The 113332-nt window shown below is 44.4% G+C and overlaps 7 protein-coding genes and 4 non-coding genes across 15 annotated transcripts; 8 read left to right on the top strand and 3 right to left on the bottom strand.

Moving 5' to 3' along the window:
* Window positions 1-1527: 1527 nt before the first annotated feature.
* On the bottom strand, window positions 1528-31871 carry LOC129832131 (serine/threonine-protein kinase DCLK1-like). 3 transcript variants are annotated; one of them, XR_008755873.1, is made up of 17 exons: window positions 31424-31870; window positions 30455-30817; window positions 28835-29181; window positions 21307-21406; window positions 21051-21149; window positions 20784-20878; window positions 17545-17632; window positions 16356-16534; window positions 15857-15976; window positions 15463-15609; window positions 15124-15257; window positions 14318-14395; window positions 13911-14007; window positions 13745-13825; window positions 13452-13565; window positions 2793-13107; window positions 1528-2390 (listed from the first exon to the last, which is right to left on the bottom strand). XR_008755873.1 is itself a non-coding variant. In XM_055895927.1 (16 exons), exons 2-16 carry the CDS (start codon window positions 30813-30815, stop codon window positions 12856-12858), a joined length of 2283 nt encoding a protein of 760 aa, XP_055751902.1. In that variant the 5' UTR covers window positions 30816-30817; window positions 31424-31871; the 3' UTR covers window positions 11092-12855. The 3 variants fall into 3 exon arrangements, 2 of the variants coding, with proteins under 2 accessions (XP_055751902.1, XP_055751901.1); XM_055895927.1 differs by lacking the exon at window positions 1528-2390 and having other exon boundaries at window positions 11092-13107; window positions 17554-17632; window positions 31424-31871; XM_055895926.1 differs by lacking the exon at window positions 1528-2390 and having other exon boundaries at window positions 11092-13107; window positions 13911-14001; window positions 31424-31871.
* A 2720-nt stretch (window positions 31872-34591) lies between these two features.
* On the bottom strand, window positions 34592-43900 carry LOC129832133 (spartin-like). Of its 3 annotated transcripts, none has more exons than XM_055895931.1 (8): window positions 42348-43900; window positions 41121-41932; window positions 40369-40566; window positions 38706-38853; window positions 38399-38593; window positions 38098-38256; window positions 37673-37763; window positions 34592-36562 (listed from the first exon to the last, which is right to left on the bottom strand). In XM_055895931.1, exons 2-8 carry the CDS (start codon window positions 41928-41930, stop codon window positions 36358-36360), a joined length of 1806 nt encoding a protein of 601 aa, XP_055751906.1. In that variant the 5' UTR covers window positions 41931-41932; window positions 42348-43900; the 3' UTR covers window positions 34592-36357. The 3 variants fall into 3 exon arrangements, with proteins under 3 accessions (XP_055751906.1, XP_055751905.1, XP_055751907.1); XM_055895930.1 differs by having other exon boundaries at window positions 42344-43900; XM_055895932.1 differs by having other exon boundaries at window positions 36470-37130; window positions 42344-43900.
* A 12723-nt stretch (window positions 43901-56623) lies between these two features.
* LOC129832135 (pannexin-1-like) lies at window positions 56624-64356 on the top strand. The gene is made up of 8 exons (XM_055895934.1): window positions 56624-58485; window positions 58606-58721; window positions 58858-59042; window positions 59232-59418; window positions 59538-59638; window positions 59722-59941; window positions 60707-61025; window positions 61131-64356. Exons 1-8 carry the CDS (start codon window positions 58305-58307, stop codon window positions 61214-61216), a joined length of 1395 nt encoding a protein of 464 aa, XP_055751909.1. The 5' UTR covers window positions 56624-58304; the 3' UTR covers window positions 61217-64356.
* A 2425-nt stretch (window positions 64357-66781) lies between these two features.
* Window positions 66782-69770, top strand: aamdc (adipogenesis associated, Mth938 domain containing). The gene is made up of 4 exons (XM_055895936.1): window positions 66782-66892; window positions 67479-67634; window positions 67717-67812; window positions 69382-69770. Exons 2-4 carry the CDS (start codon window positions 67503-67505, stop codon window positions 69520-69522), a joined length of 369 nt encoding a protein of 122 aa, XP_055751911.1. The 5' UTR covers window positions 66782-66892; window positions 67479-67502; the 3' UTR covers window positions 69523-69770.
* Window positions 68715-83719, bottom strand: ints4 (integrator complex subunit 4). The gene is made up of 24 exons (XM_055895933.1): window positions 83585-83719; window positions 82835-83029; window positions 81964-82081; window positions 81744-81850; window positions 81484-81616; window positions 81172-81272; window positions 80851-80901; window positions 80669-80757; window positions 80278-80398; window positions 80109-80180; window positions 78499-78673; window positions 78125-78330; window positions 75999-76141; window positions 75756-75871; window positions 75491-75624; window positions 74979-75136; window positions 74811-74904; window positions 74614-74694; window positions 73884-74014; window positions 73747-73806; window positions 73327-73486; window positions 73103-73246; window positions 70465-70585; window positions 68715-70344 (listed from the first exon to the last, which is right to left on the bottom strand). The coding sequence occupies exons 1-24, from the start codon at window positions 83636-83638 to the stop codon at window positions 70166-70168; spliced, it is 2943 nt and encodes a 980-aa protein (XP_055751908.1). The 5' UTR covers window positions 83639-83719; the 3' UTR covers window positions 68715-70165.
* Window positions 83709-89216, top strand: LOC129832136 (40S ribosomal protein S3). The gene is made up of 7 exons (XM_055895935.1): window positions 83709-83819; window positions 84343-84473; window positions 85194-85287; window positions 86017-86111; window positions 86771-86958; window positions 88228-88431; window positions 89145-89216. The coding sequence occupies exons 1-6, from the start codon at window positions 83790-83792 to the stop codon at window positions 88425-88427; spliced, it is 738 nt and encodes a 245-aa protein (XP_055751910.1). The 5' UTR covers window positions 83709-83789; the 3' UTR covers window positions 88428-88431; window positions 89145-89216.
* Window positions 85615-85763, top strand: LOC129832588 (small nucleolar RNA SNORD15). The gene has a single exon (XR_008755972.1). It is a non-coding gene; the product is annotated as a small nucleolar RNA SNORD15 (small nucleolar RNA).
* On the top strand, window positions 86399-86548 carry LOC129832591 (small nucleolar RNA SNORD15). Its single transcript, XR_008755976.1, has one exon. It is a non-coding gene; the product is annotated as a small nucleolar RNA SNORD15 (small nucleolar RNA).
* On the top strand, window positions 87144-87292 carry LOC129832589 (small nucleolar RNA SNORD15). Its single transcript, XR_008755973.1, has one exon. It is a non-coding gene; the product is annotated as a small nucleolar RNA SNORD15 (small nucleolar RNA).
* Window positions 88731-88877, top strand: LOC129832590 (small nucleolar RNA SNORD15). Its single transcript, XR_008755974.1, has one exon. It is a non-coding gene; the product is annotated as a small nucleolar RNA SNORD15 (small nucleolar RNA).
* A 2657-nt stretch (window positions 89217-91873) lies between the features above and the next one.
* kctd14 (potassium channel tetramerization domain containing 14) lies at window positions 91874-103133 on the top strand. Its single transcript, XM_055895938.1, has 5 exons — window positions 91874-91998; window positions 92789-93019; window positions 93172-93306; window positions 93616-93768; window positions 97763-103133. The coding sequence occupies exons 1-5, from the start codon at window positions 91945-91947 to the stop codon at window positions 97916-97918; spliced, it is 729 nt and encodes a 242-aa protein (XP_055751913.1). The 5' UTR covers window positions 91874-91944; the 3' UTR covers window positions 97919-103133.
* Window positions 103134-113332: the final 10199 nt, after the last annotated feature.

Genomic DNA, 113332 nt, shown 5'->3' on the forward strand with positions numbered 1-113332 from the left:
CAGAGCCGTCAGAGAGCCATGAGCAGCCAGAGCCGTCAGAGAGCCATGAGCAGCCAGAGCCGTCAGAGAGCCATGAGCAGCCAGAGCCGTCAGAGAGCCATGAGCAGCCAGAGCCGTCAGAGAGCCATGAGCAGCCAGAGCCGTCAGAGAGCCATGAGCAGCCAGAGCCGTCAGAGCGCCATGAGCGTCGAGAGCCGTCAGCCTGCCATGAGCGTCGAGAGCCGTCAGCCTGCCATGAGCGTCGAGAGCCGTCAGCCTGCCATGAGCGTCGAGAGCCGTCAGCCTGCCATGAGAGCCGTCAGCCTGCCATGAGCGTCGAGAGCCGTCAGCCAGCCATGAGCATCGAGATTCGTCAGTCAGCCATGAGCTGCCCTTCAGCCTGAAAAGGCTGGATACCCAGAACTGCCCATCAGTCCAGAGCTGTCTCTCTATCCTAATCTCCCTCTCTATCTTCATCTATCTCTATATTCTTATCTATCCCTCTTTCTTGATTAATCTCTCTGTCCCGGTGTTTTCCCTATTAGATATGTTGTTAAGGGAATTTTGTGGGGGTCAAAAGAGGGTGGACATTCTTGGAGGGAGGAAGTTAGGATGGATTATGGTGGGGTGGGAACCGCGCCCCGAGCCTGAACCACCACCGTGGTTAGATGCCCACCCAGACCCTCCCCTAGACTTTGTGCTGGTGCGTCCGGAGTTCGCACCTTGTGGGGGGGGTACTGTCACGTTCCTGACCTATTTATGTTAGTTTTGTGTGTTAGTTGGTCAGGACGTGAGGTTGGGTGGGCATTCTATGTTATCTGTTTCTATGTTGGTTTTGGTTTGCCTGGTATGGCTCTTGATTAGAGGCAGGTGGTTTGCGTTTGCCTCTAATTAAGAGTCATATTTAGGTAGGGCATTCTCACTGTTTGTTTGTGGGTGATTGTCTCCTGTGTCCGTATGTTATGTTCGTACCACATAGGACTGTAGCGTTTGTTTGTTTCGTTTTCGTTTCGATGTCGTCTGTTACCTGTACGTAAGTTTATGTTTAGTTATGTAAGTTTATGTTCAGGTCTCGTCAACGTCGTTTTGTTATTTTGTAGTTTTGCAAGTGTTTGTTTTGTTTCGTGTTGCCATCTTTATCGTTGTTTAATAAAGATGGCTTATTTCCCAAAGCCTGCGTTTTGGTCTTCAGATCCCTCTCTCCTCACCTCATCCGAGGATGAGGAGAGCGTCAACCGTTACAGTGCTTCTCTCTCTAGACCTGCCAACTCACTGTGCTTATCTCTCTAGACCTGTCTGAAACACTGTGCTTCTCTCTCTAGAACCGCCTGAATTACTGATCTTCTCTCTCTAGACCTGTCTGAATTCCTGTGCTTCTCTCTCTAGACCTGCCAACTCACTGTGCTTCTCTCTCTCTAGACCTGCCAACTGACTGTGCTTCTCTCTCTCTAGACCTGCCAACTGACTGTGCTTCTCTCTCTCTCTAGACCTGCCAACTCACTGTTCTTCTCTCTCTAGACCTGTTTAACTCCATGTGTTTCTCTCTCCAGACTTGCCAACTCACTATGCTTCTCTCTCTCTCTAGACCTGCCAACTCACTGTGCTTCTCTCTCTCTAGACCTGCCAACTGACTGTGCTTCTCTCTCTCTCTAGACCTGCCAACTCACTGTTCTTCTCTCTCTAGACCTGTTTAACTCCATGTGTTTCTCTTTCTAGACCTGCCAACTCACTATGCTTCTCTCTCTCTCTAGACCTGCCAACTCACTGTGCTTCTCTTTTTAGACCTGCCAACTCACTGTGTTTCTCTTTCTAGACCGGCCCAACTCACTGTGCTTCTCTCTCTCTAGACCTGCCAACTCGCTGTGCTTCTCTCTCTCTCTCTAGACGTGCCAACTCACTGTGCTTGTCTTTCTAGACCTGCCAACTCACTGTCCTTCTCTTTCTAGACCTGCCCAACACACTGTGATTCTCTCTCTCTCTAGACCTGCCAACTCACTGTGCTTCTCTTACTCTCTCTCTAGACCTGCCAACTCACTGTGCTCCTCTCTTTCTCTCTAGACCTGCCAACTCACTGTGCTTTTCTTTCTAGACCTGCCAACTCACTGTGCTTCTCTCTCTCTCTCTCTCTCTCTCTCTCTCTCTCTCTAGACCTGCCAACTCACTGTGCTTCTCTCTCTCTGTAGACCTGTCAACTCACTGTCCTTCTCTTTCTAGACCTGCCAACTCACTGTGGCTCTCTCTTTCTCTAGACCTGCCCAACTCACTGTGCTTCTCTTTCTGGAACTGCCAACTCACTGTGCTTCTCTTTTTAGACCTGCCAACTCACAGTGTTTCTCTTTCTAGACCTGCCAACTTACTGTGCTTCTCTTTCTAGACTTGCCACCTCGCTGTGCTTCTCTCTCTCACTAGACCTGCCAACTCGCTGTGCTTCTCTCTCTCTCTCTAGACGTGCCAACTCACTGTGCTTGTCTTTCTAGACCTGCCAACTCACTGTCCTTCTCTTTCTAGACCTGCCCAACACACTGTGATTCTCTCTCTCTCTAGACCTGCCAACTCACTGTGCTTCTCTTACTCTCTCTCTAGACCTGCCAACTCACTGTGCTCCTCTCTTTCTCTCTAGACCTGCCAACTCACTGTGCTTTTCTTTCTAGACCTGCCAACTCACTGTGCTTCTCTCTCTCTCTCTCTCTCTCTCTCTCTCTCTCTCTAGACCTGCCAACTCACTGTGCTTCTCTCTCTCTGTAGACCTGTCAACTCACTGTCCTTCTCTTTCTAGACCTGCCAACTCACTGTGGCTCTCTCTTTCTCTAGACCTGCCCAACTCACTGTGCTTCTCTTTCTGGAACTGCCAACTCACTGTGCTTCTCTTTTTAGACCTGCCAACTCACAGTGTTTCTCTTTCTAGACCTGCCAACTTACTGTGCTTCTCTTTCTAGACTTGCCACCTCGCTGTGCTTCTCTCTCTCACTAGACCTGCCCAACTCACTGTGCTTCTCTTTCTGGAACTGCCAACTCACTGTGCTTCTCTTTTTAGACCTGCCAACTCACTGTGTTTCTCTTTCTAGACCTGCCAACTCACTGTGCTTCTCTCTCTAGACCTGTCTGAAATACTGTGTTTCTCTCTAGACCTGTCTGGATCACTGTGCTTCTCTCTCTACACCTGTCTGAATCACTGTGCTTCTCTCTCTACACCTGTCTGAATCACTGTGCTTCTCTCTAGACCTGTCTGAAACACTGTGCTTCTCTCTCTAGACCTGACTGAATCACTGTGCATCTCTCTAGACCTGTCTGAATGACTGCGCTTCTCTCTCTAGACCTGTCTGAATTACTCTGCTCCTCTCTCTAGACCTGTCTGAAACACTGCGCTTCTCTCTCTAGAACCGCCTGAATTACTGTTCTTCTCTCTCTAGACCTGCCAACTCACTGTGCTTCTCTTTCTAGACCTGCCAACTCACTATGCTTCTCTCTCTCTCTAGACCTGCCAACTCACTATGCTTCTCTCTCTCTCTAGACCTGCAAACTCACTGTGTTTCTCTTTCTAGACCTGCCAACTCACTGTGCTTCTCTTTTTAGACCTGCCAACTCACTGTGTTTCTCTTTCTAGACCTGCCAACTCGCTGTGCTTCTCTCTCTCTCTAGACCTGCCCAACTCACTGTGCTTCTCTTTCTGGAACTGCCAACACACTGTGCTTCTCTTTTTAGACCTGCCAACTCACTGTGTTTCTCTTTCTAGACCTGCCAACTCACTGTGCTTCTCTTTCTAGACCTGCCAACTCACTGTGTATCTCTCTCTCTCTAGACATGCCAACTCACTGTCCTTCTCTCTCTCTCTAGTCCTACCAACTCACTGTGCTTCTCTTTTTAGACCTGCCAACTCACTGTGCTTCTCTTTTTAGACCTGCCAACTCACTGTGCTTCTCTTTTTGACCTGCCAACTCACTGTGCTTCTCTTTTTGACCTGCCAACTCACTGTGCTTCTCTTTTTAGACCTGCCAACTCACTATGCTTCTCTCTCTCTCTAGACCTGCCGACTCACTGTGCTTCTCTCTCTCTCTCTAGACCTGCCAACTCACTGTGCTTCTCTTTTTAGACCTGCCAACTCACTGTGCTTCTCTTTTTAGACCTGCCAACTCACTGTGCTTCTCTTTTTAGACCTGCCAACTCACTGTGCTTCTCTTTTTAGACCTGCCAACTCACTGTGCTTCTCTTTTTAGACCTGCCAACTCACTATGCTTCTCTCTCTCTCTAGACCTGCCGACTCACTGTGCTTCTCTCTCTCTAGACCTGCCGACTCACTGTGCTTCTCTCTCTCTAGACCTGCCAACTGACTGTGCTTCTCTCTCTCTCTAGACCTGCCAACTCACTATGCTTCTCTCTCTCTCTAGACCTGCCAACTCACTGTGCTTCTCTTTTTAGACCTGCCAACTCACTGTGTTTCTCTTTCTGGACCTGCCCAACTCACTGTGCTTCTCTCTCTCTAGACCTGCCAACTCGCTGTGCTTCTCTCTCTCTCTAGACGTGCCAACTCACTGTGCTTCTCTTTCTAGACCTGCCCAACTCACTGTGCTTCTCTCTCTCTCTCTAGACCTGCCAACTCACTGTCCTTCTCTTTCTAGACCTGCCCAACACACTGTGATTCTCTCTCTCTAGACCTGCCAACTCACTGTGCTTCTCTTTCTCTCTCTCTAGACCTGCCAACTCACTGTGCTCCTCTCTTTCTCTCTAGACCTGCCAACTCACTGTGCTTTTCTTTCTAGACCTGCCAACTCACTGTGCTTCTCTCTCTCTCTCTCTCTCTCTCTCTCTCTCTAGACCTGCCAACTCACTATGCTTCTCTCTCTAGACCTGCCAACTCACTGTGCTTCTCTCTCTCTCTAGACCTGCCAACTCACTGTGCTTCTCTCTCTCTGTAGACCTGTCAACTCACTGTCCTTCTCTTTCTAGACCTGCCAACTCACTGTGGCTCTCTCTTTCTCTAGACCTGCCCAACTCACTGTGCTTCTCTTTCTGGAACTGCCAACTCACTGTGCTTCTCTTTTTAGACCTGCCAACTCACAGTGTTTCTCTTTCTAGACCTGCCAACTTACTGTGCTTCTCTTTCTAGACTTGCCACCTCGCTGTGCTTCTCTCTCTCTCTAGACCTGCCCAACTCACTGTGCTTCTCTTTCTGGAACTGCCAACTCACTGTGCTTCTCTTTTTAGACCTGCCAACTCACTGTGTTTCTCTTTCTAGACCTGCCAACTCACTGTGCTTCTCTCTCTAGACCTGTCTGAAATACTGTGTTTCTCTCTAGACCTGTCTGGATCACTGTGCTTCTCTCTCTACACCTGTCTGAATTACTCTGCTTCTCTCTCTAGACCTGTCTGAAACACTGCGCTTCTCTCTCTAGAACCGCCTGAATTACTGTTCTTCTCTCTCTAGACCTGCCAACTCACTGTGCTTCTCTTTCTAGACCTGCCAACTCACTATGCTTCTCTCTCTCTCTAGACCTGCCAACTCACTATGCTTCTCTCTCTCTCTAGACCTGCAAACTCACTGTGTCTCTCTTTCTAGACCTGCCAACTCACTGTGCTTCTCTTTCTAGAACTGCAAACTCACTGTGCTTCTCTTTTTAGACCTGCCAACTCGCTGTCCTTCTCTCTCTCTCTAGACCTGCCCAACTCACTGTGCTTCTCTTTCTGGAACAGCCAACTCACTGTGCTTCTCTTTTTAGACCTGCCAACTCACTGTGTTTCTCTTTCTAGACCTGCCAACTCGCTGTGCTTCTCTCTCTCTCTAGACCTGCCCAACTCACTGTGCTTCTCTTTCTGGAACTGCCAACACACTGTGCTTCTCTTTTTAGACCTGCCAACTCACTGTGTTTCTCTTTCTAGACCTGCCAACTCACTGTGCTTCTCTTTCTAGACCTGCCAACTCACTGTGTATCTCTCTCTCTAGACATGCCAACTCAGTATGCTTATCTCTCTCTCTAGACCTGCCAACTCACTGTGCTTCTCTTTCTAGACTTGCCACCTCGCTGTACTTCTCTCTCTCTCTAGACCTGCCAAATCACTGTGCCTCTCTTTCTAGACCTGCCAACTCACTGTGCTTCTCTTTTTAGACCTGCCAACTCACTGTGCTTCTCTTTTTAGACCTGCCAACTCACTGTGCTTCTCTCTCTCTAGACCTGCCAACTGACTGTGCTTCTCTCTCTCTCTAGACCTGCCAACTCACTGTTCTTCTCTCTCTAGACCTGTTTAACTCCATGTGTTTCTCTCTCCAGACCTGCCAACTCACTATGCTTCTCTCTCTCTCTAGACCTGCCAACTCACTGTGCTTCTCTTTCTAGACCTGTCAACTCACTATGCTTCTCTCTCTCTCTAGACCTGCCAACTCACTGTGCTTCTCTTTTTAGACCTGCCAACTCACTGTGTTTCTCTTTCTGGACCTGCCCAACTCACTGTGCTTCTCTCTCTCTAGACCTGCCAACTCGCTGTGCTTCTCTCTCTCTCTAGACGTGCCAACTCACTGTGCTTCTCTTTCTAGACCTGCCCAACTCACTGTGCTTCTCTCTCTCTCTCTAGACCTGCCAACTCACTGTCCTTCTCTTTCTAGACCTGCCCAACACACTGTGATTCTCTCTCTCTAGACCTGCCAACTCACTGTGCTTCTCTTTCTCTCTCTCTAGACCTGCCAACTCACTGTGCTCCTCTCTTTCTCTCTAGACCTGCCAACTCACTGTGCTTTTCTTTCTAGACCTGCCAACTCACTGTGCTTCTCTCTCTCTCTCTCTCTCTCTCTCTCTCTCTAGACCTGCCAACTCACTATGCTTCTCTCTCTAGACCTGCCAACTCACTGTGCTTCTCTCTCTCTCTAGACCTGCCAACTCACTGTGCTTCTCTCTCTCTGTAGACCTGTCAACTCACTGTCCTTCTCTTTCTAGACCTGCCAACTCACTGTGGCTCTCTCTTTCTCTAGACCTGCCCAACTCACTGTGCTTCTCTTTCTGGAACTGCCAACTCACTGTGCTTCTCTTTTTAGACCTGCCAACTCACAGTGTTTCTCTTTCTAGACCTGCCAACTTACTGTGCTTCTCTTTCTAGACTTGCCACCTCGCTGTGCTTCTCTCTCTCTCTAGACCTGCCCAACTCACTGTGCTTCTCTTTCTGGAACTGCCAACTCACTGTGCTTCTCTTTTTAGACCTGCCAACTCACTGTGTTTCTCTTTCTAGACCTGCCAACTCACTGTGCTTCTCTCTCTAGACCTGTCTGAAATACTGTGTTTCTCTCTAGACCTGTCTGGATCACTGTGCTTCTCTCTCTACACCTGTCTGAATTACTCTGCTTCTCTCTCTAGACCTGTCTGAAACACTGCGCTTCTCTCTCTAGAACCGCCTGAATTACTGTTCTTCTCTCTCTAGACCTGCCAACTCACTGTGCTTCTCTTTCTAGACCTGCCAACTCACTATGCTTCTCTCTCTCTCTAGACCTGCCAACTCACTATGCTTCTCTCTCTCTCTAGACCTGCAAACTCACTGTGTCTCTCTTTCTAGACCTGCCAACTCACTGTGCTTCTCTTTCTAGAACTGCAAACTCACTGTGCTTCTCTTTTTAGACCTGCCAACTCGCTGTCCTTCTCTCTCTCTCTAGACCTGCCCAACTCACTGTGCTTCTCTTTCTGGAACAGCCAACTCACTGTGCTTCTCTTTTTAGACCTGCCAACTCACTGTGTTTCTCTTTCTAGACCTGCCAACTCGCTGTGCTTCTCTCTCTCTCTAGACCTGCCCAACTCACTGTGCTTCTCTTTCTGGAACTGCCAACACACTGTGCTTCTCTTTTTAGACCTGCCAACTCACTGTGTTTCTCTTTCTAGACCTGCCAACTCACTGTGCTTCTCTTTCTAGACCTGCCAACTCACTGTGTATCTCTCTCTCTAGACATGCCAACTCAGTATGCTTATCTCTCTCTCTAGACCTGCCAACTCACTGTGCTTCTCTTTCTAGACTTGCCACCTCGCTGTACTTCTCTCTCTCTCTAGACCTGCCAAATCACTGTGCCTCTCTTTCTAGACCTGCCAACTCACTGTGCTTCTCTTTTTAGACCTGCCAACTCACTGTGCTTCTCTTTTTAGACCTGCCAACTCACTGTGCTTCTCTCTCTCTAGACCTGCCAACTGACTGTGCTTCTCTCTCTCTCTAGACCTGCCAACTCACTGTTCTTCTCTCTCTAGACCTGTTTAACTCCATGTGTTTCTCTCTCCAGACCTGCCAACTCACTATGCTTCTCTCTCTCTCTAGACCTGCCAACTCACTGTGCTTCTCTTTCTAGACCTGTCAACTCACTATGCTTCTCTCTCTCTCTAGACCTGCCAACTCACTGTGCTTCTCTTTTTAGACCTGCCAACTCACTGTGTTTCTCTTTCTGGACCTGCCCAACTCACTGTGCTTCTCTCTCTCTAGACCTGCCAACTCGCTGTGCTTCTCTCTCTCTCTAGACGTGCCAACTCACTGTGCTTCTCTTTTTAGACCTGCCAACTCACTATGCTTCTCTCTCTCTCTAGACCTGCCGACTCACTGTGCTTCTCTCTCTCTCTCTAGACCTGCCAACTCACTGTGCTTCTCTTTTTAGACCTGCCAACTCACTGTGCTTCTCTTTTTAGACCTGCCAACTCACTGTGCTTCTCTTTTTAGACCTGCCAACTCACTGTGCTTCTCTTTTTAGACCTGCCAACTCACTGTGCTTCTCTTTTTAGACCTGCCAACTCACTATGCTTCTCTCTCTCTCTAGACCTGCCGACTCACTGTGCTTCTCTTTTTAGACCTGCCAACTCACTATGCTTCTCTCTCTCTCTAGACCTGCCAACTCACTGTGCTTCTCTTTCTAGACCTGCCAACTCACTATGCTTCTCTCTCTCTCTAGACCTGCAAACTCACTGTGTTTCTCTTTCTAGACCTGCCAACTCACTGTGCTTCTCTTTCTAGAACTGCAAACTCACTGTCCTTCTCTTTTTAGACCTGCCAACTCACTGTCCTTCTCTTTTTAGACCTGCCAACTCGCTGTCCTTCTCTCTTTCTCTAGACCTGCCCAACTCACTGTGCTTCTCTTTCTGGAACTGCCAACTCACTGTGCTTCTCTTTTTAGACCTGCCAACTCACAGTGTTTCTCTTTCTAGACCTGCCAACTTACTGTGCTTCTCTTTCTAGACTTGCCACCTCGCTGTGCTTCTCTCTCTCTCTAGACCTGCCCAACTCACTGTGCTTCTCTTTCTGGAACTGCCAACTCACTGTGCTTCTCTTTTTAGACCTGCCAACTCACTGTGTTTCTCTTTCTAGACCTGCCAACTCACTGTGCTTCTCTCTCTAGACCTGTCTGAAATACTGTGTTTCTCTCTAGACCTGTCTGGATCACTGTGCTTCTCTCTCTACACCTGACTGAATCACTGTGCATCTCTCTCTAGACCTGTCTGAATGACTGCGCTTCTCTCTCTAGACCTGTCTGAATTACTCTGCTTCTCTCTCTAGACCTGTCTGAAACACTGCGCTTCTCTCTCTAGAACCGCCTGAATTACTGTTCTTCTCTCTCTAGACCTGTCTGAATTACTCTGCTTCTCTCTCTAGACCTGTCTGAAACACTGCGCTTCTCTCTCTAGAACCGCCTGAATTACTGTTCTTCTCTCTCTAGACCTGCCAACTCACTGTGCTTCTCTTTCTAGACCTGCCAACTCACTATGCTTCTCTCTCTCTCTCTAGACCTGCCAACTCACTATGCTTCTCTCTCTCTCTAGACCTGCAAACTCACTTTCTCTTTCTAGACCTGCCAACTCACTGTGCTTCTCTTTCTAGACCTGCCACCTCGCTGTGCTTCTCTCTCTCTCTAGACCTGCCAACTCACTGTGCTTCTCTTTTTAGACCTGCCAACTCACTGTTCTTCTCTTTTTAGACCTGCCAACTCACTGTGCTTCTCTTTTTAGACCTGCCAACTCACTGTGCTTCTCTTTTTAGACCTGCCAACTCACTATGCTTCTCTCTCTCTCTAGACCTGCCGACTCACTGTGCTTCTCTCTCTCTCTAGACCTGCCAACTCACTGTGCTTCTCTTTTTAGACCTGCCAACTCACTGTGCTTCTCTTTCTAGACCTGCCAACTCACTATGCTTCTCTCTCTCTCTCTAGACCTGCCAACTCACTATGCTTCTCTCTCTCTCTAGACCTGCAAACTCACTTTCTCTTTCTAGACCTGCCAACTCACTGTGCTTCTCTTTCTAGACCTGCCACCTCACTGTGCTTCTCTCTCTCTCTAGACCTGCCAACTCACTGTGCTTCTCTTTTTAGACCTGCCAACTCACTGTGCTTCTCTTTTTAGACCTGCCAACTCACTGTGCTTCTCTTTTTAGACCTGCCAACTCACTGTGCTTCTCTTTTTAGACCTGCCAACTCACTATGCTTCTCTCTCTCTCTAGACCTGCCGACTCACTGTGCTTCTCTCTCTCTCTAGACCTGCCAACTCACTGTGCTTCTCTTTTTAGACCTGCCAACTCACTGTGCTTCTCTCTCTTTTTAGACCTGCCAACTCACTATGCTTCTCTCTCTCTCTAGACCTGCCGACTCACTGTGCTTCTCTCTCTCTCTAGACCTGCCAACTCACTGTGCTTCTCTTTTTAGACCTGCCAACTCACTGTGCTTCTCTTTTTAGACCTGCCAACTCACTATGCTTCTCTCTCTCTCTAGACCTGCCAACTCACTGTGCTTCTCTTTTTAGACCTGCCAACTCACTGTGCTTCTCTTTTTAGACCTGCCAACTCACTGTGCTTCTCTTTTTAGACCTGCCAACTCACTGTGCTTCTCTTTTTAGACCTGCCAACTCACTGTGCTTCTCTTTTTAGACCTGCCAACTCACTGTGCTTCTCTTTTTAGACCTGCCAACTCACTGTGCTTCTCTTTTTAGACCTGCCAACTCACTGTGCTTCTCTTTTTAGACCTGCTAACTCACTGTGCTTCTCTTTTTAGACCTGCCAACTCACTGTGCTTACACCAGGGGTTGGAACCAATTATTTTCCAATCGCATATTTTTTAACAAAACCATTTTTTTTGTTCAGTTCCATTGTTCTGACCAGCAAAAAAAAGTTCTGAACCAGTTTGAACCCCCAAACTAGTAGCAGTTTATATCATACCTTTCTGTTCCTTTTTAAACCGCAATCATAGTTTTTTTAAACATATAACTCAACATTAAATTACTTTACCAATCAGTGCGGATATAGCAGCTTGCTATGGAGCGGGCAAGCTATAGTTGTTTACATGCATTGGGCAGACAATTGTAGGGAGTGAGATGTGACTGAAGTGTTGCGGGTGGGAAGAGAGTGAGAGGGTGGAGGAGGAGGCTTGAAGTGCTGGGCATCTTGTTTTGCTTGCATGATTTTCCGGTTTTTAGTTCTGTTCCCTGAACCGGTTCCAACCCCTGGCTTACATACAGCAAGCTGAAAACTCAGGCGGCACTGAAAGACGCTGCCATAACACCTCTGTTCTGACATACATTCACAATGTATGGATTGTTTATAGTTAACAATAGCTTGAAAAAGTCTGTGCTGTCTAATGTTGGTAAGAGATCCAGAACCTAATTGCACTTGATCCATTGTGTTCAGACCAATAATTGTACTTTAAACAGGTAATTCTTTCACTATCAACATATTAACATATTAACTGAAACAAGGCCAATTTTGTACCATAATAAAAAGCCATGAAAATGGCTGTTAATACTCTACCAAATACACAACCTTTTTCATAGTCCATTAAATGAGCACTGTACATGAACTGGCACACTGGCATAACAGTCATGGACAAAAACACAATCAATCAACCAATCCATATGGTATAGCAGAATGCCTGGATAGCTTCTAGCGCCCCTCTCTGGTCCTCTGTAAAGTGTGTAGTATATTATGTCTACAACAGCACCAAGAACTGGAGAATAGCTGAACACTAGATAGTTTGATAAATAAAAGTGGACTGGAGTGGACATGACCGTAGCCACATGTCCTTCTAGACACACATAGATTATATCGTCACGTTACATGCATCATACAGCATCATACAGCATCATACAGCATGTCTTATTGAACGTTCTGAAGCTGAGATGACATCTTTTCACTTGAACGTGTTTTTCTACAGAATTAACTGTACAAGTTGTAATGAATTGGGTGCAATATAACTTCACACAAATAGATACCTGACTTGATGCATACATTTTCAAAATGAATAATACATGGTATTTTGTTTATATAGCGCTTTTCAAGGACATTATTAAGTCATTATTATTATCATTATTATTTTCAAAATGTATGTTTAATCACATAAATACTTAAGATGCTCTATTTAGGGCGTATGAGGTCCCGTCAAGTTGAATGGAAGATTTTGATCTGTAGGTTAGTTGTGTTGCAGTTTAAGCTGTCCTGTTAGCAGGTTGGTTAGCCTGCAGTACTCACCTCCCAACACCAGGGGACCTCAGTGGACCATTATTCAGTATTTGCTGAAATAAGGCTTAACTATTGTATGTCTGTGTGGTGTCTTAAAAAGATAAGGAGATACAGATTCTCAGCCTTAGTAACCTCTCAGGGCCAGAGCAGAACCCATCCAGAATACACCTTTAACCTTGACCCTAACCTCTACCCTTTAACCCTAACCCCACCCTAACTGATCTCTATGCATGGCTCTGACCCCAGTATATCTTAGGGTTAACTGACACTGTAGCCGGAATGACAAATCAATGTTTAAGTAATTGGCAGGCATCTTGACAGACTGTCGTCGTGAATACAGGGACATGGGCCAGTGTTAGTACAGGGATACGTGCCCCCTGTCCTTCCTCGTTCTCTCTCCATCCTCCTCTCCTCGCTCTCTTCCTTCGGGGTCTAGAAGGGGGAGGTGGGGGAGCGGACGGTGTCAGCGGAGCTAGGAGAGGTGGGGGAGGGGCTGGGGGAGTAATCTTCTGACTCTGAGGTAAAGTCAGCGGGAGAGAGGGCAGGGTCATTGGAGCTGCGGGCAGAGCGTTGGCTGGCACTGGTGGGGAAGCCGGTTGGTTGGGGGCGGGGGCGGGGCTTCAACCTCACATCCTGCTGGTGTCTTAGTCTGAAATCCTGCCGCTCCTTATCAAGAGGGGTGGTCTGAGAGGGAGAGGGGAGAGAGAAGGGGGGGGGGGGAGGGAGAAAGAGGACAAAGAGAGAGAGGCAGAGAGACAGGGGGATAGAAGGGCAAATAGAGAGAATCAGAGAAAGAGGAGGGAGAGAGGAAGAGCGAGAGGAGGAAGAGAGGGGGAGAAAGAGGCAGAGAGAGAGAGAGGAGGACATCCATTAGATGTCAGGGTTACATGTGAAGAACCTAATGTTTTGGGCTGTACACATTCTGAACAGTCCTACACACCTACACAGCCTCGAGTAAGAATGACTAAGGGGGATCCTTACTGTGATAATAACAGTGTGGTGTGGTGTGATGGTGTGTGTGTCCCTACTGTGATAACAGACACTCCAGCAGTGGTGCTGCAGGCTTTAGGACCAGTGTTGAAGTGTTTCTTAATCTTCCCAGCCACAGAGAGCTGCTGGTCGTTCACTAATCGGCCATCATCCTGGAACACAGACAGAACCTCTGATAGAGCTGGTCAAGGAACACACGCACACGCACATGCACGCACACACGTACACACACACACACACACACACACACACACACACACACACACACACACACACACACACAGTAGACCTACCATATGTATGTTCTATGTAGTATGTTTTAGGGACTCACATTGACCCAGGGGTGATCCAGAACCTGCAGAGCTGTGTATCTCTGTTCCACCTTCACCTGCAGCATCCCAGTAATCAGCTCCTACAAGAAATCAATCAACTTGCTTATTCTATTTATTTTTTACAAACATTTGTCAACAAGTGCAGGGATAGAACCATAGACCAACCTTAGCAGTGACAGACACGTTGTCCCAGGACGGTGAAGGGAAGTCTAATTGTCCCGTTAGAATCTGGTCCAACAGAATCTCCTGGTCCTCACTGTTCCTGGACAAACACATGAAAGCAAGTAATTATCATCAGTATTATAATGTGATTTTCTATCTGGGTATACTGAAATACTATGAGCAGCACACTGAAACTTCAGCCTACATCAGAAGCTTTTACTATGAATAAGATCTCTGCAAACATATGGAAAAATGCCTTTAAACAGCTTATTGTCGGATGTCTAGTGTGCTGAGCTAGAACGTGTCAGGGATTGAATCCCGGCCTATGACAAATCAGACATAGAGCAGTACTGACCCACTGAAGGGCTATAATGGTATTGTCTAGCTAGGTATCATAGAGCAGTACTGACCCACTGAAGGGAGGGAAGCCACACAGCAGGATGTATGTGATCACTCCAGCTGCCCAGATATCAACCTTCAGCCCGTACCTGTCAGGGGACAACACACACACACACACACACACCTGTCAGGGGACAACACACACACCTGTCAGGGGACAACACACACACCTGTAAGGGGACAACACACACACCTGTCAGGGGACAACACACACACCTGTCAGGGAACAACACACACCTGTCAGGGGACAACACACACACCTTTCAGAGGACAACACACACACCTGTTAGATGACAATACACACACCTTTCAGGGGACAACACACACCTGTTAGATGACAATACACACACCTTTCAGAGGACAACACACACACCTGTCAGATGACAACACACACACCTGTCAGATGACAATACACACACCTGTTAGATGACAATACACACACCTTTCAGAGGACAACACACACCTGTTAGATGACAATACACACACCTTTCAGAGGACAATACACACACCTGTCAGATGACAATACACACACCTTTCAGAGGACAACACACACACCTGTTAGATGACAATACACACACCTTTCAGAGGACAACACACACCTGTTAGATGACAATACACACACCTTTCAGAGGACAATACACACACCTTTCAGAGGACAACACACACCTGTTAGATGACAATACACACACCTTTCAGAGGACAACACACACCTGTTAGATGACAATACACACACCTGTCAGATGACAATACACACACCTTTCAGAGGACAACACACACCTGTTAGATGACAACACACACCTGTCACATATAGACGTACCCTGTCTCAGCGATGATCTCAGGTGCTACATAGGTGGGGGTGCCACAGACCAGGTAGAGGAGTCCATCCACCAGGCTAGCCAAGCCAAAGTCTCCCAACTTCAGAGACTTACTACCATCCTGATGCTCATACACCTGGGGACATACAGTGAAGCATAGACCGGGATTCAATGGAGGGCGCGTTACAGACTTTTAACGGTAATTTGTGGTTGAGTCGACATGCACAGCATTTCCCCTGAATGCGATCTCCCTGAACATCAGGCGTTTAAAAGGTGCATTGTATTGTGTGCCGCACTTTAACACACCTTGCATTGAATCACACACACACACACACACTCACCAGCAGGTTCTCAGGTTTGATGTCTCTGTGCACGATGTTGAGGCTGTGCAGGTACTTGATGGCACTGGCCAGGTTATAAAGCATCCCACTAGCATCTCTCTCTGTGTATTTACTAGAGGAAGTGATGGCATCAAACAGGTCACCCCCCTGTGGACCGATACACACATTACACCTCACAACACAGAGTTGAAATGAACAGTACTGACCTGCATGACTCTATCCATAACAGGGTGTAATCTATGAAACGCATGACCAGGTACAGCTCATCTTGAGTAGCATGCTAGGGTCTAAGCTCCGGACCACTCAGCCCACTGTCTGTGCCCTTTCCTCTCTGTATCCCTCACTAAACCTGTCTCCAAAATCGACTGTTCTTCTCGCTGTCCTGCCAACTCACCTTGACCAGCTCCATGACTAGGTAAAGCTCACTGTAGGTGTCCATTTCCTCGATCAGCAGAACGATGTTGGGGTGTTTGACACGACGGAGGATGGACACCTCGTTCTGGATCATGTGCTCCTGGGGAATAACAAGTATTAATAGTATTCTGAATAGTACTGTAGTACAGGTAATGATAATACAATAACACTACTACTACCAAACTACTGGAGACCATGCAGTCATTTTCATTGGTGGGTGGATACACAAGGAAATATTCAGCGACTTAACGATCTGCTACTATGAGCTGAGCAAGTCCCATGTTTATGCAAATTGACAGTGGCGCTACCCCTCGATAACCATTCGGAAGAGGTAGGGTCTCACTAGCTCGCTTTGACATCCTGCTTGATGGGCATTAGCGAATGTCATGTGAAGATACACCCACAAAAAGAGAGCTCTGCGATTCCTTACTACTCTATAGCTTTCGGTATAACTGGACCGATACAGGAGTAGGTCTCACCTTTCCCCTACATTTGCCTTTGTTGATGATCTTCAGGGCGTATTCTCTGCCCGTACATCTCTCCACACACTCTCTGACCACAGCAAAGGTACCGTCACCTAAAGTCCTCCCCACCTTGTACCTCTCAGCGATGGATGGAGGGACGGAGGGACATTCATCACTCAGCAGGTTCAGCTCCGCTATCAAACCAGGCAAACAGGAGAGTTCGGTCATGTCTGCTACTGCACTCTCCACTCCACAGTCCCCAGACTAATAATGGCTAAATTAAATCTGTATCGAGGAAGATCAGTGCTATAGCGCAATTTACATTTAAAGGTCATTTACAATTGAGCTGACAAATGCAGAGTTTACCATAAATGCAGTTTCCGTGAACGTGGGAACATTGCCTTTAAATGTCAGTCGCGCTATAGTGCTGATCTTCTGCGTTATGGATTGAATCTAGGACTAAGTCTCTGTCCCATAGGCACCCTATCGCCTATACAGTGCACTACTTTTACTTACTTTGTTTACTGACTTTTTTCTGCACTGGTTAAAAGCAGTGCACTATAAAGGGAATAGGGTGCAATTTTGGACACCGCCATTGCCTTCTAGAGCATGGTCAATGGGAAGGCTACCAATGCCTTCTAGCTCATGCTCAATGGGAAGGCTGCCAATGCCTTCTAGCGCATGCTCAATGGGAAGGCTGCCAATGCCTTCTAGCGCATGCTCAATGGGAAGGCTGCCAATGCCTTCTAGCTCATGCTCAATGGGAAGGCTGCCAAGGCCTTCTAGCGCATGCTCAATGGGAAGGCTGCCAATGCCTTCTAGCTCATGCTCAATGGGAAGGCTGCCAAGGCCTTCTAGCGCATGCTCAATGGGAAGGCTGCCAATGCCTTCTAGCGCATGCTCAATGGGAAGGCTGCCAATGCCTTCTAGCGCATGCTCAATGGGAAGGCTGCCAATGCCTTCTAGCGCATGCTCAATGGGAAGGCTGCCAATGCCTTCTAGCGCATGCTCAATGGGAAGGCTGCCAATGCCTTATAGCTCATGCTCAATGGGAAGGCTGCCAATGCCTTCTAGCGCATGCTCAATGAGAAGGCTGCCAATGCCTTCTAGCGCATGCTCAATGGGAAGGCTGCCAATGCCTTCTAGCGCATGCTCAATGGGAAAGCTGCCCTTAAACATGTGTACAGTATGTCCTCTCTCCTACCTTCATTACCTGCTCCGTCTCCCTCATCCATGGAGCTACACACCTTGGTGGAGGCTAGAGACAGGGACGAGCCACTGTGTTGGGACCCCTGAGAGAGGGAGAGATCATAAATACTTTTTGAACACATGAATGTTGACAGTTTGGGAATCTATAGACTATCTCTGGGGGACTATCTATAGGGGACTATCAATAGGGGACTATCAATGGAGTATTATATATAGGGGACAATCTATAGGGGACTATCTATAGGGGACTATCTATAGGGGACTATATATAGGGGACTATATATAGGGGACTATCTATAGGGGACTATCTATAGGGGACTATCTATAGGGGACTATCTATAGGGGACTATCTATAGGGGACTATCTATAGGGGACTATCTATAGGGGACTATCTATAGGGGACTATCTCTGGGGGACTATATATAGGGGACTATCAATAGGGGACTATCAATGGAGTATTATATATAGGGGACAATCTATAGGGGACTATATATAGGGGACTATCTATAGGGGACTATCTATAGGGGACTATCTATAGGGGACTATCTATAGGGGACTATCTATAGGGGACTATCTATAGGGGACTATCTATAGGGGACTATCTATAGGGGACTATCTATAGGGGACTATCTATAGGGGACTATCTATAGGGGACTATCTATAGGGGACTATCTATAGGGGACTATCTATAGGGGACTATCTATAGGGGACTATCTATAGGGGACTATCTATAGGGGACTATCTATAGGGGACTACATATAGGGGACTCTCTATAAGGGACTATATACAGTTGAAGTCGGAAGTTTACATACACTTAGATTGGAGTCATTAAAACTCGTTTTTCAAACACTCCACAAATTTCTTGTTAACAAACTATAGTTTTGGCAAGTCGGTTAGGACATCTACTTTGTGCATGACACAAGTAATTTCTCCAACAATTGTTTACAGAGAGATTATTTCACTTATAATTCACGGTATCAAAATTCCAGTGGGTCAGAAGTTTACATACACTAAGTTGACTGTGCCTTTAAACATCTTGGAAAATTTCAGAAAATAATGTCATGGCTTTAGAAGCTTCTGATAGGCTAATTGACATCATTTGAGTCAATTGGAGATGCCTCTTTGCTTGACATCATGGGAAAATCAAAAGGAATCAGCTAAGACCTCAGAAAAACAATTGTAGAACTCCACAAGTCTGGCTCATCCTTGGGAGCAATTTCCAAACGCCTGAAGGTACCACGTTCATCTGTACAAACAATAGTACGCAAGTATAAACACCATGGGACCACGCAGCCGTCATACCACTCAGGAAGGAGATGCGTTCTGTCTCCAAGAGATGAACATACTTTGGTGCGAAAAGTGCAAATTAATCCCAGAACAACAGCAAAGGACCTATGTGAAGATGCTGGAGGAAACGGGTACAAAAGTATCTATATCCACAGTAAAACGAGTCCTATATCGACATAACCTGAAAGGCCACTCAGCAAGGAAGAAGCCACTGCTTCAAAACCGCCATAGAAAAAGCCAAACTACGGTTTGCAACTACACATGGGGGCAAAGATCATACTTTTTTGAGAAATGTCCTCTGGTCTGATGAAAAAAAATAGAACTGTTTGGCCATAATGACCATCGTTATGTTTGGAGGAAAAAGGGGGAGGCTTGCAAGCCGAAGAACACCATCCGAACCGTGAAGCACGGGAGGTGGCAGCATCATGTTGTGGGGGTGTTTTGCTGCAGGAGGGACTGGTGCACTTCACAAAATAGATGGCATCATGAGGGAGAAAAATGTTGTGGATATATTGAAGCAACATCTCAAGACATCCGTCAGGAAGTTGAAGCTTGGTCGCAAATAGGTCTTCCAAATGGACAATGACCCCAAGCATACTTCCAAAGTTCTGGAAAAATGGCTTAAGGACAACAAAGTCAAGGTATTGGAGTGGCCATCACAAAGCCCTGACCTCAATCCTATAGAACATTTGTGGGCAGAACTGAAAAAGCGTGTGCGAGCAAGGAGGCCTACAAACCTGACTCAGTTACACCAGCTCTGTCAGGAGGAATGGGCCAAAATTCACCCAACGTATTGTGGGATGCTTGTGGAAGGCTACCCAAAACGTTTGACCCAAGTTAAAAAATGTAAAGGCAATGCTACCAAATACTAATTGAGTGTATGCAAACTTCTGACCCACTGGGAATGTGATGAAAGAAATAAAAGCTGAAATAAATCATACTCTCTACTATTATTCTGACATTTCACATTCTTAAAATAAAGTGGTGATCCTAACTGACCTAAGACAGGGAATCTTTACTAGGATTAAATGTCAGGAATTGTGAAAAACGGAGTTTAAATGTATTTGGCTAAGGTGTATGTAAACTTCCGACTTCAACTGTATATGGGACAATATATAGTGGACTCTCTATAGGGGATTATATATATGGGACTATCTATAGGGGACTATCTACATGGGACTATCTATAGGGGACTATCTATAGGGGACTATCTACATGGGACTATCTATAGGGGACTATCTACATGGGACTATATATAGGGGACTATCTATAGGGGACTATATATATGGGACTCTGTAGGGGATTATATATATGGGACTATCTATGGGGGACTGTCTATAGGGGACTATATATATGGGACTCTAAAGGGGACTATATATAGGGGACTATCTATAGACAGTCTGTAGGATACTACGGGCTCTGTTCAATCAGATCCGTTTTTTACATCCGCATAGCGGTGGTGTTGGTGGTGTCGGAGGTGGAACTGCGTTAGAGCTGTCAAATCTACAAGAGACTCCTGGAATTATACCTAAAGCGGACATTGCCCTTGGCTGCATGGAGTCACATTAAGAGAAATCCCATGCGGCCTTGTTTACAAGTTCAAACACTGGAATGTGAGATGTAATCTACACCTTGATTAGGCTGATAGAAATCCTCATTATTATGTTTTATGATTTTCAATTTCAGCGTCATTATTTCTGTAGGGTATAGCCCACACTTTCTCGTTCTGAGCTTCTAATGGGAGTGGGACGAGTGTGACTTTGTGACAATGATCAAGAGAAGCTGCTCACCGATTTGACAGCTTCAATGCAGTTACACCTCCAATACCGCCCAAAACATTAGCTATGTGGGTGCCAGCTATAACCGGTTAACGCTTGATCCGATTGAATATAGGCTTATGTTTATAAAGCGTTGTGATTATATTAGTAAAGCATTGGGTGGTCCTACCCTGCGTCGTTGGAGACTAGCAGGACTGGTAGGAGAGGGGCTGGGGGACTTCCCTGAGCGAGGAGTCGACAGCTGACTGCCTGCCGTCCCATTGGCTACAGTACAGACACAAGAGGTTAGAGGTCAGTGAAAGACACTGCTCATTCAGCTGGTTGCTGATAAGAAGGGCAAACGCACATTGCTGAAAAATTACAGATGTTGATTCTGCAGGTGACTTATGCACCCACGCACGCATGCACAAAAACACACACACTCACAGGGCCATACCTGAACCTGAGCTTCGGCGTGAGCCTCCTCCTCTGGGTGAGTAGCGTCCCAGCAGAGAGGAGATCCGACCGTATGACGTCGACTTCACCACCCTACATTCTGGAGGGAGAGGACACACAGTCAGATATCACACACACACACACACACACACACACACACACCTACAGTACACACACACACCTATCCACACACACACTAATTACTCCCGTGACATTCTAATGGAAATGTTATGGTACTGTTATCATAACTATCTCACCACTCTCATCTAAGAGGAAGTCATCTTGGTAGCGAAACTTCTCTGGACCACAGGCCATAAAGATGTCATCGTCACCAAAGAAGTCCTGAAGGCATGTCACCTGGAACAGACCGACAGATAGACAGTGTCAGTCACCTGGAACAAGGATACCACAAATAACTAGTCTTCACATTACTTTATTATCTTTATTATTGATATGACACAGACAGGTAGCCTGGGTACCAGACCTGTTTGTGCTATCATTCCAATCATTGCCACTCCTTGTCATATGCCACATTTCTGATGATGTTTGACCAATGACAAGGAGTGGCAAGGATTGGAATGATAGCACAAACAGGTCTGGTACAGAGACTAGCAGACTGGGTCTATCTCTCTCTGAACTGTACTTCCTCCCCCTCCCTGTTTAATCTGAGCCTAGAAGAAAGTCTTTGTCCTCCCTCCCTGTATCCCTCCCACTCCTTTCTCCCCCTTCCCTGTATCCCACTCCTCTCTCCCTTCCCTATATCCCCCTCCTCTCTCACCATTCCTTGCATCCCCCTCCTCTCTCACCATTCCTTGTATCCCCCTCCTCTCTCACCATTCCTTGTATCCCCCTCCTCTCTCATCATTCCTTGTATCCCCCTCCTCTCTCACCATTCCTTGTATCCCCCTCCTCTCCCCCTTCCCTGTATCCCTCTCCCTCCTCTCTCCCTCTTCCCGCATTCATCCCCATCCTCTCTTCTTCCCCTTTCCTTTATCCCTCCCCCTACTCACTCCCCGCTTCTCCCACCTCCTCACCCCCTCCTCCGTATCCCTCCACTCTCCCTGCTCGCCCTGCCCCTAACTGTTAGAACTATTAAGATGAGGAATTGAAAAACTGTATGGTTGAAAGAGATGGGGGAAAAGGAGTGGCTAATAAGTCTGGCTGCACATCTGACTAGCTGACTTACAGCAAATTGAGAAATGATGTGACTAAACTCAACAAAAAGAAGATAAAACTGTCATATGAAGCCAAGATCAATGATATAAAGAATGATGGAAAAACCCTTTGGAGTACTTTAAATGAAATTATGGACAGAAAGACTAATTCAACTCAGCACCCTACACTGCCCTGGGCATTGGCATTTTTTTAGACCATCTATCCGCCTGCTGCCTGCTCCTAGCAAACTGTTGGAAAAAATAGTGTTTGACCATCTAGCCAGCAGCATACCACCCTGCATACCACTGCTGGCTTGTTTCTGAAGTTAATCAGGGTTGGTCCTGGTCAATCCCTGGATGGGAGACCAGATGCTGCTGGAAGTGGTGTTGGAGGGCCAGTAGGAGGCACTCTTTCCTCTGGTCTAAAATAAATCCCAATGCCCCAGTGTAGAGTGCTGTCTTTTGGATGGGACGTTAAACGGGTGTCCCGACTCTCTGAAGTTGTTAAAGATCCCATGGCACTTATCGTAAGAGTAGGGGTGTTAACCCTGGTGTCCTGGCTAAATTCCCAATCTGGCCCTCAAACCATCATGGTCACCTAATAATCCCCAGTTTACAATTGGCTCATTCTCTCCCCTGTAACTATTCCCCTGGTTGTTGCTGTAAATGTGTTCTCAGTAAACTTACCTGGTAAAATAACGGATAAAAAAAAATACAATGCCATTTCTCTGTAAACAAATTAACAACAGACTTCAGCATGCTTATATCGAAGGGTGTTCAACATGTACTGCACTGATGATTGGTTGAAAGAAATTGATAAGAAGATTGTGGCAGCTTGTACTGTTAGATTTCAGTGCAGCCTTTGACATTATTGACCATAACCTGTTGTTGAGAAAATGTATGTGTTAGTGCTTTTCAACCTCTGCCACATTGTGGATTCAGAGCTATCTATCTAATAGAACTCAGAATGTTTTCTTAAATGGAATCTTCTCTAATGTCAAATGTGTAAAGTGTGGTGTACCACAGGGCAGCTTCTAGGCCCTACTATTTAATATTTTTTTACCAATGACCTGCCACTGGCATTAAACAAAGCATGCATGCTGATGATTCAACCATATATGCATCAACAACCACAGCCAATGAAGTCACTGAAACCCTTGACATAGAGTTGTAGTCTGTTTTGGAATGAGTGGCCAGTAATAAACTGGTCCTGAACATCTCTAAAATGAAGAGCATTGTATGTGGTACAAATCATTCCCTAAGTTCTAGATTGAGCTGAATCTGGTAATGAATGGTGTGGCTGTTGAACAAGTTGAGGAGACTAAATTACCTGGTGTTACCTTAGATTGTAAACTGTCATGGTCAAAACATATAGATTCGGGCCTCCCGGGTGGCGCAGTGGTCTAGGGCACTGCATCGCAGTGCTAACTGCGCCACCAGAGTCTCTGGGTTCGCCCCCAGGCTCTGTCGCAACCGGCCGCGACCGGGAGGTCCGTGGGGCGACGCACAATTGGGCTAGCGTCGTCCGGGTTAGGGAGGGTTTGGCCGGTAGGGATTTCCTGGTCTCATCGCGCTCCAGCGACTCCTGTGGCGGGCTGGGCGCAGTGCGCGCTAACCAACGGGGCCAGGTGCACGGTGTTTCCTCCGACACATTGGTGCGGCTGGCTTCCGGGTTGGAGGCGCGCTGTGTTAAAGAAGCAGTGCGGCTTGGTTGGGTTGTGCTTCGGAGGACGCATGACTTTCGACCTTCGTCTCTCCCGAGCCCGTACGGGAGTTGTAGCGATGAGACAAGATAGTAATTACTAGCGATTGGATACCATGAAAATTGGGGAGAAAAGGGGATAAAATTTTTTTTTTTTAAACATATAGATTCAATGGTTGTAAAGATAGGGAGAGGTCTGTCCGTAATAAAGATATGCTCTGCTTTTTTGACACACACCACAAAAATCAAGTCCTGCAGGCTCTAGTTTTGTCTTATCTTGATTATTATTCAGTTGTGTGGTCAAGTGCTGCAAGAAAATACCTAGTCAGGCTGCAGCTGGCCCCGACCAGAGCGATACGTCTTGCTCGTCATTGTAATCAGAGGTCTAATATTAATACTATGCATGCCCGTCCATCTTGGCTAAGAGTTGAGGAGAGACTGACTGCATCACTTCTTCTTTTTATAAGAAAGATTGTGTTGAAAATCCAAAAATGTTTGCATAGTCAATTTACACACAGCTCTGACACACACACTTACCCCACCAGACATGCCACCAGGGGTCTTTTCACAGTCCCCAAATCCAGAACAAATTCAAGAAAGTGTACAGTATTATGTAGAGCCATTATTGCATGGAACTCCATTACATCTCATATTGCTCAAATAAACATGGTTTCAAAAAACAGATAAAGCAACACCTCACGACACCACGCCTCTCCCCTATATGACCTAGACAGTTTTTGTGTATGTCTTGATATGTAGGCTACGTGTGCCTTTTAAAATTGATGTAGTTCTGTTCTTGTCTATTAATGTTCTGTAATATGTCATGTTTCATGTTTTGTCTGGAACCCAGGAAGAGTAGCTGCTGCTTTCGTAACAGCTAATGGGGATCCTAATAAAAAAATATATATATAAAAAATACCCCCTCCTCCCCACCTCCTCTCCGTCCTCAACTTCCCCACCTCGCCCTCTCCTCTCACCCCCTCCCCACTTCTCCCACCTCCTCACCCCTCTCCCATATCCCTCCTCCTCGCTCCCTGACCCCCACCTCCTCTCCCCCTCCCCGTCTTCACCCTCCCCCTCCCCATCTTCACCCTCCCTGACTTCTCCTCCCTCCCTCCCCCAGACAGTCATATAGGCCTAAAGTAAAGCATGCAGTCCTAATGGATGTACACGAAAAATACTGACTCATACTTACAACATTCCCACTGGAATTAAATGCCTCCCACTCAGAGACAGGCTTTTCCAGAGACAGGCTGTTTCAGAGACAGACTTTTTCAAAGACAAGCTACTGACAGTCTGTAGGGCAGGAGGTAGCCTAGCAGTTAAGAGTGTTGGGCTAGTAACCGAAAGGTCGCTGGTTAAGGTCCCGGAGCCACCTAGGTGAAAAATCTGTTGTGCCCTTAAGCAAGGCACTTTTAAATTATTTAAATGTAATGTTTCAAAAAAAGCCTATTGGCAGGCTGTTTCAGAGACACGCTAGTATCTGTCTTAGATCTGTTCATTCATTATTGAGAGACATTAGACAGATTGCTACAGTATGTCAAGATGGGGAATGTATTCATATCAATAACAGGTACAAGTAGTCAGGTTGAATATGATTACAGGAGCAATCAGTAACAGAATATTAATGTACTGTAACACTAATCAAAGAGACTAAGTAATCATACCACTATGTGTCTGGATATCTGAAATGAGCCAATAACCAGTATGTAAATCTCATTGGGTGTTTATGAAGAGCTGAGCAGAGTTCCAGCAGGCTGCTATATTACTACAACAGCATCGCAAATGGCACCCTATTCCCAAATTAAAAGTAGTGCACTATATAGGGAATAGGGTGTCATTTAGGACACAAGCCTGCAGCTGCAGTGGAGGAGATAAATTATGACTGGCTTCCGAGCTGCAAGTCAGCACAATATAGCTCCATTACTGTACTGTAGTAGCTCCCTAAACCACAGTTACTGTGGAGTCAGACACTTAGCAACACTACATGAAGCAACGCTCAATTCATCACTCAGCTTACAGTACTCACATTAGTCCAGTATTCTCAGCCATAAATTGCTGTATTTTCACCCCAGACAGATCACGTCAACAGGTCAACTTCACAGCTGATGTTCAGAAAACTTTTTAGTGCTAGGTCGGGATTCAATCTGTAAAACGCTGTCAACAATTAGCTTTTTAAAGGCAATGTCACCACGTTTGCAGATATTGCATTCGTAGTAAACGCTGTAGACCGGCTCAATTAGAAATTGCTTTTAAATCGCACATTGTCGACAGTCGCGATCGGATTGAATCACGATCCTTGTCTGGCACTGCCTGAACAACGGCAGAGTCCATTTCCAGTAAAAGGAATTGCTTTACTGTGCAGTAATAGCACAGTAATAAGACAGCAATAACACAGTCATAACAGTAATAACACAACAGCATCATCTGATCTGTCCATCCATGTTAGGAGACGAGAGGTGCTGAAGCCAAACATCGACAGGCAATAAACCGCAGGCAGCAGTGACATCTCTACCACATCTGTGAGGTGCACATGCGCACGTGTGTGTGTGTGTGTGGATTGATTGCACAATCACCAATGAGAGGCCCAATCAAGGTCAACAGGCACACACACACACACACACACACACGCCTAACAGTGAAACACCAGTCAGACAGAGTTGCCAAGCACTGTATAGTGTAGTAGAACAACCCTGATACCCACTGTATAGAACTGTACTCTATAGCCCAACCCTGATACCCACTGTATAGAACTGTACTCTATAGCCCAACCCTGATACCCACTGTATAGAACTGTACTCTATAGCCCAACCCTGATACCCACTGTATAGAACTGTACTCTATAGCCCAACCCTGATACCCACTGTATAGAACTGTACTCTATAGCCCAACCCTGATACCCACAGTATAGAACTGTACTCTATAGCCCAACCCTGATACCCACTGTATAGAACTGTACTCTATAGCCCAACCCTGATACCCACTATATAGAACTGTACTCTATAGCCCAACCCTGATACCCACTGTATAGAACTGTACTCTATAGCCCAACCCTGATACCCACTGCATAGAACTGTACTCTATAGCCCAACCCTGATACCCACTGTATAGAACTGTACTCTATAGCCCAACCCTAAAATCCATTAGTTTCACTTAGCAGCACAGAGAGCATATTGGCCTCATAAACCAACAACTGAAGAAACAATGATATTGACCCGGAAGTGTGTGACTGGAAAACTCTTGTCAATACTTTCTAATTCTACCATAATTATTTAATGAGAGAGTCAAGTTAAACTGAACCGGATGAACAGGATGAACCGCATACATTACAGATGAATCCCTGAATGCATTTCATCTGCATGATATTGATGATAGAATATACAGCTACTATCTCCGGTCATGTCTGGGTCATACGAGTGAGTACCCTGCACCATTCTCTAGCCTTCTTCAATAGCACTGACATACTGATCTGCAACACTGAGCCACACACACAACATTCCCACTGCACCACTCTGCCGCATAGGCTGTTCCATAGCAACCAGCCCAGGCAACCAGATCACCATAGAAACCGTCCAGGAGAGAAAAAAGGAAAACTACATCGGAGTTTCTTTGATAGAACCTATATAAGAGAGGAGAGACTGACTACTAATAGGCATATCACAACTACACAACATGTTTCCCAACTCTGCTTGCATCTTTCTCATTCACGTCTCCTATTTACTCTCTCTAGGGGCTGAGTCACTGGCCTACTGGTGCTCTTCCATGCCGTCCCTAGGAGGGGTGCTTCACTTTAGTGGGTTGAGTTACTAACGTGGTCTTCCTGTCTGGGTTGGCGCCCACCCTTGGGCTGTACCGTGGCGGAGATCTTTGTGGGCTATACTCGGCCTTGTCTGAGGATGGTAAGTTGGTGGTTGAAGATATCCCTCTAGTGGTGTGGGGGCTGTGCTTTGGCAAAGTGGGTGGGGTTATATCCTGCCTGTTTGGCCCTGTCCGGGGGTATCATTGGATGGGGCCACAGTGTCTCCTGACCCCTCCTGTCTCAGCCTCCAGTATTTATGCTGCAGTAGTTTATGTGTCGGAGGGCTAGGGTCAGTCTGTTATATCTGGAATATTTCTCCTGTCTTATCCGGTGTCCTGTGTGAATTTAAGTATGCTCTCTCTAATTCTCTCTTTCTCGCTTTCTTTCTTTCTCTGTCTCGGATGACCTGAGCCCTAGGATCATGCCTCAGGACTACCTGGCATGATGACTCCTTGCTGTCCCCAGTCCACCTGGCCATGCTGACCTGTTGCACCCTCGACAACCACTGTGATTACTATTATTTGACCATGCTGGTCATTTATGAACATTTGAACATCTTGTCCATGTTCTGTTATAATCTCCACCTGGCACAGCCAGAAGAGGACTGGCCACCCCTCACAGCCTGGTTCCTCTCTAGGTTTCTTCCTAGTTTTTGACCTTTCTAGGGAGTTTTTCCTAGCCACCGTGCTTCTACACCTGCATTGCTTGCTGTTTGGGGTTTTAGACTGGGTTTCTGTACAGCACTTTGAGATATCAGCTGATGTAAGAAGGGCTTTATAAATACATTTGATTTGAAATTTGATTAGTAATCCTGAGTTCAGGACTCTGTGTGTTAAAGGGCTGTGTTCACGGGATTAATACCATATAGTCATCTGGTCATAAAGGCTATATTTCAAAAAGATTTAAAGATCATCCATTGGTCAATGTGTGAAAATGTCTCAGTGAAACTGTGCTCCTGAAACTCCTACTGACTTGGTTAATAAAGGATGTCAAACACAACAGACTGAGTCCCAGAAACCTACTTCTCACTCTGCTAATTGCTTATAGCCCATCCCTCTGAGTCTGTGGGGAAAGCTAAGCCTGAGAACCAGGCATTAACTTCGATAATAAAACAGTAATTCATAACCTACCAGCTTCCCATCCACGGTGTACAGTCTCTTGACGACCCCAGAGTCCATCTTGATGGCGTCTGTGATGTCAGAGAGGACCTGTTCGAAGGAGTGGGCCGTCTTCTTGTTGAGGAGGATGCGGACGGCCTTTCGAGGCTTCACCCCGCTCCGGATGATGGTGACCAGTTTGGGCCGGATGAAGTCCTTACTCTCCCTGGTCTCCGGGGCCCCAGCCTTGGCACTGCCCAGGGAGGGGGGGCCACGTGCAGAGGCAGCTGTCTTCACCCCAACTGACCAGTTGGGGTTGACATTCTTAGTGTAGTCCAGCTTCCTGTATGGCTCTATGGAGCCACACACATAGCTCTCGCCTGCAGGTAGGCAACACAGAGAGATAGGCCTACGTGGTCACAGCAACCATAGACTCACCTCACTGCATGCACCACGGAATGAAACAGCTATGAGATTTCAATTATAAATTTTACAGACCTACTGGAAATATACTTGCCTATCTGCCTACTATATAGGCCTACTGGAGCAGGTTACTCACTGTACAGTGGGAAACCCAGACAAATTCACAACTTATTTTGATCTTAGACTTCTACTGTCCCATCCCTTAGGGTTAGCTCCTCAATACTGTCTCATCTCATCCCTTAGGGTTAGCTCCTCAATACTGTCTCATCTCATCCCTTAGGGTTAGCTCCTCAATACTGTCTCATCCCTTAGGGTTAGCTCCTCAATACTGTCCCATCTCATCCCTTAGGGTTAGCTCCTCAATACTGTCTCATCCCATCCCTTAGGGTTAGCTCCTCAATACTGTCTCATCCCTTAGGGTTAGCTCCTCAATACTGTCCCATCCCTTAGGGTTAGCTCCTCAATACTGTCTCATCCCATCCCTTAGGGTTAGCTCCTCAATACTGTCTCATCTCATCCCTTAGGGTTAGCTCCTCAATACTGTCTCATCTCATCCCTTAGGGTTAGCTCCTCAATACTGTCTCATCCCTTAGGGTTAGCTCCTCAATACTGTCTCATCCCTTAGGGTTAGCTCCTCAATACTGTCTCATCCCATCCCTTAGGGTTAGCTCCTCAATACTGTCTCATCTCATCCCTTAGGGTTAGCTCCTCAATACTGTCTCATCTCATCCCTTAGGGTTAGCTCCTCAATACTGTCTCATCCCTTAGGGTTAGCTCCTCAATACTGTCCCATCTCATCCCTTAGGGTTAGCTCCTCAATACTGTCTCATCCCATCCCTTAGGGTTAGCTCCTCAATACTGTCTCATCCCATCCCTTAGGGTTAGCTCTTCAATACTGTCTCATCCCATCCCTTAGTGTTAGCTCTTCAATACTGTCCCATCCCATCCCTTAGGGTTAGCTCTTCAATACTGTCTCATCCCATCCCTTAGGGTTAGCTCTTCAATACTGTCCCATCCCATCTCTTAGGGTTAGCTCCTCAATACTGTCCCATCCCATCCCTTAGGGTTAGCTCTTCAATACTGTCCCATCCCATCCCTTAGGGTTAGCTCTTCAATACTGTCCCATCCCATCCCTTAGGGTTAGCTCTTCAATACTGTCTCATCCCATCCCTTAGGGTTAGCTCCTCTATACTGTCCCATCCCTTAGGGTATGGTTAAGGGTTAGCTTACCTTCCTCCAGCTGCTCCATGCCCAATATCTTCTTGGTCCCGTCAATAGAGTAGATGGTCCGGACCCCCTGGGGCAAGTTCACATTATCTGACAGGGAGCGAGTCAGATCGGCTAACAGGGCGTCTATAGACCGAAACCTGTCCTGGGAAATAGCGTAGACAATCCCTTTGAAGTAGCGGTCTCCGTTGCGGTAAAAGCGAACCTTCTTGGCCTTCTTCTCTGAGGCCAGGGACTGCAGTGTCCGGGTCCTGTACAGACTACAGTGGGCACTGTGAGTGGGGCTCGGCAGCCCGTTGTTCCTGGAGCCTCTGCGGGTGTTTCTCTGGGCTTTCTCCCGCTCGTCAAAGTGCTCCAGCTCCATTACTGTAGTGGTGTTACACAGAAAGAGCCAAATCAGGGAGGGGAACATTATGGGAGAAAATTTAAACCTCAAGCATATTTTCCTTTGCAGAATAAACAAGTCATTCTTTAGTTTTAGTTGAATGCCATATAGGCCTACTGGAGAGAGTAGAATCAATTGGATTTCTGCATGAACTCTGAGGACGGGGCCGACATTCAGTGGTGCTGAATGGACAGCGCTGCAGGTGCGGTTCTGCTAGCTACCAGCTAGCTAGTCTGACAGGTAGGCTATAGCGGTGGCAGTAGTCAGAATGAACTCCCCAGTGACAGCGTGACAGCGCCGCTGGCTAGCCAGATAGAATTCTGCTGTTTGTGGGCAGTTTGTCACATACTGAAAATTAGCTCTTTCTGAGGGACTCAGAAATCTGATTGTAGGCTATTATAGCACGCTCGCACATGTCGTGCTCTCTAGTTTCGTCCACCACCCAATTGGCAATGTGATTCTAATCAAATGTAATGTTTGTTTTGGTCATATTCATTTATGACAATATAACCCAAGCTATTGTTAAATGACACGGAAGAACACATTATGGCATCTCAAAATATGTTTTGGGCAAAAAAATTGCTTACCTTTAATTGAAGTCTGATGCAGTCAACCGCGTAAATTTTTAGCAATTGCATATAGCAGCTCTCCAATAGACTGTCAGTGCTGATATGTGTAGTATAATGGCCCGAGCGACAGAAAAAGCATCCGTCCCTTTGTTGCCCTGTGATTGAGCAAGTGTACCCTGCAAGAGCTGCAGCTGGTTTCTGTGTCTTAAGCAGTGATTTCCAGATGGCCGTCCCTCATTGACATGCAGGCCTTCGAGGGAAGCACTAAGCATCTCACCTCGCGAATGCTCCCTCCTCTCTCATCTTCTCTCCTCCCCTCTAGATGCGCTGAAACAAGGGGCGTGGTGCAGGCGGTCATTACACTGCTAGCCCCTCAGTGCACTAATTGCACTGACAGACATGAGGATTTTCAGCAACATTCTTGTTGATAACGCAGATAGATAGATACAGGTTTATGTGGCAAAATCCCTTTTCTCTTGACAATGCAGGGTAGGTTAGAGTTATAGACTCCCCTCCACCCATAATCAGTGGATTATTCCAGAAGTGTGTCCCAAATGTAATGGCAGCTTATTCCCTATATAGTGCACTACTTTTGACCGGGACATAAGGGTCTGGACAAAAGTAGTGCAGTAGAGAATAAGGTGCCATTTGGTAAGCAGACATGGGCATCTGTATGCTGGTGCTGCGGAGGATGTCTAGCAGTGTCTGAATTAGTGTACCATACTGCATGCACAAACACAGGGCAACCAAACCCAAACCTGTCTGTAACAACCTAATAAACTCATCCCTGATGAAGCTGTACACACACAGAGAGGGTGAGAGAGGGTGAGAGAGAGAGAGAGGGTGAGAGAGAGAGAGAGAGAGAGAGAGAGAGAGAGAGAGAGAGAGAGAGAGAGAGAGAGAGAGAGAGAGAGAGAGAGAGAGAGAGAGAGAGAGAGAGAGAGAGAGAGAGAGAATGAACAGAGCTGATTGTCAGATCATTAACAACACCCTCAGGTTATGTACAGTACCAGTATTGATGATTGGGCAGACAGATGGAAAATACAGTTGTGACCTGATTGGTTGTCTAACTCAGAAGGTAGTGGTACAGGGAGACGGAGAGCTGTAATGTCTAACTCAGGAGGTAGTGGTACAGGGAGACAGAGAGCTGTAATGTTGTCTAACTCAGGAGGTAGTGGTACAGGGAGACAGAGAGCTGTAATGTCTAACTCAGGAGGTAGTGGTACAGGGAGACAGAGGGCTGTAATGTCTAACTCAGGAGGTAATGGTGTAGGGAGACAGAGAGCTGTAATGTTGACTAACTCAGGAGGTAGTGGTACAGGGAGACAGAGAGCTGTAATGTTGACTAACTCAGGAGGTAGTGGTAATGGGAGACAGAGAGCTGTAATGTTGACTAACTCAGGAGGTAGTGGTACAGGGAGACAGAGAGCTGTAATGTTGACTAACTCAGGAGGTAGTGGTATAGGGAGACCGAGAGCTGTAATGTTGTCTAACTCAGGAGGTAGTGGTATAGGGAGACAGAGAGCTGTAATGTTGACTAACTCAGGAGGTAGTGGTATAGGGAGACAGAGAGCTGTAATGTTGTCTAACTCAGGAGGTAGTGCTATAGGGAGACAGAGAGCTGTAATGTTGTCTAACTCAGAAGGTATGGTAGAGAAATTAATGTTAAATTCTCTGGCAACAGCTCTGGTGGACATTCCTGCAGTCAGCATGCCAATTGCACGCTCCCTCAAATATATAGCCCCCCCCAATATCGTGATATCCAATTGGTAGTTACAGTCTTGTCCCATCACTGCAACTCATGTACGGACTCGGGAGAGGTGAAGGTCAAGAACCGTGTGACTTCTGAAACACGACCCTGCCAAGCTGCACTGCTCGCTTAACCTGGAAGCCAGCTGCACCAATGTCTCAGAGGAAACAACAAATACAACTGGTGACATGAGTCAGTGACACTAGAGCGCGATGGGACAAGGACATCCCGGCTGGCCAAACACTCCCTTAACCCGGATGACGCTGGGCCAATTGTGCGCCGTCTCATAGGTCTCCCGGTAGCGGCCGGCTGTCACACAGCCTGGGATCGAACCTGGGTCTGTAGTGACACCTCTAGCACTGCAATGCAGTGCATTAAACCGCTACGCCACTCAGGAGGCCTGCTCCCTCAAAACTTGAGACATCTGTGGCATTGTGTTGTGTGACAAAACTGCACATTTTAGTGGCCTTTTATTATCCCCAGCACTCATGCACCTGTGTAATGATCATGCTGTTTAATCAGCTTCTTGATATGCCAGACCTGTTAGGTGGATGGATTATCTTGGCAAAAGAGAAATGTTCACTAACAGGGATGTAAACAAATGTGTGTACAAAATGTGAGAGAAATAAACTTTTTGTGAGTATAGAAAAATGCTGGGATCTTTTATTTCAGCTCATGAAACATGGGACCAACACTTTACATGTTGCATTTATATTTTTGGCTGCACTGGGCCTTTAAATTCTGTGAATCAAAAAATATCGAACTATTGTCTCATTTGAAGAATGAATTCTGACTTGTATGTTTCGGTGAGAAGCTCAAATATGAGATTACAGCATCTATGGACCTTCTCAGTGATAAGTGATGGGCTGATGGTGTGTGACATATGTAGCCTATAATTTTATTTTGAGCAGAAGGAAATTCGCTCTGCTCTTTATCAAGAACCCTTCAGAAGATACAGGGTGGCTTTCAGCGCTCCAACTCGCTCTAACTAGCCCTGTCTGTCTTGATCACAAATTGACAATTACACGCAACTCAAATGTCAATCATGAACAAAATATACTAGGTCTTAAACTTCAAATAATAGTACAGTGATATGGTATTGTGATTGAGGAGTAATACAGCCTAATAATAACAGTGGCCTCGTGACCTCGGCTTTCTACTCATTATTCCTTGTTAATAAAACAAACATGTCTGCTTCCATTTGAAATTGCATAAACAATTAAAAGAAAACTTACTTTGATTGAATGTGATTCAACTAATTCAAATGAGCTCCTTTGCATTCAGGATAAATCAAAACATTTGAAAATTATCCTATTTCACTACCTTGATTTGATTGCCAGGTCATTTGAGTGGCGTTTATGTGAAAATGCTCCATTATGTAGTAGACAGACAGACATGCTCTATCCAAACCAAGGAAACTAATGATATACAACTCATTCTTCAACAGCTTTTTATTACATATCAGATGTTTGGTTTATTGTCGGACCATGTGACTTTTTGATCACATAGAAGCACAGAGCCATAAAAAAAAAGAAAAAAGAATGACAACCACTTTGTGAAAATGCTGATGTGTATTCAATGCCTGCATGATATTTCAAATTCACACCAGAAAGACAGTCTGCCCCCTGAAGGGGAAATATTACTGAAGACAATTCATATTGAATCAACATCAGCCCAAGGTCAATCATGAATGGTAGACAGCATTACAAGTTAAATACAGTATGTTGAGAACACGTACAGCGACACTAATCTTAAACACACACTTCAAAACTTCCCACATACGTACAGATTGTGCCAAAACAGTTGATATATTTATAGCTGTAATTTTGCCATAAAAAAATTCTTCCAGATGTCATAGTTAAAAAAAATATATCCCCTTCTTTACATCACATGAAAAAAAAGTGTCCTTTCATAGAAAATTAATATCACAGCTTTAACAAGTACAGCCAAGATGAAAGTAGCGTGGGCTTGCTTGGTTAGAGTAGCATAGAGCATGTAGTAACTGGTTATTAAGGCATACTAAGCAAGCCATGGATCATTCTCAAACCAGTTCCAACACTCCACTGCTTCTACGTTTGGATTGATTCTTTCCTCTGCATTACAAAGTCATATGACAAGAGTATACCTTCGAGTATACCTTGTTCAATCTAATCCAGTACCCTCAACAGCTATACAAGCTACATGTATTCCTGTGCATGCTTAGATTCATCTTGTTTCACACATACACATTATTTCATTGATTAAATGAACCCAAACATGTATTCTTATAGCACATAGTTAGCATGCTGCCCCCCCCCCCCTTAACTTCTTCAAAATTCCCAGGTTTTCCAGAAATCCTGTTACCGGAATTGTGCAACCTCACCTCAGATACACATTCGCCTCCAGATATACTGAAATGTGGACAGTGTTACTACAGTACTACTGCAGTAATACTACTACTGTTACTACAGTATTACTACAATAGGTCAACAGCAGTAGGTTTGAAATGTTTAAAAATAATCCTGTTATCAGTTTATATTTGTATCACATACGTGACTTATTCTATTCCAGTGTCTTGCACACAAATAATTTAGCAATAATACATCAGCCTACCTACACAATGTTCATCTTAGTTATTATTATATTAATGACATTATTAATGTCACACCATTCATTATGAAGACTCAAGTGCTTAACAGTTGTATCAAACCCTGGTAAGATATCTATAGGCTATTAGTCAACTACGGTAGAATGCAAATATAAAATATTTATATAGATTTCTTTATAGAAGAATACAAATTGTGTGTTAATTAAGGCTCTAAAGGAAAGAGAGGAGGACATGGGTGCATTCCAAATAGCACCTCATCCCCTTTGTGCACTATACATAGGGAATAGGGTGCAATTTGGGACACAAACCTAGCCTCTACCTTCTAGGCACTAGGGTAGATCTGAAAGAAAACGGACACGTTTAATCAATATGGTAGTACCTCAGCCTTTCCCTATGACAGACTAGGCAAGTAGAAGTTTTGCCGTTTTGCTCACACCTATCCAGTCCTCTCATATCTACACCAGTGCTCTGTGGGTAGAAGTAAGTGTCATGGGGCTAGGGGTTGACTGTGTCCCAAAACACACCCTATTCTCTATATTTTGCTCTGGTCCAAAGTAGTGACTATTTAGGGAATATGGAGCCATTTGGGACGTAAAACTTATTCCTGGATGGGGCCTATTTGTCCCGTTTCTCCACTTGTTTCTGGTTAGTGGTAGGGTCCTGTAGCTGGTAGTCCTGCAGAATGGCCACAGCCGTCTGTTTGCCAGTCTTCTTCACCGCAGCTTTGATACCCAGGTTGTCAATGTTGAAGGCGGTGACGCCCATGTTAATGGCTGAGTTCACAGCATGGTCTGTGGCCTGGCCGGCTGCCACCCCATACCTTATAATCAATCACACACAACCAACTAGTGAGAGGGGGAAGGCTGAGGGGGTGACACAGGGAGGGTTGGGGTGAGGGCAATTATAGGGAACAGCAAAGACAGCAACAACATGCAAGTAGGAATAAAGCCACCACCCATGCAGAGCATGAATTCAACAGAATTATTCAAGTTGTCTGACTATTCAGTCATCTGTAAATATACAACTGATTATATTGTGGGGCTGGTGATTGCACATATAACACACAAATGCAATAAGTGCATCAATTCATACGATGATTATGAATTAGAAATAGTTATATTATTTTCAATGAAGTCAGGAAAAATAATTGGTTAGTTAGAAACCAGAGAAAGCTTCATGATGAATTACAGGTGCATAGCCCAGTAGGATAGAAGAGTAGCCTGTTTAGAGAGTAGAGGTGAATCTAACAGCTGTACATTCAGACCATCCAGAAACAGAGGCTAAGCCTTGGCCATGCTGCTTGTTACTATTAGGGAGGGTTCATTCAAGAGAGAATACATGTCTTCTTGTCATTAGGTGGGTCTAAGATGTTTTGTAGACCCCTAAATCTGAAAAATAAGTGGAAGAGGGAAATGTACTGTAAGTGCTTGCTTGTTTTTGCTTATAAAACACGAGTGTTTAGCAAAACCTGGTCTAGAAAGCAAAGTAACAGACATACACGTCAGAGCTGGGTGGACAGGAGCAAATGTAAACAGTCAAGCAAGTAGTACTACCAATCACACATGGTGAATGAGCCAAGCACAGAACACATTTGGCAGGTAGCCTAGTGGTTAGAGCGTTGGGCCAGTAACCGAAAGGCCCAACCTGAGAAGGTGAAAAATTCTGTCGATATGTCCTTGAGCAAGGCACTTAACCCTAATTTGCTCCAGGGGTGCCGTACTACTATGGCTGACCCTGTAAAAATAACACATTTCACTGCACCTATCCGGTGTGTGACAATACAACATATTTACTTATTTTGACATGACTGCATCTCAAATGGCACCCTATTCCCTATATAGTGCATCGGGTGCCATTTGAGATGCACCCATGTTGATTGAGAAGAACACAGACAACACATGTTGGTTTGAGTGTACAGAGAAAGACCTACTTATGCTTGACAGTGTTGACGGTTTCTGAGGCAACGGAGACGGTGATGTTCTTTGCTGCTACTTCCAAGCCAGTCCACATGGTAGCGAAGCCTTCAGGTAGAAACACAGGAACCACAACAATGACTAGACACTTGGTAGAATAGGGGGTACATCATCCATGTGAACCGTCCTTAAGGACAAGACAGACCAATAAGAACGTTGGCCATGCGTAGCAGGTGGAAGTCCCATCACCTCTGACCACCAAACATCGGCAGTCATTATCTATTCATTTCTCGTCGATTCTACATTCTATGTTGAATCTCCACCGTTTGTTGACAGCCAGCAGGTGATCTACTGCGCACAGACAACGTTCGTGTGGTTCTGTCTTGTCCTATACAATCACTAGTCTAGTGACTATAACAACCACAACAGTGACCACGTGTACCTTGAACTCCGCTGGCAGCCACCACCATGGCTCCATCGATGTTGGATCGTCCATCTTTGTCTTTCTTCATGGACTCCGGGACCAACTTGCTTCCATGTTTCTTCACATGGGGAGCTATCTCTCTACCCACACACCCTGCCACCATACACACACCGTCCACTACAAACAACACACACTCTGTCATAATACAACATCCACTACTAACACAACAGCACACACAATACACCCATCCACATCCAATCAGGCAGTCAACTCCTTCCAACACCTGAAGCAATCAGTCAGACACTCAGCTGCTTCTCACCCAGGAACTGGCTGACGCGGACAGCGCCCCCAGTGGCCTGTTTGGCTACATGCAATCCCTTGGAGACGGAGGGGCTGACATGGGCTGGCTTGTCCTCGGGGGTGATGTGCTCCCGCAGTTTCGACGCCCCCTTGTGGATGGCTATGCCAGTGAACTCAGCCCCCTTCACCAGGCCCCAGCTCAGCCACGATGCCCCTGGATGGAAAATACACAGTAGGTGTGAGTGAGTGATACACAGTATACAACTTTAACCCTAACCCCTACAGCCTCGGGTTAGGGTTGTAGGGGTTAGGGCCCTGGGTCTGACCTGTGAGGACGCCGCTGGCCACCTTCTCACTCCACTCTGGCAGGTTCTTCTCCTCCTCCTCTCCTGCTGCTGGGGCCTCTTCTTCCTTGAGGGGAGCGATGGACACCTTCTGGCTCAGGTTGATGCTGTCTGCTGCCTCATTTGGAGCCTGCAGCAGCAGGACTTGTATTAATATGGTGTTTTGCAACAGTGGTTTTATGACACCTGCTGGTGCATGTGTACAGCATTGGCAGAAGAACAAAGTTTGATTAACTCTGCTTCGTTGTCACGGTCCTCTCGGTTTTCTGTAACTTACCGCTGTTACAGGACTGGTTAGCCTAGCTGGAGCCTAGCAGACCCTGCCTCATAGTAACCTCCTGGTAACCTCATGTGCCTTGCCCTAACTCTCCTAGTAACCCCCTAGCGTAGCCTACTGCTACCCTAGGGTGCCTCCTCTCCCTCTATCCCCATCACAACATCTCATTCTCCTCTAAACAAAGACATGGTCACCAGACACGTTTCAGATGTCCCCTTGCTTGAGGAAAACAGACAGAGGGGTAATATTCTAAAACCATCATTGCTATTCTCGACAAGACACAACCTCCTAAATGTACATATATTCCATATGTGATCATGAAAAGCCTACTTGCTTATTGGATTCCATCCCAGAAGCAGCTGTCCATGTGACAGGTAGTTTATCAACAACATGCCCTCAGTTAGAGCCTGGCTGAATACTGTTGCTCGGAGACAAAAACCACAGTCTGACTCCATTACTGTAATGACTACGGCGGCTGTGTTGTGTTCTAGCCAGATAAGAGCATTAGCACACGTTAATGCTCTTCATCTGCCTGTTGTTCTAAATGTCCTAACTGCTGAGGTGTATTCAGGGAGCAAGCAGTGCAGGAGAGCCTTTAGTGTTGTATGCCAAATGGCACCCTATGTCCTACATAGAGCACTACTTTGGACCAGGTTCCATAGAGTTCTGGCCCAAGACCAGCAGGTGAAGTAGAGCGCCTTACAGCAGCAAACAGACATTTTCACACCAGAATAGAGCAGCATTTACATCATCAGTAGTTCTGGAAAAACACCATAAATATGGACCAATCAGAGTCATTATTGAGGCTAGAGAGAGCAGAATAGCTTATGTTTATCTAGTACTGTACTAAATGGCACACTATTCTGTATGTTGAGCACTATTTTGTCCAGGCTCTGGTTAACGGTAGGACACTATGAAGGAAATAGCGTTCCATTTTGGGCCAAATCCCTAATTTTAACCTTACATTCCACTGGGATCATTGGCAGGGATGTAAGAAAACAAAGAACAAAGCTTGGAAACTGTCACTCTTCCTGAATCTGAACTGCTGATTAAGAATGGATGTAGGCAACCCTGTCATTATTTTAATCCAGGGTCCATAACCTTCTGCACAAGGACAGTTGTCATGGTGTGGTGGTGTGGCATTGCTTTGGTACCTTTAACATCTTTCAATGACTCAAATACACCTGAAATTGACAAAAACATCTGCCAGATGTTTATTTTTCTATTACCATTCCTCGGGCCATTCAGCCGACCCCTAGACACCTTCATAAGGGCCAGTCAGAGAGCAGGACCCTATGGGCCCTGGTCAAATGTAGTGCACTATATAGGAAATAGAATGACATTTGAGACACAGCCTCAGCAGCTCACCTGCACCCTGAGGTCTGTCATCTGGGACAGCAGGTCCTGGAACAGTTGTCTGTCTTCTCCAGGCAGTTCAGAGGACAGCACAACGCCCACGTAGGACCCCGGGGCGGACGCCATCATGTCCGGGAACATGAACACCCCTGTGTTACACAGCAGGACGGGGGAGTCAGTGGCCATCAGAGGGTACAGCCAATCACACACCTGGAATACATGAACAGTATAACCCATCAACAGTACAGCCAATCACACAGGACAGTATAGGGAGTTTATATGGAACCACAGTCTGTCTCTATGCTGTAACACAGATCTCTGAACCTGACCCGCTGGCCACTGGGGTTTTCCCACCATGACATCATAGAGAACTCCTGCCTGGGATTAGGGCCACTGAGTCACTAATCACATGATGCAGGACACAGATCATTATCTGGCTGCAGTGCTTCTGATAGCCTATCCCACACACACAGGAGCCCAACCCTATTCTAAACACCACACACACACACACACACACACACACACACACACACACACACACACGACAAGAGGGGGTTTATGAGCAGAGGCAGAGCAAACCATTGATGATGAAATTGTGTTAGAGTGCACAACAGATAGAGAGGTCAAGGAAACAGATTCCAAAAACCCTGTGATTTCATCATACACTGAATACAATAAGTGTTGACACTATATTAAGGGCACTGTAAAAGGCAACACGTAGACAGTGACTAGAATTCATCACCCCCCCCCACAATCCCTCTTACCTGCAGGAAGGCTGGGGGGCGGTTGGGCACTCTCTCTGACTGCTGGCTGGTGAACTTGACCATCCGCAGGTACCCTGGGTAGGAGGGAGCGCTGACCTGGCCGTCAGGTGTGACAAAGAATATCTGTACCCCGTGAGACAGGAAGAAGAGTTCCTCTCCATCCTCCCCCAGGCTCTGAGGAGAGGGGGACATGTGGCTGTAAAACTCCTCTCCTACCAGCGACATCTCTCCAGATTCTGTCCCGTAGGAGATAGTCAGGTGGCCATCAGCCGCCTGGGAGGAGTAGGCTGGGGGCAGCTCGCCAGGCACCACATGCTGTCTAGTGGGAGAAATAGGCAGGGAGGGAGACACAATGCCTCCCACAGCTCCAGCCTGGCAGTTAGTCATTAGTAGCTTGGGTGGAGATGGCCGCTCTGGTTTCTCCTTCTCCAGTTTGGGGTAAAGGTTAGAGTTAGATGCTGTCCCACCGACTCCATTAGAGGCATCTAGAGGTGGTGGGAGCTCAGGGTCTGGGCTGGTCTCTAGGACCGCCAATCGAGTGGTGATGTTGTTCAGAGTCTCCTGCATCTTGTGCTGCATCTGGCGGGCTGACTCCCAGGAGCACCCCACACACTCGTGCCCCTGTGAGGGCACACTGATGGCCCTGAGGAGGTGCTGGCGTCCCTGTCTGTACTGGGCCAGGGCCTGGGCCTTGTGGCCAGCTTCATCCTCGGTCAAGCCCCTGTTAATGCACTCAAAGGCCTTCTCATAGCCGTCTTTGATCACCTGCAGCCTGGCTCTGTCAAAGGCATCTTGATTGTCTTCCTCCATGTCTGTCAAGAAGACAAGAAAATACATACATTTTGACCTCGCTTGCAAAGGTTCAATGATACTAATTAATTATCAATAGCTAAATTCAAGGAAGCAATAGTTGAGAATCTTAACAGTTAACTATTTAGCTAGCTAGCATAGCTCGTTACGATAATTTTGCATAAGGAGGCTGGCAGGCAAAGGCAAACATTACCATTACTGTAACTACCTAGCTAGGTTTGTAACGACAAAACAGTACTGTATCTCATGAGATATCAAGCAATAACATCTAGCTCCTCTGCTTGGATAGCAAGCAAGCAAATTAGTTAGTAAGTTGTGTGTACTTTACTCTTGGTGTGTCGCTAGCTATCATGAAAACAAACATAAACTTGAGACATTTTGTCAATCAAAAGCCAACTAATCTGATACATTACCCACTAACGTTAGACGACAAACTCCTGTCCAGTGAATGAGGGGATCGACGTCTGACGTCTGTCTTTTTAGCTGTTGGAGCTGGATTTCAAGTTTTCCTGACAAGAGAAGGCTGTCAGTGTCATGCGCCTCCTTCTTCTTCTGTGGATTTTATGGCGGACAACAACCCAAAAAGGTGTATTGTCGCCACCAACTGGACAGTTTGAAACCGACATTTTTATTTATATTATATATTTGTATCCATACGTGATAGTGAAACATAATTTAATCCATCGTATTAAAAGGAGTACATTGCCAAAACAAACAAAACTCCCACTTCTTCCTTCTTTTAGTTCTCCATATCTGGTACGGCTTGTACCAATATTGCATAACTCTTTCGCTGAGAAATCTTTCAGCCCCAGGAACCGCCGCAATCACTATGATTTATATCTTCATGGACCTTCTCTCCACCTTGGCAGTGCCATTAATTACCATAACTATAAAAGTCCCAAAGTCCACCTTTTTAACCTTTAAAAAATGTTGGGCTCCCGTGTAATATGATCCTTTCAACAACTTGGACATCTCCGCTTCTCCTTTCAGCAAACACTTGCTACATGACCAAACGCTTTACAATGATCCCACTGCATTGCTCTTGGGATAAATGATCTGACTCTGTAGTTAATATACCCTAACTACACTTGAGTAGGGAGAGACTCCATATCAACAAACAAAATAACAGATAAACTCACTTTTCTTCATTCACCTACGATTCTTCATTCACCTACGATTCTTCATTCATCTACGATTCTTCATTCACCTACGATTCATCGGACGTGCATCAATTACTCCTGGAATATTTTTTTTTATCTCTTCAACATATACTTACGATATGCCAGATATAACCCCCTTGAGATGTGCCCTGTTCCTAAGAGACACACAGGACACTTCAAATTTATCAAATCGGGTGAGACGCAACACACGTTTCTTCTGTTCCTCAGAAAAAAAAATCTAAACAAACCAGCCTCTAGTGATCATCACAGCCTTCACTCTTCCCAGCACTCTCTCCACCAGTTTGGATTACTCAAATGGATTCCTCAAGATTGGTAATTCGTTCAGCTGCTCCTCATTTACAAACCGTACTCCTACAAAATACGAAGTGACATTCTCTACTCTGTACTCTACTTTGCTCCTTTTTCCTTTCTTTTGGACAATATTCCAATTGTCCTTGATTCTACCGCTATTAGATTCGGAATCCACTTCATCATTCGCTTCCGCCATTTTTTCCCACGTCCAATTTCTCCAGCCACCTCCACACGCTTGCCGTTCTGTTCGTTTTGCGCCTCCAACAACCATGTTTGGCTAATCAACAAAATCAAATATGGCGACAACGAGATCCCCGACCCCAAAGAGTTGAACTGGTGGAACTCTGGAACAGTTTTGTAATCTTCTCTGTTAACATATTTTTTCTACGAGAGACAAACAGTTCAAAGTCATCAAGTAAATCACGATGAGCCAGATGAGGGCTTGCCTGACAAGGGCTACAGAGTTTCCCCCCTTTGCCCCAGCCTGAAAAAAAGTTAAAGCAAAAAATAATCTGATAGGGGCATAGCTGCGGGAAGTAGGTGTTCCCCCTCCACCCCAAAAAATATAATATTTTAGGGGGGGGGGGGGGGTATTTTGCTCCCTTCTCTGCTAAGGAGTATTTTTCTCTGCTCATACATGAGTAATAAAGGCCTAGTGCACTAATTTGGTATTCTACATTTTACATTAAAACATTTATTATTTTAATTTTGATTTATCAATCCTTCCAGCGGCTATGCATTAATAATTGAGTCATTGTTAGTTTTATACTTAAGACATGACTATTGTTAGCTTTACACATAAGACATGACTATGTAGTTGTGCTGTAACATGTTTGAATGTTGTCTCTTGTATAATAAATTCTATACATTAGTTTATACTGGATTATGCATATATTTTCGTTAACTAATTGCATTAGTTATGTTCCAACACTCCCTCCATCTTGTGCCAATATCAGTTATTTTTAAATCTTGGTTCCAATAGTTTATATACTTTTTTAGGAGACTGTCAATTGGGTAGGCTCTCTGCAAGGGTTTGTATAGCTTACCTATCATATGAGTATCATTTTCTGATTCAAATAGGATTCCCTTAACATTGCTCTAATTTCCAATAGTTTCAGATCGAAGTTGCATCAATTTGAAAATGTCTACATTGGTCAATCCAAAATTGCTTTTTAATTCTGTCATGGAAGTAATTGTATTTCTTATTACCAAGTCATTTACAGTTTCTATGCCTTTAGTATTCCATGTGGGCCAATTTATCATTGAATTCTGACAGTTACTTTACATTAGCGGCAGGGCTCCAAACAATCTTTTCCCAGTGCCAAGTAAGACAACTGAGATGGTAGCCTATGAGTCAAAAAGTAAGCTATTTCATCGAACATATCCAGGGAATGCATGATTGATACTTTGATGTGCAAGAATGATCAGAATGATTATCTTTGTGCATATTGGCCTAGGATATAAACTATTATTGACCATGGACCCGATTCCGCCCTGAGTTAACCGCGTGAATGGAACATAATTTCCTTTTTAATGCACTTTTCTCACTATGCATATTCTGACCTTGAACTTAAGCATGAGATCGAATAAATGAAGGTGTGGTTGAGGTGTGTCTACAGATATACTGTATTCTGACCTTTACTTAATTCCCTAATAATTCCACCACCTTCACGCGCAAGGAAACCATGAATAAGGTCTTGCGAACCTAGCGGGTCCATTTTTTTCTGTTAGAAATAACACCATTCTCCATGGACTGTAATTTATAACTTAATAAGAGCTATTGATTGGAGCTATTGATAAGAGCTAGATAAATGTGGTAGCCTGGTGGTTAGAGCGTTAAGCAAACAACCGAAAGGTTGCTGGATCGAATCCCCGAGCTAACAAGGTAAAAATCATTCATTTAGGTAACCCGCTGTTACCCGGTAGGCCGTCATTGTAAATAACAAATTGGTCTTAATTAACTGACTTGCCTAGTTAAATAAAGATGAAATCCAACTTGATAAGTGAATTGTAAATGACAACAAATATTTGACATTATAATCGCTGGAGACAAATCTTAAACATATAAACATATTTTTTTCACAGTAAAGTTTATGAAATGCTGTGCCATTATGCAGAACATAACTTGCAGGGATGGGCACTCTCAAATGTGTTTGATAAAAACCAACCAGCTAGACATTTTCAATCGTACCTTTTCAAAAGAGTTGCAGCATCTTTGATGCTCTGTGGATAGGCCTGAGTAATCGATTATTCCATTCTTCCAGAAATCTTATTGTAAGATCCCCCTCAAATGCCAGATGGATTAGTTGAGTTTTCCTCTGGTTCTTCTGTGCTGACTGAACACGTTTGTCAAAGTGGAAAATTTGTTATTGAACGTAGCTGTGGACTCCCCAAAAGTCAGTCCATATTCCAGTGCAGTAAGCACAGTCAGGATAGCAGAGAGAGGCCCAGAGAATCATTGCAGGATATCAAGAGGGGTCCATTTGTCCTCATTGGAGCCACAGTGGGTGATTTCAGTCTGCAAAAACTGTAGAGTGACACTAAACACAGCTTCCACCAATTCTATTTAGCTTAGATCCAGCAGTGCATTCACCTTTTTCACATCTAAAAAGTTATGGATCTCTGGGTCAAGTGCAAACAGGGCCTCCACCTGTTGACTGTTGCGTTCGCTAAATCGTTCCGACATTTCACTATGACAACATCCAACCTGCCGAAGAACAGTCTTTTACACTCAGTCTCTTCTCTCTCCTGCTGGCCTACTGTACTGTCCACCACGTATTTCTGGAAATTAGTACGTACATAACGTCGTATTTGCTTGGAGCTGGTGGTGGTGCGTCAGTGCCATTGGGACTGCACTGTGCCCAAATGGCTTCGAGCTCGCTGTCACGCTTCAGCTTCTCAACGCACTCCAATGGAATGCGGACAACTTTGAATCCAGTGTAAAGATCTTTTGCTTTTGCCTGGAGTAATTTGTTAGGAGGATCGAGAAGAATGAGGATTTTGTGCACCATGGTGGCTGTAACCTTAAAGCCAGTATCCGTCACCCCTGCAGTCTTGAGTCTTATGCTGTGTTGTATGCACGCGTTTCCTGCTTCTTATGGAAACACAAAGAAGTCATACCTTACTGCCCAGGGGCTATTCACAGCCCCCTTACACACACCGCAGCGCACCCTGTCCATTGTGCTGACACAGCGCTAGGGACATAAAACTACAACTGAGGGTGCTAAAGTTTGAACTGACGGGGCTAAGCCCCATTTAGCCCCCTTGTGGAACCGGGCCAATATAGCCTACTATCGTACACTCTTCTCCCTATTATAATTATACAGTGGGGAGAACAAGTATTTGACACACTGCCGATTTTGCAGGTTTTCCTACTTACAAAGCATGTAGAGTTCTGTAATTTTTATCATAGGTACACTTCAAATGTGAGAGACGGAATCTAAAACAAAAATCCAGAAAATCACATTGTATGATTTTTAAGTAATTAATTAGCATTTTATTGCATGACATAAGTATTTGATACATCAGAAAAGCAGAACTTAATATTTGGTACAGAAACCTTTGTTTGCAATTACAGAGATCATACGTTTCCTGTAGTTCTTGACCAGGTTTGCACACACGGCAGCAGGGATTTTGGCCCACTCCTTCATACAGACCTTCTCCAGATCCTTCAGGTTTCGGGGCTGTCGCTGGGCAATACGGACTTTCAGCTCCCTCCAAAGATTTTCTATTGGGTTCAGGTCTGGACCTTGAGATGCTTCTTACGGAGCCACTCCTTAGTTGCCCTGGCTGTCACGATCGTGTGGCGGATTAACGGACCAAAATGCAGCACTTGGAAAATAAGCCATCTTCTTTTATTATAACAACACGAAGATGAACACGAACAAAACACTTTAACAAAACAACAAAACGACCGTGAAGCTACAAACGTTGTGCACAAACATAACAGGCTACAAACGTTCTTACATAGACAATTACCCACAACCAATGAGAGCCTATGGCTACCCTAAATAAGGCTCCCAATCAGAGACAACCGAAATCAGCTGTCTCTAATTGGGAACTCATTCAGGTAACCATAGACTCTCCTAGATAACAAACCAACATAGACAACGCTAGACATATACACTCAACACAAAACCATATACTCCACCCCATAACCCCTTTACCAAATAAACACCCAAAACCAACAAAAACATAAACATTCCCCATGTCACACCCTGACCTAACTAAAATAATAAAGAAAACAAAGAATAATAAGGCCAGGGCGTGACATAACCCCCCCCTTGAGGCGCGAACTCCGGGCGCACCATACACAGTCTAAGGGAGGGTCTGGGTGGGCTCCCCTCCACGGTGGCGGCTCCGGCTCTGGTCGTAGTCCCCACAGTACCTAACCACCTCCTAGGCTTCCTCCAAACGACCCCCCTCCACCTTAACCCCATTGCATTCAGGGGCAGTTCCGGACTAAGGGGCAGTACCAGGGTAAGAGGCAGTACCAGGGTCGGGGGCAGTACTAGGGTCAGGGACAGTACCAGGGTCAGGGGCAGTACCAGGGTCAGGGGCAGCACCAGGGTAAGGGGCAGCACCAGGGTAAGGGGCAGCACCAGGGTAAGGGGCAGCACCAGGGTAAGGGGCAGCACCAGGGTAAGGGGCAGCTCCGGACTGAAGAATGGCAGCTCCGGACTGAGGGACTGCAGCTCCGGACTGAAGGACTGCAGCTCCGGACTGAGGGATGGCCCATGGCTGGCTGACGGATCTGGCTGCTCATGGCTAGCTGACGGATCTGGCTGCTCATGGCTAGCTGACGGATCTGGCTGCTCATGGCTAGCTGACGGATCTGGCTGCTCATGGCTAGCTGACGGATCTGGCTGCTCATGGCTAGCTGACGGATCTGGCTGCTCATGGCTAGCTGACGGATCTGGCTGCTCATGGCTAGCTGACGGATCTGGCTGCTCATGGCTAGCTGACGGATCTGGCTGCTCATGGCTAGCTGACGGATCTGGCTGCTCATGGCTGGCTGACTGATCTGGCTGCTCCTGGCTGGTTGGCGGCTCTGGCAGATCCTGTCTGGTTGGCGGCTCTGGCAGATCCTGTCTGGTTGGCGGCTCTGGCAGATCCTGTCTGACGGACGGCTCTAGCGGCTCCTGTCTGGCTGGCGGCTCTAGCGGCTCCTGTCTGGCGGACGGCTCAGTGGGCTCATGGCAGACGGGCGGCTTTGCAGGCTCATGGCAGACGGGCGGCTTTGCAGGCTCATTGCAGACGGATGGCTCAGATGGCGCTGGGGAGACGGATGACTCAGATGGCGCTGGGGAGACGGATGGCTCAGATGGCGCTGGGGAGACGGATGGCTCAGATGGCGCTGGGGAGACGAGCAGTTCAGTCATCGCTGTGCAGACGGCAGACTCCTGCCGGCTGAGGCGCACTGTAGGCCTGGTGCGTGGTGCCGGGACTGGTGGCACCGGGCTGGGGACACGCATCTCAGGGCTAATGCGGGGAGCAGCAACAGGATGCACAGGACTCTGGAGACGCACAAAAGGCTTAGTGCGTGGTGCCGGAATTGGTGATACCGGGCTGGAGACACGCACCATAGGACGAGTGCGTGGAGGAGGAACAGGGCTCTGGAGACACACTGGAAGCCTGTTACGTGGTGTAGGCACTGGTGGCACTGAACTGGGGCGGGGAGGTGGCGCCGGAAATACCGGACCGTGCAGGCGTATTGGCTCCCTTGAGCATTGAGCCTGACCAACCTTACCTGGTTGAATGCTCCCCGTTGCCCGACCAGTGCGGGGAGGTGGAATAACCCGCACCGGGCTATGTAGGCGAACCGGGGACACCATGCGTAAGGCTGGTGCCATGTAAACCGGCCCGAGGAGACGCACTGGTGGCCAGATATGTAGGGCCGGCTTCATGACATCCGGCTCAATACTCAATCTAGCCCTGCCAGTGCGGGGAGGTGGAATAACCCGCACCGGGCTATGCACACGTACAGGAGACACCGTGCGCTCTACTGCGTAACACGGTGTCTGCCCGTACTCTCGCTCTCCACGGTAATTACAGGGAGTAGGCGCAGGTTTCCTACCTGACTTCGCCACTCTCCCTTTAAGCCCCCCCCAAAGAAATTTTTTGGGTTTTCCCACAGGCTTCCTACCGCTTCGTCGTGCTGCCTCCATTCGCCGGTATCCCTCCTCGCACTGCGCCAGAGAATCCCAGGCGGGCTCCGGCACTCTCCCTGGGTTGATCGCCCACCTGTCGATCTCCTCCCACGTAGTGTAACCCAGATCCTTTGTAGGTTCCTTTTCCTGCCTCCGAGCTAGCTCCTCATATCGCCGCCTCTCTGCTTTCGCTGCCTCCAGCTCAGCTTTGGGGCGGTTATATTCTCCTGGTACCTCCCGGTCTAAAATTTCCTCCCATGTCCATAAATCCTTGTATTGCTCCTGTTGCCGCTGGTCATGCCGCTTGGTCCTATGGTGGGTAATTCTGTCACGATCGTGTGGCGGATTAACGGACCAAAATGCAGCACTTGGAAAATAAGCCATCTTCTTTTATTATAACAACACGAAGATGAACACGAACAAAACACTTTAACAAAACAACAAAACGACCGTGAAGCTACAAACGTTGTGCACAAACATAACAGGCTACAAACGTTCTTACATAGACAATTACCCACAACCAATGAGAGCCTATGGCTACCCTAAATAAGGCTCCCAATCAGAGACAACCGAAATCAGCTGTCTCTAATTGGGAACTCATTCAGGTAACCATAGACTCTCCTAGATAACAAACCAACATAGACAACGCTAGACATATACACTCAACACAAAACCATATACTCCACCCCATAACCCCTTTACCAAATAAACACCCAAAACCAACAAAAACATAAACATTCCCCATGTCACACCCTGACCTAACTAAAATAATAAAGAAAACAAAGAATAATAAGGCCAGGGCGTGACACTGGCTGTGTGCACAGTAATCTTCCAACATTACCATAGGTTGAAGAACTGAATGTGGCAAATTTCAGAATTAATCAAACCACCATTTTCTTTTGTGCATAAAGGCTCTCCAACCATGTTTTTTATGATTCATAAATCATTTTCTAACCCTAAATAATTTACAAGATCAGAGTATTTTTTAAATGTATTAATTGGTGCTGAAACGGAGACGAATATGCATATATTTAGATGTCTTTCTTTAATTGATCTCTAATATTCTGAACCCTTTCTCTCGATATATTCTACAGAGTCTGTCGACAAAATTCTAACTAAAGGTACACCGTATTTAATGGGATGACTTAAGATAAATGTACTGAACCCCCTATTGAATGAAAACTCCAGGAGAAAATCTGTTGGCCAGCAAGTGGGAGGGTTTTCAGCGGTTGAAGTACATTTATTCAGCGCGCACAAGGGAACCACGCCTGCCAAGCCCATTGTGCACCTTCATAAGGTAAGTCTAAATACCAACTACTGAGAAGTGCATAGGAAAGTCGTGCTTAAAACATTTGCAATTTTCTAAGTTGTAATGGGGCCCTTTCTGAGGAAGTGGGAACTCTAAACACTTAGCTATATTGCTAACTATAAATATTATCTTGTTACAAGATGTAGCATTAGGCATACTAGTAAAGTGGTGCGATGAACTCAATATTGACAGATGATAAATAAATTATATATTGACAGCTTGTGACTCTCCTCGCTGTAACTAACTAGTACAACAGTAGTTGCTTTGAAAATTGTATTTTTCCCGCAGTTGCATTTTGACAACTGTCGTATGCTTGTGCTTATCAGAATGCATCTCTCCCTCCTCCCTGAGCACAGTTGGGAGAGGGAGCTCGCTCACAGAGCAGACTTTCATAGCAATAATCAACATAATGCATAAGCTATTACTTTTGACCAAATCATGGTTTTAGAACAATCTACAGGAACATTAGTCAAATCGCTTCGGTATAAGAGCAAAGCAATGTCGTTTTCGGTAATTTATGGTTTATCATTCCAGCTCTAATTGGGATACAACAAATGTAACCATAAAGGTCAAATAAAATGTAAAAATAAAAATGCATTATTATAAAAATTATTAATTATGAGAGGGGTCTGAGAGATGAGGGGGAGGGGCTTCTATTGCTCAGTTTGTAGGTTGAGCATGGTTGCCTGGCTACCCAGACTCCTTGCTCCGCCAAACGCTACACCACTCCCTTTGGATGTTAGTTTCTTCCTCGTAATTAAACTGGATCTGAGCATCCCCCCTACTCTTCACCGAATGCGAACACATTTGGCGCCGTCTGATTGGTCCAGAAACCTATTGGCTGGGCCAGAGCCAGAACACATGTGGGTAAAACCAGAGAGGAAAAGGCGAAGCGAGTGGGTTTATACTCTGCCCAAAATCTCTCCAGGTTAAGCAGATCAATAATTATTAAGCAAGCGAAGAGTTTTTGTATGGGGGGCAATGAGAGAGTGTCAAATTTAGTTTAAAGTTTCATGTTTTTTTGTCGTACGGGATACGCATGGTATACGTCGTCCAACCAAATGCTTACTTGGAGGTCATTTTCTCGACAATGCAACAACAATAAGAAATAATAAAAGCTAAGTGTAACGGATGTGAAATGGCTAGCTAGTTAGCGGTGGTGCACGCTAATAGCGTTTCAATCGGTTACATCACTCGCTTTGAGACCTTGAAGTAGTGGTTCCCCTTGCTCTGCAAGGGCCGCGGCCTTTGTGGAGCGATGGGTACCACTACTTCAAGGTCTCAAAGCGAGTGACGTAACCGATTGAAACGCTATTAGCGCGCACCACCGCTAACTAGAATATGAAAATAAAGTAAATTGCTCAGTAGAATAGATTACATATTTTAACATACGTGTAATACTGGAAGGCACAATTTACAGTTCAATATTTACACGTGTATTGGGGAAGGGGGGCAATCTATAAACTGAGGCTAAGGGTCTGGTAGAAGCAGTTGTGATATGTGTGTAGCCTGAATGTATATGTGTGTATGTCTGTGTGTATGAGTGAGAGCATGTGTGCTAAGGTGTGGAGAATCAGAGCAGCTGGTCAGTCCAGTTCAATAAAAAAATTTAGTAGCTAGAAACTGTCTCTGAGCCTGTTGGTATCAGACCTCATGCTTCGATACCGTCTGCCCGATGGTTAGGGAGAGAACAGGTACCATAGATGTACAAGTAGAAGTCCTGGATGGGTGGGAGCATGGTCCCTGCGATGTAATGGACCGTCTTCACCGCCTGCTGGAGGGCCTTGCGGTCATGAACGGAGCAATTCCCATACCAGGCCGTGATGCAACCCGTCAGGACACTCGATGGTGCAGCCGTAGTATTTGGAGAGGACCCGGGACGGCATTCCGAATTTCTTTAAGTAAGGAAGTAGAGACGCTGTTGCGCCCTCTTGACAAGAGTGGTGATGTTGTTGGTCCTTGACAAGTCCTCTGTAATGTGAACGCTGAGGAACTCAAAACTCGTGACTCTCTCTACTGCAGTCCCATTGATGTGGATGGGGCATGTTCCCTCCTCTGCTTTCTGAAGTCAACAATCAACTCCTTTGTTTTGCAGACTTTTAGTCAAGATAAAAATGAATAGCTATTTTGATACGCGAGGCTTATTTGATCTAATATAAGTTTTGTAATGCTTAGGTTGTTACGAGTGTACTGATATAAGTGTGATGCACGTGACATCCCGGCAACTTTTGATAAAAAATATTTTATTTCAGTGTTGTCCCTGTTGATATTCGAGACGTCTATGCATATTCACGAGGCTAGCATAGCATCTCACTTGCCATTGAATACAGTTGTTTGACGTCAATACCCCTCATCGAATATTTATAAAAGTATTCAAATAGCGAGATGTATCCACCAATCCAAAGAGAGGAATAGGCGGGAGCTTGACAGCCCGCCGGTCCACTCTGTGGACAACGAATCCTATTGTTAGGGCAGAGACACAAGCGTCTTGACACTATATGCAGTGTCTCTGGTAACACGCAGGTTTCAAAATGTGTCCTTGGCTTTGATACTCTGATTGGTTAGAGACGATCCAATCGCTGATGACTTTGTTTTGTACAACGCCCCTAGTCACCACGCACAACTTCAATGATGGCAGTCTCAGACTAAAAAGTATGCAGCGAACGACAGAGCAGCAGAAGAATTTTGTGTGAATCGTCAGGCTAAGAGCATGGTGCTTGCAACGCCAGGATAGTGGGTTCGATTCGTAGGACCACCCTTATGTAAAATGTATGCACACATGACTGTAAGTTGCTTTGGATAAAAGCGTCAGCCAAGTGGCATATATAATATACACTGAGTATACCAAACATTTGGAGCACAAAATGGCTACCCAGACTATTTGCATTCCCCCCCCCCCCCCATCCCTTTTACACCGCTGCTACTCTCTGCTATCATCTATGCATAGTCACTTTGATAACTGTACCTACATGTACATATTACCTCAACTAACCGGTGCCCCCGCACATTGACTCTGTACCGGTACCCCCCTGTGTATAGTCTCACTATTGTTATTTTACTGCTGCTCTTTAATTACTTGTTACTTTTATTTCTTATTCTTATTCATATATATATATTTTAAGTGCATTGTTGGTTAGGGGTTTGTAAGTAAGCATTTCACTGTAAGGTCTACTACACCTGTTGTATTCGGCGCATGTGACTAATACGATTTGATTTGACCTTCCTAATATTGAGTTGCACCACCCCCTTTTTCCTACAGAACAGCCTCAATTATTTCTCTCAAATGTTGTGCACAAAGCTGTTTACATCCATGTCTACATCTCCTTTGCCAAGATAATCCATCCACCTGACAGGTGCGGGATATCAAGAAGCTGATTAAACAGCATGATCATTACACAGGTGCACCTTGTGCTGGGGACAATAAAAGGCTACTTGAAAATGTTCAGTTTTGTTACACAATGCCACATATGTCTCAAGTTTTGAGTGAACGTGCAATTGGCATGCTGACTGCAGGAATGTCCCCCAGAGCTGTTACCAGATAATTTTATGTTAATTTCTCTACCATAAGCTGCCTCCAATGTCATTTTAGAGAATTTGACCGGATTATCTGAGACCAGTTGATGAAGTTGAGGAGTATTTCTGTCTGTAATAAAACCCTTTTGTGTGGATAAACTCATTCCGCTTGGCTGGGCCCGGCCCCCCTAGTGGATCAGCCTATGCCCTCCTAGGCACAGCCATGGGTCCAGAGATTAGGGCCTAATGAATTTGTTTAAACTGACTGATTTCCTTATATGAACTGTAACTCAGTAAAATTGTTGAAATTATTGCATGTTGCGTTTATATGTTGTTCAGTATAGATGTTGGCAAAATACCTCTCTGCACATTTTTACTGCAGATTAGGAGCAGTTTAGGAGGTGTGTGTCTGTGTCCTCAATTGTAGCGGGCACCCAAATCAGAATGCGTTTCATATTTTTCCCTACCCTTGCCCCGCTTGTTAGATATTATGCACATTGATAGCTTGAAAGCAAACGTCCTAACCATGTGATTTAACATAGTAGCAGGCAGCAGCAATCTAAATGATCAGACTGAAAACATGAGGAAAAGTGATCGAGTGAAATAATGAAGTGGGTGAACAGAACAATACAGTTTCATTGAATCCAATCATAGCAGCAGGATCAATGTACAGCCCGCCCTTCTCTTTACATACACACAAGCAAGCTAGCCAGTTTAGTTATTTAGATCACGTAGAACCTCTACATGACTGACTAAAAGACAGTACATTATGGTTTAGAAACTCTGTGACTGACTGACATGAGATAGATGCTTGTTTGCCCCCGAAAATAACGTTTTTTTTCCCCGATCACGGATAATTACAAAAAATACTCGGATCATAATCATATCCAGGAAATTTCCCATATCCGTTACAATACTAATTTTGTCCAACTACTCGGCACACCCTTGCCTACTACCATACCTGTTAAAAGGCACTTACAATTGACATCGGAAGTTTACATACACTTAGGTTGTAGTCATTAAAACTTGTTTTTCAACCACTCCACAAATGTCTTGTTAACAAACTACAGTTTTGGCAAGTCTGTTAGGATATCTACCTTGTGCATGACACGTAATTTTTCCAACAATTGTTTACAGACAGATTATTTCACTTATAATTCACGGTATCACAATTCCAGTGGGTCAGAAGTTTACATACACTAAGTTGACTGTGCCTTTAAACAGCTTGGAAAATTTCAGAAAATTATGTCATGGCTTCAGAAGCTTCTGATGAGCTTCTAAAGCTTCTGATAATTTGAGTCAATTGGAGGTGTACCTGTGGATGTATTTCAAGGTCTACCTTCGAACTCAGTGCCTCTTTGCTTGACATCATGGGAAAATCAAAAGAAATCATCCAAGACCTCAGAAAAGAAAATTGTAGACCTCCACAAGTCTGGCTCATCCTTGGGAGCAATTTCCAAACGCCTGAAAGTACCACATTCATCTGTGCAAACAATAGTATGCGAGTATAAACACCATGGGACCATGCAGCCGCCATACTGCTCAGGAAGGAGATGCGTTCTGTCTCCTAGAGATGAACATACTTTGGTGCGAAAAGTGCAAATCAATCCCAGAACAACAGCAAAGGACCCTGTGAAGATGTTGGAGGAAACAGGTACAAAAGTATCTATATCCAAAGTAAAACGAGTCCTATATCAACATAACCTGAAAGGCCGCTCAGCAAGGAAGAAGCCACTGCTCCAAAATCGACATAAAAAAGCCAGACTACGGTTTGTAACTGCACACAGGGACAAAGATCAGACTTTTTGGAGAAATATCCTCTGGTCTGATGAAACAAAAATAGAACTGTTTGGCCATAATGGCCATCGTTATGTTTGGAGGATAAAGGGGGAGGCTTGCAAGCCGAAGAACACAATCCCAACCATGAACCACGGGGGTGGCAGCATGATGTTGTGGGGGTACTTTTCTGCAGGAGGGACTGGTGCACTTCACAAAATAGATGGCATCATGAGGGAGGAAAATTACGTGGATATATTGAAGCAACATCTCAAGACATCAGTCAGGAAGTTAACGCTTGGTTGCAAATGGGTCTTCCAAATGGACAATGACCCCAAGCATACTCCCAAAGTTGTGGAAAAATGGCTTAAGGACAACAAAGTCACGCTATTGGAGTAGCCATCACAAAGCCCTGACCTCAATCCTATAGAAAATCTGTGGGCAGAACTGAGAAAGCGTGTGCGAGCAAGGAGGCCTAGAAACCCAACTCCGTTACACCAGCTCTGTCAGGAGGAATTGGCCAAGTCTACTCGAAACAAGATTTGACCCAAGCTAAACAATTGAAAGGCAATGCTACCAAATACTAATTGAGTGGATGTAAACTTCTGACCCACTGAGAATGTGATGAGAGAAATAAAATCTGAAATAAATCATTCTCTCTACTATTATTGACATTTCACATTCTTAAAAGAAGGTGGTGATCCCAACTGACCTAAGACAGGGAATTTTTACATGGATTAAATGTAAGGAATTGTGAAAAAATGAGTTTAAATGTATTTGACTTCCGTATGTAAACTTCCGACTTCAACTGCCCATTTACCCTCTGAATGGCACTGTCTCCTTCCTATCACCTGACTGAAGTGGATTTAACAAGTGACATCAATAAGGGATCATAGCTTTCACATGGTCAGTCTATGTTATGGAAAGAGCATGTTTTGTATTCTCAGGACCCCTCACGCTCTCTCCCTCAGGCCTCAGGTAAGAGCACAGCTCTCGCCAGACACAATAACATGTACAGTAGCTACAGTGCATGCAGAGAGGATGGAACCGTTTATTACGTTTAAGTCAGTGCAACTGCAGTGTCCTGTTGACTTTTGCGAGTGATTCAGGTGACACAGTGAAAGACATTTGGGAAAAATGGAAATAATAAAGAAAGCAAGGGACTACACTATAAACTCCAAGGCATAAAAAAAAAAAAAAAACTAGTAAGTTCCACTCAAAGTCAATTAAAAGTCATTATTACCTAAATGTTTGTGGTATGGACTCAAAACTAAATGAGAAGTCACACCAATTACAACTACAAATATATGATATATTAACTTTTTTCTCAGCATGCTCTACTGCAGGTTGATTTAAAAAAATAAAAAATAATAATATCTGTTTTGCATGTACACTGAGTGAGTGATTGATTAAATGTTATGCTACACAAATATATATATATTTTTTTCTAAACTAATCCAATCATTGAATTTTTGAACCACAAAAATGTTTGTTCCAGTGTAATTGGCTAGGTAGTTTCCTCCCACTTCTCTTTAACCGAGGTACAAGCCTTATGTTACCTGTAAACTAACTCACCCCGGAATTCACTTAAGACCACAGTAGAGGAAATTGACGAATTCAACAAGTATATCTCAATTACTAACAAATACAGTCATGGGTGGTAAACTCTACAATTCAATCCAAAAGGCAAGGCACACTGGGACATTTTGGGGGGCGGGGCTAAGCGTTGCATTTAAGTATACCTTATATCCGGAATCTTTGGGACGTCTTATATACACAATCTACGCGACGGCCCTACCCCCTCCCAGAAAGGATATACAACTCTAGCATTTAAATTGGTTCACAGCAGTTGCTTTGTAGTGCACCGCCAAAGATTTTACAGCACAGGTAGCTAATTTCAACCAGAAAGTTTATTTAGCTAGGTAAATTCACAGCATGGCTTGATTTATGTAGTTGGGTCAAGCGTACAGTACACGTGCCACACTAGTTACATTAATTTTACCGGTGGCTTAGCTAGCTGTTGTCAACATTTCAATTGTGCGTCTTTCAGTTTCAACTGCAGTGTTGTCATTTCGAGCTCGCGAGGGACGAGGGTAAACTAGTTTAGAAAAGTAACAGTGGGTCGATCTCTGCGAAGTAGACAACAGAGCCAGAGATGGCTATCGCCCACGTCGCTACAGAGTATGTGTTCAGCGATTTCCTCCTGAAGGAGCCGGGTCAGGCAAGGTACCGCGCCGTGCGCACTGAGCTAGCCTTGGACAAGATGGTGACCTGCGTGGCGGTGGGACTCCCTCTCCTCCTTATTTCTCTAGCCTTCGCCCAGGAGGTCTCTGTGGGTGAGTAGGTCACGGGTGTGGGGGAGGCTACTTGTGTGTATTAATTAATCACTAAATTATCAATTATGATGGTATCATTTAGTGATTATTCAGTGTGTTTGTTTTCTGTCTGTCTCCCAGGTGTTCAGATCAGCTGTTTCCCTCCAGCTAACTTTTCCTGGCGTCAGGGCATATATGTAGACTCCTACTGCTGGGCAGCCCTACACACTCACACACTACCCTTATGGCTGCACAAGGTAACACAAACACAGACATACACTTATGGCTACACAAGGACACACACAGGGAACTAACACTTAACCTTTCTCCTCTTCTCCTTCCTCTCGCCCTTTGTCCACCCTCCTTTCTCTCTCCCTTCCCCCGCTCTCTCAGTTTTTCCCCTATATCCTGCTGTTGGTAGCAGTAATTATGTATAGTCCAGCGGTGTTCTGGCGTTTCTCTGCCTCTCCTCTGCTTCAGTCAGACCTTAGCTTCATCATAGAAGAGCTCGACCGCTGCTACAACCGTGCTGTCACTCTGGCTAAACGCATGGCCACTGCTGGGGAACACACAGACAGGTAGGCTAACTAGGCTGTATTCATTAGGCACCGAACAGAAGAAACAGACTGAATGGCTGGAATGGAATTAATGAAACGTAGTCAAACACATGGAGAAAGTTTGAAGTGTTTGATACTGTTCCATTCATCCATTCCAGCCATTACTATGGGTCTGTCCTCCACCACTGCTAACTCTCTCTCTCCCTCCAGTGTTGCGTTTGACCCTACTGAGGGCTGTTTCATGTACCCGGTGGTGGAGCAGTATCTGCTGACCAAGAGGAGGAGTGTTGTGGTGTTGTGGCGCTACCTGCTGTGTCGAGGCCTCAACCTGCTCACCTTGCTTCTGGCCTGTGTCTACCTGGGCTACTACCTCCGCCTCGCCTCCCTTACTGACCAGGTAACTAACCCTGACCCACTGACCAAGTGGGTCTAGTCATAACTGACCCTAACTTATTGATCTTGTGCTGTGAGTTATCTGGCTGACTTATTGGTTCTACATTGTGATCCTCCCCACAGTTCGGCTGTTCCCTGCGCACCGGACTCTTGGCCAATGACACCTCAATCCCCGACCAATTACAGTGCAAGCTGGTTGCTGTGGGAGTATTCACTTTGCTAAGGTTTTTACACCCCCTTTTTATCTTTTAGCCAGTCATTTTTGTTGTTCCCTTTTTAAATAAAGTTTACTGGATTGTGATTTCAGCTTTGTTAACCTGCTGGTGTACGCCATGCTGGTTCCCGTGGTGATATACTCCGCTCTGCGCCCCTTCTTTCAATCACACACCCATTTCCTGAAGTCCTACCAATCACTGCCCACCATCAGTGTTCTGCCCCTCCCGCAGGGCCAATGGGATGACCTGACGCTCTACTTCCTCTTCCTGGAAGAAAACCTCAGCGAGCTCAAGTCCTACAAGTACATGAAGGTGTGTGTATAGTGCTGTGTTGTAGGTGGAGTTAAGTTTTTATTGTTACATGCACAAGTACAGTGAAATGCCTATCTTGCTTGATCTTTCCCAACATTGCAATAATGAATATCAGTAGTACTATAGAAAATAGTCAAGGAGAACAAAAACACACTAGAAATAAGTAAGTAAGCTATATACAACGTCAGTTCCAAGGTCAGTGCCAACACCATATTTACAATGTTCAGGGATACTAGTGTGGTAGGGGTAGATATGTATAGGGGTAAGGTGACTAGGCATCAGGATAAAGAGTAGCAGCAGTGCATATGATTGTTATGTGAGTGTGTGTAGAATCAGTAAGAATGTGTGTGAGAGAGCAAATTAATTGTGTGTCTTGAGAGTGTGTAGGGTGCATAGAGTTAGTGCAAAAATAGAACGTCTGTGTAGCCATTTTGTTAGCTACTTAGCAGTCTTATGGCCTGGGGATAAAAGCTGTTCAGGAGCCTGTTGGTGTCAGACTGGTTGCTCCAGTACTGCTGCGTGGAAGCAGAGAACAGTCTATGACTTGGGTGGCTGGAGACTTTAACAATTTTCCGGGCCTTCCTTTAACACCGCCTGATATAGGGGTCCTGGATGGCAGGGAGCTTGGCCCCAGTGCAGTTGCCATACCAAGCAGTGATGCAGCCATTCAATATGCTCTAAATGGTGCAGCTGTGTAACTTTTGGAGGATTTGAAGGCACTGCAAAACCTGTTTCTGTGTGTAACTGTATAGCTCTGTGTTGTAGGTGTTGGAGTTGTTGAGGAGGAGGGGGATGTGTGAGGGGGAGGACTTTGACGCCATGGGACTGCTTCAGATGCTATGTCTGGTGAAGACTGATGTCACGGATGGAAAGAGGAGCACCGCAGCTACCTTCAATGCTAGTGACAAAACCACCAATGCAAATGCTAGCCTTGATGCTAAAGCTAATGATAACCCTATTGCTAAAGTTAGCCATATTGCTAATGCTAACCCTGCCGCTGGGGAGGCTAGTAGCAAGGCCCCAGCCCTCAGCCCAGCTTCCCCAGACTCATGCCAAAGCCAGACCAGTGCCACTGAAATGACAGGTGAGTCTGAAAGGATGAGGAGGGGGGATGGGGAGAGGAAGCAGAATTGGAATGATGGGAAATGAAATTCCAAACTGAAATTCATAATGTTCTGTTTCCCGCCAGAATTCTCTGCTCTGTTGCCAGGCAACAGTGCAATGACAGGCGGAAGGCGGAGTGATGAGGGGGCGGTGCGACAGCGAATTATCTGATCGTTGCCGTGAAGGAACAGCCCCAGTGGGTTGTGGGACACTAGAAACCAGAGGTTCTAAGACCCAGCGATCCAACAAGCCTTTATCTAAACAACTCAGACTAAAGTGAACCAGAGATGTCTTGATGTCAATGGGACAGAGTTGTATTCAAATCAATCTTTATTTGCCACATGTGCCGAATACAACAAGTGTAGACTTTACCATGAAATGCTTACTTACAGTTGAAGTCGGAAGTTTACATGCACCTTAGCCAAATACATTTAAACTAATTTTTTCACGATTCCTGACATTTAATCCTAGTAAAAATTCCCTGTCTTAGGTCAGTTTGGATCACCACTTTATTTTAAGTATGTGAAATGTCAGAATAATAGACAATGATTTCAGCTTTTATTTCTTTCATCACATTCTCAGTGGGTCAGAAGTTTACATCCACTCAATTAGTATTTGGTAGCATTGCCTTTTAAATTGTTTAATTGGGTCAAACGTTTCAGGTAGCCTTCCACAAGCTTCGCACAATAAGTTGGGTGAATTTTGGCCCATTCCTCCTGACAGAGCTGGTTAGGTTTGTAGGCCTCCTTGCTCGCACAAGCTTTTTCAGTTCTGCCTACACATTTTCTATAGGTTTGAGGTCAGGGCTTTGTGATGGCCACTCCAATACCTTGACTTTGTTGTCCTTAAACCATTTTGCCACAACTTTGGGAGTATGCTTGGGGTCATTGTTCATTTGGAATACCCATTTGCGACCAAGCTTTAACTTCCTGACTGATGTCTTGAGATGTTGCTTCAATATATCCACGTCCTTCCTCATGATGCCATCTATTTTGTGAAGTGCACCAGTCCTTCCTGCAGCAAAGCACCCCCACAACATGGTGCTGCCACCCCCGTGCTTCAAATTAACTGAAATGAAAAGTTTACATAGTTATAGATCTACAATTTCATTTTGGGGGGATGGTGTTCTTCGGCTTGCAAGCCTCCCCTTTATTCCTCCAAATATAACAATGGTCATTCTGGCCAACCGGTTCTATTTTTATTTCATCAGACCAGAGGACATTTCTCCAAAAAGTAGTCTAGCTTTTTTATTGCGGTTTTGGAGTAGTGGCTTCTTCCTTGCTGAGCGGCCTTTCAGGTTACGTCGATATAAGAATCGTTTTACTGTGTATATGGATACGTTTGTACCTGTTTCCTCAGCATCTTCAGAAGGTCCTTTGCTGTTGTTCTGGGATTGATTTGCACATTTCGCACCAAAAGTACGTTCATCTCTAGGAGACAGAACACGTCTCCTTCATGAGTGGTATGATGGCTGCGTGGTCCCGTAGTGTTTAAACTTGCATACTATTGTTTGTACAGATGAACGTGGTACCTTCATGCGTCCAAGGATGAACCAGACTTGTGGAGGTCTACAACTGTTTTCTGAGGTCTTGGCTGATTTCTTTTGATTTTCCCATGATGTCAAGCAAAGAGGCACTGAGTTTGAAGGTAGGCCTTGAAATACATCCACAGGTACACCTCCAATTGACTCAAATGATGTCAATTAGCCTATCAGAAGCTTCTAAAGTATTGACATCATTTTCTTCAATTTTCCAAGCTGTTTAAAGGCACAGTCAATTTAGTGTATGTAAACTTCTGACCCACTGGAATTGTGATACAGTGAATTATAAGTGGAATAATCTGTCTGTAAACAATTGTTTGAAAAATTACTTGTGTCATGCACAATGTAGATGTCCTAACCGACTTGCCAAAACTATAGTTTGTTAACAAGAAATTTGTGGAGTGGTGGAAAAACGAGTTTTAATGACTTCGACCTAAGTGTATGTAAACTTCCGACTTCAACTGTACAAGCCCTTAACCAACAGTGCAGTTCAAGATGAAGAAAATATTTACCAAGTAGGCTAAAATAAAAAGTAACACAATAAAAATAATGAGCCTATATACAGAGGGCACCGGTACCGAGTCAGTGTGCATGTGTACAGGCTAGTTGAGGTATTCTGTACATGTAGGTGGGGGTGAAGTGACTATGCATAGGTAACAAACAAACAGCAAGTTGGAGGGGGGTCAATGTAAATTGTCCGGTGGCGATTTTTATAAATTGTCTAATGGCTTGGGGGTAGAAGCTGTTGAGGAGCCTTTTGGTCCTAGATTTGGCGCTCCGGTTCTGCTTGCCATGCGGTAGCAGAGAAAACGGTCTATGACTTGGGTGTAATGCCAATGGGACAGCGTTGTATTAACTAACGGCAGTGGTACTAGCCAAAAATCCCAGGAAGTTTATTTTGACGAGATCAGGGATTTGAATCGGACAGGCCGTTTCTGGGTATCTTATACTGAAAGCCATACTGCCCAGGGTGTGTGTGGTGGCGGCATACTGTCCCGCAGAAGGGTCTTTCTATAAACTAGAGTACCACTGAGGATTTCTTACACTGGACAACTTGTAACAGCTGTTGATATGTCATTAATAATAAGCTGCCATTTTTTTGAAGATATAAGCAGGGTTCATAGCTATATTCAATCAAATTCACGAGTTGATTTAAAACCTATGTTTAACCCTTTATCTTGGTTGGTGCCTTGATGGATTTGTCCAAAATCATGTGACATAAAATACACTGCTCAAAAAAAAATAAAGGGAACACTTAAACAACACAATGTAACTCCAAGTCAATCACACTTCTGTGAAATCAAACTGTCCACTTAGGAAGCAACACTGATTGACAATAAATTTCACAATTTCACATCTGATCCAGGAAGGAATTTCCCGAATGACAGTCAAGTGACGAACAGCTGTTGTGATGCGATGCAACAACTTCCCAAGTGCTGGAAAAAAGGTGTTCAGGAGTAATGTCAAGAATATTTTGGAGTCTCATTAGTTACGCTAGCGATATCCCTAGCGACTTGATGTTGATCGTCTGTTTGCTTGATTTACTGCCGGGTCACCTTCTCATTTAACAGAGAAAGCCTTAAAGTAATGAGTTCATGTTTCTGTGCCTGGGATTGTACACTGTCTACTGTGTGAAATTGTGTTGGATGGATTATTGCGCAACACCCAAAGTTAGTGGCTATGTAATATGATCTGGTAATGAAACATGTCAAATACATTTTGTTTACCATGTTACTCCTGCAATTTTGAGCAATACAAGGAGCTTGAAGTAGCCTACTTTCTCATTATTAAAAACAGCGATGGTGAGATTAATGCTACCCCTATTCTTGGATTTATGTGGCCCTGGGTCAGCCACATAGGCTACAGTAAAATCACCATGCATGCATCCAATCTATTTAGTCAAGCAATTTCCACATTTTTTAATGTAGTGATATTCAAAATATCAATGGATTGGTAAGGCCTAAATAATGCATTATTCTTAGTGGCAATGAGCTACTTTTTGCATGCTTTTTGGGGGGAGGGGTTATATATTAGGCCCTATATGTACAGTTGTATAACATGGAGGTCCTTGAAAATTACAATGAAATGCTTTGGAAAAAGTACCTGACTTGCCAATGTCTTTATTTACCCTGATTTTAAAGAATGGGTAGTCCTAGGCCTATGTTGTTTAGGTGGAGTTTGGGGCCAATTTGCATACAGTTGAAGTCAGAAGTTTACATACACCATAGCCAAATGCATTTAATCTCAGTAAAAATGCCCTGTTTTATGTCAGTTAGGATCACCACTTTATTTTAATAATGTTAAATGTCAGAATAATAGTGATTTATATCAGCTTTTATTTATTTCATCACATTCAAAGTGGGTCAGAAGTTTACATCCACTCAATTAGTATTTGGTAGCATTGCCTTTAAATTCGTTTAACTTGGGTCAAATGTTTCGGGTAGCCTTCCACAAGCTCCGCACAATAAGTTGGGTGAAATTTGGCCCATTCCTCCTGACAGAGCTGGTGTAACTGAGTCAGGTTTGTAGGCCTCCTAGCTCGCACACGCTTTTTCAGTTCTGCCCACTAATTTTCTATAGGATTGAGGTCAGGGTTTTGTGATGGCCACTCCAATACCTTGACTTTGGTGTCCTTAAGCTAGGATGGTGTTCTTCGACTTGCAAGCCTCCCCCTTTTTCCTCCAAACATAACGATGGTCATTATGGCCAAACAGTTCTATTTTTGTTTCATCAGACCAGAGGACATTTCTCCAAAAAGTAGTCTGGCTTTTTTATTGCGGTTTTGGAGCAGTGGCTTCTTCCTTGCTGGGCGGCCTATCAGGTTATGTCAATATATGACTCATTTTACTCTGGATATAGATACTTTTGTACCCGTTTCCGCCAGCATCTTCACAAGGTCCTTTGCTGTTGTTCTGGGATTGATTGATTTGCACTTTTCGCACCAAAGTACGTTCATCTCTAGGAGACAGAACACATCTCCTTCCTGAGTGTTATGGCGGCTGCGTGGTCCCATGGTGTTTATACTTGCGTACTATTGTTTGCACAGATGAACGTGGTACCTTCAGGCGATTGTTAGTTGCGCCCAGGGATGAGCCAGACTTGTGGAGGTCTACAATTTTTTTTTCTGAGGTATTGGCTGATTTCTTTTGATTTTCCCATGATGTCAAGCGAAGAGGCACTGAGTTTGAAGGTAGGCCTTGAAATACATCCACAGGTACACCTCCAATTGACTCAAATGATGTCAATTAGCCTATCCGAAGCTTCTAAAGCCATGACATAATTTTCTGGAATTTTCCAAGCTGTTTAAAGGCACAGTCAACTTAGTGTATGTAAACTTCTGACCCACTGGAATTGTGATAGATTATTTCACTGTGTCTATAAACAATTGTTTGGAAAAACCCTGTGTCATGTACAAAGTAGATATCCTAACCGACTTGCCAAAACTATAGTTTGTTAACAAGACATTTGTGGAGTTGTTGAAAAACAAGTTTTAGGTTGAGTAATTATGTAAACTTCTGACTTCAACTGTATATTCACTTTTAATACTCTAAATACACTTGGAACTGCATGAAAATCATGTTTATTTGAGTTTCAAAACATTTTGAAATGTTGATCCCAATGTCACACATTGGCCCCATTATTTATTGAAAGACCCAGAACTGTTATTTTTACGTGTGGAGCATGCAGAATGGAGAAGTCCTTTTTAGTCCACAAATACGCTTTCTGGTTCCGGAAGCCAGCTTGTGATGCATATGTTTTTGTGGATAAACATATCATATTTTTTGTTTTGTTATTATCAAATACCTTTGCAGCATCATTGTTCCCCTTTCGACAGTGTACACATTGGCTGACATTTGTGACGTTACAGGAGGAATGGGAACCTAAAGGCAGTATAATAGCCTTTTGGGGGAACGGGAGTGATTCTCTCTCACACACACACACACACACACACACAACTTAAAAGTCCATGTAGAAATACATTTTATAAATAAAGTAAATGGTTATTGGATGAACTCGGTGGGACAAACAGCCATTACTTCAAACGTTCAGTTACAATTAACCGTAGCCAGTCCACATTTTGTCATCGCCACGTTCAGCAGGAGCGACAACGTTGTCTAACGTTCAGATAGAAATGTATGATATAGAACAAATATAATTCTCTGGTATGTAGAAAAAGTAATCACATCAGCTCATTGAATATCTACCTGCAACGTTCCACAACGCTGCAGTATCAGCTACTTAACCTAACGATCTGGAACACACCCCTTTACGAAAGTAGCACAGGCTGCCTACGAGGGAACGAACTGGTAAGGACAATAAGCATTCACGACTGACGGACATAAAATTAATAAAGTTTTAAAACCAAGACAAGTCAGTAGTAAATGATAGCAAAGTGACACTTTCGTCAATTCAGTTTCGGTTCATTAATGATCGTTCAGTTTCAGAACTTGTTTGCGTGAACCTGCTACAGTTCCCCAGTGTTTGTTTACATGGTCACGTTGACAGAAATATGATCTAATAATAGTTAATAGGGATTAAACTTTAGGTATGTTTCTCACTAGATATGCTTATGTTTTACAATAATACTTTGTGTATCCATATTCCTCGGAGCATTGATCTCAAGTTGACAACCCCTCTTGAGACACCAACACACAGATCGGAGAGGTTTGAGCAGGGCCGCCCGATTAGCCATTAAGGGGTTGCTCAAGGGCAAGATAGTATCTAGGATACCGATGCCAGCAACCCTCCGGTTCCTGGCCCACCTTTACTTCGATCCCACCGACTGCGTCATTGCATTTTGGCACACCAGAATTACATTAATTTCCAATGAAACGCTGCGTTTGCCTTGTGTTTAGTTGAAAACGCTGCGTTTGTTTCCAAACGTGCCTGCAGCAGCCGAGACACGACATCTGACCTATGTCGTCGCCAGAGATCGCTTCCCTGTCCTGGGGACACATGAAGGTGAAGGGCTGCTCGTCTTCCTATAAGGACTGTAAGGTGTGGCCCGGGGGTAGCCGCGCATGGGACTGGAGAGAGACTGGGACGGATGTAAGTTAAGATAATAAGACATGGACTGCGTCTCAAATGGCACCTTGTATGATGATAATGATGTGACTGACTATGTGTGTAGCATCACCCTGGAGTGCAGCCTGCAGATCTAGAGGAGGTGCTTCAGAAGGGAGTGGCGACTTTGGTCATCGGGCGGGGCATGAGTGAGGCGCTGCAGGTATCCCCCTAGCCCCATACACACACTCTTCCCCTACTCGTTTACATGACAATTTCCCAAGATCTACACATTCACCCCAAAGATTGTTTATTATATTGACAGGATATTAGTGCACTCTAACAATGGTAATACATGTCCTTAAAGATGGAAGGCAGGCGGGAGGTGAGATCAGGTGGGACTATTTTAGCCAATGAGAGAGCAGAAAAGCTTGTGAACAATGGGTCATAGCGATATATAGAGGACTCATCTTTGTATCTCTGCAATTATAGCGTCTGTGACAGCAATAGGCTCCATTTTAAAGTAGTACATTTTATTTTCCTTCATTGGCTGATTTTTCCAACTCATAGGAATCCCCACCCAGTTGACTACTTTAAAATGTTGGAAGCCTTCAATGGCAATGTCCATGCTGAAATAGATGATATCCATGATGAGTCCTCTCTTTATGACAATAGGCACAACTCCGATATAAAGTCGTTTTTGGGTTGCCGAAATGCCAAGGGCGTCCACTTATTACACTGCATTCGTAACAACCTATTACGAAACTTATTTTCAATCAATCAATCAAGTTTATTTTATATAGCCCTTCGTACATCAGCTAATGTCTTGAAGTGCTGTACAGAGACCCAGCCTAAAACCCCAAACAGCTAGAATGCAGGTGTAGAAGCACGGTGGCTAGGAAAAACTCCCTAGAAAGGCCGAAACCTAGAGAGGAACCAGGCTATGAGGGGTGGCCAGTCCTCTTCTGGCTGTGCCGGGTGGAGATTATAACAGAACTATGCCAAGATGTTCAAAAATGTTCATAAGTGACAAGCATGGTCAAATAATAATCATGAATAATATTCAGTTGGCTTTTCATAGCCGATCATTAAGAGTTGAAAAACAACAGGTCTGGGACAATCAAATAAGAACAGTCACATTTATTGTTTATCAAATTCAACACTCTAACCTCCATACAAAAATTCCTCACTTATTTTGGGCAGAGTAAAACCTCTCGCTTCCTCTGTTTACCCTATCCTTCACTTTCCCTAGCCCCGACAAACATACTTTCACCAGCTTCTACACATGTACACTTTCCCACAATTCCCCTGATTTCTCTCTCTGGCCTTGTTCGAGAGCATCAAAACTGTGATGTACCATGGGTAAATTGTGAATGACTGATCTACAAATAATATTGAGTAGTTATTTGATGCAAGGTGATTTGTAGATCAGTCAGTCTTGACTTGCCTTTTAAAGGAAAACTCCACCCAAAAACAATTTTTGTATTAGTTTCATTAGTCCATTGTTGACAGTCCCAAAATGTTTTGCCTGTCAATAATCAGGGTTTAAAGATATGTAACTTTCAAAACCCAGAAATCATCCCCGTATGATGCAAAACCCAGAATCATATGATGCAAATTGATTTCTGTATTTTGAAAGTTACATCTTGAAAACCTGATTGTTGACAAGCAGAACATTTTGGGACTATGCTAACAATGGACTAATGAAACTAATACCAAAAGATAGTTTTTGGGTAGAGTTTTCCTTTAAAGATGGCTGCAATGTTGAACTCTGCGCTCTCTCTCTAAAAAGGTCCCGTCCTCAACTGTGGACTTCGTGATACAGAGAGGAGTGGAGCTGATAGTTCTGCAGACAGAGAAGGCCATCACAGAATACAACAACCTGGTTGGCCAGGGAGCCAAGGTGGGTGGCATCTTCCACTCTACCTGCTGATGACATCATACCACAGGTGGCCAGTAGGAGAAGTCTGAAAGCCTGGTGCAATTCAACAGGGTCATATTCATTACAGCACACTGTAGCAAAACGTTTTGCAATGGACAAGTCCATGTAGTCCCTCCCTGTTTTATTCTGTTTGGTGCCTGATGAACACAACCCTGGGGTGCATTAGCGAAGTGAAACATTCAGAACACCGTAATGAAGAGCTGAAATGACTGGCTGTGAATAAAGGCTTGTTTTTGTCATCTGGTTTCATTTATTGTCATTCAAAGAAAAAAAATGGTCCTTAACTATAGCAACTAGGAATAGCAACACACAGATCAGACAGGTGACCTCAGTGATACTCTGGCTGAGTCTCAGGATGAATCCCAAATGGCACCCCTTTTCCTTTAGTGGTCAAAAGTAGTGCCCTATATAGGGAATAGGGTGCTATTTGGGACACAACCTCATTCTAGTTGAGCAGTCTGCCAGGAGTGGCACATAGTCACACTAACAATATAAACATATACGCAGTAAGGAACGGCCAGCTTTGAGGTCTGCGTCAATGGCTGAGGACTAGAGGGTTAGGGGTGGGAGAGGGAGAAGACAACAGACAAGATAGGAGAGAGAAAGCGAGATGGATGCTTAGAGGTGTTTGGTGTCAGCGGCGGGCAGGTTTAGGCATGATGAAGACCTTGACAGGTTTGCCGAAAGAAATGGTTCCCTCAGTGGCACCCTCTGCTGGCTGCAGGCCTTCAGTGCTGCTGTCACTCCACACTGCCTTACAGAGACGAGATGAGCTGTAGGCCAGCAGCAGCCTCACCTCGATCTGACACGCCTCTGAAAAAGACAGAGAAAGGGGCCGGGGGTGAGTTTGTGTCCATGCAGAGTAAGACAGCTGGAATGTGGGTGTGCCCCCACTAGTCCATGTGCTGTGAGACCGGTAGTGTGTGTCCTCACCAGTCCATGCGGAGTGAGACAAGTAGACCTGTGTGATGAGGCGGTGGCGGTGTGGTCCAGGACTCCTGAAGTCTCCAGGTTTAGGCTGAATCACATGAGACTGGCCGTCTGGATACAGCACCTGGAGAGAGAGATAAAATGTGTGTGTGTGTGTGTAAAAGACAAAGCAAACTATTACAACTTGGACCAACACTTCATCCATCAGCAGGAGAGAGGGCACAGCTTATATTAGAGGTCGGCCGATTAATTAGGGCCGATTTCAAGTTCATAACAATCGGAAATCTTTTTTAATTTTTTTTTTACACCTTTATTTAATCTTTATTTAACTAGGCAAGTCAGTTAAGAACACATTCTTATTTTCAATGACGGCCTAGGAACGGTGGGTTAACTGCGCCGTTCAGGGGCAGAACGACAGATTTTTACCTTGTCAGCTCGGGGGATTCAATCTTGCAACCTTACAGTTAACTAGTCCAACGCTCTAACCACCTGATTACATTGCACTCCACGAGGAGCCTGCCTGTTACGCAAATGCAGTAGAAGCCAAGGTAAGTTGCTAGCTAGCATTAAACTTAACTTATAAAAAACAATCAATCAATCAAAATCACTAGTTAACTACACATGGTTTTTTATTTTTTTTTATTTTACCGTTATTTTACCAGGTAAGTTGACTGAGAACACGTTCTCATTTGCAGCAACGACCTGGGGAATAGTTACAGGGGAGAGGAGGGGGATGAATGAGCCAATTGTAAACTGGGGGTTATTAGGTGACCATGATGGTAAGAGGGCCAGATTGGGAATTTAGCCAGGACACCGGGGTTAACACCCCTACTCTTACGATAAGTGCCGTGGGATCTTTAATGACCTCAGAGAGTCAGGACACCCGTTTAACGTCGCATCCGAAAGACGGCACCCTACACAGGGCAGTGTCCCCAATCACTGCCCTGGGGCATTGGGATATATATTTTTTTTTAGACCAGAGGAAAGAGTGCCTCCTACTGGCCCTCCAACACCACTTCCAGCAGCATCAGGTCTCCCATCGAGGGACTGACCAGGACCAACCCTGCTTAGCTTCAGAAGCAAGCCAGTAGTGGTATGCAGGGTGGTATGCTGCTGGCATACTGGTTGATGATATTACTAGTTTATCTAGCGTGTCCTGCGTTGCATATAATCGATGCGGTGCGTATCGTCGCTCCAATGTGTACCTAACCATAAACATCAATGCCTTTCTTAAAATCAATACACAGAAGTATATATTTTTAAACCTGCATATTTAGATAAAAGAAATCCAGGTTAGCAGGCAACCAGGTGAAATTGTGTCACTTCTCTTGCATTCATTGCACGCAGTCAGTGTATATGCAACGGTTTGGGCCGCCTAATTTGCCAGAATTTTACGTAATTATGACATAACATTGAAGGTTGTGCAATGTAACAAGAATATTTAGACTTATGGATGCCACCCGTTAGATAAAATACGGAACGGTTTTGTATTTCACTGAAAGAATAAACGTCTTGTTTTCGAGATGATAGTTTCCGGATTCGACCATATTAATGACCTAAGGCTCATATTTGTGTGTGTTATTATGTTATAACTAAGTCTATGATTTGATAGAGCAGTCTGACTGAGCGGTGGTAGGCAGCAGCATGCTCGTAAGCATTCATTCAAACAGCACTTTCGTGCGTTTTGCCAGAAGCTCTTCGCTGTGCTTCAAGCCTATCAACTCCGGAGATTAGGCTGGTGTAACCGATGTGAAATGGCTAGCTAGTTAGCGGGGTGCGCGCTAATAGAGTTTCAAACGTCACTCGTTCTGAGACTTGGAGTAGTTGTTCCCCTTGCTCTGCATGGGTAACGCTGCTTCGAGGGTGGCTGTTGTCGTTGTGTTCCTGGTTCGAGCCCAGGTAGGAGCGAGGAGAGGGACGGAAGCTATACTGTTACACTGGCAATACTAAAGTGCCTATAAGAACATCCAATAGTCAATGGTTAATGAAATACAAATGGTGTAGAGAGAAATAGTCCTATAATAACTACAACCTAAAACTTCTTACCTGGGAATATTGAAGACTCATGTTAAAAGGAACCACCAGCTTTCATATGTTCTCATGTTCTGAGCAAGGAACTTAAACGTTAGCTTTCTTACATGGCACATATTGCACTTTTACTTTCTTCTCCAACACTTTGTTTTTGCATTATTTAAACCAATTGAACATGTTTCATTATTTATTTGAGGCTAAATTGATTTTATTGGTGTATTATATTAAGTTAAAATAAGTGTTCATTCAGTATTGTTGTAATTGTCATTATTACAAATAAATAAAAATCGACCGATTAATCGGTATCGGCATTTTTTGGTTCTCCAATAATCGGTATCGGCGTTGAAGAATCATAATCGGTCGACCTCTAGCTTATATACATACCGCTAGGGTCCTGGACAAAGGCTTCATTCTGATTCTCTACCCTTCACCCAGAGATGTGCAGGCATATCCACCTTATGCATTTACATTGGATTGGTGCAAGCACAGCTTGAGGGAGTTTCCACTATATTCCAGGTAAGGGCAAGTGTACGCTTTGGGAGAAGGTTGGAGAATCGTAACGCAGCCAAGGGGTGTGTGTACCAGAAACTTTATATAACAGGGTGTGTACCTGTACTTTGACAGTGTTGTGGGGGTCTTGCACGTGCTCCAGCGTAGCATCGATGTCTAGCGCCACCACCAGGCCAGATGTGAAACGCAGCGGGTTGTCAGACTCTCCTGTCGGCTCGATGATGGTCGCTGACGCACGCTGGACCTGCCAGCCAATACAAACCACACCTGGGTCAAATACCTGTGTGTGTGTGTGTGTTTGTGTGTGTGTGTCTCTCTGTGTACCTGTTTAGGTAATTGAAGGTTTAAGAAGCCACTCTGTCTCAATGTGGTCTGAAGGATCTTGACTAGTTCTCCAGGCTTGCAGGCCGACAGCTTGGGACTCAAGTCCAACAGCTTCCCCACAAAACTTTCCTGGAGGTGGGGCAGCTCCACCACAAACAGCCTGGAGGCATAGAGGTCAGGATTCATCAGAATACCAAAAGAAAAGGGTGTGCTTTCTGCAAGGTCAATGTTGACACCTTGTGGCGATAACTTAAAACAACAATTCAGTTCACCAATTCATTACAGATGCATCAGTTTCTGTTTGTCTTTTATAGGACAAATAGTTTGTCTTATGTTTTCAAAGATGTAAAAAGTTGATTAAATAAAACAGATTAAATAGGTAGATTAAATGATGGTAAAAAAAGAAAGAAGATAATCTACCTCTGAAAGGATTCCACCTCCTGAAGGAACTTCTCACAGACACTGATGAGAGGTTCAACTCTGCAGAGAGATGAGAGGGGTTGAGCTGCTCTGCAGTTACAGACATGGACGGTGGGGGTGTTTGTGTGTGTACTAACCCTCGTCTGGTACGGGCAGTCAGGACTAGCTGTAAGGCCTTAGCCTGTAGTCTGACGTGGTGTATGGTGGCCACCTGTCTGTTCTCCAGACCACTATATAGGAACTCCAGTTTATACGTCTCCTCCAACATCTACAAAACACACACACAACATTATATACACACAACTCTGCACATCACATTAATGTCTAGGGGTAACGCCACTGGCTGAAGACACACACACTGAGTGTACAAAACATTGCTCTTTCCATGACATAGACTGACCAGGTGACCCTTATTGATGTCACTTGTTAAATCCACTTCAATCAGTGTAGATGAAGGGGAGGAGACAGGTTAAATAAGGATTTTTAAGCCTTGAGACAATTGAGAGATGGATTGTGAGCCATTCAGAAGGTGAATGGGCAAGACAAAAGTATGTAAGTGCCTTTGAACGGGGTATGTTAGTAGGTGCCAGGTTCACCGGTTTGTGTCAGCACCCCTGTGGAATTCTTTCAACACCTTGTAGAGTCCAGGCCCCAATGAATTGAGGCTGTTCTGAAGGTATGCAACTCAATATTAGGAAGGTGTTCCTCATGCTTTGTACGCTCAGTGCATATGCTCCTCGTGTATACGCTCCTCTTCCCACCGGAGATCGGGGTTCAATCCCTCCTTCAACCCGTATCCCCCCATTTCAAGTGTCTAAACAAAGTGAAAAATACTATTTAAAAAAGCACAATCGTTTGTGTGTGTACCTGTTTGGCAGCAGCAGTTGCCATGGCGTTGTGTTTAAGGCAGAGGGGGACGGCCATAGTCCACAACTTCTCCTGCAAGGCCTGTGGGAAGGACACAAAGAGAGGAGACAAAGAGATGAGGAAAGGCAATACGATTTGGGCATTCTGGTCAAATGTAATGCAGACAGACACCGGTCTATCCAGATGCAGAAACACACCTTGGTGAGCAGTAGTTGGCAGCGGAGGTAGGTGGCAGAGAAGTCAGCAGCTCCTGCCAGCTCTGTCTGTAGCTCCCCCAGTCTCTGTAGGTCTCTGAGAGGATACACACACAAAATATTAGCTTCAATTTTTTAATGTATTGATAGTATTAGTGTGTATGTATGTACCTGATAGTAAAGTTGAGCAGGTCCTGAGACCCGGGGTCCTGTAGGTTGTGTATAGTGCTAATTCTGCTCAGACTCTGTTGGAGGAATAGTTGAGCAGACTCCACACTGCCTGAACCTTCTATACCACTCACACCTGGGGCCTGCGTCCTCCCTGGTAACTACACACACACACACACACACACACACAGGTTCAAGCCCTGAATGCTGATTGGCTGACAGCCGTGTTCTATCAGACCGTATACCACGGGTAAGACAAAACATGTATTTTTACTGCTCTAATTAGGTTGGTAACCAGTTTTTAATAGCAATAAGGCACCCGAGGGGTTTGTGGTATATTGCCAATATACCACAGCTAAGGGCTGTATCCAGACACTCCACGTTGCGTTGTGCATAAAAACATCCCGTGTTATATTGGCCATATAGCACACCCCCTCGGGCCATTTTGCTTAATTATGACACAGTGGGTCTCGACATAGATTGGTGAAAGGTGTGTGTGTGTGTGTGTGTCTTACCCTGAGAGGAGGTACTAGGTGAGAGAGGCTGTCCCGTAGGTAGGTGTAGTGTCTAAAGGTGTGGTCTGAGAACAGAGCTGTCATGGTGGGACAAGACTGAGCTGCGTTGAACACCAGCACCAACACTGCAATATCTGGTACGCTAGGTCAGGAACACACAACACAAAGGTAGGTATAGGTGTGTGTGTGTGTGTGTGTGTGTGTGTGTGTGTGTGTGTGTGTGTGTGTGTGTGTGTGTGTGTGTGTGTGTGTGTGTGTAGGATACAGGCAGGGTCATCCATGTCTGGTTCAGGGGTGTGGAAGTAGGGGTGAGTACTGAGCAGCTCTGGAACCAGCGGTAACACCAGCGTAGGATGACGACAACCTAGAAACTTTAGACACCTAGAGAGAGAGAATGAGAGGGATAGAGAGAGAGATGAAGAGAAAGAGTGTGTTGAGTTTTAAAAGCTTTTTTATTGAATCACTTGCAAAGGGATACACACAGACACACACACAGACAGAAGCTTACTTCCAGACAGAGTTGCGGTCGGTGGGGTACTTGGTGAGGTTTTTCAGCAGCTCCAGCAGGGCCAGTTGAATACACTCTTTAGTCGACACATTGGTGAAACACAGCAACTCATGTAGCGCCTCTCTGATGTCACGAGACGAGTCCTACACAAGTTACACATTTCAGTTATTATTTTTATTCGTAAAAAAAATTGATACAGGACCAGTCAAAAAGTTTGGACACACCTACTCATTCCAGGGTTTTTCTTTATTTTTTTACATTGTAGAGTAATTGTGACGACATCAAAACTATGAAATAACACGTATGGAATCATGTAGTAACCAAACAAAGTGTTAAACAAATATAAATATATTTTATATTTGAGATTCTTAAAAAAAGTAGCCACCCTTTGTCCTGATGACAGCTTTGCACACTCTTGGCATTCTCTCAACTAGATTCATGAGGTAGTCACCTGGAATGCATTTCAATTAACAGGTGTGCCTTGTTTAAAGTTAATTGGTGGAATTTCTTTCCTTCTTAATGCGTTTGAGCCAATCAGTTGTGTTGTGACAAGGTAGGGGTGGTATACAGAAGATAGACCTATTTGGTAAAAGACCAAGTCCATATTATAGAAAGAACAGCTCAAATAAGGAAAGAGAAATGACAGTCCATTACTTTAAGACATGAAGGTCAGTCAATTCGGAAAATTTCAAGAACTTTTAAAGTTTCTTCAAGGGCAGTCACAAAAACCATCAGGCGCTATGATGAAACTGTCTCTCATGAGGACTACCACAGAAATGGAAGACCCAGTTACCTCTGCTGCAGAGGATAAGTTCATTAGTTACCAGCCTCAGAAACTGAAGCCCAAATAAATGCTTCACAGAGTTCAAGTAACAGACACATCTCAACATCAACTGTTCAGAGGAGACTGTGTGAATCAGGTCTTCATGGTCAAGTTGCTGCAAAGAAGTCACTACAAAAGGACACCAATAAGAAGAAGAGACTTGCTTGGGCCAAGAAACACGAGCAATAGACATTAGACCGGTGGCGATCTGTCCTTTGGTCTGATGAGTCCAAATTTGAGATTTTGGGTTCCAACCGCCATGTCTTTGTCAGACGTAGAGTAGGTGAACAGATGATCTCTACATGTGTGGTTCCCACCATGGAGGAGGAGGTATGATGGTGTTGGGGTGCTTTGCTGACGACACTGTCAGTGATTTATTTAGAATTCAAGGTACACTTAACCAGCATGGCTACCACAGCATTCTGCAACGATACGCCATCCCATCTAGTTTGCGCTTTGTGGGCCTATCATTTGTTTTTCAACAGGACAATGACCCAACACACCTCCAGGCTGTGTAAAGGCTATTTGACCAAGAAGGAGAGTGATGGAGTACTGCATCAGATGACCTGGCCTCCACAATCACCTGACCTCAACCCAATTGAGATGGTTTGGTTTTTGCGACTGCACTTCAAGAAACTTTCAAAGTTCTTGAAATATTCCAGATTGACCGAGCTTCATGTCTTAAAGTAATGATGGACTGTCGTTTCTCTTTGCTTATTTGAGCTGTTCGTTACCAAATAAGGCTATCTTCTGTATAGCACCCCTACCTTGTCACAACATAACCGATGTTATGAAGGAAAGAAAGCATTAAGAAGGAAAGAAATTCCAGAAATTAACAAGGCACACTTGCTAATTGAAATGCATTCCAGGTGACTCCTTTAGCTGGTTGAGAGAATGCCAAGAGTGTGCAAAGCTGTCAAGGCAAAGGGTGAATACTTTGAAGAATCTAAAATCTATTAAGATTTATTAACACTTTTTGGTTACTACATGATTCCATGTGTTATTTCATAGTTTTGATGTCTTTACTACTTTTCTACAATGTAGAAAATAGTAAAAATAAAGAAAACCCCTGGAATGAGTAGGCGTGTCCAAACTTTTGACTGGCACTCTATATTCTAACATTTAGAAATGTTCTTCTTTCACCTTGTAAGTGTGTGTGTGTGTGTGTGTGTGTGTGTGTGTGTGTGTGTGTGTGTGTGTGTGTGTGTGTGTGTGTGTGTGTGTGTGTGTGTGTGTGCATGCATGCGTGTTGGCACGTGCATGTGTGTGTATGCGTCTCCATATGTGTGTTGGTGTGTGTTACCTCTAGTACAGCCAGTACAGTATCCAGCTGGTCTTCTCTCAGGGTGATGTTAGTAGAGATCTGTCTCAGGACGTGGATGGACTGCAGCCTGACTTCCTCAATCTCATCATTAAACATGTCAACCAGGAAGTCCAGGCACTTCTCCGCAAAGCTGGCAGATGATTGGGCAAGAGCAGAGAGTGCATCCACAGCAGCAATACGCACCTCTACAGATAAAACACACACAGGCACATTATAATTTACACACACAAAACCCATGCGCACACAAACACACACACTCTCGCTGAGCCTCCACAGCCTTCACAGAAACAAACAAAACATAACACACACACACACAACCCCAAACACACTTACCGACACACACACACCCTTACCGTACATCTCGTCCTCCAGTCCGTGTACGAAGGCTCCACATGCCCCCGAGGCGATCAGGTTGACAGCTGAGGTGTCCACCTTCTCCTTGGGAGCATCATCAGCCCATTTCCTCCCAGAGGAGAACTCACCTGACGTATAGAGCTCCTTGGCCCGCTCATGAGCAGTACGTTTCCTCTGAGATATAGATAACATTATTATTAATATATTGTTGGGTTGTAATTTGAAATACTTGCTACACCAGAAGTGAATGGTTATATGTAGGAGGAATGTATATGGTGGGCTCAACAGAGGTTGGATATGAGTCATGGGCTTAGAATATTACTGAGTAAGGGAAAGGGCAATCACATGGTTGCGGTCACTGATGAGGCTGGATAGCTGTGGATTAGTGAGGGATGTGGGACGAGGTCAGGTCACATGAAGGAGAAGGAATAGTTTGTTACCTATATCACTTAACTTCCTGCCTAGCAACAAACATGTAGTGTTTAGAGAAAAGGAGGAGACTGCCTAAAGGGGGGTATAAATGCTGGTGGAAACATGCATGTCTTTTCAGCTGTTTGACCCAGTGGGTGAACAAACTTAGTTTGAGCTTCCCTAGTTGTCTGATGGTTTATTTAGAACCTGAGTAAAAACGAACAATACGACTTTACTGGGTAAAACAGCTGAAAAGACAGACATGTTTCCACTGGACAGAGGAACTCTGCCTAGAAGGCCAGCATCCCAGAGTCACCTCTTCACTGTTGACGTTGAGACTGGTGTTTGCGGGTACTATTTAATGAAGCTGCCAGTTGAGGACTTGTGAGGCGTCTGTTTCTCAAACTAGACACACTAATGTACTTGTCCTCTTGCTCAGTTGTGCACCGGGGCCTCCCACTCCTCTTTCTATTCTGGTTAGAGCCAGTTTGCACTGTTCTGTGAAGGGAGTAGTACACAGCGTTGTACGAGATCTTCAGTTCCTTGGAAATTTCTCGCATGGAATAGCCTTCATTTCTCAGAACAAGAATAGACTGATGAGTTTCTGAAGAAAGTTATTTGTTTCTGGCCATTTTGAGCCTGTAATCGAACCCACAAATGCTGATGCTCCAGATACTCAACCAGTCTAAAGGCCAGTTTTATTGCTTCTTTCATCAGCACAACAGTTTTCAGCTGTGCTAACATAATTGCAAAAGGGTTTTATCATGATCAATTAGACTTTTAAAATTATAAACTTGGATTAGCTAACACAATGTGCCATTGGAACACAGAAGTGATGGTTGCTGATAATGGGCTATGTCTATGTAGATATTCCATTTTTAAAAATCTGCCGTTTTTAGCTACAATAGGTCATTTACAACATTAACTATGTCTACACTGTATTTCTGAATAATTTTATGTTATTTTAAGGGACAAAAAATGTGCTTTTCTTTCCAAAACACCAACATTTCAAAGTGACCCCAAACTTTTGAAAGGTAGTATATGTACTGTATTACATTACATCTAGATTAGATTGACCTGCTCATGAGCTGTACGTTTCCTCTGAAATATACATTATAATAAATAAATTACAAATAAAATGCTGTATGTTTCCTCTGAAGAGATATTTTACACACACACACACACACAGTGTACGTACCCTGAGGTCTGACATCAGCTTCTTGTCCAGAGTCTGCTCTAGGAAGTGAGGACTGACCTGCAACATGTTACCCTGAGGAAGAGAGGAACGAGTGGAGGGGGAGGAAAGGAGAACCACGACTATCTGAAAAGTAAGATGTCAAAATATACAGTTGTGTGTGTGTACTCACCAGTGTTTTGGCGGCCTGCACCCTGACCACCCAGGATCCATCAGAGACCATGTGACTGATCTTCCCAAACGAGTCGTCGACCAGACGGACTTGCTCATTGGACGACGGAATCGGCACAATGCTGATTGGACAGATGCCACCTTTATTCATCAATCACACAGCAGTTTTCACCCCCCCAGTCAGTGAGTGTGTGTGTTCAGTGTTGGGCTTGTTTGACATTGCAGCCGACTGCTGACTGATGATATACAAATCGACTTGCATCATAAATAACCACTCATTATTATTTGTAGATCAGTCTGGCAGGCACAATTTACCCACAATGAATCATGGACTTGGTGATCTTGAACACAGCCAGTGTGTGTGTGTGTGTGTGTGCACGTCTAAGTCTTACCTCTCTGGATAGAGCTGACTCAGGACCCACACCATCTGAACGGCAGCCGAACGAACCTGCTCATAGTCATCACACAGCAGCTGACAGGCCTAGACACACACACAATTAAAGAGAAACGCTCACACAAAAGGACCTAGCGGCTGCGAAAGAAACACACGCATGCACAAGCATACACACTTTACCTGATCATAAATGGTCTGTTGAATCTTCAGTCCCCTTTCATGCAGTTGCAGCTGAAAGGAAGAGCAGAACATTGAATAATCAATCAGTCAATCTATAATCTATCTAGCCTGTACACATGCCAATAGTCTAGAGAGGCGTCCTATATGCTTGGAGTAGGCATCCAGCTAACTTTCACCTGTCCTGTATTTTCAGAGCAGTGCAGACTATCTAGAGGCCTCTCAATATCCACTCAATAGACTGAAGCATTGTTTTGGGCATGCATTCTAAGTGAGCATGCTAGGATGTATATTGGGACATAACAGGAGGAAGTAAGGTCATACCATGGCTTTGATGGCCGCCGTGCGCACCCTTGGGTCCTGGTCTGCAAAGTAGTCACTGATGAGGCTCTGCGCGTCTCTCACACACACTCCACCAGACACCCCTGGAAGGAGGAGGAAGGGAGAGTGGAAAGTAGTCACTGATAGCACACTGCTGCTGCACATCCCACACACATCTCTCAGACATGGTGATGTAATGAGGGGGTGTCTGGTTGAACTGGTTGAATTAAATTAAGTAAATAAACATTTCATGTAGTAAATGTTTTTATTGTTGTTGACTCAACTACCCTGGTTAACGCAAATAAATATACACACCTGGAGCACTGCCCCCAATAACAGCTGGAACCAATCCCTGTCCATCTTTATTTAATGGCGTGTCCACATTTCCCAGGCAACCCAGGAGTTGTAGGCATTTATTCCTCACACCGAAATATGTGTCTGACAGGTGCTGAGAGAGAAATGAGAGGGATAAGATGAAAGAGGGGGATGAGAGAGATCGATGAGAGAGAGCGGGATGAGAAAGAGGATGAGAGATTGCTGAAAAAACTTGCAGACCACGACTGTATGCGTGTTACCTTGTAGGCCACCTCTATGAGTCTGTGTCTAACAATAAGGCTTTCTGGGAGATGGGTGCCGATGACCAGCAGAGTGTCCAGCAGCTGAGCCAGGACCTGATGGGACTCTGGACACACACACAGAGAAGAAAACACAAATACAGACATGGACTAGGTCAGAGAAGATATGGGAAAGAGTGTGTAATGGTGTACTAAGTGTGTGAATCAGATTGTAACTTACTCTCTGTGTTGAATGTGTTGAGGGTGTCATCTAGGATACTCTCAGGGTTGAAGTTCTGGGTCTTACTAAGCAGGCCGATCAGAGAGGCAATCTTTAGCCGCACAGAGTTATCCTGCTCCTACAGAGACATAGATACACAAACAGTCATCACTCTTCTACAGCAAGACACAGGAGCAAGGTGAGGGAAAGAAGGGATGGAAGAAGACGAGGCAGAAAGGATAGATGTAGGAGGGGAGAAAGGAGGGACCATGGAAGGAGGGGCGAGGATAGCTGCTCTTAGCAACGCAGGTGTATTTACATACACTCCTTTCAGTTGTATTAGGTTGCACAAAAACAGTCCTCGGGAAGCCAGAAGTTAAATACAATTCCATTTCAACTTATTGTGCCGGTGGGCAGGAAGGTTGGTCATTTTGACGGGTGGAATGTGTGACAAAATATCTAAAGGATCGGATTATTAAACAGAATTTCCAAACTGGTCTGTTGTAGACCCACTTCTTCTCTGCTTACCTCATGTCAAAATAAAAGTCATTCATTTTTTGCCCACATATGGAGCACATGCAGGACTTTTATTTTGACATGAGGTAAGCAGAGAGTACATTGGCACAAATGTAATACTATTAAACTTCTGGCTTTCCGCTGACTGTTTGTGTGCAACCCAATACAATTGAAAGCAACGCTAGTGTATGTAAATACACCCGCATTGCTAAGAGCAGCTAGGGAGAGGAGGGCTGCTTTACCTTGTAATAGTGTTCCAGGAGGAGAGATGGGAGAATGATGAAGGATAGAAAGAGAAGAGAGAGGACGAAGGAGAAGATGGAGGGATGGAAGAAGAGATGTGAGGATGGAAAGATTAAAGCCAGAGCCATCATACCTTGTAGTAGTGTTCCAGCAGTATGCGCACAACCCCTTCCACACTCTCTGCCTCCACGGAGCTGCGGGCGAAGTGCAGCAGGTACTGCAAGGCATCAGTGGGGTTGGAGGCCTTACACAGGTCAATGTGCAGCGCTGCAGACTTACTTGGCTTGGTCAGACGGAGCTTCTTGGCTGGAGCCTCCTCTTGGGGAAGCTGTTGATCAACAGAGACAATGGATTACCTTTTAATTATGTGATGTGATATGGATCTGGACACCCAAACGGCATATCTAAAGCTGTAGGGATCGAACTATAGCAAGGATTTAGACAAAGCTAGCCAGGTACCAGATCCCTTTGTACTCTTGCCTACTCTATTGCTGTCCTTTTCATGATTTGCATAATCATAACACAAACAGACTGGTACTTAGGCTAGAACACTACTGCAAATGTACACCAGCTAGCTAACTAAAAGTAGCTACCACTGGCCATTTGTTCAGATCCATGTGACCCAACGTAGCTAGTCAGCAACGTTTCTACGAGTCCTATATAATATCTCTATCTACCTAAATTTAATGAAATAGGATGCACGATGTTATCAACAATTTGGATGTTATTGCGGGATGCAATACGTTAACAGTTGGTTAGCTAGCTACGAAACACTCACACAGTCTGAGTCTAACGTTAGCTAGCTGGCTTGCTAGTATTGTAAGAACAACGACAATTAACATGTGAATATTTCGTTTTTTTTAGTAACCATGCGTCTACCGACCTGAACAACTTTGGAGAATTCCTCGTAAACTCGCTTTTTGAGATGTGCTGCCATTTCCAAAGAAATTAACTAGCTTCCAGTATTTGTTTGATGTTGAAAGCGCCCAGTACCATCGTCATCAAGCATCGACGGAACTCGCAATTATGGGTATAAATATACTTCCGGTTGCTTAACAATTTCTTTCCTGTCAGCGGCCTCCGGTAAAATGGCGGTGCAAATCTCAAAGAAGAGGAAGGTTAGTTCACGTTTCTTACCAAAATGGTCTTCGTAACTGATGCATTTGTAGCAAATTGGGATGCCATGTGTTAGCAGCATGAGTACGGAGTTGATTGTGGTATTGATCGGTGTCCTCGTCCTCTAGTCTAAAGAGGATTGACAAAGATGTTACCTACCGGTACAAAGAATCCTCACTTCGCTAGAGAACGTGCAACGGAGTGCCTTATATACCATACTAGCGATTAAGTATAGCCATAATAACACCATTTAAAACATTTAATTGCGAGTCTGATTGTCAGTGGTGTGTATGTAGATTGGTAATCGGTGTCCAGTTGGCTAATGTTAACGTTATAGGTGGCAGGCTACTTAATTGTAATATTGTCACTATCCAGTTAGAGTCATAGTACTCCGTAATACTCTGTAATAGTAACTTGCTGGCCAGTGATGTCACCAACAGTTGCAGGTTCGCTAGTGACTAGGTGACTACAAGCATGTTCCCTGCAACCTTGCTAACAATATACTCAATTTGTGTGCCTGGTTAGTTCGTCGCGGACGGAATCTTCAAAGCCGAGCTGAACGAGTTTCTGACGCGCGAGCTTGCGGAGGATGGGTACTCCGGTGTGGAGGTGCGTGTAACCCCGACCAGGACCGAGATCATCATCCTGGCCACAAGGTAATGTTACCGGTATGTTGGTAGCTAGGGGGTTATACTGTCTTTAACAGGTGTATTGTTGGTACAAAGTACAACTTTTTTTTCTCCAGGCGCAAAAGGCCTCATCGTCACTTAAGAAATGCTAACAAGTACTACGGAATTCTCATAGCGGATGCTAGGTAAATGCTATTGAGCACATGCGAACATTTCCTACTAGGACAGACAACCAGGCTCACGCTGTTTGCAGGAAGCACAAAATAAATATTAGGTAGCATGGATGCTGTTAACAAGAAGCTTGGTCTTTGTTAGCCAACTTAGCCACTTCTCAGTAAAAGGCACATGACAACCTGCTTGGAGTTTGATAAAAGGCACTTAGACCATGAGAAACAAGATTCTCTGGTCTGATGAAACCGAGTCAACTCTTCTGCCTCAATGCCAAGTGTCGTCTGGAGGAAACCTAGCACCATCCCTACGGTGAAGTGTGGCAGAATCATGCTGTGGGGATATTTTTCAGAGGCAGGGACTGGGAGTTAGTCAGGATTGAGGGAAAGATGGATGGGGCAAATTAGAGATCCTTGATGAAAACCTGCCCCAGAGCGCTAAAATTGATTTGAATCAAATGGATAATCTTGAGTTTTAAATATGAGAACCTGTTCAATACAGCTGGAACTTTCAGGAAAACAAGATGACTAACTGATTGCATAGAGCACGTTTAGTAATAGAGTGCCATTGTTGTTTCAGGACCCAGAATGTTCTGGGAGAGAAGGGCCGTCGCATCCGGGAGCTGACCGCTGTTGTTCAAAAGAGGTTTGGCTTCCCTGAGGGCAACGTGGAGGTAAACAAATGGACACGCATACACTAGACACACTACAGTTGCATACATGTACTCATTAGACAAACTCCCTAACCACAATATCAGGTAGCTGAGAACTGTGGTTCAGAAGAGGTTTGGCTTCTAAGGGCAGTGTGGAGGATAGAAGAATATGATCGTGTGACGTTTAAATGAAAACAAGTATGAATTCCACAGATTTTTACATAGGGGGGATTTGAAGTGTGTTAATGAATGTAAAACAACTAACCTCAAGTGTGTCTGAAGGTAGAATCTGTGACTGGAAAAGCTCTAGCTTTCTTTGCGTTAAGCTGTTAACCAGAAACGACTTTCCTTCAGTGATGATACGATGACGAGTCGGAACGGGACACAGTCAGTCTCTGCGGTCACTAGAACAGGGTCACGTTCTGTGTCTCTGGGTTCAGTTCCCCAGTGCAGCATGTCTCTTCAATTGAAGACATCGAGGCATTTGTCTGAGAAGGACTGAATCCAGTACAGGAAATGTGTGGATTCATATGGTTTCTTGTTAGGTAGTCCGGTAGCTAGTTGGCTAAGATAAAGGGAGTCAGGGATGCATATCGGCGTTCTAGAGACGGTTTCTACCACAATTAAGAATTTGAATTGCGAGGCTACACTTCTGTTGTGGTGGTTCCGTGGCTCACATTGCAGCACCTGCACCAAGCTGTGTAGCCTCTCTGTATTTGTAGAATGTTAACCTCCACTCTCTCCCTCTAGCTGTACGCTGAGAAGGTTGCAACCCGTGGTCTTTGTGCCATTGCTCAGGCTGAATCTCTGCGCTACAAGTTGCTGGGAGGTCTGGCTGTACGTAGGTAAGCCTAACCCTGGCCGCTGACCTCCAACCTGTTGCACCTAGACACTGATCTAAGGTCCGTTATGCATTAACCTGCAATGGTGCAGGTTTCACTCTTAATGGTACAGGTTAGGATTTGGGAAGGTAAGCGGGGTCTAGATCTGTTCAGGATAAAGTTGCCAGAAAACTACTTTTAGCTTAGCATGCTATGATCAGTGTCTCTAGGAATCTATTGAGCAGAACAGGCCCCTGTTACAGTCCACTTTCTTAAACTTCCTTTCTCATGGCATACAGTAGAATGTCTCCCTTCAGTGATGATACGATGACGAGTCGGAATGGGACAGTCTGGTCTGTCTCTGGGTACACTGGATTGGTGTCACGTTGTGTGTCTGGTTTCAGTTCCCCAGAGGAGCAGGTCTCTTCAGTCGAAGACATCAAGGCATTTGTCTTAGAAGGGCCAGGAAAATGGCTCATAATGTCAGATGTGATCTCAGTCCTGTATAAGTTGACGTGTATTAAACCCATTTTCTTTCTCCTATCCCAACCCCCCCCCCCCCCATTTTCGCTCCACCTTACGTCTTCGCCCCCTCGCCTTTCTTCCTTTCGCTCTCCCCACACTCTTTTCTGCGCACTCTTCACCATCTCTCTTCTACCTCTCCCTCTATCCCCCCCTCCCAGAGCTTGCTATGGTGTGCTGAGGTTCATCATGGAGAGTGGCTCTAAGGGTTGTGAAGTGGTGGTTTCTGGGAAGCTGAGGGGTCAGAGGGCCAAGTCCATGAAGTTTGTTGATGGCCTGATGATCCACAGTGGAGACCCAGTCAACTACTACGTAGACACCGCTGTACGCCACGTCCTGCTCCGACAGGGTAAGTACCAAATCAACCCCTAGACACTACACTACTACTCTACCCCTAGACACTACTAATGGTTAGACAAAGGGAATACCAAATCAACCCCTATACCCTACCCCTAGATTATTCTGATCTGTCAAGGTGAGTCTCATCAACAGTAGAATTGTTGGTCTGTTGCATTTTAAAGGTGAAATGTTTGCCTTCGGTGATGATACGATGACGAGTCAGAATGGGTCACGGTCGGTCTCTGGGGTCGCTGGGTCAGGGTCACGTTCTGTGTCTCTGGGTTCAGTTCCCCAGAGCAGCGAGTCTCTTCAGTTGAAGACATCGAGGCATTTGTCTGAGAAGGGCAGTCATATTAGTCTAGTCATTATGATCAACCTCTTACTTTCTATAGCACACATGTGCTAACCCTCATACTCTATTCCACAGTGCCTTCAGAAAGTGTTCAGACCCCTTGATTTTCCCACATGTTAGGTTACAGCCTTATTCTATAATTGATTAGTGTTTTTTCCCCCTTCAATCTACACACGATACCCCATAATGACAAAGCGAAAACAGTAATAAAAAAAAAAACTAATTTATTACAAGTAAAAACAAAAATATATATATTTACATAAGTATTCAGACCCTTTACTCAGTGCTTTGTTAAAGCACCTTTTGGCAGCGATTACAGCCTCAAGTCTTATTGGGTATGACGCTACATGCTTGGCACACCTGTATTTGGGGAGTTTCTCCCATTTTTCTCTGTGTTCTTGGGAACCTTCAATGCTGCAGAAATGTTTTGGTACCCTTCCCCAGATCTGTGCCTCGACAATACTTTCTCGGTGCTCTACAGACAATTCCTTTGACCTGATGGCTTGGTTTTTGCACTGTCAACTGTGGGACCTCATATGAACAGGTGTGGGCCTTCCCAAATCATGTCCAATCAATTGAATTTACCACAGGTGGATTCCAATCAAGTTGTAGAAACATCTCAATGATGATCAATGGAAACAGGATGCACCTGAGCTCAATTTTGAGTCTCATAGCAAATGGTCTGAATACTTATGTAAATGTAATGTTTTTTCCCTTTGTCATTATGGGGTATTGTTTGTAGATGAGCATTAAAACATATATTTTAAAATAAGGCTGTAATGTAACTGGAAAAGTCAAGGGGGCTAAATACTTTCCTAAGGCACTGTATACGTTTCACTGTTCTACGTCTAGGTACGCAGAATAACCGTTGGGTAGAGGGTCCGTGTAAGCACTGATGTGTTCATGTATGTGTTTTTTGTCTGTCAGGTGTGCTTGGCATCAAGGTGAAGATCATGTTACCATGGGACCCCAGTGGTAAGATCGGCCCCAAGAAGCCTCTGCCAGACCATGTGAGCATTGTGGAGCCCAAAGACGAGACTATCCCCTCCACCCCCGTGTCGGAGCAGAAGGGTGCCAAGCCAGAAGCCCCAGCAGCCATGCCACCGACTCCTGTACCCACCGCATAGACAGGTACTATACCCTAACACTAACCCAGGCACTGCATAGTAGAAATGTACTGTACTATAAATTAGTGGTTCTCAGCTGGTTTTGCCTCAGGGCTCATTTAACCAGGTTGCTTCAGTTGTGACTCAATTTGCATTGTGGGGGAAAACTAGATTGATAATGTAGTAATTGTTGAGGAGGCTTGTGGTAGTGAAAGGACTCCCCATAAGTGTCATTTAAAATGCTGCACGAAAGTGTATCTCAGGGTGTGATACACTTTGTGTACTTTCAGGGCGACTATTAGTTTAGTGTTAGTTTACTCTTCCCTTCAGTGATGATACGATGACGAGTCGGAACGGGACACTGCCTGTCTGGGGTCGCTGGGTCGGGGTTACGTTCTGTGTCTCAAGGTTCAGTTCCCCAGAGCAGCGCGTCTCTTCAGTTGAAGACATCGAGGCATTTGTCTGAGAAGGGCTTCCTGACTTTATCAAATATCTGCATATCAAATGGTACCCTATTACCTTTTATAATGTGCTACTTTTGACCAGGACCCATAGGGATCTGTTCAAAACAATACACTGTATTGGGAATCGGGTGCCATTTGAGTCTGACAATATACTGATTAAATATTTCTAGACTACGTTGAGCATGTAGTTAAGCTACTGTGTGTGTAATTCATAAACTGTGATTCAGGCAGGTTTAGGTCTGGTATCCTAATGTCTGTTATGTCTTTCTTCCAGGTGTCAACCATTGTTCATAGATGGAAGCAGGACCCTACATTTTCTGTACAAAAATAAAACCTGGAAAATACACCTTTTTGTTGTCTGTCTCAACTTGTGAAATATTCCTCTTCCCAAACATGGCAATTAATGAATTAGTTAATAATTGGTTGGTTTATGGTACTTTTGGAATTGGGAGAATGGCGAGGAGTCTGGGTAGATGGGTAAGGAAACGCTACCTCAATACAAAACAAAAAAACCTTCATAACTGTCAATACCAACAAAGGACCTAAAACTAAACAGGGCTTGTTCTAAAACTCGCTGTCATGCAAAGTAATTCCTTGATGAGCTATAGGACGTTCAACACGTAACTATCCCCTACCTGAAGGACAACGGAACACTCTTCTGGTAATTTACCCCGATATCAAATAACATACTGGCCTTTCCACACGTGTTGTGGTTATTTACTTGTTGCTAGTAGCATATTTTATACTGAACAAAAATAATAAATGCAAGCTGCAACAGTTTCAAAGATTTGACTTGAGTTACAGTTCATACGATGAAATCGGTCATTTGAAATGCATTCAGTATGCCCTAATTTATGGATTTCACGACTGGGGAAACAGATATGCATCGGGTGGTCAGATACCTTTTTTAAAAAATGGCCTCGGCATCTCATCACGATATCTGCATTCAAATTGCCATTGATAAAATGCAATTTTTTCATTGTAGTTTATGCCTGCTGTTACTATATACAAGTAACAATGTAAGTGAGTGGATGTGTGCATATATGGTGTTGAGGTGCCAAAACGAAAGAACAAGCCTCCAACAGTGTTTACATGGAGTCTCCTCGGTGTATGGGGGACAGGTGTATTTATCCCTGTGACACACCTGAACCCAGGTGTGTCCCATTTCGCTGATGACCCACTCAGCTCTGCCCACTGATGCCAAATACATGGTCTGCTGTTGTGAGGCCAGTTGGATGTACTGCCAAATTCTCTAAAGCCACCTCCAATGTTTATGGGAAAGAAACTAACATTCAATTCTCTGGCAACAGTTCTTGTGGATGGTCCTGCAGTCAGCATGCCAATTGCATGCAACATCTGTGGCATTGTGTGGTGACAACTGCACATTTTTGTGGCCTTTTATTGTTACCAGCACAAGGTTCATGCTGTTTAATTTAGATTGATATGCTACACCTGTCAGGTAGGTGGATTAACTTGGCAAAGGAGAAATGCTCACTAATGACTATCAACAAATTTGAGAGGTAATCTTTGTGTGTGAAATGTATGGGATCATGATTTTGGTTTGCAATAGCGTTACACCACTGACAATTTGAAATGGTCCACCCACACAGACCGTGTGGTGAAGAAGGCACAATGGTGCCTTTTCAACCTCAGGAGGCTGAAGAAATGTGGCTTGGCCCCTAAGACCCTCAAACTTTTGCAGATGCACTATTGAGAGCATCCTGTCATGCTGTATCACCACCTGGTACTGGCAACTGCAGTGCTTTTCAGAGCGTGGTGTGGTCTGCCCAATGCATCACCGGTGGCACATTGCCTGCCCTACAGGACCTGATGTTACAGGAAGGCCAAAAATCAACCAGCCGAGCCATTATCGGGTGCATCAAAGCTGGGACTGAGAAGCTGTTTTTCAATCAAGGAGACCAGACTGTTATAGCCGGCCTCCACCCAGTACCCTGCCCTGAACTTAGTCACTGTCATTAGCTGGCTACCACCTGGTTATTCAACCCTATGTACATAGTCATGGGATCACTGGTCACTTACATTTTTACATACTGTTTTACTCATTTCATGTTTATACTGTACCCTAGTCAATACCACGCCGACATTGATTGTCTTGATATCTGTATATTTCTTAATTCTTTATTTTACTTTGAGATGTGTGTATTGTTGTGAATTGTTCGATACTACAGCACTGTTGGAGCTAGGAACACAAACATATCGATACACCCGCAATAACATGTTAAAAATGTGTATGTAACCAATAAAATTTGCTATGAAAAATGGGATCAACGCTTAACATGTTGCGTTTATATTTGTGTTCAGTGTACTTTCCCTGAAGAACTGCGCACCGTTGGGGGAAAACATGTAATTCAGTACAAACCGTCACGCACACCCGCCCGAAGTCTTGCCTGGAGATGCAGAGACCATAGAAATAGTGACGCTTGAAACTCCGTATTTGACCACGCCCACAGAAACATCTCGGTGCAACTGAGGTTGTTCGATTACCGGGCTATGGCCCGAGACATAAACAGGCAGAGGAATGAGCGCGCTTCTCAAATTGAACAGTAATCATACCACCCGATCCTACATCATTAACACACGTGCTTGACATCATGCCCCTTGTGCTGTTGTCTGTGCCCAATAATGTTTGTACCATGTTTTGTGTCGCTACCATGTTGTCATGTGTTGCTGCCGTGCTATGTTGTTTTAGATCTACCTTTATGTTGTGTTGTCTCTCTCTCTCTCTCTGATGTGTGTTTTGTCCAAAATGTATATTTAATCCCTGCCCCCGTCCCGCAGGGGGCTTTTTGCCTTTTGGTAGGCCGTCATTGTAAATAAGAATTTGTTCTTAACTGACTTGCTAAGTTAAATAAATATCATTACGCCGGGGAACCCGGCTCATGCCCCGGAGGCAGCCTCGTTACAAAATGCAATCACTTTTCACCCGCTACAAACTCCTCCTACATGGTGAACCGGGCCATCTTAATCGAACTCCCTCACTTGCTGTTCCTTGAGCTTGTTCTAGGGAGACGTGTTGACATCCAAAACATTTCCCACAACAGTCGGGAAAGAAAATGAGTCTTCCAGACTCCAGATCGCCGGGCAAACATTCTTCTCCAGGGCTACAGGTAAGGAAAAAGTGTTCATTGTGAACTAGTTATTCAGTACAAGTAACTGGAATGTTTGGAGGAAGTTGCTTATTTGTTAACTTCTTCAGCTTTTCAATTACCTTCAGCCTGAGACGCTATAAAGTAGCCAAAATGTTCTCTCTAGAATAGTCTGTTTTGTCACCGATTTACGAGTTTGTTCTAAAATAGTTAGCCTTATGGTGACATGTGTATTCTACACTGTTACGATCTCACGCAAATCTGGGCCAGTATTCACGAAGCGTTTCAAAGTAGGAGTGCTGCTCCAGGAACAAGTTTTTCATTTTATATCATAATTAATATGATTATACGTGGGACCTGTTCCTAGAGTAGCACTCCGACTCTAAGAACTAAAAGTTCTTGGCTCTCATACTGACAAGTGTGGAGGGTGTTGCTGCTCTGCTGACCAGGCAGGTAGGCACATCCTTGAGACTACAGTATTTATCTACGGTGTAGCAGGACGATTCCTTATCGCACACTGAGTCAGTCCACTTCTTGAGACAATTAGCTTAGAAATGGAACTGCTGACTGATTGCCACATTGTTATGTAGGCGGTGTCCCTACCTCTTTCATTACATAATTAAAAATATTTTTTTAAATGGTTTATTTGAAAGAATGAATTGAATGTTTATTTGTGCTTCATTGATGTGTAGTGATAGCACACAGAATAGGTGAAGTGGACCTTGACCATACTCCGTTCCTAGCCCGTTCCCTGACAGTTTCTAACCCTAACGGTCCCTGTACCTAACCTTAGCAGTCTCCCTGTCCCCAGAGTTGTTCTGTAGTGCAGCTGAATGTGGGTGGTCATGTGTTCACCACATCTCTGTCTACGCTGCGTAAACACCCTGACTCCCAGCTGGCCTTCATGTTCAGTAGTGGTCAGCAACCAAAACTGCCCACCGACGCCAAGGGACGCTACTTCATCGACCGCGACGGGACGCACTTCGGAGCCATTCTTCAGTTCCTACGCACCCAGCGCCTGCCCACAGAGAGTGTTCTGGAGGTTTGTGACAAACACACACACTAGCCCATATGTTGGAACCCTGAACCAATGAGGTAGCCCATCATGCATTGTCATCATCCCTGAGATCTTTTGCCCCCAGTAGTTACGAAACTTCATAATATGAGAGTCCTACGTGTGGTTGTGTGTAACAGGTTTACCAGGAGGCGCTCCACTATGACGTCAGAACCCTAGTGAAGCAGCTGCAGGACTCAGCCCAGCTGTTCGGAGAAACAGTGGGGAGGCAGCAGTTCATCTCCAGGGTCCCCAACTATCTGGAGAACCTGGAGGTACAATGGCCCTGATATAATGACAATACCTAACGCCTGGGGTGATCCAGCAGCCTAATCCGCTGTCTCTGGATTACATGTATTGAACTACTGCGGCGAGCATGAGTTCGAATCCGACCCAATGCTCTAGCACTCTCTGCGCCCATCTACTCTATCTATCCTGTCCAGTAAACACAACAAATGTGAATGGAGCGGGACTGACCCACTCCTTAACAAAAATACAAAAACTGCCTTTACATCGTCCCTGTCAAATAACTGATATAAATAAATATGAGATATTATTTATGGTCACTGTTATATGACTACCAGGTGTTGGTGAGAGTGGCCCGAGCAGAAGCCATCGCTGCCCGTCACTCTGCTGTCATCGTTTGTGTTCTGAGGACCGAGGAGGACCTGGGTCGCTATGACCATGCCGTCAACAACCTGGAGGAACAGGAAGTGGTGCGGTTCGGACCGTGGAAGGTGTGTAACTGTACTTGTGTTTCGGTGTGTGTACCTGTACTTAGTTTATGTGTATGACTACTACTGATGCCACAAAGGCACTTTAAACTGGAAAGTAGTTTTTTTCGTGACAGTTCCTCTTTAAATGGTGCTGGGGTTTCTCTTTCAAATAGTCGTTTTGATGTCTCACGATGGGATTTGCTGGATAGGAGGATCACTATAGAAGAACCAGTCACACAACGTGTTACACGGCTAGCTACCGAGACCTGGTTAGCCCACGCTGCAATACATAAGCTAACTTGGTTAGCTCGCTGGAAAGCAAGCTAACCACACTAGCATTCAACGTGCACAGCGGCAGTGTTACTAGCTCCCTTCTCGTTTATTTTAACCTACGTTCACTTGTTTGTGCTAATTAGCTTATACAGACGCTTTAGCCTTGTGGCTCTACGGTCGTGGGAGACTTATCAGCCTGAAGTCAAAAACCGCGCCCATGTGGTTCCCTTTGGCTAGCACTGTGCTAGCTAAAGCGCACCTTAGCCACGCAAGGTAGCTGCTAGCTAGCTAATGCCTTACTAGCCTCGTGGCTATAGCGTTCATACTGTGCTAACTAGCCATTCGCCGCAAGGATTCTAACAAGCTAATCACTGGAACCACCACGTTCTTGCGCTTACGGTTCCATAATTGCGAGAAAGGATTATCACTTTTTTTGTGCTTCAACTGCTTGGAAGGGAACATGCTCAGGCAGCACTCGACGACCCCAAGTACTGTGAGCACTGCAAAACGCTGACTAGGGCGTGTTTGAGGAGGAGGCTCAATTGTGCCTCTGTCACCCCCCTTCACTGCAAATCCACCGGACGAGGATGAGCTTCAGCTCCACACAACCCCGACCCCATTTGTGGCGAGGTTATGGATTCAGATTGTCATTGGGTCTACACTCATGTAGCCTTAATTAATTAATGCATCTAGCAAAAAAGGCACTTTTTTGTATAAAGAAATGTTGGGACACATAAAAGGGGCTGAGATACAGGTCCAGAGACTGAAGAGGAAGTGAGAGACCCCACAATTAAAAAAAAAAAAAAAAAAAAAAAAAAAAAAAAAAAAAAATCTTGTTCAATGAACTAAGTAGATCATAGACACCAATGCAATAGCAACTGGCTATGGCAGACACACTCAGTTAAATAGACTAGAACAACAACAACAAAAATGGCATGGTAAAACGCCTTAGTGAACTACGCTATATATACAGACGTATGTGGAAACCCCTTCAAATTAGTGAACTCGGCTATTTCAGCCACACCCATTGCTGACAGGTGTATAAAATTAGGCACACAGCCATTGTAACGGCTGACGCTCTCCTCATCCTCGGATGAGGTGAGGAGAGAGGGATCTGAAGACCAAAACGCAGCTTGTGGGAAATAAGCCATCTTTATTAAGAATAAGATGGCAACACGAAACGAAAAACACTTTCCAAACTACAAAATAACAAAACGACGTTGACGAAACCTGAACATAAACTTACATAACTAAACATAAACTTACGTACAGGGAACAGACGACATCGAAACGAAACAAACAAACGCTACAGTCCTATGTGGTACGAACATACATACAGACACAGGAGACAATCACCCACCACGAACACTGTGACAACGCCTACCTAAATATGACTCTTAATTAGAGGAACGCCAAACACCTGCCTCTAATTAAGAGCCATACCAGGTAACCCAAAAACCAACACAGAAACAGAAAACATAGAATGCCCACCCAACCTCACGTCCTGACCAACTAACACACAAAACAACTAACATAAATAGGTCAGGAACGTGACAGCCATGCAATCTCCATAGACAAACATTGGCTGTAGAATGGCCTTACTGAAGAGCTCAGTGACTTTCAACGTGGCATCATTAGTTTGTAAAATGTCTGCCCTGCTAGAGCTGCCCTGGTCAACTGTAAGTTGTGAAGTGGAAACTTCTAAGTGCAACAACCGCTCAGCCATGAAGTGGTAGGACACACAAGCTCACAGAACGGAACCGCCGAGTGCTGTAGCACGTAAAAATAGTCTGTCCTCAGTTGCAACACTCACTACCAAGTTCCAAACTGCCTCTGGAAGAAATGTTAGCACAAGGACTGTTAGTCTGGAGCTTCATATCGATACACCCGCAATAACATGTTAAAAATGTTAGCCACCCTTTGCCTTGATGACAGCTTTGCATGCTCTTGGCATTTTCTCAACCAGATTCATGAGGTAGTCACCTGGAATGCTTTTCTAACAGTCTTGAAGGAGTTCCCACATATGCTGAGCACTTGTTGGCTGCTTTTCCTTCACTCTGCGGTCTGACTCATCCCACAACATCTCAATTTGGTTGAGCTCGGGGGATTGTGGAGGCTAGGTCATCTGATGCAGCACTCCATCACTCTAAATCTAGGTAAAATAGCCCCTACACAGTCTGGAGGTGTGTTGGGTCATTTCCCTTTGAAAAACAAATGATAGTCCCACAATGCCCAAACCAGATGGGATGGCGTATCGCTGTAGAGATTGCTGTGGTAGCCTGCTGTTTAAGTGTGCTTTGAATTCTAAATAAATCACAGACCGTGTCACCTGGACTGCACCCCCATACCATAACACCACCTCCACCATGCTTTACGGTGGGAAATACAAATGCGGAGATCATCCGTTCACCCACTCCGCGTCTCACAAAGACACGGCGGTTGGGACCAGAAATCTCCAATTTGGATTATTATTCTGCAATGTAGAAAAATAGTAAAAATAAAGAAACCCTGGAATGAGTAGGTGTTCTAAATATTTTGACCGGTAGTGTGTTTCCTTTGCAGCAGCACACTTTCGTGGTCTTGCTCCGATGGGAAAATGGAGGATCTGCACTTTACTCCCAAGCGCCCTCCTCCCCTATACTCTCCCCTTTGCGCCTTTTCAGGTTTCCTGCCAGGTTGTCCGCTCTCCCTCTGGTCTCATCAGACAAATGGAGCATGATGACAGATTGCCAGTTGGCATTTATCATGGTCGTCTTCCCATGCCCTGCAGCATTTTGCCTCAACTGTCTCTTGTGCGCAAGCGAACATTCATGAGTGCACCTCCTCGGAACGCCACCAGGGGGTGCCACCACTTTAGGTGAGCGAGGAAGGGAATGAAACCTGACAACACTTTCCCATTCTTTTGGTGGATTCCTGTCGCTCTAGCACAGTTCATTACTGGAGTTTCATATGTTTGGGTTCCCAGGGGATCAGGCTTTCTTGACTTACTACGAAACTCCCTTTTTGGGATTTTTTGTCAAGCCAATGGCAGCTCGGCTCAATTGATGGAGAACCCTGTCTATTGAGCTAGAGGACAGTCTACAGTATTGAATTACTTATACTTTTTATTTTTTTAAGAAAAGAGAAAGGGGGGAACAGCACCCTTATCAGGCGACAGAGCCCCAGACGGCTATCTGGTACTCCCAAGTCCACAACGCTCAGGCTTTCTCCTCATCCCTTTTTTTTTTTTACCCTGCGCTTGGTTCACGCAGTTGGACCACTGCCTGCTTTGCCTCCTTTTACTGGAGCGAGCGGCTGAGGATACTTTTGCTGTTTTTAACCTTCCTCCTCGGAGTAGAGCCATGACAGATCAGACACTGCTTTATTGCAAGGGTGATATCTTGTTTTTTTTTTCTCTGGTAAGCAGAGTGATGGAACAAGCCTTATCCCTCATCTTAGAGCCTCTCAACAGCCAGGGAAGCTCTGGTTGCCAGAGATCATATCCCATAGTGAAACATTGAATCAAGTATTTGAAAGCTAACTCAAGGTTAATTGCGTAACCCCGGGTTCTCTGAGAATATTGGTGCGACGTGTGATTGGTTCTCCCGTAGCGATCCGCCTATCCAGTGAATCCCATAGTGAGACATCATTCACACTCATATTCTCAGAGAACCAGGGTTAGGCAGAGAACATGGGTTACGCAAGTAACCTTGAGTTGTGCGGTTTATGTTTCTCTCATTGTGTGTGTTTGTGTGCGCTACAGGCCCCTCCGACTGCCATTGACCTGTTGGACTGCATCAAGATGGATGTAGAGGCCAGGGGATACAAAGTGAGATACGAGCCTCACAGCTCAGACAGAGGCTTTCTGTTCAAGACCAATGATGGCTTCCTGTACAAACTCATCTTCACTTGGTGGTAACAGAATGACAAGTGTGTGGTGTAGAACATCTATCACCTTCTGATTCTCTACACTTCTTCAGAAGTGTGCTCTCCCCCTCATGCATTTAAAACCATTTGATTTTTGTTAATGAGTCTGGAAGGTGTTTTCACCATATTTATTACACCAGTCGTTCCTTTTAAATCCACGAGGGGGACTGTATGAGTGCTCACTTCACCCTTCACTTTCCCAGACAGAGACGTGCACAGAGATCCTATTATATTAGAATCTATTTAGAAATTAATTGGATCATATTGAAGTTCTAATGTGTCATTCTATGGAGGTATGTATTTATAGATGTACATTCCCTTACGTATTTATTTGGACAGTGAAGCTAAAACGTTTAATTGGGATCTGTACTCCAGCATTTGGATTTGAGATCAAATGTTTCATATGAGACGACAGTACAGACTGTCACCTTTTATTTTAGGTTATTTTCATACATATTTACTGTTTTATTTATATAACCCCCCCCCCCCCCCCCATTTGAAGGTGTGTAACACTGGTTAGCCCTATCAATCCTGAGACAACAGCAAAAATCAGCATGTCAAACCAAAAACAGGTTTTTCAAAATGTTTGCTAATTTATAATACAAAAAAAATACAGAAATATCACATTTACATAAGTATTCTGACCCTTTACTCAGTACTTTGTTGAAGCACCTTTGGCAGCAATTACAGCCTTGAGTCTTCTTGCGTATGACTCTACAAGCTTGGCACACCTGCATTTGGGGAGTTTCTCTCATTCTTCTCTGCAGATGCTCTGTCAGGTTCGATGGGGAGCGTTGCTGCACAGCTACTTTTAGGTCTTTCCAGAGATGTTCAAGTCCAGGCTCTGGCTGGGCCACTCAAGGACATTCAGAGACTTGTCCCGAAGTCACTCCTGCTTGGTCTTTGCTGTGTGCCTAGGGTCATTGTCCTGGTGAATATTCGCCCCAGTCTGATGGCCTGAAAACTCTGGAGCAGGTTTTCATCAAGGATCTCTCTGTACTTTGCTTCATTCATCGTTGCCTCAATCCTGACTAGTCTCCCTGACGCTGTAAAAACTCTCTATAGTATGATGCTGTCACCACCATGCTTCACCCTAGGGATGGTGCCAGTTTCCTCCAGATGTGATGCTTGACATTTAGGCCAAAGAGTTCAATCTTGGTTTCATCAGTCCAGAGAATCTTGTTTCTCATGGTCTGAGAGTCTTTAGGTGCCTATTGGCAGACTCCAAGCAGGCTGTCATGTCTTTAACTGAGTGGCTTCCGTCGGGCCACTCTACCATAAAGGCCTGATTGGTGGAGTGCTGCAGAGATGGTTGTCCTTCTGGAAGGTTCTCCCGTCTCCACAGAGGAACTCTGGAGCTCTGTCGGGGTCACCTCTCTGACCAAGGCCTTGGTCCCCCGATTGCTTAATTTGGCTGGGCGGCCAGCTCTAGGAAGAGTCTTGGTAGTTCCAAACTTCTTCCATTTAAAAATGATGGAGGCCACTGTGTTCTTGGGGACCTTCAATGTTGCAGACATTTTTTGGTAACCTTTCCCAGATCTGTGCCATGACACAATCATGTCTTGGGGCTCTACGGAAAATTCCTTCGACCTCAAGGCATGGTTTTTGCTCTGACATGCACTGTCAACTGTGACCTTATATAGATCGGTATGTGTCTTTCCAAATCATGTCCAATCAATTGAATTTACCACAGGTGGACTCCAATCAAGTTGTATAAACATCTCAAGGATGACCAATGGAAACAGGATGCACCAATTTCAAGTTTCATAGCAAAGGGTCTGAATACTTATGTAAATACTTTTTAAAAATATTTTGTACATTTGCAAAACATTTCTCAACCTGTTTTTCGCTTTGTCATTATTGGGTATTGTGTGTTGCGGAGGATAATTTTTCTTAAATCCATTTTAGTCTGTAACAGAAAAAGTAAAGGGATCTGAATACTTTCCGAATGCACTCTATTTACCCTCACAATGAAGTGTTTTACAATTATTATTTTGGGGGGGACCACCAAGGTTACAAGTAGGACACAACAAAATTTGACATCAACAGTTGCTTTCATGAGTTTATTGACAAATGTCAATTAAAGTATCAACCTGATACATTTAATTGATATGAATGCTGTAAGTACTGAGATTGTTTGATTAGTCGTGGTGTCAACTCTGGAGTTTGCGACATCAACTATCTGAGCTTATTACAGTATTATAGACATTGTGTCCGGGGTTTCCTATGATCTTCTATGTAGAATGATCCCTTACCTTCTAACCAGTGGTGTAAAATACTTAAGCACTACTTAAATAGTTTTTAGGGGTATCTGTACTTTACTATTTATATTTTGGACAACTTTTGCTTTACTACATTCCTAAAGAAAATGATGTACTTTTTACTTCATACATTTTCCCTGACACCCAAATGTACTCGTTACATTTTGAATGCTTAGCAGGACAGAAATTGCCTAATTCACACACTTATCAAAAGAACATCCCTACTGACCCTGATCTGTCATTCTCACTAAACGCATGCTTCGTTTGTAAATGATGTCTGAGTGTTGGAGCATGCCCCTCGCTATCTATAAAATAAAATGATGCCATCTGGTTTGCTTTATGTAATGAATTTGAAATTATTGATACTTAAGTATATTTAAAACCAAATACTTTTACTCAACTAGTATTTTACTGGGTGACTTTTACTTAAGTCATTTTCTATTAAGGTATTTTTACTTTTACTCAAGTATGACAATTGGGTTATTTTTCCACCACTGCTTCTAACGACTCTTATGTAGGTTGTGAGAGTCATAGAGCAAGACGATGGTTGTTGCTCTAACCATCCGGACTCTTGTCTCAAACACAGCTGTAGCTCAGCCATTCATGACATCAGTGGAATGGAACTTTGCCGAAATAGGCCAGGATTCAATCCGATCACCCCTTTTCGTCTATGCACCATTTTAAAGGCAATGTTACCCTTGTTGCAAAGATAACATTCAAAGTAAACGCTGCAGATATTTGCTCAATCCTTTAATGTCAAATGCGCTACAATGCGGCTGAATGCTGGCCTTAGCCATTGTTGAGCTGGAACTTGTATTTTTGCTATCACAGTACCTAACTCCTGACACCATACACACAACAGGATGTGTATCATGATGAGTAACCTTGCTTGGGACCTTGTGGTAGACTGTTTTTAGAGAGACCTGGGTTAAATCTAGTATGTCCTCAGATGGGTCTAGAAGTGTCACAGAGGCTGTTTGGTCATTTGGTGAACCACACTGGCATGTTGATTTTACCTTGTGTGAGACCAGAAGACTTGCGTTAGCTCCCCCGAGATAAAAACAGATTACACCTTGGAATTGTTTTGTGGTTGTGCCCTGCTCAATGGCATAACAGCAGGAGATGGCATCTAGGATAAAATACCAACAGCTCTCCATTTGCCGGTTCACATCCACCAGATTTTTCCATTTAGTACAAGGATTCAAACCAGCAACCCTCCGGTTGTTGGCCCGACCCTCTAACCTCTAGGCTACATGCAGCACCATAGTTCAGCAAAGTAACAAGTGACACATTGGAACCTAGTCGATAACAACAAAAACTCTGGCTCATAAGTGCCAGATTTCTCCTGTTAGCCCTGGGATTCAAACCAGCAACCTCCCAGTTACAGGCTTGCCACTTTAACCTCTAAGTGTCAAAAAAGGTTTATAAACACAAAAGCATGGTTTACAGAACCACCTTCGTTACACTCCACCACCTATTTCACCTCATAGATACCTATCCATGTCACAGCACCAATGGGATAGCACGAGTGTCTAACCTAGGTCTCCTGTAGGCCACAAGACTGCGTTACCCTGCTAAACTTAAGTGTAGGCATTAGCTCAGGGAGCTTACACAAATATTTAGGTCTCAGACAAGTTTAATTACACCTACATCACTTTTCCGGTTCTGTCCCCTACTGCCTTGGTGGCCATGAATAAAGGCACTTTGCCCTTAATCTGCTGCAAGGACAAGGCTGGCCCTGTTCTGTGTTTGGTGTGTCATAGGGTTGGATACGGTGACAACACAAACATGTTACCATTATACAATATACTTTTGTTTTGAAATTAAAATGTTGCTTGAGTATGTGAAATTTTGTCACGTGCCTGTCTCCTGTATGTGTGTTTTGGCAACACCAAAGGGGGTATACAAAATGCATTCTTAATGCCCTGATCACACCTACAGCCTTCACACCGCAGCATCATCTGGATATGTGTGCAACAAAAGTTCAACATTCACCGACTACCATTTCTGTCTACGCATACAGTTTGACCACACTGCAACGCAACTCTGAAAGGCAATGCAGTGTTCCATTGGATATTTAATGTACTTCTGGTGTACCAAAATGCAATGGTCGGTGTGATTGAGGCGTAACACCTTTATGCAGGGGTGGCTTGGCCATCTGGTAATTCTGGCAAATGGACAATTTTTGCACTTACCTGATCAAGATGGTCCGGTTTTCTTAATGGCTGAGCTGAGGTCTCTCAAAAATGTCAAACATGTATCAGCATAGAGACCCACTCTGACTCTGTCATCAGTCAGCCCAGATCTTGGATTGTAAAAAACTGAAAGATGGTGCCAAAAAAGTTAGAACTCATAAATAGGCTATTGAGGTATACGCTGCTAATTAACCGACTTAATTTCTAAAAGTTCTGGTTCTGCTGGTGTGAATGTTTTCTCAGCTGCTGCTGAGAAAATGGAGAACGACACACACACTGACAGATTTCACTTACTGCTGCCATTTACAGTTTGCCTGTATATCATATGAAATAGTATGCTAATTATCAAATACAAGTCATGTATTACAATGAAACACTGAATTAATGCATAATAATTGCTAAATAATATTTTAAAGGTCAATTCGGAGACTGTATTTTAATAGTTTTATCTGTTTATTCGTGTCTGAATTTGTCTTTTCAGCCAGCCAGTGGGTCTTAGTTTATGATCTGGGAGAGGGAGAGACTGCCAGATCCTTAATGTAGCCATTGAATGTATTATACAGCCAAAACACTAAGGAACTGTTACTCTCCCTCTCTAGACGTAAAGGCTCCTGCCTTCATAAAATCATTCATAACCCCTTCATGAATATTGCAGTATCATTCATAATAACCTTCATACCACATTAATACCTGATGAAGATCCTTTCAGGATCAAAGCGTTGTTTGTTTGTGAATAAAGGTACCTCGTGGAGCTGATGTGTGTGCGGGCTCTATTTAATACAACATCAATCACATGTAATCTTCAAAACAAAAGTTCTGTTTTCATTACAGTATTACTATTATTATCAAGTTATTTTATAGTAGAAATATCTTGTGGGATTGAGCTGGGTGGTGTTACTCACTAGGTTTAGGTCTGCGTCATCCAGATCTGGGTTAAAATAGTATTTGAAATCTTTCCAATAATTTGAGCGTTTGCTTGAGCCTGCCTGATGTGCTTTGCAATTTTGGGACTATTCCATGTCCAAAAAAATAAGGGAAATAATAAATAAAAATATTGATATTGGTAAGTTAATACATGATTGGTTGAAGTTATTCATAAACATTTGCTAGTCTCCTGATAACATAATAACCACCGGATGACATAAGTAGAAAAGTTATTACGGTAACCGTTCAATATATTATGTTATCGGTTCTATTCTGTGTTACGTTCTGATTTTATTTAGAAAATTGATGTCATGAATAGTTTCATAAAGGTTTTATGAATGCCAATCTATAATCAAGTAAAGTATTACCTGTGTGTGTGCATTTCAATGTACTTGTGAGTGTCTGCTATATGTATGAGTATAAAATTACTTCGGAGTCTGTCTGTGCATGTGTGTACAATTCAATGTGTCCTTGTGAGCAGGGTTGGAGAGTAACTGTAATCTGATAAATAAAACAACTTGAATAAGTTACATTACCAGCAAAAATATTGTAATCAGATTACACATACTTTTGAGAAAGATTACTTTAAATTCAGAAAGTATTTTATTATATATTTTTTCCACCTTTATTTAACCAGGTAGGCCAGTTGAGAACATATTCTCATTTACAACTGCGACCTGGCCAAGATAAAGCAAAGCAGTGCAACAAAAACAACAACACAGAGTTACACATAAACAAATATACAGTCAATAACACAATAGAAAAAAATCTATGTACAGTGTGTGCAAATGTAGGGAGGTAGGCAATAAATAGGCCATAGTGAAGAAATAATTAACACAGGAATGGTAGATGTGCAGATGATGATGTGCAAGTAGAGATACTGGTGTGCAAGAGGGTAAGTAATAATATTGGGACGAGGTAGTTGGGTGTGCTATTTACAGATTGGCTGTGTACAGGTACAGTGATCGGTAAGCTGCTTAAAGTTAAAGAGGGAGATATAAGACTCCAGCTTCAGTGATTTTTGCAATTCGTTCCAGTCATTGGCAGCAGAGAACTGGAAGGAAAGGCGGCCAAAGGAAGTGTTGGCTTTGGGGGTGACCAGTGAAATATACCTGCTGGAGCGCGTGCTATGGGTGGGTGCTGCTATGGTGACCAGTGAGCTGAGATAAGGCGGGGCTTTACCTAGCAAAGACTTATAGATGACCTGGAGACAGTTGGTTTGGCGATGAATATTTAGTGAGGGCCAGCCAACGAGAGCATACAGGTCGCAGTGGCGGGTAGTATATGGGGCTTTGGTGACAAAACGGATGGCACTGTGATAGACTACATCCAGTTTGCTGAGTAGAGTGTTGGAGGCTATTTTGTAAATGACATCGCCGAAGTCAAGGATCGGTAAGATAGTCAGTTTTACGTGGGTATGTTTGGCAGCATGATTGAAGGAGGCTTTGTTGCGAAATAGGAAGCTGATTCTAGATTTAATTTTGGATTGGAGGTGCTTAACGTGAGTCTGGAAGGAGACTTTACAGTCTTACCAGACACCTAGGTATTTGTAGTTGTCCACATATTCTAGGTCAGAACCGTCCAGAGTAGTGATGCTAGTCAGGCGGGAGGGCGCGTGCAGCAATTGGTTGAAGAGCATTCACTTAGTTTTACTAGCATTTAAAAGCAGTTGGAGGCCATGGAAGGAGTGTTGTATGGCGTTGAAGCTCGTTTGGAGGTTTGTTAGTACAGTGTCCAAAGAAGAGCCAGATTTATACAGAATGGTGTCGTTTGCGGATGTTTGCGAGAAATACATAACAGCTTTCTGTTTTCTCAATGACATTCAATTCAGCATTTAAAGTTTTAAGTTTATCACTTGAGCAATTCTGAACACAAGTCAGAGACCACTATGATGACACACCAAATGCGTTTGGATACTTTTTGTCTTCTTTTAATGCCATTTAAAGAGATTCTTCGATACTTTTGTATACTTTTTAGCCAGTAGTTTTGAAAGTAGCCCTCACGAGCCAAAAGTGGTCCCCAGAAATTGCGTACTATGTCAAATACTGTATGTGCAGATATGTGTACCACGTCATTGCTCTCTCTTGCTCTGCTGTGTGTGCATCTTGCTGTCTTTCACTCAAATGGCGAGGGGCTGAAGCTCCTTAGCTAGAACCAGAATTGATAGGTGGCTGGGCCATGTAGGGGAAAATGTCGGAATAATGGCGCAGCACAGTTTCCAGTAAAATAGTAACTTTCAAACTATGGATTTCATGGCTAATTAAGGTAAGGCGGTAATTCTGCTCATAGATTATGCATGTATGAAGTGCACACTGACACATCCAGCCCAAAGCGGGAGGTTTAAAAAATTCCAGAGGATGTCTTTAAAGGCCTAGTGCAGTCAAAAACATGATTTTCCTGTGTTTTATATATTTCCACACTGAGGTTGGAATAATATTGTAAAAATGATGATGTTGCCCTTTTAGTGTAAGAGCTGTTTGAAAAGACCGCCTGAAATTTCAGCCTGTTTTGGTGGGATGGCGTTTTGGCCTGCCTTGTGACATCACCAGGGGCTAAATTGGTTTAAAAGAGTTCCAAACCTCTCTGCAAATAAGAGCATGTTTTCCCCTCCTAATTCAGACCACTCCCAGACAGTCCTAGCAACATTACTGCTTGAGAAATTGCACTTTGCTGAGAAGCAATTTTTTTAAACCATTTTAATTGAAAACAATCACAGTAATGTACTTAATTGTTAACCAGAAATGATTTGATATTGAGATAAAAACAGCTGCATTGAGGAAAGTAATTCAAGAATAAGTTACTGAATTCGGGTAATCCAAAAGTACAGTGCCTATAGAAGGTCACCCCCTTGAACCCCCCCCCCCCTGTCCCCATTTTGCTGCCTTAAAATAAAAGGGATTAAACTAGATTTGTTTTTCCTACAGATCTACAAAACCTAATAACATTTTCAATGTGAAAAAAAAAAATAAATGTTAAATTCCTCAAAATATACAATTGGTTGTGTGAGTGTGAGTATTACTGTATGATGTGCATGAGTTTGTTGTAATTGGCAGTGGGTGGTGGTATGTGCATCAAATTGAGGGAAGTAGTACATACCCAGCTGGGCCGATTCCAGCTGCGAGTCGAGGCACTCGGCCGACGTCATGTGACCCGAGTCTGGGCTGCCTTAGGCAGTATTACTTATGGATAGGATGCGGGGATTGAGCTCGGGCCGATTCCAGTGTGAGTTATCTGGCCCAAATGTATTACTTTGGGCTCGGGCCGATTGGAGCTACTCTCTGGCAGATGATTACATGGGCTGCTTTATATAACTTTTTATTTTTCCATATTTGTTCATTGTTTCTGTGATCAAAAAATACAATGAACATTTAAATTCAATTACTTTAAGATTCCTGTTTAAGTAGTATTTTGATACTTTGCAAGGCAATTGATAAGCATTAAAAACTTTGTGGATGGAGCCTCCCGAGTGGCGCAGTGGTCTAAGACACTGCTACAGACGCTAGTTCGATACCCGTGCTGGCACCGACCGGGAGACGGATGAGGAGACGCACAATTGGCCCAGCGTCGTCTGAGTTAGGGGAGGGTTTGGCCGGCCGGGATGTCCTTGTCCCATCGCGCTGTAGCGACACTTGTGGCGGGCCAGGCGCATGCACGCTGACACGGTCACCAGGTGTTTCCTCCGACACAATTTTTTTGGGGGGTGGATAGGTATAATTTCTATGCATAAAATGTATAATAGTAATATTTAAAATTACTAAATTGGGTAATTTTGTATACATTTTATTTACATTTGCATCGAGTCGCTTCTGGGGGGTAAGATGGTAAGATGTCGGCTGAATTCCGGTAGACGGAAATGGCCCGATGTACTTGGGACAATTCTGGGCAGTCATTCATTCTGATTCCGTGCTGAGCCCGACACCCAATTCCGGGCCGATTCGATCAGCCACTTCTGGGCCAATTCCTCATTGCTAGCTGGGTAACATTGATTTTGGTATGTTGTCACATGATTGGTTTTTGATTAATTACATTATTCATCCAAAAAGTTGTTACTCACCGGTTAATGTTATAACTTATTACATTTAGCGGAAAAAGTTAACCGTTCAACATTTTATTATATTAAATCGGCAAGTTATTACATTAACCAGTTTTATTACATAAAAAAATCGAAAAAGTTATTACAAATAGAAAAATAGTTTATTACATCAACCGTTGGAAAATGTATTACATTAACTGGTGTTACAGACCTCACTGACCATTTTACTCGCCCTAGCAGAGCTGGTTAGACTTGTTTTCAAATTATCTGGACAGGTTAGGGACTATACCATAACTGGGTTACTGTTTTGCATGTACAAGACACATTCAAGAAACACCCACATCTAAGCACGCTTCCAAGACACAAATCTCACATTTCTTAATGAGGGCGAAAAAAACCGAGGCAAAATCATCCAATCCAGCCCGTCTAACTTAAATGGGTGTACACTCCAGTTAAAACCAGTGGGACCATACTCACAAACTTTTGCTTAACTCGAAAGTGATGGGATAAGAATGTGACAAAGTAGCTGATTATCAAAATGTATCTAAAACGTTCATGTCCATGTAGCCTCATAATATGCAATATATGGTTATTAGGCCCTAGCAGTGTGTTTGTAAACAAGGCTGGAGAAAGAAATAGGTCACTATTAAATGTATTATTCTTCTTTATTTTTCAAGGTGTTGGCTGCACTTCCCTTCTCAACACACTAACACAATGTCAGGAACTAGTCACTTTAAACTGTGAGCTATTTGTCCAGACCCATTTCCACACGTGATCTAGTTACTTTGATTATCAGAACGTGCCAGTGGACTTCTGTTAAGAATGCTTTTGTGAAAATGTGTTGGATCACGTCCAACTACATCACTGTTTTTTAATTGGCAGATACGGCATCTGTTACCAGATATAATTATGTGCTTTGCCGATCAGTGTCGTGGCTCCTTTTTTCCTCATTGTTATCCTTTTTCTTCTCCTTCTTTCTAGGCCTACAGTACACTTTCAGAGCCTAGCCTCCCAGAGGGGATGACGGAAGGGTTGTGTCCCAAATGGCACCCTACAACCTTTTTTTTCATACTTTTTACAGGATGGATGGAATACATTGACCAATGTGTATTATAAATACATCATGACCCTCACAGGATTATTTGGATCAAACACATCTCACAGTGACCCTGGAGAAACTAGATGCCTTATCTCAAGAAAGGGATCTGGCCAGTTCTGACACTAAAGCTTTTTAACGACACACAGTTCAAGCCACACTTCAACACATTGATTGAACATGTCTCTATGTTCTATTCTCTTAGCAGATAGCTTCTCGGGGCTTGATCTAACATAAGTTTACATATTCTTGACCATATCATTATTTTCACTCTCAGGTCACAGGTCAAAAATGTGTGTTTATAGTTTCTTTCATTGTTGCATCATTCACACCAGACCAGTCTGAAGGGAGGCCATTAAGCCTAATGACACTCTGCACCTCCCTGGGACTAACCCTTCAATTGGTGTAACGAGAGACAAGAGACGGCGACCAAGGGCTACCTCTGTGGTTGTTTCAGCCTCTCTGGTCTCACAGGTAGGTGTTGGTAAATTGTTTTCAAGGGAATTGAGAGATACAGTGGACTAATGACCTGTTCTCTGAAGACTGACAGACAAATTCAGTAAACATGTTTTCTTGCTCAATTGACCAGCTTCTACATGCTATACCCTAAGACATGAGGATAATGGACAGGCATTCAAGTCGTCTACTTAGCCTCCCAATGTCTTTGGGTTTTTATGTGGTATACACTTTGTTATATCTCAAACACACAATATTACATACCATTGTTTACCTTCCCTTGAAGATATAACCATATAAATAGGGTGGCAGAATGTTACCCATTTTGAACCACTGAAACCCCAAAGGAGTTGTCTTTGTAATGACAGAAATGTTCAGCAAGACTAAAACAAGTGGCCTTCTGTCAAGTTGCAAGTATCCCTAACCCGATATGTCAGGCCTGTGTACTACAGATGTCGGATCTTAAAACTATAAAAGTCTGGGCCTCCCGAGTGGCACAGTGGTCTAAGGCAGTGCAAGCTGTGCCACTAGAGATCCTGGTTTGAGTCCAGCCGGCCGCGACCGGGAGACCCATGGTGTGGCGCACAATTGGCCCAGCGTTGTCCAGGTTAGGGGAGGGTTTGGCCGGCAGGGATGTTCTTGTCCCATCGTGCACTTGCGACTCCTGTGGCGGGCCGGGCGCAATGCATGCTGACGTGGTCGCCAGGTGTACGGGGTCTCCTCTGACACATTGTGTCAAGTAGCAGTGCGGCTTGGCTTGGTTGTGTTTTGGAGGATGCACGGCTCTTGACCTTCGCCTCTTCCGAGTCCGTACGGGAGTTGCAGCGTTGGTACAAGGCTGTAACTACCAATTGGATACCACGAAATTGGGGAGAATGTTTTAAAAATAAAAGTAAGCGAAGATATGAAAATGTTTTAAGATGGTCATATCATATTTGATTTTGAATTTTAGGACCCCTTTAGGTATATTAATAAAAACATATTGACAAATAATTTCATAAAATATTGAATTTGGCCTTTATTACTTTAGCCCAAAGAAACACAATGAATAACATTCATGAATGGCAAAAAATACAGTAAAAAAATAAATCACAAGGAATAAGGTTTTGAAGTGTCTGTCCTATATAGATATAAGAAAGCTCAGGAAATATGTGTGTTTTTGCCACAAAACTACCACCATTCTTTCATTAATATGTATGGGTTACATTCAGACGAGTCTGTGACACTTGTGAGCAAAACGGAGAACTAGTGAGAGTCTCATCTTTCCATAGTGGGGTCATATTAGTTTGTAGCTTAAACGGTACAGACAGAAGTTGGCACATCAGCGTTATCATCCCGTGACACTTGTGGGTACATTCAAAGATAACCTTGACCCGGAAAATATAAAAAACTATCGGCCTATATCGAATCTTCCATTCCTCTCAAAAATTTTAGAAAAAGCTGTTGCGCAGCAACTCACTGCCTTTCTGAAGACAAACAATGTATACGAAATGCTTCAGTCTGGTTTTAGACCCCATCATAGCACTGAGACTGCACTTGTGAAGGTGGTAAATGACCTTTTAATGGCGTCAGACCGAGGCTCTGCATCTGTCCTCGTGCTACTAGACCTTAGTGCTGCCTTTGACACCATCGATCACCACATTCTTTTGGAGAGACTGGAAACCCAAATTGGTCTACACGGACAAGTTCTGGCCTGGTTTAGATCTTACCTGTCGGAAAGATATCAGTTTGTCTCTGTGAATGGTCTGTCCTCTGACAAATCAACTGTACATTTCGGTGTTCCTCAAGGTTCCGTTTTAGGACCACTATTGTTTTCACTATATATTTTACCTCTTGGGGATGTTATTCGAAAACATAATGTTAACTTTCACTGCTATGCGGATGACACACAGCTGTACATTTCAATGAAACATGGTGAAGCCCCAAAATTGCCCTCGCTAGAAGCCTGTGTTTCAGACATAAGGAAGTGGATGGCTGAAAACTTTCTACTTTTAAACTCGGACAAAACAGAGATGCTTGTTCTAGGTCCCAAGAAACAAAGAGATCTTCTGTTAAATCTGACAATTAATCTTGATGGTTGTAAAGTCGTCTCAAATAAAACTGTGAAGGACCTCGGCGTTACTCTTGACCCTGATCTCTCTTTTGACGAACATATCAAGACTGTTTCAAGGACAGCTTTTTTCCATCTACGTAACATTGCAAAAATCAGAAATTTTCTGTCCAAAAATGATGCAGAAAAATTAATCCATGCATTTGTTACTTCTAGGTTAGACTACTGCAATGCTTTACTTTCCGGCTACCCGGATAAAGCACTAAATAAAATTCAGTTAGTGCTAAATACGGCTGCTAGAATCCTGACTAGAACCAAGAAATTTGATCATATTACTCCAGTGCTAGCTTCCCTACACTGGCTTCCTGTTAAGGCAAGGGCTGATTTCAAGGTTTTACTGTTAACCTATAAAGCGTTACATGGGCTTGCTCCTACCTATCTTTCCGAGTTGGTCCTGCCGTACATACCAATACGTACGCTACGGTCACAAGACGCAGGCCTCCTAATTGTCCCTAGAATTTCTAAGCAAACAGCGGGAGGCAGGGCTTTCTCCTATAGATCTCCATTTTTATGGAACAGTCTGCCTACCCATGTGAGAGACGCAGACTCGGTCTCAACCTTTAAGTCTTTACTGAAGACTTATCTCTTCAGTAGGTCATATGATTGAGTGTAGTCTGGCCCAGGAGTGTGAAGGTGAACGGAAAGGCTCTGGAGCAACGAACCGCCCTTGCTGTCTCTGCCAGGCCGGTTCCCCTCTCTCCACTGGGATTCTCTGCCTCTAACCCTGTTACGGGGGCTGAGTCACTGGCTTGCTGGTGCTCTTTCATGCCGTCCCTAGGAGGGGTGCGTCACTTGAGTGGGTTGAGTTACTGACGTGATCTTCCTGTCTGGGTTGGCGCCCCCCCTTGGTTTGTGCTGTGGTGGAGACCTTTGTGGGCTATACTCGGCCTTGTCTCAGGATTGTAAGTTGGTGGTTGAGGATTTCCCTCTAGTGGTGCGGGGGCTGTGCTTTGGCAAAGTGGGTGGGGTTATATCCTTCCTGTTTGGCCCTGTCCGGGGGTTTCTTCGGATGGGGCCACAGTGTCTCCTGACCGCTCCTGTCTCAGCCTCCAGTATTTATGCTGCAGTAGTTTATGTGTCGGGGGGCTAGGGTCAGTTGGTTATACCTGGAGTATTTCTCCTGTCTTATCCAGTGTCCTGTGTGAATTTAAGTATGCTCTCTCTAATTCTCTCGTTCTCTCTTTCTCTCTGAGAACCTGAGCCCTAGGACCATACGTCAGGACTACCGGGCATGCTGACACCTTGCTGTCCCCAGTCCGCCTGGCCTTGCTGCTATTCCAGTTTCAACTGTTCTGCCTGCGGTTACGAAACCCCTACCTGTCCCAGACCTGCTGTTTTCAACTCTTAATGATCGGCTATGAAAAGCCAACTGAGATTTATGCCTGATTATTATTTGACCATGCTTGTCATTTATGAACATTTTGAAAATCTTGGCTCTCTCTAATTTTCTCCTTCTCTCTTTCTTTCTCTCGGAGGACCTGAGCCCTAGGACCATACGTCGGGACTACCGGCCGTGGTGACTCCTTGCTGTCCCCAGTCCGCCTGGCCTTGCTGCTATTCCAGTTTCAACTGTTCTGCCTGCGGTTATGGAACCCCTACCTGTCCCAGACCTGCTGTTTTCAACTCTTAATGATCGGCTATGAAAAGCCAACTGAGATTTATTCCTGATTATTATTTGACCATGCTTGTCATTTATGAACATTTTGAAAATCTTGGCTCTCTCTAATTTTCTCCTTCTCTCTTTCTTTCTCTCGGAGGACCTGGGCCCTGGGACCATGCGTCGGGCCTGCTGCCCGTGGTGACTCCTTGCTGTCCCCAGTCCACCTGGCCTTGCTGCTATTCCAGTTTCAGCTGTTCTGCCTGCGGTTATGGAACCGCCACCTGTCCCAGACCTGTTGTTTTTCAACTCTTAATGATCAGCTATGAAAAGCCAACTGAAAATTATTCATGATTATTATTTGACCATGCTTGTCACTTATGAACATTTTTGAACATCTTGGCATAGTTCTGTTATAATCTCCACCCGGCACAGCCAGAAGAGGACTGGCCACCCCTCATAGCCTGGTTCCTCTCTAGGTTTCTTCCTAGGTTTTGGCCTTTCTAGGGAGTTTTTCCTAGCCACCGTGCTTCTACACCTGCATTACTAGCTGTTTGGGGTTTTAGGCTGGGTTTCTGTACAGCACTTCGAGATATTAGCTGATGTACGAAGGGCTATATAAAATAAAATTGATTGAAAAATTGAATGATATACATTTTGCTAATCGGTACCACCTCAACATTTTGTGGAGCATGATGTCCCTGGCTGGATGGGTTGTGTCAATCAAGACGTAA

Source organism: Salvelinus fontinalis, chromosome 33 (assembly GCF_029448725.1).
Source record: "Salvelinus fontinalis isolate EN_2023a chromosome 33, ASM2944872v1, whole genome shotgun sequence".
Classification (NCBI taxonomy): Eukaryota; Metazoa; Chordata; class Actinopteri; order Salmoniformes; family Salmonidae; genus Salvelinus; species Salvelinus fontinalis.

Bases quoted from the DNA above. Each gene is read 5' to 3' on its own strand.
- LOC129832133 (XM_055895931.1), bottom strand. From the start codon at position 41,930: ATGGAGGAAGACAATCAAGATGCCTTTGACAGAGCCAGGCTGCAGGTG. The intron at 38,257-38,398 runs GTGAGAAGCAGC...TGTTGTTTGTAG, and splicing joins CCGCGTCAGCCAGTTCCTGG to TGGACGGTGTGTGTATGGTG. The intron at 37,764-38,097 runs GTACACGTGGTC...TTCTACCTGAAG, and splicing joins GGCTGCCAGCGGAGTTCAAG to GCTTCGCTACCATGTGGACT.
- ints4 (XM_055895933.1), bottom strand. From the start codon at position 83,638: ATGGCAGCACATCTCAAAAAGCGAGTTTACGAGGAATTCTCCAAAGTT. The intron at 82,082-82,834 runs GTATGATGGCTC...ATGTCTCTGTAG, and splicing joins TGCTGGAACACTACTACAAG to GAGCAGGATAACTCTGTGCG. The intron at 70,586-73,102 runs GTACACACCCTG...CTCTCTCTCCAG, and splicing joins ACAACACTGTCAAAGTACAG to GTGCTGTATCCAGACGGCCA.
- LOC129832136 (XM_055895935.1), top strand. From the start codon at position 83,790: ATGGCGGTGCAAATCTCAAAGAAGAGGAAG. The intron at 84,474-85,193 runs GTAATGTTACCG...TTGTTGTTTCAG, and splicing joins ATCATCATCCTGGCCACAAG to GACCCAGAATGTTCTGGGAG. The intron at 86,112-86,770 runs GTAAGCCTAACC...CCCCCCTCCCAG, and splicing joins GGAGGTCTGGCTGTACGTAG to AGCTTGCTATGGTGTGCTGA.
- LOC129832135 (XM_055895934.1), top strand. From the start codon at position 58,305: ATGGCTATCGCCCACGTCGCTACAGAGTATGTGTTCAGCGATTTCCTC. The intron at 58,486-58,605 runs GTGAGTAGGTCA...TCTGTCTCCCAG, and splicing joins CGCCCAGGAGGTCTCTGTGG to GTGTTCAGATCAGCTGTTTC. The intron at 61,026-61,130 runs GTGAGTCTGAAA...GTTTCCCGCCAG, and splicing joins CAGTGCCACTGAAATGACAG to AATTCTCTGCTCTGTTGCCA.
- LOC129832131 (XM_055895926.1), bottom strand. From the start codon at position 30,815: ATGGAGCTGGAGCACTTTGACGAGCGGGAGAAAGCCCAGAGAAACACC. The intron at 29,182-30,454 runs GTAAGCTAACCC...GCCTACCTGCAG, and splicing joins CATGGAGCAGCTGGAGGAAG to GCGAGAGCTATGTGTGTGGC. The intron at 20,879-21,050 runs GTATGGCCCTGT...TCTGTACTGTAG, and splicing joins ACGCCGAAGCTCAGGTTCAG to CCAATGGGACGGCAGGCAGT.
- aamdc (XM_055895936.1), top strand. From the start codon at position 67,503: ATGTCGTCGCCAGAGATCGCTTCCCTGTCCTGGGGACACATGAAGGTG. The intron at 67,635-67,716 runs GTAAGTTAAGAT...CTATGTGTGTAG, and splicing joins GGAGAGAGACTGGGACGGAT to CATCACCCTGGAGTGCAGCC. The intron at 67,813-69,381 runs GTATCCCCCTAG...CTCTCTAAAAAG, and splicing joins GCATGAGTGAGGCGCTGCAG to GTCCCGTCCTCAACTGTGGA.
- kctd14 (XM_055895938.1), top strand. From the start codon at position 91,945: ATGAGTCTTCCAGACTCCAGATCGCCGGGCAAACATTCTTCTCCAGGG. The intron at 93,020-93,171 runs GTTTGTGACAAA...TGTGTGTAACAG, and splicing joins CCACAGAGAGTGTTCTGGAG to GTTTACCAGGAGGCGCTCCA. The intron at 93,769-97,762 runs GTGTGTAACTGT...TGTGCGCTACAG, and splicing joins TGCGGTTCGGACCGTGGAAG to GCCCCTCCGACTGCCATTGA.